At 45.5% G+C, this 144179-nt stretch overlaps 4 protein-coding genes and 2 long non-coding RNA genes across 9 annotated transcripts in view; 5 read left to right on the top strand and 1 right to left on the bottom strand.

The window, feature by feature from the left end:
• Positions 1–39114: 39114 nt before the first annotated feature.
• Positions 39115–69981, top strand: LOC120027213 (importin subunit alpha-7). Its single transcript, XM_038972106.1, has 12 exons — positions 39115–39217; positions 47507–47640; positions 49342–49537; positions 50030–50124; positions 50345–50476; positions 50725–50813; positions 50913–51012; positions 59993–60156; positions 60388–60592; positions 62051–62178; positions 66838–67028; positions 69779–69981. The coding sequence occupies exons 1-12, from the start codon at positions 39214–39216 to the stop codon at positions 69964–69966; spliced, it is 1626 nt and encodes a 541-aa protein (XP_038828034.1). The 5' UTR covers positions 39115–39213; the 3' UTR covers positions 69967–69981.
• A 2677-nt stretch (positions 69982–72658) lies between these two features.
• On the top strand, positions 72659–78893 carry LOC120026723. The gene is made up of 2 exons (XR_005473226.1): positions 72659–73818; positions 73870–78893. It is a non-coding gene; the product is annotated as an uncharacterized LOC120026723 (long non-coding RNA).
• A 199-nt stretch (positions 78894–79092) lies between these two features.
• On the top strand, positions 79093–106245 carry LOC120026911 (alpha-taxilin-like). Of its 3 annotated transcripts, none has more exons than XR_005473248.1 (13): positions 79093–79154; positions 79873–80075; positions 82507–83322; positions 83632–83723; positions 86306–86476; positions 91998–92063; positions 92253–92381; positions 95329–95448; positions 99855–99929; positions 100117–100209; positions 101408–101503; positions 102226–104435; positions 104496–106245. XR_005473248.1 is itself a non-coding variant. In XM_038971649.1 (12 exons), the coding sequence occupies exons 2-12, from the start codon at positions 79883–79885 to the stop codon at positions 102514–102516; spliced, it is 2142 nt and encodes a 713-aa protein (XP_038827577.1). In that variant the 5' UTR covers positions 79093–79154; positions 79873–79882; the 3' UTR covers positions 102517–106245. The 3 variants fall into 3 exon arrangements, 1 of the variants encoding a protein (XP_038827577.1); XR_005473247.1 differs by having other exon boundaries at positions 102226–104168; positions 104338–106245; XM_038971649.1 differs by having other exon boundaries at positions 102226–106245.
• A 5240-nt stretch (positions 106246–111485) lies between these two features.
• Positions 111486–115604, top strand: LOC120027114 (eukaryotic translation initiation factor 3 subunit I-like). The gene is made up of 5 exons (XM_038971952.1): positions 111486–111621; positions 113532–113659; positions 113745–113855; positions 115067–115233; positions 115523–115604. The coding sequence occupies exons 1-5, from the start codon at positions 111486–111488 to the stop codon at positions 115602–115604; spliced, it is 624 nt and encodes a 207-aa protein (XP_038827880.1).
• A 1000-nt stretch (positions 115605–116604) lies between these two features.
• On the top strand, positions 116605–121081 carry LOC120027358. 2 transcript variants are annotated; one of them, XR_005473292.1, is made up of 2 exons: positions 116605–116658; positions 120607–121081. It is a non-coding gene; the product is annotated as an uncharacterized LOC120027358 (long non-coding RNA). The 2 variants fall into 2 exon arrangements; XR_005473293.1 differs by lacking the exon at positions 116605–116658 and adding an exon at positions 117677–118062.
• A 397-nt stretch (positions 121082–121478) lies between these two features.
• LOC120027357 (probable histone deacetylase 1-B) overlaps positions 121479–144179 on the bottom strand; it is a 28222-nt gene continuing 5521 nt past the window's right edge. Inside the window, exons 3-14 of the mRNA XM_038972271.1 lie at positions 137102–137219; positions 136463–136537; positions 135848–135986; positions 134249–134390; positions 131362–131454; positions 131146–131254; positions 129214–129354; positions 125085–125193; positions 123967–124097; positions 123694–123852; positions 122741–122783; positions 121479–122655 (exon numbers count right to left, since the gene is read on the bottom strand). Coding sequence (XP_038828199.1) covers positions 122628–122655; positions 122741–122783; positions 123694–123852; positions 123967–124097; positions 125085–125193; positions 129214–129354; positions 131146–131254; positions 131362–131454; positions 134249–134390; positions 135848–135986; positions 136463–136537; positions 137102–137219 — 1287 coding nt within the window. The 3' untranslated portion in view covers positions 121479–122627. The remainder of the gene's footprint in view (positions 122656–122740; positions 122784–123693; positions 123853–123966; positions 124098–125084; positions 125194–129213; positions 129355–131145; positions 131255–131361; positions 131455–134248; positions 134391–135847; positions 135987–136462; positions 136538–137101; positions 137220–144179) is intronic.

A 144179-nucleotide genomic window follows, 5' to 3' on the forward strand; every position in this document is an offset into this window, starting at 1 on the left:
CATATGAGCCGTTCGTTCCCCAAGATTCTCACATTTCAGTGAAGTCTACCTATTAGCATACTGGGTGTAATTGAATCGGGAGATTATACCACGGGCTGCGTTTGAGTACGCACCACCAAACAAACTGTTTTAGACTGTTCAGAATCATGTAATTATCCCACTTTGAGTGGTTGGTTTGTTTAGTCTTGACGTGATTAGGCAATACAATATGTAATGTGTTATTTTGGGGGGGGGGGCCGAGCAGATTTCAACAATCATTTAAATCATGATGCAAGTACAGTACATGGGGAGGTTTTTGTTGTGGAATTTACCCCCCGGGAGATTTGAGGCTTGATCGCTCAAAGATGGGTTCTAATAAAATAAGCTGTTAGAGCCATGATGTAAAAACAGAACATAGTTATAACGTATTACGCAAAGCTTCAAGATGTGTATGGTGCCCCAATAAAGCCATTCCAACTCTTTCTACAGTCCTGGAAGTGTTGATCCCACAACCAAAAGGTTGGGCTATTTTCCCTAATTCTCTTTTTCCTCTATGTCAGAACACCATTGTATACTTACTGTAAGCTACTATGGTTACAGGGGTGGCAGGTAGCCTAGTTGTTAGAGTGTTGGGCCAGTAACTGAAAGGTTGCTGGCTCAAATCCCTGAAATGACAAGGGGAAAAAATCTGTAATTCTACCCCATGAACAAGGCAGTTAATTAACCCACTGTTCCTAGACCAGTTAACCCACTGTTCCTAGACCAGTTAACCCACTGTTCCTAGACCAGTTAACCCACTGTTCCTAGACCAGTTAACCCACTGTTCCTAGACCAGTTAACCCACTGTTCCTAGACCAGTTAACCCACTGTTCCTAGACCAGTTAACCCACTGTTCCTCGGCCAGTTAACCCACTGTTCCTAGACCAGTTAACCCACTGTTCCTAGACCAGTTAACTCACTGTTCCTAGACCAGTTAACCCACTGTTCCTAGACCAGTTAACCCACTGTTCCTAGACCAGTTAACCCACTGTTCCTAGGCCAGTTAACCCACTGTTCCTAGACCAGTTAACCCACTGTTCCTAGACCAGTTAACCCACTGTTCCTCTGGTAGGCCGTCATTGAAAATAATAATTTGTTCTTTAACTGACTTGTCTATTTAAATAAAGGATAAATAAATACTTGGAGCTCACATATATGCAGTTAACAGTAGGCTATATTCCTTCAAATAAAGTATCTTTCAATACCCAAATTCCTTATTTACTCAGACCAGTTTCAGACCAGATTACCGTACAATAGATGGTTAAGCTGACAACATCACGGAAATTATGCTCACCCTTCAACGGGGCAGAAAGCTGTGTGCTGTCATGGTTCTGGATGGCCAGATAGCTAGCAACAATGACAAGAAACTGAAATGGGTTCTGGATGGCCAGATAGCTAGCAACAATGACAAGAAACTGTTATGGTTTCTGGATGGCCAGATAGCTAGCAACAATGACAAGAAACTGTTATGGTTTCTGGATGGCCAGATAGCTAGCAACAATGACAAGAAACAGTTATGGTTCTGGATGGCCAGATAGCTAGCAACAATGACAAGAAACTGTCATGGTTTCTGGATGGCCAGATAGCTAGCAACAATGACAAGAAACTGTTATGGTTTCTGGATGGCCAGATAGCTAGCAACAATGACAAGAAACTGTCATGGTTTCTGGATGGCCAGATAGCTAGCAACAATGACAAGAAACTGAAATGGGTTCTGGATGGCCAGATAGCTAGCAACAATGACAAGAAACAGTTATGGTTCTGGAAGGCCAGATAGCTAGCAACAATGACAAGAAACTGAAATGGGTTCTGGATGGCCAGTTAGCTAGCAACAATGACAAGAAACTGAAATGGGTTCTGGATGGCCAGATAGCTAGCAACAATGACAAGAAACAGTTATGGTTCTGGATGGCCAGATAGCTAGCAACAATGACAAGAAACTGAAATGGGTTCTGGAAGGCCAGATAGCTAGCAACAATGACAAGAAACAGTTATGGTTCTGGATGGCCAGATAGCTAGCAACAATGACAAGAAACTGAAATGGGTTCTGGATGGCCAGTTAGCTAGCAACAATGACAAGAAACTGAAATGGGTTCTGGATGGCCAGATAGCTAGCAACAATGACAAGAAACAGTTATGGTTCTGGATGGCCAGATAGCTAGCAACAATGACAAGAAACTGAAATGGGTTCTGGATGGCCAGTTAGCTAGCAACAATGACAAGAAACTGAAATGGGTTCTGGATGGCCAGATAGCTAGCAACAATGACAAGAAACAGTTATGGTTCTGGATGGCCAGATAGCTAGCAACAATGACAAGAAACTGAAATGGGTTCTGGATGGCCAGTTAGCTAGCAACAATGACAAGAAACTGAAATGGGTTCTGGATGGCCAGATAGCTAGCAACAATGACAAGAAACAGTTATGGTTCTGGATGGCCAGATAGCTAGCAACAATGACAAGAAACAGTTATGGTTCTGGATGGCCAGATAGCTAGCAACAATGACAAGAAACTGAAATGGGTTCTGGATGGCCAGTTAGCTAGCAACAATGACAAGAAACTGAAATGGGTTCTGGATGGCCAGATAGCTAGCAACAATGACAAGAAACAGTTATGGTTCTGGATGGCCAGATAGCTAGCAACAATGACAAGAAACTGAAATGGGTTCTGGATGGCCAGTTAGCTAGCAACAATGACAAGAAACTGAAATGGGTTCTGGATGGCCAGATAGCTAGCAACAATGACAAGAAACTGTCATGGTTTCTGGATGGCCAGATAGCTAGCAACAATGACAAGAAACTGAAATGGGTTCTGGATGGCCAGATAGCTAGCAACAATGACAAGAAACTGAAATGGGTTCTGGATGGCCAGATAGCTAGCAACAATGACAAGAAACTGAAATGGGTTCTGGATGGCCAGATAGCTAGCAACAATGACAAGAAACTGAAATGGGTTCTGGATGGCCAGATAGCTAGCAACAATGACAAGAAACTGTTATGGTTTCTGGATGGCCAGATAGCTAGCAACAATGACAAGAAACAGTTATGGTTCTGGATGGCCAGATAGCTAGCAACAATGACAAGAAACTGTTATGGTTTCTGGATGGCCAGATAGCTAGCAACAATGACAAGAAACTGAAATGGGTTCTGGATGGCCAGATAGCTAGCAACAATGACAAGAAACTGTTATGGTTCTGGATGGCCAGATAGCTAGCAACAATGACAAGAAACAGTTATGGTTCTGGATGGCCAGATAGCTAGCAACAATGACAAGAAACTGAAATGGGTTCTGGAAGGCCAGATAGCTAGCAACAATGACAAGAAACTGTTATGGTTTCTGGATGGCCAGATAGCTAGCAACAATGACAAGAAACAGTTATGGTTCTGGATGGCCAGATAGCTAGCAACAATGACAAGAAACTGTTATGGTTCTGGATGGCCAGATAGCTAGCAACAATGACAAGAAACTGTTATGGTTCTGGATGGCCAGATAGCTAGCAACAATGACAAGAAACAGTTATGGTTCTGGATGGCCAGATAGCTAGCAACAATGACAAGAAACTGAAATGGGTTCTGGATGGCCAGATAGCTAGCAACAATGACAAGAAACTGAAATGGGTTCTGGATGGCCAGATAGCTAGCAACAATGACAAGAAACTGAAATGGGTTCTGGATGGCCAGATAGCTAGCAACAATGACAAGAAACAGTTATGGTTCTGGATGGCCAGATAGCTAGCAACAATGACAAGAAACTGAAATGGGTTCTGGATGGCCAGATAGCTAGCAACAATGACAAGAAACTGAAATGGGTTCTGGATGGCCAGATAGCTAGCAACAATGACAAGAAACTGAAATGGGTTCTGGATGGCCAGATAGCTAGCAACAATGACAAGAAACTGAAATGGGTTCTGGATGGCCAGATAGCTAGCAACAATGACAAGAAACTGAAATGGGTTCTGGATGGCCAGATAGCTAGCAACAATGACAAGAAACTGAAATGGGTTCTGGATGGCCAGATAGCTAGCAACAATGACAAGAAACTCGTAAGTGGCTAGTTTTAACTAGTTTAATCTTTTTCTTGATAACATGTCTTTGTCACGGATCCCTCCGGAACATTCATTACGCACACCTGTCCCCTATTCCCACTGATTAGTACTTGTATAAGTTGGCCCTTTGGTTTCCGTTGTCTGTCGATTATTGTTACAATGTCCGTTGGTGCGTGTGAGTACCTGTGCTGTGTATTTTTGAGCTTTCATGCCCTTGTGTATTGCACAGATGATTACGGGTCTGGTCCCGTGTGTTAATCATTGTGCGCGTGTGTTATTTATTCAAGGTACTCCTCGCTCTTTTGTTTGGGTTTCTACCCTGTGTTTTTGTATAGTGTTTTTTGTTCTTCGTCCCTGGGCCTTTACACGGCACGCCGTAATTTGGGTAAAACATTTTTTTTACTATTACGCATTCCTGCGCCTGTCTCCCGAATCATTCATACCAACGTGACAGTCTTACTACGAGACGTTTTGACTGATGTCATTTTTATGCTATTATGGCAAATATTCGCTAGCTAGCTAAGCGACAACTGTAACGATGTATTTGAGAGACAACAAGTGCTCATTGTGCAAATGTATTTATGTTTTCAATAAACATTGAAGACTATGTTTGGTTTACAATTGTCAGTAATCTAAGTAAACCCCGTCTGATTTGTCCCATAGTTGTGCCTGTGTCGATTTTGTTGTTAAACAACCAACCCATATATGGATACTGGAAACTTAGCTACAGTAGCAACCACATCCTTTCTTTCCATTTTAGACTGCCTATTCTAGGTTTGGAATGGGCCCTGATATCCTCAACAAATTATACAACTGTACCATTAAGAGCATCTTGACTGGCTGCATCACCTCTTGGTAAGACAACAGCACTGCCCTCCATCGCATGGTGCTACAGAGGGCGTTTCGGACAGCGCCTTGCGGTCAGAGGCCGAGCAGTTGCCGAACCAGGCAGTGATGCAACCTGTCAGGATGCTCTCGATGGTGCAGCTGTAGAACCTTTTGAGAATCTGAGGAACCCATGCCAAATCTTTTCAGTCTCCTGAGGGGGAATAGGTTCTGTCGTGCCCTCTTCACAAGTGTCTTGGTGTCCAGTACATCACTGGGGTTGAGATCCCTGCCATCCAGGACATATACAGTACCAGTCAAAAGTTTGGACACACCTACTCATTCAAGGGTATTTCTTCAGTTGTATTATTTTCTACATTGTAGAATAATAGTGAAGACATCAAAACATTGACATTGATTACTGCATAGTTGGGTTTAGAGCTGCAAGAAAGACCTTTCACTGTACTTGTGACATTAAAACATGAAACTATAGATCCCTCCCTATTTAGTGTATTTCAGACTTTATATATAGCGACAATAGGCCTACCAACCACATTCCTTCCTTCCTTCCTCCCTCATCTAAATCCTCTATTAACCTCCATACATGGCTCTGATCTGCCCTGGTCCCCTCACCTCCTAGTCAAGTTATTAATATCATAATGGCTCTGCCTCCCAATTCTATTACAGTTGCAGGCTAGCAGCCTCTAAACCGTGACACTGACAAATGGATCTGGGTTATAAACGGTCACCTTTACAGCTCCAGAAGATGTAAGCTAGGCTACAGATGTGCTCTAATGGGCCTTTAAATGGGAAACACTGAGAAATCACACAACCCTGCTATGAAACTAGAGCCTGGGTGTCCCAAATTGCACCTTATTCATTATTTAGTGCACTACTTTTGACCAGGGTCCATAAGGTTAGTAGTGCACTACTTTTGACCAGGGTCTATAGGGTAGTAGTGCACTACAATTGACCAGGGTCCATAGTAGTGCACTGTGTAGAGAACAGGGTGCAGCTCAGTAATAGCCATGAAAATATGCCTGTTCACTGCAATGAAAGCAGAGGTTTGCTTGCCAGGCTTTTAAGACTCTGATGTTGTGAGTTACAAAGGCGAGACTAACAGAATATCCCCCCATTCTTGTCCATAAAGCATGTCAATTCTTGCAGCATTAGTTTGACGTGTAGAACGAAGAGGTGGACCATGTTCACGTGAGTCACATTATTATTTGTATTTGTTTACTACTTCTTACACCCCTTTTTTTCTCCGCAATTTTGTTGATATCCAATTGGTAGTTACAGTCTTGTCTCATCGCTGCAACTCCTGTAGGGACTCGGGAGAGGCGAAGGTCGAGAGTCAAACTCAGTCAAAACAGAAAATGTGTGTCAGTCTGTTTCTTGTGAAAACAGTGAACAACTTGTGAACATTTCTGAATTATAATATATAATGGTGTGTCCTCCGAAACACCAACCCCGATAAAGCCGCACTGCTTCTTGACACACCCAGATGCCAGCCGCACCAATGTGTCAGAGGAAACACCGTACAGCTGGCGACCGATGTCAGCGTGCATGCCTCCGGTCCGCCACAAGGAGTCGCTAGAGCGCGATGGGACAAGGACATCCCGGCGCACAATTGGCCCAGCGTCGTCAAGGTTAGGTGAGGATTTTGCCTCTGGTTATCGCCACTGGTTGACAACAAGCATTTCGCTACACTCGCATTAACATCTGCTAAAGGACCAATAAAATTTGATTTGGTTCTATTTGTGACACTTGGTGCTCCGCTTCTCTCATCTCCTCATTGGTTTTTAGGAGCATATATCCACGTGGGTGATTTAAAGATGAACTGAGGTCCACACTCCAGTCCAGTTGGTGGACCTTTAAAGTTGGTTGCCAACCGCCATATAAAGTCCAAAGAAGAAGAAGCCTGAAGAGGAGAGATTACTAGAAACTAACTCACTCGACCCTTTTATTTGTGGATTAATTGTCAGAGTAGAGGACCTTGTGCATTTCAGGTAAAATAACAACCCAATGTTTATATCCCAGGACAAATTAGCTAGCAACAGCAAGCTAGCTAGCTAAATTGCCATGAATGTTTAATGCTTTTTGACCTGTCCCCAAATTAATATAGTTGGTTCAGAGTTGGTTTTGGTATTTCAACCGGCTTGTCCTGATCGCGTCTGGTGTGGGTGGACAAAATCAACATGTGCAGACGCAGGTGAGCAGCCGGTTAGACCGCTGCGCCACTCAGGAGCCCCTTGTGAGACCAGGGTTTTTACATTTTTATTTTACCTTTATTTAACTAGTCAGTTAAGACCAAAATCTTATTTACAATGACAGCCTAGGAACAGTGGGTTAACTGCCTTGTTCAGGGGAAGGACGACAGATTTTTACCTTTTCAGCTCTGAGATTTGATCTTGCAACCTTTCGGTTACTAGTCCAACGCTCTAACCACTAGGCTACCTACCTGTAATCATTAGTTGGAATCTGTTGCAAAAACGTTTACCGTTTACTCTAAGAACCAAACGAAAGCAAACAGAGCACGAAACGGGGAGGGGCTTACCTGCTTTTGTCTAATAGAAACTCTCTTTTTCGTTGTAAAAGGCTTTTCCGTTTGGAGTAAACGGTTTCCGTTGCAAAACATTTTGCTACAGTCAAAACGTTTTTCAATGGAATTCGACTAATGAACACACCCCTGAAGAGTCTTGCCGGCATTCATTCAGACAATCCACTCTATTGCATGTCCGGCCTACACCCTCATTTAGCGCCAAATTCAAATTGCAAATGTTTTCTAATCTTTATTGATGTTGTTAGCGATGTCAAACAGATTTCCTACTGCTTGTCATTTCCCACATTTGTTATCCCAATGTTCCTCGGGCTCCGAAGACGTGGATGTCGCACCTCTCTGATTCAGAGGGGTTGGGTTAAATGCGGAAGACACATTTCAGTTGAAGGCATTCAGTTGTACAACTGATCAGGAATAACCTTTTCCCTCATCAAAGAAACAGCTCTTTTTCTACCATAGAGAATCATGTTAGTTCACTGCTTATACAACACTGCCCCCTGCCGGTAGTTTTATATACTGCGCCTCTCTGTGGATGTCCCCGCAGGATGTCAGAGAACAAGGGTCCATCACAAAAGGGGGCAGTAATTTACCACCATCTGCTCAGGGCAAATTGACCTCAGATGCACCTCCACTGTATAACTCTGTCACATTCAATTAGTCCATAGAGGCTTGGTTATTAGCACATACAGCATTTCAAGGACAGAGAGAGCAGAGAACAGACAGGAGAGAAACAGAGAAAAGAGAGAGAGAGAGAGAGAGAGAGAGAGAGAGAGAGAGAGACAGAGAACAGACAGGAGAGAAACAGAGAAAAAAAGAGAGAGAGCGAGAGAGAGAGAGAGAGAGAGAGAGAGAGAGAGAGAGAGAGAGAGAGCAGAGAACAGACAGGAGAGAAACAGAGAAAAGGAGAGAGAGAGAGAGAGAGAGAGAGAGAGAGAGAGAGAGAGAGAGAGAGAGAGAGAGAGAGAGAGAGAGAGAGAGAGAGAGAGAGAGAGAGAGCAGAGAACAGACAGGAGAGAAACAAAGAGAGAGAGCAGAGAACAGACAGGAGAGAAACAGAGAAAAAAGAGAGAGAGAGAGAGAGAGAGAGAGATAGAGAGAGAGAGAGAGAGAGCAGAGAACAGAGAACAGAGAACAGACAGGAGAGAAACAAAGAGAGCGAGAGAGCAGAGAACAGACAGGAGAGAAAGAGAGACAGAGAGACAGAGCAGAGCATAGAAAAGACAGGAGAGAAACAGAGAGAGAGAGAGAGATTACTATCTCTTCATGGAATATACAAGGTCTGAGGTCAGCAGATTTTGGGCTAAAGAGCAGGAACCCAGAAGAAACATGGTATAGAAGAGCTGGACCCACTGGTTGCCCTCTAGGTTACAGGGAGCTGGTAGTCCCATCCATCAAACTACCAGGTGTTACACAGGAACAATAATCAAACAGGAGCATTTTACATTTGGTTAGAAATAAGGAAATTCTCTCAACAGAGAAAAAGGGTGACAAACACCTACCTAGAAGTGTAACGACCTGGGTGTCGGGGGGTGTGAAATCAGACGCAGGAACAGCAGAGCTTCAATACGGTGATTTTTAATGCCCAACCGGCAAACCAAAATGTCCAACACGGACTTACTGGGTGTCATAAACACCTGTCTACAAACACGGGAGACAAACCCAGTACACAATACAAATAACCACTCCCGAAATCCAAAGCTACAGACGAACAATCCCGCACAAAGAAGCGTACGGGCTGGCTGACTAATAAAGCCACACTAATTACTAATTACCTCAACACAGGTGATACAAATAAACACATAAGGAGGGGGAGGAAAAAGAGTCAGTGGCAGCTAGTAGGCCGGTGACGACGACCGCCGAGCGCCACCCGAACGGGAAGGAGAGCCTGCCTCGGTTGAAGTCGTGACAGTACCCCCCCTCTGACGCGCGGCTCCCGCAGCGCGCCGACACCGGCCTCGAGGTCGACCCGGAGGACGAGGCGCAGGGCGATCCGGATGGAGGCGATGGAAATCCCTTAACATAGATGGATCCAAAATGTCCTCCACCGGTACCCAGCACCTCTCCTCCGGACCGTACCCCTCCCAGTCCACGAGGTACTGCAGGCCCCTCACCCGGCGTCTCGAGTCCAGAATGGCCCGTATAATGTACGCCGGGGACCCCTCGATGTTCAGAGGGGGAGGAGGGACCTCCGGCACCTCACCGTCCTGCAGGGGACCAGCTACCACCGGCCTGAGGAGAGACACATGAAACGAGGGGTTAATACGATAATAGGAAGGGAGTTTTAATCGATAACACACCTCGTTTATTCTCCTCAGGACTTTGAAGGGCCCTACACACTGCGGCCCCAGCTTCCGGCAGGGCAAGCGGAGGGGTAGGTTTCGGGTCGAGAGCCAGACCCTTTCCCCCGGTACAAACACGGGGGCCTCACTGCGGTGGCGGTCAGCGCTCCTCTTCTGCCTTCTCGTAGCTTGTTGGAGGGACTCCTGGACGGCCCTCCAGGTCTCCTTGGAGCGCTGTACCCACTCCTCCACCGCAGGAGCCTCGGTCTGGCTCGGATGCCATGGTGCCAGGACCGGCTGGTACCCCAACACACACTGAAAGGGGGACACATTAGTAGAGGAGTGGCGTAGTGAGTTCTGGGCCATCTCGGCCCAGGGAATGTATCTCGCCCACTCCCCTGGCCGGTCCTGGCAATACGACCGCAGAAACCTACCCACCTCCTGGTTCACTCTCTCCACCTGCCCATTACTCTCGGGGTGATAACCGGAAGTCAGGCTGACCATGACCCCCAGACGCTCCATGAACGCCCTCCATACTCGGGACGTGAACTGGGGGCCCCGATCAGAAACGATGTCCTCCGGCACCCCGTAGTGCCGGAAGACGTGGGTGAATAAGGCCTCCGCAGTCTGTAGGGCAGTAGGGATACCGGGCAACGGGAGGAGACGGCAGGACTTAGAAAACCGATCCACAATTACCAGAACCGTAGTGTTTCCCTGAGAGGGGGGAAGATCGGTCAGGAAGTCTACGGACAGATGAGACCATGGCCGTTGTGGAACGGGGAGGGGTTGCAACTTCCCTCTAGGAAGGTGCCTAGGAGCCTTACTCTGAGCGCATACCGAACAGGAGGAGACATAAACCCTAACGTCTCGAGCTAAGGTAGGCCACCAATACCTCCCCCGAAGGCTCCCCACTGTCCTCGTCACCCCAGGGTGACCCGAGGAGGGTAGGACATGAGCCCACCGAATCAGTCGGTCCCGAACACCAAGCGGTACGTACTTACGGCCCGCCGGACACTGAGGAGGCGCGGGTTCCGCCCGTAGTGCCCGCTCGATGTCCGAGTCCACCTCCCATACCACTGGCGCTATCAGCCTCGAGGCGAGGATGATGGGAGTGGGTTCGGTGGTCCTATCCTCCGTGTCGTAAAGGCGGGACAGTGCGTCTGCCTTTACGTTTTGGGAGCCGGGTCTATAGGACAACGTGAACCGAAACCGGGTGAAAAACATGGCCCACCTTGCCTGACGTGGGTTCAGTCTCCGAGCTGCCCAAATATACTCCAGATTCTGGTGGTCGGTCCAGATGAGAAAGGGGTGCTTAGCCCCCTCAAGCCAGTGTCTCCACACCTTCAGCGCCCTGACCACCGCTAACAACTCCCGATCCCCCACATCATAGTTACGCTCCGCTGCACTGAGCTTACTAGAGAAGAAAGCGCAGGGGCGGAGTTTTGGTGGCGTACCCGAGCGCTGTGATAGCACGGCACCCACCCCAGCCTCGGACGCGTCCACCTCCACTATGAATGCTAAAGAGGGATCCGGATGCGCCAACACGGGAGCATCCGTGAACAGAGCCTTCAACCTGTTGAAAGCTCCGTCCGCCGCCGCTGACCACCGCAACCGCACCGGACCCCCCCTCAGCAGTGAGGTAATGGGAGCCGCTACCTGGCCAAAACCCCGGATAAATCTCCGGTAGTAGTTGGCAAAACCCAAAAACCGCTGCACCTCTTTTACCGTGGTCGGAGTCGGCCAATTACGCACGGCCTTTATGCGGTCACTCTCCACCACCACCCCCGAGGTGGAAATGCGATAACCCAGGAAGGAGACGGCTTGTTTGGAAAACACACACTTCTCAGCCTTGACGTATAAGTCATGCTCCAGCAGTCTGCCAAGCACTTTGCGTACCAGAGATACATGCGCGGCGTGAGTAGTTGAGTAGATCAGAATGTCATCGATATACACAACTACCCCCTGCACGTGCAGGTCCCTGAGAATGTCGTCTACAAAGGATTGGAAAACGGCTGGAGCATTCTTTAACCCATACGGCATGACGCAGTACTCATAGTGGCCCGATGTGGTACTAAATGCGGTTTTCCACTCGTCTCCTTTCCGAATACGCACCAGACTGTACGCGCTCCTGAGGTCCAGTTTTGTAAAGAACTGCGCTCCGTGAAATGATTCCACCGCCGAAGCGATGAGAGGTAGTGGGTAACTAAACCCCACTGTGATGGCATTTAGACCTCTATAATCAATACACGGACGCAAACCTCCCTCCTTTTTCTTCACAAAAAAGAAACTCGAGGAGACGGGTGAGATGGAGGGCCGAATGTACCCCTGTCCCAGAGATTCCGTGACATATGTCTCCATAGCCAACGTCTCCTCTTGGGACAAAGGGTACACGTGACTCTTAGGAAGCGCAGCGTTAACCTGGAGATCTATCGCACAATCCCTACCCGGTCGATGTGGTGGTAATTTCGTCGCTTTCTTTTTACAGAAAGCGATTGCCAAATCGGCATACTCGGGAGGAATGCGCACCGTGGAACCCTGGTCTGGACTCTCCACCGACGTGGCACCAATGGAAACTCCCAGACACCTTCCAGAACACTCCTCTGACCACCCCTGGAGAACCCCCTGTTTCCACGAAATATTGGGATTGTGCCGGGCCAACCAGGGAATACCCAGCACCACTGGAAACGCAGGCGAATCAATAATGTATAGACTGATACGTTCCTTATGATTCCCCTGCGTCACCATGTCCAGGGGAACTGTGGCCTCCCTGACCACCCCTGACCCTAATGGCCGGCTATCTAGGGAGTGAACGGGAAAGGGAGAATCTATCGGCACAAGCGGAACGCCCAACTTAAGGGCGAGTCCGCGATCCATAAAGTTCCCAGCTGCACCTGAATCGACTAGTGCCCTATGCTGGGAAGAGGGGAAAAAATAAAGGAAAAAATTGAGACAAACATGTGACCAACAGGGGGTTCTGAGTGAGTTTGGTGCTGACTCACCTGGGGTGATCGAGAAGCGTTCCGCCTGACATCTCGACTCCCAGACAGACCCCCCCAGCACCGATCGACCGTGTGTCCTCTCCGACCACAGCTGGTGCAGGGGGGGCCTCCTCCTCCGGTACCCCTAGGCGCGGCCCCTCCCAACTCCATCGGGATGGGAGCCGGGGCGCTGGGTGGTGGAACGCACAGGACCCTCTCCGAACGCCCGCGGGCAGCCAGCAGATTATCCAGTCGGATGGACATGTCAATAAGCTCATCTAGAGAAAGAGCGATGTCCCGACACGCTAGCTCCCTGCGGACGTCCTCCCGGAGACTACACCGGTAGTGGTCAATAAGGGCCCTGTCGTTCCACCCTGATCCCGCGGCCAAGGTCCGGAACTCCAGCGCGAAATCCTGTGCGCTCCTCTTCTCCTGCCTGAGATGAAATAGTCTCTCCCCCGCCGCTCGGCCGTCTGTGGGGTGGTCAAACACGGCACGAAAACGACGGGTAAACTCCGGGTAGTGCTCCTTCGCGGAGTCCGGGCCATTCCAGACTGCGTTGGCCCACTCCAGAGCACGACCCGTTAGGCAGGAGACGAGGACACTCACCCTCTCCGCTCCCGAGGGAGTGGGGCGAACAGTGGCCAGGTATAGCTCCAGTTGGAGTAAGAACCCCTGACAACCTGCCGCTGTTCCATCATAATCCCTCGGGAGCGTAAGACGGAGCGCGCTGGAGCCGGGGGATGGAGAGTCCTGGGGGGGGGGAGCCGAAGGTGGAGAGAGGAGCCCACTCCTCTCCCATCGTTCCATTCTCTCCATCATTTGGTCCATGGCTGATCCGATCCGATGGAGGACGGTGGTGTGGTGGAGAACCCGTTCCTCCATCGATGGGAGAGGGTTAGCTGCTGCTCCTGCTGACTCCATTTGTTTGGTGCGGGATTCTGTAACGACCTGGGTGTCGGGGGGGTGTGAAATCAGACGCAGGAACAGCAGAGCTTCAATACGGTGATTTTTAATGCCCAACCGGCAAACCAAAATGTCCAACACGGACTTACTGGGTGTCATAAACACCTGTCTACAAACACGGGAGACAAACCCAGTACACAATACAAATAACCACTCCCGAAATCCAAAGCTACAGACGAACAATCCCGCACAAAGAAGCGTACGGGCTGGCTGACTAATAAAGCCACACTAATTACTAATTACCTAAACACAGGTGATACAAATAAACACATAAGGAGGGGGAGGAAAAAGAGTCAGTGGCAGCTAGTAGGCCGGTGACGACGACCGCCGAGCGCCACCCGAACGGGAAGGAGAGCCTGCCTCGGTTGAAGTCGTGACAAGAAGTGACAGCATTCCCTCCCAAATATGCCCCCTTAAACACAACTATGACAACATAACCAACAAAAAGCAGCTCTGTCACATGCTGGATCTGTACATAGTCACTGGTAGGCTTCGAGATGACCAACAAATCCAATCCCTTTTAGACAACTGTAAAGTTTGGTGGACAAAACGTTTCACTGCAAGAGTGAAGGTGTGAACTTGGCAGTAGAAAACCTAAACAGTATATTTGACCTCTCAGCTTCCCTATCAAATCTAAAAATGTCAAGCAGACAACCTAAGAAAAAGTAACAGCAATGACAAATTGTTTGATGAAGAATGCAAAAACTTACGAAATTGAGAAACCTACCTAATCAAAAACATAGAGACCCAGAAAACCTGAGCCTACGCCTTCACTATGGTGAATCACTAAAACAATACAGAAATACACTACGGAAAAAGAAGGAACAGCACGTCAGAAATCAGCTCAATGTAATTGAAGAATCCATAGAATCCAATTGGAAAACTCGAAACCAACAACAACACGAAGAGTTATCTATCCAAAACAGAGATGTATGGATAAACAGCTTCTCCAATCTTTTTGGCTCTATTACAAACAGCAAAAACATATACATGATTAAATACAAATCTTAGAATTGTGACGACCCTCCCACTCTGTCTACCGTTTTCTCTCTCTTTGCTCTTGTTTCCTTATTAGGATGCCGGTGGGCGGAGTTGGGAGGGTCGTCAGTTACATGGGAAACACCTGGGCCCACTCTCCCAGGATAAATACACCACTTCCCCATTCATGGAGGAGACTCTCTCCCTGTAGACACCTTAATAGATTCGGTTATGTTTCATGGGGCTTTTTCTGGTTGTTTGTTTTAGCATCTTTCAACACCCTGCATTATCACATTCATGCATGCAAAACATTCACTTACACTACTGATTACTGATTACACACACCATTGTTAGGCCCAGTATTGGTTGCCTTAGTTGGTTGGTTGGTGTGCTGCGTTGGAGAGAGTACATTGGTTAGTTTCCAGGCCCTGCCCAGCCTGGAAACTCTTGTTCTACTTTCTGTTGGGACATCGGTCTGAGGTGAGTAATCGGCTGTGTACCTCAGTGGGAGATTTGGATAGGGTAGTACTATTTACTACCCGGAGCTATAGCCCTTTTCCCCTGATAGGCTTAGCGACGTGTTTCCTTTTTGGAATATGTTGGGCATGGTTAATGTTTGTTATTTTTGTGTGGTGTCTGTGGACTGAGCAGTTGTCTCGGGGGCACATCCGTGGCTTGGTGGAATCTGCCAGCGTGCTGGGGGGTTTATTACCTTGCCAGCGGGCTACAGTGCGTAAATACCCACCGCAAATCCGCACGAAGACTAGGGTTGAGTTATTGTAGGTTTTGGGGAAGCTCCGTATCTCATCTCTCTTCTGTGGTGCTCAGGGTGATTGTCATTTCTCTGGTTGTGGTCTGGTGTGCTCAGCAGAGGGGAAGAGTGAGAATTTTTTTTTTTATTATGGCGTCTTTTGTAGAGGAGTTCATTCGCTTTCCATCAGAGGAATTGTTAGAATTAGGTACTAAAGAACAGCTGTTGAAAATCGCCGAATACTACAAGGTTGAAATTAGTGATAAACGTCTAAAGAATTCTATTAGGTTGATATTGAAGGCCAATCTGATGGAGAGTGGTATTCTTGAAGTTACCACTGGGCCAGCTTCTGCTGAGGAGTCATCTCCCCGTAATGTTACAATGGCCATTCCATCGGTTAGTCCTAGTAGTCTTCTTTTTGAACAGCAGAAAGAACTGCTTCTGTTACAGCAGCAGTATGATCGTGAGAAGCTAGAGTATGATCGGCAGCATGATCGTGAGAAGCTAGAGTATGATCGTGTAAAGTATGAAAAGGAATTAGATATGGAGCATGCTAAAATCAAGTTGCAACAAGAACGGATAGAGTTGGTTAGGGAAGGAAAGATTTCAGGGGAGAGTTTGTTCTGGGAAGGTGACCCAGATTTACCTAGGGGTCGTTCCTCTATTGGTCGTGCCCTGGACACATTTGATATTGTTGGGAACTTACGGTTATTGCCTCAGTTTAATGAAAAGGACCCTGAGACATTCTTTTCGTTGTTTGAGCGTGTTGCTGACGCTAGGAGTTGGCCTGATTCTGACCGCACCTTAATGTTGCGGTGTGTGCTGACTGGTAAAGCGCAGGAAGCATATTCAGCTCTTAGTGTACACGACAGTGCCAGTTATGATAAGGTTAAAACGGCTGTGTTACAAATTTATGAATTGGTCCCTGAGGCTTACCGCCAACGATTTAGAACTTTAAAAAAGGATGATAAACAGACTCATGTTGAGTTTGCGCGACAATTATCTTTACAGTTTAATCGCTGGTGTTCCGCCTCTGAAGTTGTGACTTTCCAAGGGCTGTGTGATCTGATTATGTTAGAGCAATTTAAGGACACAATACCTGATCGTATTGCCACGTATATTAACGAACGAAAAGTAAAGAATGTCGTTGAAGCTGCGGTTTTGGCGGATGAGTATGTGTTGACTCACAAAAGTGTCTTTGCAGAGCCCCGTATTCGGAATGAGTGGGGGCGTTCGGATAGATTTGGGCTTCGCTCACCGAGATACTTTGGTTCACGGGCAGAGTTCAATTCAACTAGGGTTGAGCCTGAATCCCGTGGAAAAGCTGACTTTGGGCAAGAGTGTCATTACTGTCATGATTCAGGTCATTGGAAAAACGAATGTCCGGTTCTCAGGGAAAAGGACAAATTCAGTACGCGTGATTACGTTAAATCTAAGCCTACGGCGTTAGCTGCGCCTGTTTCACATCAGTTCACTCATGACACATGGTCTCAGGCGCAGGTGAAAGTCCATATTCACCCAGGCTATTTACCTTTCATTACGGAAGGTTTTGTGTCTATATTAGGGAGTAAGGAATTGGTGCCAGTGAAGATCTTGAGAGACACAGGTGCCTCCGAATCGTTTGTGTTGGAGTCTGTGTTACCCTTTTCAGCTGAGACTGATTCGGGGAAGAGTGTTCTAATTAGGGGAATAGGTTTGAACACTCTTTCAGTTCCATTACATAAAATGATGTTGGATTGTGGGCTGGTAAAAGGTGAGGTTGTTGTGGGGGTGCGTCCTTCGTTGCCTATTGAGGGTGTTGACGTTGTTCTTGGGAATAACTTGGCTGGTGATCGTGTATGGCCTGTCGTGTTTCCATCTCGAGTTGTTTCCATAAAGCCGTCAGTTGTTGAGATTCCAGATGAGAGTGTACAGAGCTCCCCAGGGATGTTCCGTGCGTGTGCAGTGACGCGTTCTATGAGCCGTGGTGAACTGGTCACTGTGCCGACTGATGAGAATACCACAAAGAAGTATGACACTGCTTTCCCTGTTATTCCGTTGTCTGTTACCCACTCAGATCTAGTCAGTGCGCAGCGGACTGACCCCACATTGGAAGAGTTGCGTGACCAAATTGTGCCTGTGGAACAGTTGGGAGATGTCGCCCATTGCTATTTTTTCCAAGAGGATGTCCTGATGAGAAAGTGGGTGTCTCATGGTAGTCGTTTTCTGGGGGAGGCGATTAGTCAGGTTGTGGTACCAGTAAAGCTTCGTGAGTTGGTTTTGACAACTTCTCACAATGGTGTTGCGGGACATATGGGTGTGAGGAAAACATACCATCGCATATTAAGACATTTCTTTTGGCCTAGATTAAAGAGGGATGTCTCTGATTTCATCAAAACTTGTCACACCTGTCAATTAACTGGTAAACCTAATCAAGCTATTAAGCCGGTACCACGGTTTCCTACTCCTGTACTCAGCCAACCTTTTGAGTATTTGATCCTTGACTGTGTGGGTCCTTTGCCTCGTACAAAAAAGGGTAGATTGAAATGAGTAGTCTGTTACGTTGGGAAGTGGCTATGAATCGTTGGGAATTAAAAAATTAAGGACTTTGTTCTTTTCGTTGGAGTTTGTAGCTGATGTGGTCTCGTGCGCCCTCTTCCTGAATGTTTGTAGGGTCATGTTCTGTCTTTCCTGTCTATTCCGTCCTGGTCTGGGGAGTCTTCTTTCCTCTTAAAAGTTGCTTCCTATGCACTAATGTTGCTGAGGTCTGGGGAGTCTTCTTTCCTCTTAAATGTTGCTTCCTATGTATTAAGGTTGCTGAGGTCTGGGGAGTCTTCTTTCCTCTTAAAGGTTGCTTCCCGTGCACAAAGGTTGCTGAGGTCTGGAGAGGAGGTTGGCTGGGGCAAATTTGGAAGTGGGAACACGTACCCCTCATAACTTTGGGACGCAAGTGCTGTGTCAGTTTGGGACGCAGAGGGCGGTATGTTGTTCCGGGGTCCTTGTTGGTCCCCGGTTTTATGGGGGGGAATGTGACGACCCTCCCACTCTGTCTACCGTTTTCTCTCTCTTTGCTCTTGTTTCCTTATTAGGATGCCGGTGGGCGGAGTTGGGAGGGTCGTCAGTTACATGGGAAACACCTGGGCCCACTCTCCCAGGATAAATACACCACTTCCCCATTCATGGAGGAGACTCTCTCCCTGTAGACACCTTAATAGATTCGGTTATGTTTCATGGGGCTTTTTCTGGTTGTTTGTTTTAGCATCTTTCAACACCCTGCATTATCACATTCATGCATGCAAAACATTCACTTACACTACTGATTACTGATTACACACACCATTGTATATTATACCTAGTTTCTTTATCTAATAAATATATTTTGTTACTCCTTATTTCCATGTGGTCTCCCTTTTGTTACGGGCTCTGAGCCGGTTCGTGACAGAATCAACTACTAAAGACGACCTGAACCCACTGGATTCTTCAATTACAATGAATGAACTCCAGGACTAGAATCCATGTTCAGTATCATCAACCGCCAACGTCTCCTCAGCGAAAACAATGTCCTCCGCAAACGACAAATTGTCTTCTTATCAAAATACCTGATATACAGTTGAAGTCGGAAGTTTACATACACTTAGGTTGGAACCATTAAAACTCGTTTTTCAACCACTCCACAAATTTCTTGTTAACAAACTATAGTTTTGGCAAGTCGGTTAGGACATCTACTTTGTGCGTGACAAGTCACTTTTTCAACAATTGTTTACAGACAGATTATTTCACTTACAATTCACTGTATCACAGTTCCAGTGGGTCAGAAGATTACATACACTAAGTTGACTGCCTTTAAACAGCTTGGAAAATTCCAGAAAATGACGTCATGGCTTTAGAAGCTTCTGATAGGCTAATTGACATAATTTCAGTCAATTGGATGTGTACCTGTGGATGCATTTCAAGGCCATACCTTCAAACTCAGTGCCACTTTGCTTGACATCATGGGAAAATCAAAAGAAATCAGCGAAGACCTCAGAAAAAAAATTGTAGACCTCCAAGTCTGGTTCATCCTTGGGAGCAATTTACAAACGTCTGAAGGTACCACGTTCATCTGTACAAAGAATAGTGCGCAAGTATAAACACCATTGGACCACGCAGCCATCATATCACTCATGAAGGAGACGCGTTCTGTCTCCTAGAGATGAACGTACTTTGGTGCAAAAAGTTCAATTAAACCCCAGAACAACAGCAAAGGACCTTGTGAAGATGCTGGAGGAAACAGGTACAAAAGTATCTATATCGACATAACCTGAAAGGCCGCTCAGCAAGAAAGAAGCCACTGCTCCAAAACCGCCATAAAAAAGCCAGACTCCAAGCATACTTCCAAAGTTGTGGCAAAATGGCTTATGCACAACAAAGTCAAGGTTTTGGAGTGGCCATCACAAAGCCCTGACCTCATTCCTATAGAAGATTTGTGGGCAGAACTGAAAAAGCGTGTGCGACAAAGGAGGCCTACAAATCTGACTCAGTTACACCAGCCCTGTCAGGAGGAATGGGCCAAAATTCACCCAACTTATTGTGGGAAGCTTGTGGAAGGCTACCCGAAACGTTTGACACAAGTTAGACAATTGAAAGGCAATGCTACCAAATACTAATTGAGTGTATGTAAACTTCTGACCCACTGGGAATGTGAGGAAAGAAATAAAAGCTGAAATAAATCATTATCTCTACTATTATTCTGACATTTTACATTCTTAAAATAAAGTGGGGATCCTAACTGACCTAAGACAGGGAATTTGTTACTAGGATTAAATGTCAGAAATTGTGAAAAACTGAGTTTAAATATATTTGGCTAAGGTGTATGTAAACTTCCAACTTCAACTGTACATCCTGCACCCCATTATTGACAAGCAAACAAAACAAAATCAGTTTTTAGACTCATTTCAGCATGAGGGTCTGCCTGATACAAATTGATGGAAAGCGGTGTTGGGGGGAAAAACACATGATATCATAACATCAACGTACACAAACAACAAGTCCGGGGTTAAAATAGGCAATAAACATACATTTATAAACATACACCTGTTAATTGAAATGCATTCCAGGTGACTACCTCATGATGCTGGTTGAGAGAAATGCCAAGAGTGTGCAACGCTGTCATTAACAACAAGTGTGGCGTTAAAATAGGCAGTAAACATACATTACTTTCCTCAGGGCCGGGGTGTGAGACAGGGATGCAGCTTGAGCCCCACCCTCTTTAACATATATATCAATTACTTGGCGAGGGCACTCGAACAGATTGCAGCACCTCTTCAACAACGACTACATGACCGAAAGACTGCTCCAAAACCGCCATAAAAAAGCCAGACTACGGTTTGCAACTGCACATGGGGACAAAGATCGTACTTTCTGGAGAAATGTCCACTGGCCTGATGAAACAAAAATAGAACTGTTTGGCTATAATGACCATCGTAATGTTTGGAGGAAAAATGGGGAGGCTTGCAAGCCGAAGAACACCATCCCAACCGTGAAGCATGGGGGTGACAGCATCATGTTGTGGGGGTGCTTTGCTGCAGGAGGGACTGGTGCACTTCACAAAATAGATGGCATCATGAGGTAGGAAAATGATGTGGATATATTGAAGCAACATCTCAAGACATCAGTCAGGAAGTTAAAGCTTGGTCGCAAATCGGTCTTCCAAATGGACAATGACTCCAAGCATACTTCCAAAGTTGTGGCAAAATGGCTTATGTACAACAAAGTCAAGGTTTTGGAGTGGCCATCACAAAGCCCTGACCTCATTCCTATAGAAGATTTGTGGGCAGAACTGAAAAAGCGTGTGCGACAAAGGAGGCCTACAAATCTGACTCAGTTACACCAGCCCTGTCAGGAGGAATGGGCCAAAATTCACCCAACTTATTGTGGGAAGCTTGTGGAAGGCTACCCGAAACGTTTGACACAAGTTAGACAATTGAAAGGCAATGCTACCAAATACTAATTGAGTGTATGTAAACTTCTGACCCACTGGGAATGTGAGGAAAGAAATAAAAGCTGAAATAAATCATTATCTCTACTATTATTCTGACATTTTACATTCTTAAAATAAAGTGGGGATCCTAACTGACCTAAGACAGGGAATTTGTTACTAGGATTAAATGTCAGAAATTGTGAAAAACTGAGTTTAAATATATTTGGCTAAGGTGTATGTAAACTTCCAACTTCAACTGTACATCCTGCACCCCATTATTGACAGGCAAACAAAACAAAATCAGTTTTTAGACTCATTTCAGCATGAGGGTCTGCCTGATACAAATTGATGGAAAGCGGTGTTGGGGGGAAAAACACATGATATCATAAAATCAACGTACACAAACAACAAGTCTGGGGTTAAAATAGGCAATAAACATACATTTATAAACATACACCTGTTAATTGAAATGCATTCCAGGTGACTACCTCATGATGCTGGTTGAGAGAAATGCCAAGAGTGTGCAACGCTGTCATTAACAACAAGTGTGGCGTTAAAATAGGCAGTAAACATACATTACTTTCCTCAGGGCCGGGGTGTGAGACAGGGATGCAGCTTGAGCCCCACCCTCTTTAACATATATATCAATTACTTGGCGAGGGCACTCGAACAGATTGCAGCACCTCTTCAACAACGACTACATGACCGAAAGATTGTGAGGTCTGTGGAGAGAAAGCAGCACCATTTAGCCTGCAGGTCTGTGGACAGAAAGCAGCACCATTTAGCCTGCAGGTCTGTGGACAGAAAGCAGCACCATTTAGCCAGCAGGTCTGTGGACAGAAAGCAGCACCATTTAGCCAGCTCGTCTGTGGACAGAAAGCAGTACCATTTAGCCAGCTGGTCTGTGGAGAGAAAGCAGCACCATTTAGCCAGCTGGTCTGTGGACAGAAAGCAGCACCATTTAGCCAGCAGGTCTGTGAACAGATAGCAGCACCATTTAGCCAGCTGGTCTGTGGACAGAAAGCAGCACCATGTAGCCAGCTGGTCTGTGGACAGAAAGCAGCACCATTTAGCCAGCTGGTCTGTGGACAGAAAGCAGCACCATTTAGCCAGCTGGTCTGTGGACAGAAAGCAGCACCATTTAGCCAGCTGGTCTGTGAACAGAAAGCAGCACCATTTAGCCAGCTGGTCTGTGGACAGAAAGCAGCACCATTTAGCCAGCTCGTCTGTGGACAGAAAGCAGCACCATTTCGCCTGCAGGTCTGTGGACAGAAAGCAGCACCATTTAGCCAGCAGGTCTGTGGACAGAAAGCAGCACCATTTAGCCAGCAGGTCTGTGGACAGAAAGCAGCACCATTTAGCCTGCAGGTATGTGAAGAGAAAGCAGCACCATTTAGCCAGCTGGTCTGTGGACAGAAAGCAGCACCATGTAGCCAGCTGGTATGTGAAGAGAAAGCAGCACCATTTAGCCTGCATGTCTGTGAACAGAAAGCAGCACCATTTAGCCAGCAGGTCTGTGAACAGAAAGCAGCACCATTTAGCCAGCTGGTCTGTGAACAGAAAGCAGCACCATTTAGCCAGCTGGTCTGTGGACAGAAAGCAGCACCATTTAGCCAGCTCGTCTGTGGACAGAAAGCAGCACCATTTCGCCTGCAGGTCTGTGGACAGAAAGCAGCACCATGTAGCCAGCTGGTCTGTGGACAGAAAGCAGCACCATTTAGCCAGCAGGTCTGTGGACAGAAAGCAGCACCATTTAGCCTGCAGGTCTGTGGACAGAAAGCAGCACCATGTAGCCAGCTGGTCTGTGGACAGAAAGTAGCACCATTTAGCCAGCTGGTCTGTGGACAGAAAGCAGCACCATTTAGCCTGCAGGTCTGTGGACAGAAAGCAGCACCATGTAGCCAGCTGGTCTGTGGACAGAAAGTAGCACCATGTAGCCAGCAGGTCTGTGGACAGAAAGCAGCACCATTTAGCCTCCAGGTCTGTGGACAGAAAGCAGCACCATTTAGCCTCCAGGTCTGTGGACAGAAAGCATTCAGAGGTAGTAAATATCAAACAAGGATTAACAGATTAATAACACCTTTAAATATCCCTCTAATACTCCCTACTGCCGTCCCAAATGGCACCCTACTTCCTATACTGTATAGTGCACATCTGTTGACGAGGGCCCATATTGGGACTTATCCCGTCTCTTCCCTCTCATCAAATGTCATCCATTTCTTCTTCTTCTTCTCTATTATCTCTTCTTCTCTATTCTCTTCTTCTTCTTATCTATTCTCTTCTTCTTCTCTATTCTCATCTTCTTCTCTATTCTCTTCTTCTTCTTCTCTATTCTCTTCTTCTTCTCTATTCTCTTCTTCTCTTATCTATTCTCTTCTTCTTCTCTATTCTCTTCTTCTTCTCTATTCTCTTCTTCTTCTTCTCTATTCTCTTCTTCTTCTCTATTCTCCTCTTCTTCTTCTTTATTCTCCTCTTCTTCTTCTCTATTCTCTTCTTCTTTATTCTCTCTTCTTTTTCTTCTTCTCTATTCTATATTCTCCTCTTCTTCTATATTCTCCTCTTCTCTCCAGTCTTCTATATTCTCCTCTTCTCTCCAGTCTTCTATATTCTCCTCTTCTCTCCAGTCTTCTATATTCTCCTCTTCTCTCCAGTCTTCTATATTCTCCTCTTCTCTACTCTCTCTTCTTTTTCTTCTTCTCTATTCTCTATTCTCTCTTCTTCTCTATTATCTCTTCTTCTTCTCTATTCTCCTCTTCTTCTTCTCTATTCTCTTCTTCTTTATTCTCTCTTCTTTTTCTTCTTCTCTATTCTCTATTATCTCTTCTTCTCTATTCTCTTCTTCTTATTCTCTATTCTCTTCTTCTTCTCTATTCTCTTCTTCTTCTCTATTCTCTTCTTTTTATTCTCTATTCTCCTCTTCTTCTTCTCTATTCTCTTCTTCTTTATTCTCTCTTCTTTTTCTTCTTCTCTATTCTCTATTCTCTCTTCTTCTCTATTCTCCTCTTCTTCTTCTCTATTCTCCTCTTCTTCTTCTCTATTCTCTTCTTCTTTATTCTCTTCTTTTTCTTCTTCTCTATTCTCTATTCTCTCTTCTTCTCTATTCTCCTCTTCTTCTTCTCTATTCTCTTCTTCTTTATTCTCTCTTCTTTTTCTTCTTCTCTATTCTCTATTCTCTCTTCTTCTCTATTCTCCTCTTCTTCTTCTCTATTCTCCTCTTCTTCGTCTCTATTCTCTTCTTCTTTATTCTCTCTTCTTTTTCTTCTTCTCTATTCTCTATTATCTCTTCTTCTCTATTCTCTTCTTCTTCTTATCTATTCTCTTCTTCTTCTCTATTCTCTTCTTCTTCTCTATTCTCTTCTTCTTCTCTATTCTCTTCTTCTTCTTCTCTATTCTCCTCTTCTTCTTCTCTATTCTCTATTCTCTCTTCTTCTTCTCTATTCTCCTCTTCTTCTTCTCTATTCTCTTCTTCTTTATTCTCTCTTCTTTTTCTTCTTCTCTATTCTCTATTCTCTTCTTCTTCTCTATTCTCCTCTTCTTCTTCTCTATTCTCCTCTTCTTCTTCTCTATTCTCTTCTTCTTTATTCTCTCTTCTTTTTCTTCTTCTCTATTCTCTATTCTCTTCTTCTTCTCTATTCTCTTCTTCTTCTTCTCTATTCCCTTCTTCTTATTCTCTATTCTCTCTTCTTCTCTATTCTCTTCTTCTTCTCTATTCTCTTCTTCTTCTTCTTCTTCTCTATTCTCTTCTTCTTCTCTATTCTCTTCTTCTTCTCTATTCTCTTCTTCTTCTTCTCTATTCTCTTCTTCTTCTTCTCTATTCTCTTCTTCTTATTCTCTATTCTCTCTTCTTCTCTATTCTCCTCTTCTTCTTCTCTATTCTCTTCTTCTTCTTCTCTATTCTCTTCTTCTTATTCTCTATTCTCTCTTCTTCTCTATTCTCTCTTCTTCTTCTCTATTCTCTTCTTCTTCTTCTCTATTCTCTTCTTCTTTATTCTCTCTTCTTTTTCTTCTTCTCTATTCTCCTCTTCTTCTTCTCTATTCTCCTCTTCTTCTTCTCTATTCTCTTCTTCTTCTTCTCTATTCTCTTCTTCTTCTTCTCTATTCTCTTCTTCTTCTTCTCTATTCTCTTCTTCTTCTTCTTCTCTATTCTCTTCTTCTTCTCTATTCTCTCTTCTTCTTCTCTATTCTCTCTTCTTCTCTATTCTCTTCTTCTTCTCTATTCTCTTCTTCTTCTTCTCTATTCTCTTCTTCTTCTTCTCTATTCTCCTTCTTCTTCTTCTTCTTCTTTATTCTCACTTCTTCTTCTCTATTCTCTTCTTCTTCTTCTCTATTCTCTTCTTCTTCTCTATTCTCCTTCTTCTTCTTCTTCTGTATTCTCTCTTCTTCTTCTTCTTCTGTATTCTCTCTTCTTCTTCTTCTTCTTCTTCTTCTTCTCTATTCTCTTCTTCTTCCTCCTCTCTATTCTGTCTCTTTCACTGGTCTAACAGGGGCTGTGGAAGGAGGTACGGGAGATAAGACCCAGTCACAGACAAAAAACTCCCCACAGACTTTAATCTCTTTCCATCCTCTTTCTGTCAAAGTCTGACAGTGTTCTTTCTCCACTAGTCTTCCTCTGTGTGTGTGTGTGTGTGTGTGTGTGTGTGTGTGTGTGTGTGTGTGTGTGTGTGTGTGTGTGTGTGTGTGTGTGTGTGTGTGTGTGTGTGTGTGTGTGTGTCTGTGTGTGTGTGTACAGTGAGAGGAGAATCTGGGGACTTACATCCAATTAGGAAGACAGAACCATCTTTACATTCAACATATATGTGATATTGAGACACACACATACACACATGTTCACAGACCAAATATAAATGTTATATGGAGCTGCTGCCAGGAAGTGGGGAGATGTTTTTTACATGGGTTCTCCAGAAAAGGTCAGTTACGCCTGCTTGTATTTCACACCAAGTCTCTGTGGAACCTAGTGGTAGTTTATTTTACAGTAGGAATATAGGAAAGTCATATTTTCTCCCTAACTGATCTCTGGGGTAAAAACACTACATTATCAAAAGTATGTGGACACCTGCTCGTCGAACTTCTCATTAGAATATCATGGGCAGTAATATGGAGTTTGCCCCCCCCTTTGCTGCTATAACAGCCTCCAGTCTTCTGGGAAGGTTTTCCACTAGATGTTGGAACACTGATGCAGGGACTTGCTTCCATTCAGCCACAAGAGCATTAGTGAGGTCGGGCACTGATGTTGGGCGATTAGGCCTGGCTAAGACACCCCAAACTTTTGAACAGTAATGTATATATATATATATATATATTTATTTTTTTTATTTTTTATTTTTTTTACCTTCACTGTATTTAACTAGGCAAGCCAGTTAGGAACAAATTGGTATTTACAATGACGGCCTTCCCCGATGATAGTGGGCCAACTGTGCACCGCCCTATGGGACTCCCAATCATGTGATACAGCCTGGATTCGAAGCAGGGACCGTAATGACACCTCTTGCACTGAGATGCAGCGCCTTAGACCGCTGTGACACTCGGGAGCCGCAGCTGGGTGGTTTGAGCCCTGAATGCTGATTAGTCGTGGTATATTGGCCATATAACACACCTCCTCGGGCATTATTGCTTTAAATATAACACTTGTAATGTCTTTATCTTTTAAACGCCTTTTTGAGTGCAGTGTTTACTGTCAATTTCTAATATTTTTTGGTTGATGTTGTAAACATGTTTCCTATGTCAATAAAGCCTCTTTGAATATAGACAAAGAATTCAAAAACAAATTATTTAGGAACTTCTGTGCGTGTAATGTTTACTGTACATGTTTGGTTATTTCACTTTTATCTACTTCACTTGCTTTGGCAATGTTAATGTACATTTCCCATGCCAATAAAGCCCTGAGAGAGAGAGAGAGAGAGAGAGAGAGAGAATGAGAAAGAATGAGAGAGAGAGAATGAGAGAGAGAGAGAGAGAGAGAGAGAGAGAGAGAGAGAGAGAGAGAGAGAGAGAGAGAGAGAGAGAGAGAGAGAGAGAGAGAGTGAAAGTGTTAGAATATTTTATCAAGGGTTAAGATAAATGATTAAATAATTCTACCCAGAGACTTAACCATTAGGATTATTTGTTAGGAAGCATGAAGGGGGGTAGAAAGGAATGTCTGTGTGTGTGCCTAACGAAAACTAAGGGATCATTAACCTATGGTTGAACCACTAAGCTATAACTCTGTGGAGATAAGGGAGAATAGTTCAAGCCCTCTGGGTTTTCCGTATCTGGGGGTGGGGGGGGGGGTGGGAGGCTGGAACTGTCAGCTAAGTGGTAATAAACTGTGGTAAAAGGCTTCAGGAGATAATCCAGATTAGTGTGTATGTATGTGCGTTAGTAATAGAAGGGATAAAAATAATGGTTTTGTAAATGCACGTCAGAGATCTCTCGAGAACAAACACTATTGATTATTTTATACATGGGTCTATGTCCATTGTATGCAAATAAGGATCCTACATATTCTTAGAAACGGACAGAGTGTTTGGTTGGTATAATTAAATTGGTTAATGAACATATAGGAAACGAATTCTTTCAACAGAAAGAGAAAGAGAAAGAGAGAGAGAGAGAGAGAGAGAGAGAGAGAGAGAGACAGAGAGAGAGAGAGTTAGAGAGAGAGAGAGAGAGAGAGAGAGAGAGAGAGAGAGAGAGAGAGAGAGAGAGAGAGAGAGAGAGAGAGAGAGAGAGACAGAGAGAGAGAGAGTTAGAGAGAGAGAGAGAGAGAGACAGAGAGAGAGAGAGAGAGAGAGAGAGAGAGAGAGAGAGGGAGAGAGAGAGAGAGAGAGAGAGAGAGAGAGAGAGAGAGAGAGAGAGAGAGAGAGAGAGAGAGAATCTGACGAGAGAACTGTCAAGTTCTCCAATTGCAGATCAATAAAGGCTCCCCAAAAATGTACTTAGAAGTACATTGAGTACACAAAACATTAGGAACACCTTCCTAATATTGAGTTGCACCCCCTTTTGCCCTCAGAACAGCCTCAATTCGTCAGGCATGAATTCTACAATGTGTCAAATGCGTTCCCCACGGATTCTGGCCCATGTTGACTCCTAAGCTTCCCACAGTTGTGTCAAGTTGGCTGGATATCCTTTGGGTGGTGGACCATTCTTGATACACACAGGAAACTGTTCAGCGTGAAAAAAAACAGCAACGTTGCAGGGTCTTGACACACTCAAGCTGGCGTGCCTGACACCTACTACCATACGCCTTTCAAAGTCACTTGCTCATTCACCCTCTGAATGGCACTCAGAAACAATCCTTCTCAATTGTCTCAAGGCTTTAAAAAAATCCTTCTTTAACCTGTCTGCTCCCTTCAAGACAACGGAGATGATTATGGACTACAGGAAAAGGAGGACCGAGCACGCCCCCGTTCTCATCGACAGGGCTGTAGTGGACCAGGTTGAGAACTTCAAGTTCGTTGGCATCCACATCACCAACAAACTAACATGGTCCAAGCACACCAATAATGTTGTGAAGAGGGCACAACAAAACCTATTCCCCCTCAGGAGACTGAGAAGAAAATGTTCTACAGCTACAAACCTTTTGGCATGGGTCCTCAGATCCTCAAAAAGTTCTACAGCTGCACCATCGAGAGCATCCTGACTGGTTGCATCACTGCCTGGTATGGCAACAGCTTGGCCTCCGACCGCAAGGCACTACAGAGGGTAGTGCGTACGGCCCAGTACATCACTGTTGCCAAGCTTCCTGCCATCCAGGACATCTATACCAGGCAGTGTCAGAGGAAGGCCCTAAAAATTGTCAAAGACTCCAGCCACCCTAGTCATAGACTGTTCTCTCTGCTACCGCACGGCAAGCGGTACCGGAGCACCAAGTCTAGGTCCAAAAGGCTTCTAAACAGCTTCTACCCCCAAGCCATAAGACTCCTGAACATCTAATCAAATGGCAACCTGGACTTGCTATTGTTATTATTATTTATTTGTTATTGTTATTTTACTACTGCTCTTTAATTACTTGTTACTGTTATTTCTACTTCTTATTCATATTTAAAAAATATATATATATATTAAACTGCATTGTTGGTTAGGAGCTCGTAAGAAAGCATTTCACTGTAAGGTCTACACCTGTTGTATTCGGCGTGTGTGACTAATCAAATTTGATTTGATTTGATCATCTACATTGATTGAAATGCATTTAGTGACATCATTAAGGGATTATAGCTTTCATCTGGATTCACCTGGTCAGTCTATGTCATGGAAACGGCAGGTGTTCCTAATGTTTTGTACACTCAGTGTAGGCTGTGAATTTGTCTCTACAGCCAGTATCATCTTTTCAATCATTGCTTGGATGTTAAATTACATTTGTTCATTTTTCATGAAAACAGTATGTATCTGTGCACGTAACATTAAGACTTTTGTCACGACTTCTCCCGAAGTCGTTGCCTCTCCTTGTTCGGGCGGTGCTCGGCGGTCGACGTCACCGGTCTTCTAGCCGTCATTGATCCATTTTTCATTTTCCATTGGTTTTGTCTGGTCTTCCCACACACCTGGTTTCAATCCCATTCATTACCTGTTGTGTATTTAACCCTCTGTTTCCCCTCATGTCTTTGTCAGAGATTGTTTTATGTCAGTGTTGTTTATGTTTGTATAGGTGAGCGACGGGTCCTCATACCCATGTTTATTTTATGTATGTACAGTTTAGTGTTTGGAGCATGTTAAGTGGACATTTATTAAAAGACTCCATTTACACTCCGTTTGACTCTCCTGCGCCTGACTTCCCTGCCACCTATACACACGACTCTGACAACTTTCATCTTTTTTTATTTTTTTAAGGGATCAGCTTAATATTGCAGAAAGAATGTTGCTTCCAATGTAATTGTCTGCATCATTTCCAATCCCCCATATATTTTGGGTAAATATATATATCCATACACGCATGCATTCATATACACTTATATACATACACATACCTATATAAACATACATACTTTTTTAAAGAATATATCTTTATTATTATTCCCCGCAAACCCTACCACCGAACCCCCAATTGTAGTAAACTAATAAGCACTTCTGCTTTTACTGTCACGCCCTGACCATAGTTTGCGTTGTATGTTTCTACGTTTTGTTTGGTCAGGGTGTGATCTGAGTGGGCATTCTATGTTGTATGTCTAGTTTGTCTGTTTCTATGTGTTTGGCCTGATATGGTTCTCAATCAGAGGCAGGTGTTTGTCGTTGTCGCTGATTGGGAACCATATTTAGGGAGCCTGTCTTGTATTGTGGGTTGTGGGTGATTGTTCCTGTTACTGTGTTTGTTCACCATACGGGACTGTTTCGTGTTCGTTAGTTTATTCGTTATTTTGGTTTGTTTGTTTCAAGTATTCTAAATAAATATGAATACTCACCACGCTGCGTATTGGTCCGATATCTCCTACTCCTCCTCTAACGAGGAGGACGAATTTCGTTACTTTTACCTTCAATTTATACATCTTATACACATTTTACAGACACAGTCTACTTTATAATAGTTCTCTCTTGTTTGTTCTTAGTCCTTCCTCTATTTCTGATGTCCATCCAGTTTGATTTCCATTTGTAACTATGCTATTTCACAAAAGTTCCGAACCTATATACATTTTACAGACTCCGTATGTTTTACATTGTTTATCTTGTTATTAGTCCCACCCTTCAGCTCCATTCAACCCCTCCCATCTATCTCTCAACATCATCCATTTCGGATTTCTATTTGCCATATATTTTTCAACTGTGCTGTGATGCTTCACAAAATAATTGAACCTTCCTATTCTAGCTTATTCATAGCTATTCTAGCTTATTCATACCTATTCTAGCCTATTCATAGCTTCTACAGATTGTAAATTAAAAATAAACATTTTTGCTAAAATAATAATAATATTATTGATTGATTGACTATGGCGTTTCAAATCACCCAGTATTGCTATATGTAGCGTTAGTTCTAGGCAAATGTTGCAATTCTTCAGCCATCCCTGGACCAAAAACGAGCTACATATGGACAATACCAAAATAAATGATCTAATGACTCTGCCTCCTCACAGCAGAATCTGCAGAGCTGGGAAGATTGTATCCCCTATATACACTGCTCAAAAAAATAAAGGGAACACTTAAACAACACAATGTAACTCCAAGTCAATCACACTTCTGTGAAATCAAACTGTCCACTTAGGAAGCAACAATGATTGACAATAAATTCCACATGCTGTTGTGCAAATGGAATAGACAACAGGTGGAAATTATAGGCAATTAGCAAGACACCCCCAATAAAGGAGTGGTTCTGCAGGTGGTGACCACAGACCACTTCTCAGTTCCTATGTTTCCTGGCTGATGTTTTGGTCACTTTTGAATGCTGGCGGTGCTTTCACTCTAGTGGTAGCATGAGACGGAGTCTACAACCCACACAAGTGGCTCAGGTAGTGCATCTCATCCAGGATGGCACATCAATGCGAGCTGTGGCAAGAAGGTTTGCTGTGTCTGTCAGCGTAGTGTCCAGAGCATGGAGGCGCTACCAGGAGACAGGCCAGTACATCAGGAGACGTGGAGGAGGCCGTAGGAGGGCAACAACCCAGCAGCAGGACCGCTACCTCCGCCTTTGTGCAAGGAGGAGCAGGAGGAGCACTGCCAGAGCCCTGCAAAATGACCTCAAGCAGGCCACAAATGTGCATATGTCTGCTCAAACGGTCAGAAACAGACTCCATGAGGGTGGTATGAGGGCCCGACATCCACAGGTGGGGGTTGTGCTTACAGCCCAACACCGTGCAGGACGTTTGGCATTTGCCAGAGAACACCAAGATTGGCAAATTCGCCACTGGCTCCCTGTGCTCTTCACAGATGAAAGCAGGTTCACACTGAGCACATGTAACAGACGTGACAGAGTCTGGAGACGCCGTGGAGAACGTTCTGCTGCCTGCAACATCCTCCAGCATGACCGGTTTGGCGGTGGGTCAGTCATGGTGTGGGGTGGCATTTCTTTGGGGGGCCGCACAGCCCTCCATGTGCTCGCCAGAGGTAGCCTGACTGCCATTAGGTACCGAGATGAGATCCTCAGGCCTCAGAGATGAGACCATATGCTGGTGCGGTTGGCCCTGGGTTCCTCCTAATGCAAGACAATGCTAGACCTCATGTGGCTGGAGTGTGTCAGCAGTTCCTGCAAGAGGAAGACATTGATGCTATGGACTGGCCCGCCCGTTCCCCAGACCTGAATCCAATTGAGCACATCTGGGACATCATGTCTCGCTCCATCCACCAACGCCACGTTGCACCACAGACTGTCCAGGAGTTGGCGGATGCTTTAGTCCAGGTCTGGGAGGAGATCCCTCAGGAGACCATCCGCCACCTCATCAGGAGCATGCCCAGGCATTGTAGGGAGGTCATACAGGCACGTGGAGGCCACACACACTACTGAGCCTCATTTTGACTTGTTTTAAGGACATTACATCAAAGTTGGATCAGCCTGTAGTGTGGTTTTACACTTTAATTTTGAGTGTGACTCCAAATCCAGACCTCCATGGGTTGATACATTTGATTTCCATTGATAATTTTTGTGTGATTTTGTTGTCAGCACATTCAACTATGTAAAGAAAAAAGTATTTAATAAGAATATTTCATTCATTCAGATCTAGGATGTGTTATTTTAGTGTTCCCTTTATTTTTTTGAGCAGTGTATATAACATTCTATTAGTTGCAAGAATTTTGTATAGTAATTTAATTCGAAGTTTTGAATCCGGCGTTGTTTTGCGTATCAATTCATAAACCATGTGCCATGGAATGGGTACATCGAAAATCTCTTCCCAACTATTTTGCAATTTATATGGCACAGCTGTCAGTTTTTTGGTCCTTAAATTAAATTGGTATATGTTTTTATTTATCACACTTTTCTTTAACCATTTGTGTTCTTTAATACAGGGCCGACATACAAGTGCCTTACTTTTTTCCCCTTCTACTTGCCTCTTCCATTTTTGTGGTAATGCTGCAATTAATTGGTTGTAATTTTGGGGAGAGCAGACATTTCCATATGTCTGTGTTAGCTGCATGTGTGACATAACTTCACCAGTCCTATTTATGATATCATTCACTAAAATTATACCTTTTATAAACATTTCTTCGATAAATACAGTTTTTTTATCAATTAGTATATTTGAATTTAACCACAATATTTGTTGTACTATTTGTTCTGTCCTTTCAGGTGGATTAAACTGAAATTGCAACCAACTTTCTAAGGCTTGTTTAAAAAATAAAGATATTTTGGAGATGATTTCCTTTTCAAACAACTGAAAGTGAGCAGGTGTAATCTGAATAAAGGGGAAAAGGCCCTTCTTGAATATAGGATGAGACATTCGTACCAATTGACTAGAGAACCAGTTTGGATTTAAGTATAACTTTTGTATGACTGATGCCTTTAGTGAGAGGTCTAATGCTTTAATATTTAATAATTTCTGCCCTCCGAATTCATATTCGTTATATAAATAGGCCCTTTTAATTTTGTCTGGCATGCCGTTCCAAATAAAATAGAATATCTTTTGTTCATATAATTTAAAAAGCAGGTCACTAGGTGTAGGCAAAACCATAAGCAAATAGGTTTAACTGTGATATGATTAAAGAGTTCATCAGGTTGATTTTTCCACAAATAGACAGGTATTTTCCTTTCCATGGTAGCAGAGATCTTATCTATTTTTGCAAAATTTCTATAAAAATTTACTGGAGTGAGATCATTTCTTTCTTTTGGGATTTGTATACCGAGTATGTCCACATCTCCGTCAGACCATTTAATTCGTAAACTACATGGCAATGTAAAATGTGAATTTTTTAGTGATCCAATACGTAATATGGTACATTTATCATAATTTGGTTTTAATCCAGAGAGGATAGCAAAAATATCTAGATCCCCCTAAGAGGCCGTGGAGAGACTCTAATTGTGGTTTTAAAAGAAAACATGAATCATCAGCGTACAATGACACCTTAGTTTTTAAGCCATGGATTTCTAATCCCTTAATATTATTGTTTGATCTAATCTTAACAGCTAACATTTCGATGGCAATAATAAATAGATATGCCGATAGTGGACAACCTTGTTTTACTCCTCTATATAGTTTAAAACTTTCTGAGATGTAGCCATTATTTACTATTTTACACATAGGGTTACTATACATAACTTTAACCCATTTTATAAGAGATTCCCCAAAATTGAAATATTCTAGGCATTTATATATAAACTCCAGTCGTACTTTATCAAAAGCCTTTTCAAAATCAGCTATGAAAACCAGGCCTGGTGTCCCCGATATTTCATAGTGTTCTATTGTTTCCAGTACTTGTCTTATATTATCTCTAATGTATCGTCCATGTAAAAACCTGTCTGTTTAGGATGAATAATATCTGACAATACTTTTTTAATTCTATGCGCCAAGCATTTTGCTAGGATTTTTGCATCACAACACTGAAGTGTAAGAGGTCTCCAATTTTTTAAATGGACTGGATCTTTATATATACCACTTGGGTCCTGTTTCAGTAATAATGATATCAGACCTTCTTGTTGCGTGTCTGATAATCTACCATTTATATAGAAGTGGTTAAAACAAGCTAATAGTGGTCCTTTGAGTATATAAAAAAAAAATTGTATACTTCCACTGGTATGCCATCCAGCCCTGGAGTTTTCCCATCCTTAAAGGCCCCAATTGCATCAATCAGTTCCTCCTCTGTAATTTGGCCTTCACATGAGTCTTTCTGTACAGATGTTAATTTTACATTATTATTAGGGAAAAAATCCATACAATAAGTTTCAGTTAGTGGAGATGGAGGAGCCTGAAACGAAAACATATTCTTAAAGTACTTTACTTCCTCATTCAAAATATAATTTGGTGAATCATGCGTGACTCCATCATTTGTAACAAGTTTTAATACATTTTTTTTGGTAGCATTTCTATATTGAAGATTGAAAAAGAATTTGGTGCATTTTTCCCCATATTCCATCCAGTTCGCTTTATTTTTTATAATATATTACACTGGATCTTTCTTGAATAAGTTCCTCCATTTTTGTTTTTCGTCTAACTTATTCTATGCCTCTATGGTACCGTTTTTATTGCTATCTAACTGTACTGTTAGTCCTTCAATTGCCTTTGTTAATATGGACTCTTTTGATCTAAGTTGCTTTTGTTTTATAGATGAGTACTGAATTGCATGGCCTCTAAAGGCACATTTAAAAGTGTCCCATACGATAAGGGGATCTGCTCTACCTATGTTACGTCTGAAAAAGTCAGTTATAAATTCTTCTGTCCTAGTTCTAAACAATTTATCATCTAGTAGGCTTTGATTCAATTTCCAATATCCTCGCCCACGTGGAAATTCTGTAAGAGTAATATATATGCCAATTATGTGATGATCCGACCGCATTCTGTCCCCTATCAACACTTTTTAAACTTTTGGTGACAGAGAGAATGGCATAAGAAAGTAGTCTCAAATGTAGGCTATCTCACGTCTTAGTCAGCAAATAAATGTTCCGCCAGAAACCGCCTAACCTGGTACAGATGGAAACACTTAGACGTCGTCCTATTTCTGTAGAGAGGATTGGAGTTCAGTCACTTTTTCAACATTTGGTGCCAGAGAGAATGGCATAAGAAAGTAGTCAAGATGACTAGCTTGATTAAGCCTCCGCCATGTATATCTCACTAGGTCAGGATATTTAAGTATCCATATATCCACTAATTCCAATATATCCATGACATTCATGATTTCCTTAAGTGCCTGAGGGTGATAGTTTGTAGTGTGATTTCCTTTCCAGTCCATAGAGGTATTTAAGACCGTATTAAAATTTCCCACCATAATAATAGAGTCTAGTGTTGCTTGTAGAGTTGATAAATTCTTATATATATTTTCAAAGAAGCTTGGATCATCATTATTCGGACCGTATAGGTTAATAAGCCATATCTGTTTATTGTCCAATAACATATTTAAAATAATCCATCTACCTTGAGGATCTGCTTGGACAATTTGCACATTTGGATCAAAATTATTATTAATTAAAACCATCACCCCTTTTGAATTTCTTTGCCCACGGGAGAAGTATATTTCACCCCCCCAGTTCTTTTACCACAAAACTTAATCTAAAACTGTTGAATGGGTTTCCTGTACCATGATATTTGCATTTCTACTAAGTAAACCTCCAATTGGTCCCTATACTATTCCACCCGCTAAAAGCCCTCCTCATCCCGAGTTGGGTTGTCATCCCAATGCCCGGAAGACCACCCTCGACCCCCTGTATCCCATAGCCCTGAACCGACTGGGATCCATCCTTTGAAAAGAGCACACAGTGCCATTTACCGAATTGAAGTAGATCAACTGCCAAATGCATTTCCATCGCCCTCACCTCGATTTGTATTATATATAGCTGTGGATCATCCTCTATAGTCCCTAACATCTTTTACTCCTTCGCAACAGTTGTGGGATACACACATACACCCATACACACTCAACCCTTACCCCCACACAAGCATAAGCTCACTTTCTCAACAATTGCACCAACCCAGAGCCCAACTCAAGATAGATCTTGATTTACAAATGCACTTGCAGTTGCATGAGAAGGCCTGCAAGACTGTGCAAGAAATGGGCAAAAATGGAGAGATTTTATTTACCATTGTCACGTCCTAGATGATGGAGGTCAAATGTACACCTTTTCCCTGAAACATCCACAATACGGTCACCCGTATTGACCATATTCCCAAGCATCTCCATGCAGTCCGATTTAGATTTTGTGCCACTAGGGTCACAATAATATACCCCTCTCTGAATGTCCGAGTGTGACCCCCTCCCCATGGGTTACTGCAGCTAGTGTTGCCAGCACTGCCACTGCCTGGGTGGGGGCACCCCACCGGAATCCCCACCGGCTAGGTACAAGGTCGTCAAGGTTCTCATTAGCAGCTTGGAGAATGTCTTTGTTTATTATGCTCTCCCTTTAGGGGGCTTTGGCTTTGCAGGACCAACCCTGCCAAGCAGGCTCAGAATCTTGAGGGGGCAGTGCTGCTCTTGGTCTCTGACCTCCTTTTGGCTGCATACAGGCCGCTTACAGCAGGCACATAAAACAGTTAGGGACTTCTCCTTAGTATCTGGGTCATTCAGGTGGGTGTCTAGGGTATAGGGTCATGGACCGTACCATTAAAATAGGATCATAAATAAATAATTAGATATAATTTATTTGAAAAATGTAGTTCCCCATGGTAGGACAATAATAAATCAAATGTATCATTTATTTTAAAACTGTTCCACCATGATAGGAAAATAAATAAATAAGACGTATAATTCATTATAAAAGTATATCCATCATCTGAACAACATTGAAAGCCCTCTCATACCCCAGCTCACAGCAATACATTGGCTCTGGGATATGCAACCATTTCATTACTCATTCTCTCAACTTTCCAAACATAACAAATAAAATAAAAAATAAACACACACCACACCATCCACACATACTGTGCCTCCTGTTTACTTAGTTTCTATCTTCACTATGTTGAATTAGTGCTTGGTGTTCAATTAGTTATATGTGAAGATATATAAAAATGCAATATTTTTTATTGTATTGTTACAATCCATAACCGGGCTAGAATTGTGTTTATTTTCCTCATCTATGAGAACTTTGTAATTTTTTAGAATAACCATGGAGTAGTCTTTGTGTCTCTGAACAACTGGTTTTCAATATATAGTTTATCAACGACGAGAGCTACTCGTTTCGCTTTTAATCTATTTTCTTTGAAAATTGGATACAGAACTTTGCACCGTTCTACAATTTCCTTCGGAAACTGATCATTCATGACAATTTTGGTCCCAGCAAGTCTTTTACCCAGGCTTTTAACCATTATTTTATCTTTAAATGAAGCAAATTTGGCAACGATTGGGCGTTCGAAGCGGTGTACACGTCAAGTTGGATTTTGTCGATAACTTCGCGTGGAATCTGAAGAGTTGTAAGGAGGAACTCTCTAACTACAGATTCAGGAACTTCTCCTTCTTTCTCTTGGATACCTGTAAGTACCAGAGTCTCTCTCATTGATCTAGTTTGTATGTCCAGTAAGGCTTCCCTCAGAACGGTGTTCTCCTTTTTAATTTCATTCATTTCGGTTTCAATCTTATTGACTGTCCCTTTTAGCTTGTGTGTTTCCTTCTCCAAATGTCACAGGTTTTTCATCACTCATCTCTAGGCTTGCCTTCAACTCTTTTATATCCTTACTAACTAATTCAAGTATACCCAGTTTGTCATTTATTGATTTTAACAGATCCGTTTCGACCTTTACCATTCCCGGTGGTGAAAATATTAAATCGTCTGTGTCTGTAGAAGAGTCACGTTTGCGTTTTGAAATCGGTTCCCCTGTCTTACTCTCCGTCATGTTTGGGTGTTGCTTGTTTTTGTAATATTTGTCGATAAATGTCTTAAGATTTGTTTTGTGTTATTATCCAGATTGAAGGTTATCACCCACCAGATTATGTAGTGCTAATATTTTAGTCTAACTTGCCGATATTGAATATTACGTTTTATCTTGAGGTGCTCTACATAATTTCGTTCAGTCCGCCACAGTATGTACCTGTGCACGTAACATTAAGACTTTAATCTTTATCAAATATCATAAAAACATTCTACTGTTTGAATTTGTGACAAATGTATCGCGCAATAATTTATTATTATTATTATAATTATTAAATTAACAGTAGTATCGTATTCGCGTCCCCTAGCGACCGTGGGAAACAGTGGGATCAAATTTGTCATCTCTCGCCCTCCGTATTTCTCATGACGACATATTGTCTGTGAAGAGCAAATTCTGGAAAGCCAAGAGAGAAAGAGGATTACTATTTATTCCTGAACAATACACGAAGTATCTGTCATTTAAGATAAAAAAAAAATGGGTAAGTTACGATGTTGTGTTTCTAGGCCGTGTTATGATCGTGTGCTTCATACACGGGGCGAGAGAATACGTTATTGTCAAATCCCTACTAGCTAAGTTAACTCCCTAGTTGACGTAGCTAGCAAGCCAAAAATGATTGTTTATAATATCGGAATGATATGGGTGTTTGTCTACAAATTGCCACCTTTCCTGGTAAAGTATTAGGTTGTTCTAGACGACGTTTCCTTCAAGAAAGTAACGTTAGAGACAGCGTTATAAGCTAATTTAGCAATTTCAACAGCTAACGTTACATGCATCGTCTGTTAGTTAGTAAGCGTTTTTGCTGTGTTAGAAGGTAACGTTAGCATGGACGCTAACTAGTACGCAGGTCGTTAGCCATATAACGTTAACAGGTTTTGCTAGTTAACTGTCAATTTAACTAGGTACTGCAGTTAGCAACCAGTCATACCACTGGTACGTTTGTATTGACACTGAGTTAACTAGGGCGGGCCACACCTACGTTATTTTTTGTTGTTGACAAGCTAACGTTAACCATCGTAACGTTAACTAGTTGGCTAGTTAGCTATCTAGCTAGCTACATTTACTCAAACGTTGCTACCACATAAGCTTCATAACTGAACTAACTTAGCTTGCTCGCTAGCTATCGTACTCCATTGAATTTAATGCATTGTCACATTTGTGTCACAAGACTGTGACCCAAGTGATGACTGCTGCTCAAGACCGCTAGCTAGCCAGAAGTTATTTCTAGTATATTTTATTTTGGACTCAATGTTAGCCACATGTCAAAACTCAGACACGTGGAAAAAGGCTCACTTTCTATTGATAGTGTAATTGAGATGTCTCAACTATTTAGGCAGGGAGGAGTCAGTTGTTTACTTCTAGTTTGAGAGGGGCAATGATAGAAAATATTGGAAGTGTGTGTGTGTCCAGTAGAGAGAACTAGCATTATCACCTAGCTATATGAGTATCATCACTTTTTTTCAGGTTCTCTTTGTCCTCAACATATCTGACCCCCTTCTCACTTGCTGCTGCTTCTTCTCTCTCCAACTTCCCTTCTCTCCACTGACTAGTAGTGTTACCCTCTCTCCACTGACTAGTAGTGTTACCCTCTGACCACTGACTAGTAGTGTTACCCTCTCTCCACTGACTAGTAGTGTTACCCTCTGACCACTGACTAGTAGTGTTACCCTCTGACCACTGACTAGTAGTGTTACCCTCTGACCACTGACTAGTAGTGTTACCCTCTGACCACTGACTAGTAGTGTTACCCTCTGACCACTGACTAGTAGTGATTCCCTCTGACCACTGACTAGTAGCGATTCCCTCTGACCACTGACTAGTAGCGATTCCCTCTGACCGCTGACTAGTAGCGATTCCCTCTGACCGCTGACTAGTAGCGTTTCCCTCTGGCCGCTGACTAGTAGCGTTTCCCTCTGGCCGCTGACTAGTAGCGTTTCCCTCTGGCCGCTGACTAGTAGCGATTCCCTCTGACCGCTGACTAGTAGCGATTCCCTCTGACCGCTGACTAGTAGCGATTCCCTCTGACCGCTGACTAGTAGCGATTCCCTCTGACCGCTGACTAGTAGCGATTCCCTCTGACCGCTGACTAGTAGCGTTTCCCTCTGACCGCTGACTAGTAGCGTTTCCCTCTGACCGCTGACTAGTAGCGTTTCCCTCTGACCGCTGACTAGTAGCGTTTCCCTCTGACCGCTGACTAGTAGCGTTTCCCTCTGACCGCTGACTAGTAGCGTTTCCCTCTGACCGCTGACTAGTAGCGTTTCCCTCTGACCGCTGACTAGTAGCGTTTCCCTCTGACCGCTGACTAGTAGCGTTTCCCTCTGACCGCTGACTAGTAGCGTTTCCCTCTGACCGCTGACTAGTAGCGTTTCCCTCTGACCGCTGACTAGTAGCGTTTCCCTCTGACCGCTGACTAGTAGCGTTTCCCTCTGACCGCTGACTAGTAGCGTTTCCCTCTGACCGCTGACTAGTAGCGTTTCCCTCTGACCGCTGACTAGTAGCGTTTCCCTCTGACCGCTGACTAGTAGCGTTTCCCTCTGACCGCTGACTAGTAGCGTTTCCCTCTGACCGCTGACTAGTAGCGTTTCCCTCACTCTCTCTGCACTTTTAAAGGTGGTTAGATTCATCATGCATGAGCTATCATGTTGTTATCAGACAGTTGCCCTTGTGTTGAGTGGCTCACTTCTCCTCTGGTCAAACTAGTTTGTACTCACTGAGCAACATCAACATGCCAATCGCCCTCTGTGCTGTGTGTGTTTCAAGAGTTCAAGTTGTGTTAATCATATGTACATGGTAGAGGTCGACCGATTATGATTTTTCAATGCCGATACCGATTATTGGAGGACCAAAAAAGCCGATACCGATTAATCCCCCCCCCCCCCCCCCCAAAGAATATATTTATTTATTTGTAATAATGACAATTATAACAATACTGAACGAACACTTTTATTTTATTTATTAATTAATATAATACATCAATCAAATCAATTTAGCCTCAAATAAATAATGAAACATGTTCAATTTGGTTTAAATAATGCAAAAACAATGTGTTGGAGAAGAAAGTAAAAGTGCAATATGTGCCATGTAAAAAAGCTAACGTTTAAGTTCCTTGCTCAGAACATGAGAACATATGAAAACTGGTGGTTCCTTTTAACATGAGTCTTCAATATTCCCAGGTAAGAAGTTTTAGGTTGTAGTTATTATAGGAATTATAGGACTATTTCTCTCTCTACCATTTGTATTTCATTAAGCTTTGACTATTGGATGTTCTTATAGGCACTTTAGTATTGTCAGTGTAACAGTATAGCTTCCGTCCCTCTCCTCGCCCCTACCTGGGCTCGAACCAGGAACACATCGAAAACAGCCAGCCTCGAAGCAGCGTTACCCATCGCTCCACAAAAGCCGCGGAAACTACTCCGAGTCTCAGAGCGAGTGACGTTTGAAACGCTATTAGTGCGCACCCCGCTAACTAGCTAGCCATTTCACATCGGTTACACCAGCCTAATCTCGGGAGTTGATAGGCTTGAAGTCATAAACAGCTGCTGGCAAACGCACGAAAGTGCTGTTTGAATGAATGCTTATGAGCCTGCTGCTGCCTACCACCGCTCAGTCAGACTGCTCTATCAAATATCAAATCATAGACCTAATTATAACATAATAACACACAGAAATACGAGCCTTTGGTCATTAATATGGTCGAATCCGGAAGGTATAATTTCGAAAAAACTAAACGTTTATTCTTTCAATGAAATACGGAACCGTTCCGTATTTTATCTAACGGGTGGCATCCATAAGTCTAAATATTGCTGTTACATTGCAGAACCTTCAATGTTATGTCATAATTACGTAAAATTCTGGCAAATTAGTTCGCAATGAGCCAGGCGGCCCAAACTGTTGCATATACTCTGACTCTGCGTGCAATGAACGCAAGAGAAGTGACACAATTTCACCTGGTTAATATTGCCTGCTAACCTGGATTTCTTTTAGCTAAATATGCAGGTTTAAAAATATATACTTCTGTGTATTCATTTTAAGAAAGGCATTGATGTTTATGGTTAGGTACACGTTGGAGCAACGACAGTCCTTTTTCGCGAATGTGCACTGCATCGATTATATGCAACGCAGGGCACGCTAGATAAACTAGTAATATCATCAACCATGTGTAGTTATAACTAGTGATTATGATTGATTTGTTTTTTATAAGTAAGTTTAATGCTAGCTAGCAACTTACCTTGGCTTCTTACTGCATTTGCGTAACAGGCAGGCTCCTCGTCAGACAGGTGGTTAGAGCGTTGGACTAGTTAACCATAAGGTTGCAAGATTGAATTCCTGAGCTGACAAGGTAAAAATCTGTTGTTCTGCCCCTGAACAAGGCAGTTAGCCCACTGTTCCCCGGTAGGCCGTCATTGAAAATAAGAATGTGTTCTTAACTGACTTGCCTAGTTAAATAAAGGTGTAAAAAAACTATATATATATATTTTATTTTTTAATCGGCGTCCAAAATTACCGATTGTTATGAAAACTTGAAATCGGCCCTAATTAATCGGCCATTCCGGTTAATCGGTTGACCTCTACCAGATACTGACTGGTTTTCTGATCCACACCCCTACTTTTTTTTTTTAAAGGTGTCTGTGACCAACAGATGCATATCTGTATTCCCAGTTGTGATATCCGTAGATTAGGGCCTAATGAATTTATTTTGATTGACAGATTTATTATTTTTCCTTATGAACTGTAACTCAGTAAAATCATTGAATTAGTTTATTTTTGTTTAGTATACATGATGTAGACTTTGGTAAATAGAGTATCGTACATGGTTATTCTGTAGCCCATAGACTGGAGACCAAATGTATTAATTACAATTTCATGAGACAGACACCTTTTTTAAATCATTATGCCGTACCCTTTTCTTAAAGATAAGGTCAAAAAAGGGATAGTTTTTGTTAGCTTTATATTTTTTAAATAAATGAACCAAAAAAGTTGTCAGATAATAATAAAGCGCTCTATAACAATGCTTTAACTCCGCGATGCCTTGTGCTAGAAACGAGCTTTAAAATGCCCAGGTGACTGACTGGGGGTTATGTTGATTGGTTTCTGAAGCTGAGCTGCGGCCTTCAGTATTCGAGGAGACAAAAGAATGACTCCTATTCTGTCCCTTTTTTTTTTATTTCACTTTTCACTTTCTGAAAAGAGAGGTTTAAACCCGGGCAGCTTTTAGGGAAGCGTTTCTCTTGTTGGGTTAAGCAACGGACGAGTTAGCCAGCAGTTGAAGCTTTACATTTTCATACGTCGGTCATGCTTCTGTCTGGGTGGAAGGTTACTTTTGCCACCGTTTCCGTTGCAAGCAAGACACTCTGGTTTTACAGTGGAGAAATATGTCGAGAATGCCTTTTCTCTGTCCATTCTTCCCTGAAACTTCTATTTCCATTATTCACCTTTTTTCCTTTTTGTCTTTTTCAGAGCGACATTTTCTATTTTTATTGCAAGCTGTTTTTCCTAATCAACACACAAAGTAATAAAAAATATATATTATAAGAGACCATTGATAAAAATCACCAATGTATTCAGATTGAAAATATTAAGATATGTTTCTGACATTGAACTGAATCTATATCCTACTAACCGGATGTGTTTTAATGAATTCAGCTACTATTATGTTCTGACAACCTACTAGCTGAGAACAAAATTGTCCCCATGACAAACCTATTACCGCCCCCTGCTATACACTATTCTAGTTTAGCGGGGATAGGAGTAGAGATGGCTAGCTACGTACTGGTCCACTCTGCTTCAGATGTGTGCACCCGCAGGAGATCCCGTACCGGGAAGAAATTAAATCTACTTTCTACTTGCAAATAGGACTTGTGCAGATCGATCAAGATGACGAAACATAAGCATTAGGACCAAGCGGAGGAGGAATTCAGAGGGTCGGACACGAGGCGTATGTAGCAGGGGCTCCTAACGATCATGGATTACAAAAAGAAAGCCATCCACATTCCTCAAGATTAGAGCAGAATGACCCTGAGCTGCCGAGGAGAGCCCAAGATCACAACCCGGTCTACACTGAGGACGTATGGAAGACATTCAAACGTGTTACCCCCCCCCCCCCTCGCAAGACTGCCAGCCCAGACGGCAACCCTAGCCCCGGCCCTCAGAGCATGTGCAGACCAGTTGGCTGTTGTGTTCTCTGACATTTTTTTTTTTTTAAATCTCTCACAAGCTCAGGTGGCTATTCCAACCTGCTTCAAATGTCCACTATCATCCCTGTGCCCAATAAAGGGAAAGGGAACTGAATGACTACCGACCAGTAGCATTCTTCTGTCATCATAAAGTGCTTCGCTAGTCAAACCTGAGAGGATCTGCAGAGAAGAATGGGAGAAACTCCCTGAATACAGGTGTGCCAAGCGTGTAGCATCAAGACTCGAGGCTGTAATCGCTACAAAAGGTGCTTCAACAAAGTACTAAGTTAAAGGGTCTGAATACTTATGTAAATGTCATATCTGTTTTTTTATACATTTGCAAACATGTCTTAACCTGTTTTTGCTGTTAAGTTCTGTTCTTCCTTCAGACAAGCATGCGTCTCAACTTTGTTCATTTGCACAATGCCTCTCGTTAACATTCGGTTGTAAATGTCCAAACTCACCAAAAACGACAATTCGGTAGCAGGATTGCCTGTCTTTTGTATTTCGTTTATTTTTATTTGTGCTCATTAGCATATTTTAACAGCCTCCGTGGAAATTCGCTGTTACTTGTGCTCATTTTATTAGCATTCTGGTAATAGATGCTCAATGGGCTTTTTTATGTTTGTTTTCTGGCGCCCCCTTGTGTATTAAGCAGGTAATAGCGTACATCTGGGACAAGGGAAGGACTGTATGACGATATGAACATCTGCATACCGCCCAGCCCTAACTGTCTCCCGAGTGGCTCAGCGGTCTAAGGCACTGCATCTCAGTGCCCGGGGCTTCACTACAGACACCCTGGTTCGAATCCAGGCTGTATCACAAACGGCCGTGAGAGTCCCATAGGGCAGCGCACAATTGGTCCAACGTTGTCCGGGTTTGACGGTGGAGGCCGTCATTGTAGATAAGACTTTCTTAACTGACTTGCCTAGTTAAGGATGAATGCTGATTTAAGTGCCAAAATGACAGTGTCTCGGGGGGGAACATCATCCTGCTTTGTCCCATAGGAGGGTTGCCCTCTTTAAAATCTCCTCCTGTGTCTAGTCTTGCCCGTCCTGGCTGTTTGTGAGGTCCATTACCAAAACAGGAGCATTCACATCAGGACTCACGCAACAACTGTTGGGAGGGGGTTGGATTCCCTAAATACTTAGAATACCCCCCTGGCCCAAACCAAACTGTCCCAACGTTTCTAGTGTAGACTACAATCCTCTTCTGTTGTTCTTAATTTAGTTTTATAATGATCTCACAGCAGACCTAAACATGGGAGACTAAACCCTCACTCCTCACACTGCTGTATCAGATAGAGGAAAGTCGAGGCTTCCCATGCACAAGCTGTGGGCGGGCATGAATGCATGGAACCATCTGGACACATCATGATGACACACACCCAGTACTGTCTTGGGCCTTGGGGTGAGGCAGCAGCAGCATCACACATCATTACAGCAGGCTTCTGTGTGGGCTAAAAACTATTCTGATTTGAATGAAAGGTGTAAGATAATGTGAACGTTATCCCAGCCCCTGTGGTGGTTGTTGTGGCTTGCAGGCAGAATGCCAGATTGTGACATCATCTTCTAATGCAACTAAACACCTGGATGGTTCCTTTAAAACAGGATTCTCCACCTGGTGGCCTGCGGGTCTTTTTTGGTTCTTTTTTTTGCCCCCCTGCCAATTTAAATATAATTTCTATTGTTAGACATAAGACTGCTTCTGGTAATGGGTCTGGTGCCCAGTCTGGCTGTTTCTGGTAACGGGTCTGGTGCCATGACTGGTTGTTTCTGGTAACAGGTCTGGTGCCCAGTCTGGCTGTTTCTGGTAACAGGTCTGGTGCCCAGTCTGGCTGTTTCTGGTAACAGGTCTGGTGCCATGACTGGCTGTTTCTGGTAACAGGTCTGGTGCCCAGTCTGGCTGTTTCTGGTAACAGGTCTGGTGCCCAGTCTGGCTCTTTCTGGTAACAGGGCTGGTGCTATGACTGCACAAATGCTGAGTTGGGGCAGCTTGCCCAGTGGTCAGTCGACTGGCTGATCAGGCACTTCCTGCTACCTCAGCAATTAACTCTCCTGAATAAATGTTTTTGTCTGCCAGCTGAATGCTGGAGAATAGAGCTCTGTCTGTGGGCTGCATCTCTGTGTCTGTGGGGCCAGTGTAGTCTGTGTGTGTTTCCGCTGTGTGTGTTAGGTTTATGACAGTCAGAGAGAAGTTAACTTGGGCTACATGTAAGCCTCTATTTGCATATCTGGTGCGTGTGAGTGTGGACTCATCACATACTCCGGTGTATTTTTATCCATGTGGCCGTGCTCTGTTTCCAGGAGCTTGTTTATACTGGGCTCATATACCCGTGTCCTCACCAAGTCTACACTCTGGGATCTGAGACATACACACACATGCAGTCGACTTCCTATGGAAGAGTCTCTTGTTCCTTGGAAAATGTGTTACTTCTCTTGAGTGTTTTTCCTGCCGACTGTTGCTAGACTTAATTTTGTTAAAGGCCTAACCGTTCTATGACAAAATTTGTAATAAAAATAAAATACTGTTTAAGGATTAGTTGAGCTTATTTTTATAAATATGATCTAACGTGTGTGTGTGTGTGCGCGCTTCAGAGCCGTCAGCCAGTCCAGCGAAGGATAACCACAGGATGAACAGCTACAAGAACAAAGCCCTGAATGTGGAGGAGATGAGACGCAGGAGAGAGGAGGAGGGTGTCCAGCTGAGGAAGCAGAAACGAGAGCAACAGGTACACAACATAACCCACCTGTAAAACGCCTGGCCTAGAACGCCTGGCCTAGAACGCCTGGCCTAGAACGCCTGGCCTAGAACGCCTGGCCTAGAACGCCTGGCCTAGAACGCCTGGCCTAGAACGCCTGGCCTAGAACGCCTGGCCTAGAACGCCTGGCCTAGAACGCCTGGCCTAGAACGCCTAGCCCACTGCTAGTGTCTAAACAGGAGAGGTACAGAACATAACACCTTTTTAAAAACATATTTTTTTACCTTTATTTATACAGGTTTTTCTCATTGAGATAACATCTCTTTTCCAAGAGAGACCTGGTCCAATAGCAGCAGGGGGAACCACGTTTCAGACAAAACAACTTACATACACTAACACAACACTAAACAAAACTATAAACACACAATACAGTACAACAAAAACATATTACATTAAAAACACAAACATCTTGACTAAAGACAATTACACTCTTCTATGATATATACATCGATCAAGTGTTTAAACTCCACCAACGAAACTAGATCGTCACATTTTAAAATGTTCAGGAGAGAATTCCAGGACCACGGAGCTGAGTAACTAAAACTATTTCTACCATGACCTGTTCTAATGTTTGGTACTGTTAGAAGCAAATGAGAATGGGACCGTAATTGATATTTATTTACCAACTAAAATATGTCCTTATAAATCAGTGTCTACCAGTGTTTAAGCCTACGCAAGGTCCATGACGAGCAGCCAACAGCGCTGTAGAGATCACAATGATGTGTTAGACATGTTTGATTTGTAATGAACCTGAGGGCTGCATGATACACTGAATCAAGTGCTGTCAGGGTAGTGGCTGAGGCCTGCATATATATAACATCACTACAATCTAAAACCGACAGTAATGTACATCGTACCAGCTCCTTCCTGGCCTCAAAAGAAAAACAAGCCTTATGCCGGTAATAAAATCCTATTTTCAGCTTGAGCTTCCTTATCAAGTTCTCTACATGCACAGTGAAGCTCCGCTTATCATCAACCCACTCACCCAAATATCTGTACACTTTGACTTGCTCTATAGTATGTCCAGCCAATGTAGCAATGACATGATTAGTGACATGCCTGGCATTTGAAAATACCATGCATTTTGTTTTACCTGAATTTAGAACCAGCTTTAAATCATACAGATTCTGTTGTATGATGTTAAATGTTCTTTGGGCATTTTCAAAAGCTAACACCTAGCCTGGAACACCTAGCCTGGAACACCTAGCCTGGAACACCTAGCCTGGAACACCTAGCCTGGAACACCTAGCCTGGAACACCTAGCCTGGAACACCTAGCCTGGAACACCTAGCCTGGAACACCTAGCCTGGAACACCTAGCCTGGAACACCTAGCCTGGAACACCTAGCCTGGAACACCTAGCCTATAACACCTAGCCTATAACACCTAGCCTATAACACCTAGCCTGGAACACCTAGCCTGGAACACCTAGCCTGGAACATCTAGCCCACTGCTAGTGTCTAAACAGAAGAGGTACAGAACATAACACACCTGTAGAACACCTAGCCTGGAACACCTAGCCTGGAACACCTAGCCTGGAACACCTAGCCTGGAACACCTAACCCACATGTATAACACCTAGCACAGCTTACCACACACGGCCTAGGCAGAACACACACACACACACACAGAGAGAGAAACTGATCTGCTGTTGCTTTCCTGTATTTGGCAGCTGTTCAAGAGGAGAAACGTTGACATGTTGAACGAGGAGGGAGTCATGTTTGAGAGTCCACTGGTCGACTCGTATGTGGACTCCACAGCCACAGAGGAAGGAGTCCTAACTAGACGCCTGGTGGAAATGCTCTTCTCCGAGGACCCAGAGCTTCAACTCACTACAACACAGACATTCAGGAAACTACTGTCCAAAGGTACCAGGCTGTTCAGTGAATATTATCAGGATATTCTGTAACCTGTCTGTGTATAGCCGTGCCCTTGACTCCTTGTCCTGGGGGGCTGTTGTCCCTCCTGGGGGGCTGTTGTCCCTCCTGGGGGGCTGTTGTACCTCCGGGGAGGCTGTTGTACCTCCTGGGGGGCTGTTGTACCTCCTACCTCCTGGGGGGCTGTTGTACCTCCTACCTCCTGGGGGGCTGTTGTACCTCCTGGGGGGCTGTTGTACCTCCTGGGGGGTTGTTGTACCTCCTACCTCCTGGGGGGCTGTTGTACCTCCTACCTCCTGGGGGGCTGTTGTACCTCCTGGGGGGCTGTTGTACCTCCTACCTCCCGGGGGGCTGTTGTCCCTCCGGCTCCATGCCCAACACTAACTGGGCTGATTCGGCTACCTCTCTCTAGGGTGTAAAAGGTTGTGAGTCCATGGTGCTAATTGTTAGACCTCATATATTCTCTGTCTGATCTGTTCCAAGAACCCAATCCACCTATTGACGAGGTCATCAACACCCCAGGCATTGTAGAGAGGTTTGTGGAGTTCCTCAAGATGAGCGTCAACTGCACATTACAGGTGAGACCTTGTAAATATAAGGAAACAGTTTGTATTGGTAAAATAGAAAAGTTAACCCAGACAAATACTAGAAACTTTTCATTTGCTACTAATACATTGTGGATATCATTGTAAATTATTGCTGTCTACAATAACATTTATGTATTCAAGTTTTATTACACAATACCGATGTCATTAATAAAGTGTGTGTGTGTGTGTGTGTGTGTGTGTGTGTGTATAGTTTGAGGCAGCCTGGGCCCTGACCAACATAGCATCAGGTACGTCCATGCAGACTAACATAGTAATCGAGGCAGGAGCAGTACCCATCTTTATAGAACTTCTCAACTCGGACTTTGAAGATGTTCAGGAACAGGTAAAGGCCGACCCGTGTACATATAAACAGTCATGGGGAAAAAATGTATTACAAGACCGTCGATTAATTTATACCTAGCTGTGGTGTTGGACCTAGTATGATCAGAACCTGCTTTTCTCTCTCTGTCTCTCTCTCTCTGTCTCTCTCTCTCTGTGTGTCTCTCTCTGTGTGTCTCTCTCTCTCTGTGTGTCTCTCTCTCTCTCTCTCTGTGTGTCTGTCTCTTGTCTGTCTGTCTCTCTCTCTCCCAGGCGGTGTGGGCTTTGGGTAACATAGCAGGGGACAGTGCAGTGTGCAGAGACTACGTACTCAACTGTAATATCCTGCCACCACTATTAATGTGAGCACACACAATCACACGACTGTTCACTGTGTCAGTGAAATCAGAGTGGAGGTCCTGTGTCCTCTGATATCTACTGCTCTCATGGTTCCTCTCCAGGCTTCTGACTAAATCCACCAGACTGACCATGACCAGGAATGCAGTGTGGGCTCTGTCTAACCTGTGCAGGGGGAAGAGCCCCCCACCTGTATTTGAAAAGGTAATACCCTAACCCCACCCACGGTCCCAACCACCCCCCCCCCTTCTCCAGCCCCTCGAACCTTTACTCTGGTATCAGATCAGAAGACAATGAATACATCTAATATAGAGATGGTTTAATTTGGACTTCCATAGGGCTCTTTGGATACATCTAATATAGAGATGGTTTAATTTGGACTTCCATAGGGCTCTTTGGATACATCTAATATAGAGATGGTTTAATTTGGACTTCCATAGGGCTCTTTGGATACATCTAATATAGAGATGGTTTAATTTGGACTTCCATAGGGCTCTTTGGATACATCTAATATAGAGATGGTTTCATTTAGACTTCCATAGGGCTCTTTGGATTAGAGGTCGACCGATTATGATTTTTCAATACCGATACCGATTATTGGAGGACAAAAAAGCCGATACCGATTAATCGACCGATTTAAAAAATGAAAAAAAAAATAATAAAAATAAAATAAAATAATAAAAAATGAAGAAGAAAAAAATATATACATATAATAAAAAAAAAAATATATATATATATATATATCATACACACACACATTTTTGTAATAATGACAATTGCAACAATACTGAATGAACAATGAACACTTATTTTAACTTAATATAATACACAAATAAAATCATTTAGTCTGAAATAACATGAGAACATGTTAAAACGAACCACCAGCTTTCATGGGTCTTCAATATTCCCAGTTAAGAAGTTTTGGGTTGTAGTGCAGAAAGCAGAGCTTGTCTGCATGGTCCCCTGTCAGTCTGCTCCTCCGCGAAACACAGACCTTATTTGAAGTAGATCAAGACATTCTCTATAGAAGACATGAACGGTAAAATAACGAAGGAACCCCTGTCAAGTTCAGCCGCAAGTTATTACATGAATTATAACGCGTCGACTATTTCTCTCTAAACCATATACCTTTGACTAATCTGGAAACTATCTAACTAACTATCACCTCGAAAACAAAACGTTTATGCCGTTCCGTATTTTATCTAACGGGTGGCATCCATAAGTCTAAATATTCCTGTTACATTGCACAACCTTCAATGCTGTCATAATTACGTAAAATTCTGGCAAATTAGTTCGCAAAGAGCCAGGCGGCCCAAACTGTTGCATATACTCTGACTCTGCGTGCAATGAACGCAAGAGAAATGACACAATTTCACCTGGTTAATATTGCCTGCTAACCTGGATTTCTTTTAGCTGAATATGCAGGTTTAAAAATATATACTTCTGTGTATTGATTTTAAGAAAGGCATTGATGTTTATGGTTAAGTACACATTGGAGCAACGACAGTCATTGATTGATTGTTTTTTTATAAGATAAGTTTAATGCTAGCTAGCAATTTACCTTAGCTTACTGCATTCGCGTAACAGGCCGGCTCCTCGTGGAGTGCAATGTAATCAGGTGTTAGAGCATTGGACTAGTTAACTGTAAGGTTGCAAGATTAGATCCCCCGAGCTGACAAGGTTAAAAATCTGTCGTTCTGCCCCTGAACGTTCCTAGGTCGTCATTGAAAATAAGAATGTGTTTTTAACTGACTTGCCTAGTTAAATAAATATTAAATAAAGGTGTACATTTTTTAAAAATATATATATATATTTTTTTTTACATCGGCAAATCGGCGCCCAGAAATACCGATTTCCGATTGTTATGAAAACTTGAAATCGGCCATTCCGACCTCTACTTTGGATACATCTAATATAGAGATGGTTTCATTTAGACTTCCATAGGGCTGTTGTCTGATCCCCCCCCCCCCCCCCCAGCTGAAAATAGGCATGGCGTCAGACATAGTTCACATTTGTAGAATAGTTTGGAGCCAGAGAAGTAATGATGGTGTCGTCAGAACATTCTAATAGGATAAGGATTAGTGTTATATAAATCTGATTTGATCTCTGATTGGTGTGTCCTTAATATCACTACCTTTCTGTGATTGGTGTGTCCTTAATATCACTACCTCTCTCTGTGATTGGTATGTCCTTAATATCACTACCTCTCTCTCTGTGTGTGTTTGGTATGTCCTTAATATCACTACCTCTCTGTGTGTGTTTGGTATGTCCTTAATATCACTACCTCTCTGTGTGTGATTGGTATGTCCTTAATATCACTACCTCTCTGTGTGTGATTGGTATGTTCTTAATATCACTACCTCTCTGTGTGTGATTGGTATGTTCTTAATATCACTACCTCTCTGTGTGTGATTGGTATGTTCTTAATATCACTACCTCTCTGTGTGTGATTGGTATGTCCTTAATATCACTACCTCTCTGTGTGTGATTGGTATGTCCTTAATATCACTACCTCTCTCTGTGTGTGATTGGTATGTTCTTAATATCACTACCTCTCTGTGTGTTTGGTATGTCCTTAATATCACTACCTCTCTGTGATTGGTGTGTCCTTAATATCACTACCTCTCTGTGATTGGTGTGTCCTTAATATCACTACCTCTCTGTGTGTGATTGGTATGTCCTTAATATCACTACCTTTCTGTGTGTGATTGGTATGTCCTTAATATCACTACCTCTCTCTCTGTGTGTGTTTGGTATGTCCTTAATATCACTACCTCTCTGTGTGTGTTTGGTATGTCCTTAATATCACTACCTCTCTGTGTGTGTTTGGTATGTCCTTAATATCACTACCTCTCTGTGTGTGTTTGGTATGTCCTTAATATCACTACCTCTCTGTGTGTGATTGGTATGTCCTTAATATCACTACCTCTCTCTCTGTGTGTGTTTGGTATGTCCTTAATATCACTACCTCTCTGTGTGTGTTTGGTATGTCCTTAATATCACTACCTCTCTGTGTGTGATTGGTATGTCCTTAATATCACTACCTCTCTCTCTGTGTGTGTTTGGTATGTCCTTAATATCACTACCTCTCTGTGTGTGTTTGGTATGTCCTTAAAACCTCTTATGGCTGCAAGCCCGAGGTCGGTACACCTATGACAACATCCCCCACCCCCCCCACACTGATTAGCATCGCTAGCATAGCGTCACAATTAAATAGTAGCATCTAAATATCATTAAATCACAAGTCCAAGACACCAAATGAAAGATACAGATCTTGTGAATAAAGCCACCATTTCAGATTTTTAAAATGTTTTACAGGGAAGACAAAATATGTAAATCTATTAGCTAACCACGTTAGCAAAAGACACAATTTTTCTTTGTCCACCATTTTTTCTCTCCACCAGTAGCTATCACCAATTCGGCCAAATAAAGATATTGATAGCCACTAACCAAGAAAAAACCTCATCAGATGACAGTCTGATAACATATTTATTGTATAGGATAGGTTTTGTTAGAAAAATGTGCATATTTCAGGTATAAACCATAGTTTACAATTGCACCCACCATCACAACTCGACTAGAATAAATACACAGAGCAACGTGTATTACCTAATTACTAATCATAAAACATTTCTTAAAAATACACAGCTCACAGCAATGGAAAGACACAGATCTTGTGAATTCAGACAATATTTCAGATGTTCTAAGTGTTTTACAGCGAAAACACAATAAATCGTTATATTAGCATTACACATGTGCAAACGTTACCAGAGCATTGATTCTAGCCAAAGAGAGCGATAACGTAATCATCGCCAAAATATATTAATTTTTTCACTAACCTTCTCAGAATTCTTCCGATGACACTCCTGTAACATCATATTACAACATACATATAGAGTTTGTTCGAAAATGTGCATATTTAGCCACAAAAAAACCGTGGTTATACAATGACAATACTAGCAAAACTAGCCTGAAAATGTCGGGCGCCATATTTGACAGTGATCTTGTCTCATGATTAACTATTCATAAACTTGACTAAAAAAATATAAGTTGGACAGCTATCGAAAGACAAATTAGTTCTTAATGCAATCGCTGAATTACATTTCTAAAATTATCCTTACTGTGCAATACAGGGTTCGCCAAGCGAAGCTATACCAAAGAAAATGGCGGAATATGCGTTTAAAAATTTTCGACAGAACAACGATTTATCATCTTAAATATTTCTTACTATGAGGTGATCTTCCATCAGAATCTTGGGCAATGTATCCTTTCTTGGGTCTAATCTTCTTTTGGTCGAAAGATGTCCTATTGTCCGTCGAAATGCCCACTAACGTTCGACCGGTACTGGAAACGTGCCCGGCGCTTCAAAGTGCATCACCAAGAATTGCCTCAAAATCGCACTAAACGGATATAAATTGCTATAAAACGGTTTAAATTAACTACCTTATGATGTCTTTAACACCTATAACGAGTAAAAACATGACCGGCGAAATATTACTGGCTAAACCCAAGCTTGGAAAGAGAGCAGGTCCAACGTACATCGTGCGTCAGGCGCAGCAGGAAAAGAACGGTACATCCGGTCTTTGTCGTTTTATACAGGCCCTGATTGCGCAATCGACTCCATTCAAATTGTCACCTCTTACTGACATCTAGAGGAAGGCGTAGGCAGTGTTTGTAGCATCATAGCCTTCACAGGGACTTATGAACTGACCTGGGAGCAGGGGCCAAGATTTCTGAAATCTCACACCATATCAGGAAAAGTGCTGTAGAATGAGTTCTGTTCCACTCAGAGACATAATTCAAACGGCTATAGAAACTAGAGAGTGTTTTCTATCCAATAATAACAATAATATGCATATTGTACGAGCAAGAATTGAGTACGAGGCCGTTTGAAATGGGCACCTTAAACAGAGCTACTCAATACTGCCCCTGCAGCCATAAAAAGTTAATATCACTACCTCTCTCTGTGTGTGTTTGGTATGTCCTTAATATCACTACCTCTCTGTGTGTGATTGGTATTTCCTTAATATCACTACCTCTCTCTCTGTGTGTGATTGGTGTGTCCTTAATATCACTACCTCTCTGTGTGTGATTGGTATGTCCTTAATATCACTACATCTCTGTGTGTGTTTGGTATGTCCTTAATATCACTACCTCTCTCTCTGTGTGTGTTTGGTGTGTCCTTAATATCACTACCTCTCTGTGTGTGATTGGTATGTCCTTAATATCACTACCTCTCTGTGTGTGATTGGTGTGTCCTTAATATCACTACCTCTCTCTGTGTGTGTTTGGTATGTCCTTAATATCACTACCTCTGTGTGTGTTTGGTATGTCCTTAATATCACTACCTCTGTGTGTGTTTGGTATGTCCTTAATATCACTACCTCTGTGTGTGTTTGGTATGTCCTTAATATCACTACCTCTGTGTGTGTTTGGTATGTCCTTAATATCACTACCTCTCTCTGTGATTGGTGTGTCCTTAATATCACTACCTCTCTCTCTGTGTGTGATTGGTATGTCCTTAATATCACTACCTCTCTGTGTGTGTTTGGTGTGTCCTTAATATCACTACCTCTCTGTGTGTGTTTGGTATGTCCTTAATATCACTACCTCTCTCTGTGATTGGTGTGTCCTTAATATCAATACCTCTCTCTCTGTGTGTGTTTGGTGTGTCCTTAATATCACTACCTCTCTCTCTGTGTGTGTTTGGTGTGTCCTTAATATCACTACCTCTCTCTCTGTGTGTGTTTGGTGTGTCCTTAATATCACTACCTCTCTCTCTGTGTGTATGCTACAATCTAAACGGTAACAGCTAGCTAAGCCTAAAGAAGTAGGTTAACTCCATAATTGATATAAAGACTTTTCCAAACCGCTTGGAGTTGAAAGCAGTGGCTCATTGAGTTCTGAATGTAAACCATAACCTCTCGCTAGGTGAAGTCAGTCCTTTTGCATCCAGACACCTATAGTGCACTACTAGTGACCAGGGCCTATGTAGGAGATGAGGTGTTATTTGCCTCAGTCTAAGTTCCCATGGAGCTAGTCTGTAATGCTGTGTTATTCCCTCCTGTTAGCTAGCTAGCTAATGGTTTAATCTGCTAGTGACTCTAGCCAGCCAGAACATGAAAAGCCCCAGTGACTTACTGACAGCATGTGACCAGGGGACGGTATGTGAAGAGACAGGAGTATCTCTCACCCTGTGTGACTCTCTCAATAGTCTAAAGTGTTTATACCTCTCTTCAGCCCTGTTTCTCTGTTGGCATTAATAGAAGAGGGACAGGAAGCCCTTTTTTAAACTTGAGATTCACCCTTGGTTGGGAGATCAGTCTGTGGCTGTGTCCCAATAGCCTCCTCTAAGATGGTTCCCTTTTGACTATCACCTTTCCCTTAGTCACAGTAACTCCATGTTAATGGGCTGTTATCGTGTCAGAGAGGGCGTAGTATTCAGCCCTATCAGTTGTGTTAAATGAGATGAGGAGGAGAGAGCATGTTAAGAGTATTGGTTTCTCATATCGAAATCATTGACACGTTAGCACAGAATGCTTCCCTACGCATTCTACAAAGAGAATATCCACGTTCAGAGCGTGATGTCAGATCTGTCCTATCAGAATGAATGCTTCATATCACATGTGACAGCCAGCGGCATCCCCCTAACAAGCCATTACTCTCATAAATGTTCCCTACATTTTTTGGGAGGGGGTGCACAGCTAATTTCAGGTCTGCTGAGCACAAACTTGAACGTGCGTGTTTACTGTGAGCACTGAGGTTGTACCTGCGTTAATTGTTTTAACAATAGCCATGTAGACTAGTGTGGCTGGGATCGTAACGTACAGTCGTGGCCAAAAGTTTTGAGAATGACATAAATATACATTTTCAAAGTCTGCTGCCTCAGTTTGTATGATGGCAATTTGCATATACTCCGTGAATGTTATGAAGAGTGATCAGATTAATTGCAAAGTCCCTCTGAAGTAATTATACTTCAGTATTCCATAGTAACATCTGACAAAAATATCTAATGACACTGAGGCAGCGGACTTCGTGAAAATTAATATTTGTGTCATTCTCAAAACTTTTGGCCATGACTGTAGACCTACCAGAGTGCTGTTTTATGGTAGGCCAATGGGAAATGACATAACATTTTAACATGTAAATAGCTGTTCTATCAGTCAGTAGCCAATGTGTGGTGTTCAATGTAGGCCTACATTCCATGAGACTTAGACTTGAGTAAGCTGTCTCAAAATACAACACTGTCACTTTAAGATATATATATATATATATATATATATATATATATATATATATATATATAAAAAAAAAGAAGCTCTTTACCTGAATCAAAGAAGTCGAGAAATGTAAACGTGTTGTGCTCTTGCAGGAAGCAATAACTCACTAACTAGCAAAGGATATAAACAATGTGCACACTTGGCTACATGCATCTCTCGCTTTGATCTCAAAATAAGCGCATCTACTCACAACCGCTCATGCTGTAAACACAGTCCAGTTCAGTGAATGGCACAAATCCATGTACAGTTGAAGTCGGCAGTTTACATACACCTTAGCCAAATACATTTAAACTCTGTTTTTCACAATTCCTGACATTTAATCCTAGTAAACAATTCCCTGTCTTATGTCAGTTACGATCACCACTTTATTATAAGAATGTGAAATGTCAGAATAATAGTAGAGAGAATGATTTATTTCAGCTTTTATTTCTTTCATCACATTCCCAGTGGGTCAGAAGTTTACATGCACTCAATTAGTATTTGGTAGCATTGCTTTTAAGTTGTTTAAAACTTCTTGGCGCACAGATCCCGATTACGGGATCATTTTACTAAACAACCACTGAATTGCAGAGCGCCATATTCAAAAATAATACTAAAAATATTTATAATCATGGAATCACAAGTGAAATATACCAAAACACAGCTTAGCTTGTTGTTAATCCACCTATGGTGTCAAATTTTGAAAATATGCTTTACAGTGAAAGCAATCCAAGCGTTTGTGAGTGTATCAATCAATGCTAGAACAGCTAGCCTTAAATTAGCTTGGTCACGAAAGTCAGAAAAGCAATAAAATTAATCGCTTACCTTTGATAATCTTCGGATGTTTGTACTCACGAGACTCCCAGTTACACAATAAATGTTATTTTTGTTCGATAAAGATTAGTTTTATAACAAAAAACGCCATTTGGGTTGCGCGTTATGTTCAGAAAACCACAGGCTCCGGTCCTGAAAGGCAGAAGAAAATTCCAAAAAGTTGTCCGGACCGGCCTTGATTTCCACGTCCACAGACATTGGTTTTTAGTCGGGTCCAAATCTGAACCAATCATGGACGTCTGTTTGGTTCAGATTTTGTCCGGTCTGGACGAGCCTTGATTGTGCCCAAACATTGACGTCTATAAATGTACTTATTTTTTACTTTCATCATTCAGAACCAAAAAATGGGCTTGACTTTAACGTCCGGAAAATATTGATTTATTTTCATCATCCTGGAAAATGTATTTTCACTTTTTATTCAGAACCAAAATTGAACCTAACTTCAAAGTCTGGAAAATGTGTTATTGCCTTTTCAACGTCATTTAGCATTTTTCTGGTCTCGTCTAGTGCGGCAGAACGGCAAGGACCGGCTCTGACTAATGGGGAAGTTCAATCTCGCGCTTCTCTGCGAGGGCTGATGTTTCTAATGAGCTTTTAGACAGGAACACGTGCCAGGCTGGGACACTCCCACTACTGCGGAGCCTCCAGTGACGTCAACACGGTTAACTTTGACCCCTTCAGAAGTGTTGGTCAGGTTCTCTTTAGTGACCGCTTGAAATGGTGACAGTGGACGGGTGATTCAATCATGTAGTCAGGTATAGACCTGTGTCAATGTGAAGATTTTTGGCTGTAATTGTTCTGAGAAGTGTTGATTGTCATTATTCCTACTGAGGGAATTTTTTTGGGGGGGGTTCAGGGTCTCTTCAGGGAAAACGTCAAACTTCACTCACACACTCTTAGAACCCAGACCAACAGTTCCTCTGTCCCCCCAGGTGTCCCCCTGTCTGTCCCCCCCCCAGGTGTCCCCCTGTCTGCAGGTCCTGTCTAGACTGTTCAGCAGTGATTCAGATCTGTTAGCAGACGCCTGCTGGGCCTTGTCCTACCTCTCTGATAGAATACACTAACTGTCCCCCTGTCTGTCCCCCCCCCAGGTGTCCCCCTGTCTGCAGGTCCTGTCTAGACTGTTGTTCAGCAGTGATTCAGATCTGTTAGCAGACGCCTGCTGGGCTCTGTCCTACCTCTCTGATGGACCCAACGAGAAGATCCAGGCTGTCATCGACTCCGGCGTCTGCAGGCGCCTCGTAGAGCTGCTCATGTAAGTGTGTGTGTTTCTGCAGGCGCCTCGTAGAACTGCTCATGTAAGTGTGTGTGTTTCTGCAGGCGCCTCGTAGAGCTGCTCATGTAAGTGTGTGTGTTTCTGCAGGCGCCTCGTAGAGCTGCTCATGTAAGTGTGTGTGTTTCTGCAGGCGCCTCGTAGAGTTGCGTGTGTGTGTATGCAGACTTCAGGAGGTTCAGCGTAGTAACTTTTGAATGTTCCCTCTGTCAGGCACACAGACTACAAGGTGGCGTCTCCTGCTCTGAGAGCAGTGGGGAACATCGTTACTGGAGACGACATCCAGACACAGGTGGTGTTGAACTGTTCAGCCCTGCCCTGTCTGCTCCACCTGCTGAGTAGTCCTAAAGAGTCCATCCGGAAAGAAGCCTGCTGGACCATCTCTAACATCACAGCTGGCAACAGGGCTCAGATACAGGTGAGATCCAGACTTTACACACAGACAGACAGACATACCCAACAGATAAACATCACAGCTGGCAACAGGGCTCAGATACAGGTGAGGTCCAGACACTACAGATAAACATCACAGCTGGCAACAGGGCTCAGATACAGGTGAGGTCCAGACACTACAGATAAACATCACAGCTGGCAACAGGGCTCAGATACAGGTGAGATCCAGACACTACAGATAAACATCACAGCTGGCAACAGGGCTCAGATACAGGTGAGATCCAGACACTACAGATAAACATCACAGCTGGCAACAGGGCTCAGATACAGGTGAGGTCCAGACACTACAGATAAACATCACAGCTGGCAACAGGGCTCAGATACAGGTGAGATCCAGACACTACAGATAAACATCACAGCTGGCAACAGGGCTCAGATACAGGTGAGATCCAGACACTACAGATAAACATCACAGCTGGCAACAGGGCTCAGATACAGGTGAGGTCCAGACACTACAGATAAACATCACAGCTGGCAACAGGGCTCAGATACAGGTGAGGTCCAGACACTACAGATAAACATCACAGCTGGCAACAGGGCTCAGATACAGGTGAGATCCAGACACTACAGATAAACATCACAGCTGGCAACAGGGCTCAGATACAGGTGAGATCCAGACACTACAGATAAACATCACAGCTGGCAACAGGGCTCAGATACAGGTGAGATCCAGACACTACAGATAAACATCACAGCTGGCAACAGGGCTCAGATACAGGTGAGATCCAGACACTACAGATAAACATCACAGCTGGCAACAGGGCTCAGATACAGGTGAGGTCCAGACACTACAGATAAACATCACAGCTGGCAACAGGGCTCAGATACAGGTGAGGTCCAGACACTACAGATAAACATCACAGCTGGCAACAGGGCTCAGATACAGGTGAGGTCCAGACACTACAGATAAACATCACAGCTGGCAACAGGGCTCAGATACAGGTGAGGTCCAGACACTACAGATAAACATCACAGCTGGCAACAGGGCTCAGATACAGGTGAGATCCAGACACTACAGATAAACATCACAGCTGGCAACAGGGCTCAGATACAGGTGAGATCCAGACTTTACACACAGACAGACAGACACTACAGATAAACATCACAGCTGGCAACAGGGCTCAGATACAGGTGAGGTCCAGACTTTACACAGACAGACATACCCAACAGATAAACAGACGTGTTCATGATCGTTGTATTATCTCAGGGCTCAGATACCGTCCTCTACAGTTACAGATGCATAACACAGACTGGTACAGTACAGACACTATACAGATCCAAAGAGGTCTTCAAGATCTGGGTGATATGTCAGTCTTACGTCTGCATAAAGGACAAAGGGCTTGTGTTGCCTCTCTCCAGTAATAGGTTGCGGGCATCTGTCTCCGCTCAACCGTTTCACTTCCTGTCGTTTCTCCTCTCCTAGACGGTGATCGACGCCAACATCTTCCCTGTGCTGATCGACATCCTGCAGAAGGCGGAGTTTAGAACCAGGAAGGAAGCAGCCTGGGCCATCACTAACGCCACCTCTGGAGGAACACCAGAACAGATCAGGTATAAAGCCACGCCCACCTCACCAGAACTGATCAGGTATAAAGCCACGCCCACCTCACCAGAACTGATCAGGTATAAAGCCACGCCCACCTCACCAGAACTGATCAGGTATAAAGCCACGCCCACCTCACCAGGACAGATCAGGTATAAAGCCACGCCCACCTCACCAGGACAGATCAGGTATAAAGCCACGCCCACCTCACCAGAACTGATCAGGTATAAAGCCACGCCCACCTCACCAGAACTGATCAGGTATAAAGCCACGCCCACCTCACCAGGACTGATCAGGTATAAAGCCACGCCCACCTCACCAGGACTGATCAGGTATAAAGCCACGCCCACCTCAGCAGGACAGGATTAGAGAGGTGGGGGACACCTCAGCAGGACCGGATTAGAGAGGTGGGGGACACCTCAGCAGGACCGGATTAGAGAGGTGGGGGACACCTCAGCAGGACCGGATTAGAGAGGTGGGGGACACCTCAGCAGGACCGGATTAGAGAGGTGGGGGACACCTCAGCAGGACCGGATTAGAGAGGTGGGGGACACCTCAGCAGGACAGGATTAGAGGTGGGGGACACCTCAGCAGGACAGGATTAGAGAGGTGGGGGAGACCTCAGCAGGACAGGATTAGAGAGGTGGGGGACAGGACAGGATTAGAGAGGTGGGGGAGACCTCAGCAGGACAGGATTAGAGAGGTGGGGGAGACCTCAGCAGGACAGGATTAGAGAGGTGGGGGAGACCTCAGCAGGACAGGATTAGAGAGGTGGGGGAGACCTCAGCAGGACAGGATTAGAGAGGTGGGGGACACCTCAGCAGGACAGGATTAGAGAGGTGAGGGACACCTCAGCAGGACAGGATTAGAGAGGTGGGGGACAGGACAGGATTAGAGAAGTGGGGGAGACCTCAGCAGGACAGGATTAGAGAGGTGGGGGACACCTCAGCAGGACAGGATTAGAGAGGTGGGGGACACCTCAGCAGGACAGGATTAGAGAGGTGGGGGACACCTCGGCAGGACAGGATTAGAGAGGTGGGGGACACCTCGGCAGGACAGGATTAGAGAGGTGGGGGACACCTCGGCAGGACAGGATTAGAGAGGTGGGGGACACCTCGGCAGGACAGGATTAGAGAGGTGGGGGACACCTCGGCAGGACAGGATTAGAGAGGTGGGGGACACCTCGGCAGGACAGGATTAGAGAGGTGGGGGACACCTCGGCAGGACAGGATTAGAGAGGTGGGGGACACCTCGGCAGGACAGGATTAGAGAGGTGGGGGACACCTCGGCAGGACAGGATTAGAGAGGTGGGGGACACCTCGGCAGGACAGGATTAGAGAGGTGGGGGACACCTCGGCAGGACAGGATTAGAGAGGTGGGGGACACCTCGGCAGGACAGGATTAGAGAGGTGGGGGACACCTCGGCAGGACAGGATTAGAGAGGTGGGGGACACCTCGGCAGGACAGGATTAGAGAGGTGGGGGACACCTCGGCAGGACAGGATTAGAGAGGTGGGGGACACCTCGGCAGGACAGGATTAGAGAGGTGGGGGACACCTCGGCAGGACAGGATTAGAGAGGTGGGGGACACCTCGGCAGGACAGGATTAGAGAGGTGGGGGACACCTCGGCAGGACAGGATTAGAGAGGTGGGGGACACCTCGGCAGGACAGGATTAGAGAGGTGGGGGACACCTCGGCAGGACAGGATTAGAGAGGTGGGGGACACCTCGGCAGGACAGGATTAGAGAGGTGGGGGACACCTCGGCAGGACAGGATTAGAGAGGTGGGGGACACCTCGGCAGGACAGGATTAGAGAGGTGGGGGACACCTCGGCAGGACAGGATTAGAGAGGTGGGGGACACCTCGGCAGGACCGGATTAGAGAGGTGGGGGACACCTCGGCAGGACCGGATTAGAGAGGTGGGGGACACCTCGGCAGGACCGGATTAGAGAGGTGGGGGACACCTCGGCAGGACCGGATTAGAGAGGTGGGGGACACCTCGGCAGGACCGGATTAGAGAGGTGGGGGACACCTCGGCAGGACCGGATTAGAGAGGTGGGGGACACCTCGGCAGGACCGGATTAGAGAGGTGGGGGACACCTCGGCAGGACCGGATTAGAGAGGTGGGGGACACCTCGGCAGGACCGGATTAGAGAGGTGGGGGACACCTCGGCAGGACCGGATTAGAGAGGTGGGGGACACCTCGGCAGGACCGGATTAGAGAGGTGGGGGACACCTCGGCAGGACCGGATTAGAGAGGTGGGGGACACCTCGGCAGGACCGGATTAGAGAGGTGGGGGACACCTCGGCAGGACCGGATTAGAGAGGTGGGGGACAGGACCGGATTAGAGAGGTGGGGGACAGGACCGGATTAGAGAGGTGGGGGACAGGACCGGATTAGAGAGGTGGGGGACAGGACCGGATTAGAGAGGTGGGGGACAGGACCGGATTAGAGAGGTGGGGGACAGGACCGGATTAGAGAGGTGGGGGACAGGACCGGATTAGAGAGGTGGGGGACAGGACCGGATTAGAGAGGTGGGGGACAGGACCGGATTAGAGAGGTGGGGGACAGGACCGGATTAGAGAGGTGGGGGACAGGACCGGATTAGAGAGGTGGGGGACAGGACCGGATTAGAGAGGTGGGGGACAGGACCGGATTAGAGAGGTGGGGGACAGGACCGGATTAGAGAGGTGGGGGACAGGACCGGATTAGAGAGGTGGGGGACAGGACCGGATTAGAGAGGTGGGGGACAGGACCGGATTAGAGAGGTGGGGGACAGGACCGGATTAGAGAGGTGGGGGACAGGACCGGATTAGAGAGGTGGGGGACAGGACCGGATTAGAGAGGTGGGGGACAGGACCGGATTAGAGAGGTGGGGGACAGGACCGGATTAGAGAGGTGGGGGACAGGACAGGATTAGAGAGGTGGGGGACAGGACAGGATTAGAGAGGTGGGGGAGACCTCAGCAGGACAGGATTAGAGAGGTGGGGGACACCTCAGCAGGACGTGTAAATAAACCAAGTCCATGTCAGTAGAGGGAAGTGGGAGGGTCTAGGGGATTGGTGTTAGTGTTTCACCGTGTCCTCCTGGAGCCTTAGCCGTGTCTTAGCCGTGTTTCCATGGTTTGCATTCGGTAATACCAAAGTTGTCCCGTTATATCAAACAGGAGCTATACTCTGGTGTGTGTGTGAGGCTTTAGTGGAAAGCTTTTTGTCTATATTGAATGACGTTGCAGTTCTTTTTCCCTCCGTCAGTGGAATGTCAGGATTGACACTAACACACGTTCTGTCTCGGGCCGCTGCATTTGTCAGGCGTCTGGATTTGACCAAACACATTCCATATTCATTATCTAGGGTCCATGTTGCTGTCACTCACACAAGTCCTGCTGTCTCTCTCTCGCGCTCTCTCTCTTCAAAGGGCTGTTATTGGCATGGGAAACATGTGTTTACATTGCCAAAGCAAGTGAAATAAACATAAAAAAATGAACCGTAGGCCTCCCCGAGGGGTGCAGCGTCACTACAGCCTGCGGTTCGATCCCAGGCTGTAGTCATTACCAGCCGTGACCGGAAGTCCCATAGGGACAAATTGGCCCAGCGTCGTTAGGGAAGGGTTTGGCCGCGGGGGCTTTACTTGGCTCATCGCGCTCTAGCGACTCCTTGTGGTGGGTCGGGTGCCTGCAGGCTGACTTCGGTTGTCAGTTGAGCTGTGTTTTTTGTTTTTTCACCTTTATTTAACCAGGTAGGCCAGTTGAGAACAAGTTCTCATTTACAACTGAGACCTGGCCAAGATAAAGTAAAACAGTGCGACAAAAACAACACAGAGTTACACATAAACAAAGGTACAGTCAATAACACAATAGAAAAATCTATGAGCAGTGTTTGCAAATGTACAAGTTTAGGGAGGTAAGGCAATAAATAGGCCATAGAGGTGAAATAATTAAAATTTAGCATTAACACTGGAGTGATAGATGTGCAGATGATGATATGCAAGTAGAGATACTGGGGTGGAAAAGAGCAGCAAAAAATAATAGCTATATGGAGATGAGGTAGTTGGGTGTGCTTAAAGTTAGAGAGGGAAATGTAAGTCTCCAGCTTCAGTGATTTTGGCAATTTGTTCCACTCATTGGCGGCAGAGAACTGGAAGGAAAGGCGGCCCAAGGAGGTGTTGGCTTTGGGGATGACCAGTAAAAATGTACCTGCTGGAGTTTCATCCGACACATTGGTGTAGCTGGCTTCCGGGTCAAGCGAGCGCGTGTTAAAAAGCACGGTTTGGCTCTCCAGAGCCTGTAGGGGAGTTGCAGCAATGAGACAAGACCGTAATCATGAAAAAGGGGCTACATTTATTTTATAAATATGAAACAGTAAACATTACACTCAAATTCCAAATACATTTTATTTCAATTGACGGATTAGAAGGCCTTGCCTTGTCTCTCAGAGCTTTGTGGTGATGATGTTTAGGCCGAGGTATGTATAGTTGTTTGTGTACTCTAGGGCAACGGTGTCTAGATGGAATTTGTATATTTGTTGTCCCAGCAACTGGACCCTTTTTTTGGAACACCGTTATTTTTGTCTTTCTGAGATTTACTGTCAGGGCCCAAGTCTGACAATCTCTTTCTGTCTCTCTCCCTTTTTCTCCATCTTTCATTCTCTGAAATCTCTCTCTCTAGGTACCTGGTGAACCTGGGCTGTATCAAGCCTCTGTGTGACCTGTTGACAGTGATGGACAGTAAGATAGTCCAGGTGGCTCTGAACGGTCTGGAGAACATTCTGCGACTGGGAGACCAAGAGGCCAAGCAGGATGCAGGACCCAGTGGTACCGGCATCAACCCCTACTGCTCTCTCATAGAGGAGGCCTATGGTATGTACATACAAACATCAACCCCTACTGCTCTCTCATAGAGGAGGCCTATGGTATGTACATACAAACATCAACCCCTACTGCTCTCTCATAGAGGAGGCCTATGGTATGTACATACAAACATCAACCCCTACTGCTCTCTCATAGAGGAGGTCTATGGTATGTACATACAAACATCAACCCCTACTGCTCTCTCATAGAGGAGGTCTATGGTATGTACATACAAACATCAACCCCTACTGCTCTCTCATAGAGGAGGTCTATGGTATGTACATACAAACATCAACCCCTACTGCTCTCTCTTAGAGGAGGTCTATGGTATGTACATACAAACATCAACCCCTACTGCTCTCTCATAGAGGAGGTCTATGGTATGTACATACAAACATCAACCCCTACTGCTCTCTCATAGAGGAGGTCTATGGTATGTACATACAAACATCAACCCCTACTGCTCTCTCATAGAGGAGGTCTATGGTATGTACATACAAACATCAACCCCTACTGCTCTCTCATAGAGGAGGCCTATGGTATGTACATACAAACATCAACCCCTACTGCTCTCTCATAGAGGAGGTCTATGGTATGTACATACAAACATCAACCCCTACTGCTCTCTCATAGAGGAGGTCTATGGTATGTACATACAAACATCAACCCCTACTGCTCTCTCTTAGAGGAGGTCTATGGTATGTACATACAAACATCAACCCCTACTGCTCTCTCATAGAGGTCTATGGTATGTATATACAAACATCAACCCCTACTGCTCTCTCATAGAGGAGGTCTATGGTATGTACATACAAACATCAACCCCTACTGCTCTCTCTTAGAGGAGGTCTATGGTATGTACATACAAACATCAACCCCTACTGCTCTCTCATAGAGGAGGTCTATGGTATGTACATACAAACATCAACCCCTACTGCTCTCTCATAGAGGAGGTCTATGGTATGTACATACAAACATCAACCCCTACTGCTCTCTCTTAGAGGAGGTCTATGGTATGTACATACAAACATCAACCCCTACTGCTCTCTCATAGAGGAGGTCTATGGTATGTACATACAAACATCAACCCCTACTGCTCTCTCATAGAGGAGGTCTATGGTATGTACAGCGCATTTGGAAAGTGTTCAGACCCCTTTTCCCACATTTTGTTACGTTACAGGCATAGTCTGAGGATTTTTTTTTTAATCAATTTCAATCTACACACAATACCCCATAATGACAACAGGTTTTTAAAACCGGAAATATGACAGTTACATAAGTATTCAGACCCTTTACTCAGTACTTTGTTGAAGCACCTTTTGGCAGCGATTACAGCCTCGAGTCTTCTTGGGTATGACACTACAAGCTTGGCACACCTGTATTTGGGTAGTTTCTCCCATTTCTTCTCTGCAGATCCTCTCAAGCTCTGTCAGATGGGGAGTGTCGCTGCACAGCTATTTTCAGGTCTCTCAAGAGATGTCCGATCGGGTTCAAGTCCGGGCTCTGGCTGGGCCATTCAAGGACATTCAGAGACTTGTCCCAAAGCCACTCCTGCATTTTCTTGGCTGTGTGTTTATGGTCATTGTCCTGTTGGAAGGTGAACCTTCGCCCCAGCCTGAGGTCTTAAGCCCTCTGGAGCAGGTTTTCATCAAGGATCTCTCTGTACTTTGCTCTGTTCATCTTTCCCTCCATCCTGACTAGTCTCCCAGTCCCTGCCGCTGAAAAACATCCCCACAGCATGACGCTGCCACCACCATGCTTCACCGTAGGGATGGTGCCAGGTTTCCTCCAGACGTGACACTTGGCATTCAGGCCAAAGAGTTCAATCTTGGTTTCATCAGACCAGAGAATCTTGTTTCTCATGGTCTGAGAGTCCTTTAGGTGCCTTTTGGAAAACTCCAAGCCGGCTGTCATGTGCCTTTTACTGAGTAGTGGCTTCCGTCTGGCCACTCTAACATAAAGGCCTGATTGGTGGAGTGCTGCAGAGATGGCTGTCCTTCTGGAAGGTTTTTCCATCTCCAGAGGAACGCTGTCAGTGACCATAGGGTTCTTGGTCACCTCCCTGACCAAGGCCCTTCTCCCCCGATTGCTCAGTTTAAGAATGATGGAGGCCAATGTGTTCTTGGGGACCTTCAATGCTGCAGAAATGTTTTGGGGTACCCTTCCCCAGATCTGTGCCTCGACACAATCCTGCCTCGTAGCTCTACGGACAGTTCCTTCGACCTCATGGCTTGGTTTTTGCTCTGACGTGCACTGTCAACTGTGGGACCTTATATAGACAGGTGTGTGCCTTTCCAAATCATGTCCAATCAATTGAATTTACCACAGGTGGACTCCAATCAAGTTGTAGAAACATCTCAAGGCTGTTTCTACTGCATCTTGCCTATGCCGTTCTGTACCATCACTCATTCATATATCTTTATGTACATATTCTTTATCCCTTTACACTTGTGTGTATAAGGTAGTAGTTGTGGAATTGTTAGGTTAGATTACTTGTTGGTTATTACTGCATTGTCGGAACTAGAAGCACAAGCATTTCGCTACACTCGCATTAACATCTGCTAACCATGTGTATGTGACAAATAAAATTTGATTTAATCAATGGAAACGGGATGCGCCTGAGCTCAATTTCGAGGCTCATAGCAAAGGCTCTGAATACTTATGTCAATACGCTGTATAATACAAACCACTACTGTTCTGAGGTACATTGCATAATCTACCGTGGTGTATGAATAAATAAACTCTCCTCCCGTCTCCAGGTCTGGATAAGATCGAGTTTCTTCAGAGTCATGAGAACCAAGAGATCTACCAGAAGGCCTTTGATCTGATAGAGCACTACTTTGGAGTGGAGGAGGAGGACCAGAGTCTGGCTCCTCAGGTGGACCAGGTCAACCAGCAGTTCCTCTTCCCCCAGCAGGAGGCACCCATGGAGGGCTTCCAGCTATAACATCCTCCCTTTCCTTTGGTTCATCCAAAACATCACTCATATACCCATGGATCCCATTGGAAGGCTTTCAGTTAACTTCTTCCCCCATATCCCCTACCAATGGGAGAGTTCTGAGGTAAATTAGGGTCCCTGTGTCCCTCCAACCACCACCCATCCTATATGCCCCAGCCCGTGGCGAGCTCTGCACAGGGTCCCTGTGTCCCTCCAACCACCACCCATCCTATATGCCCCAGCCCGTGGCGAGCTCTGCACAGGGTCCCTGTGTCCCTCCAACCACCACCCATCCTATATGCCCCAGCCCGTGGCGAGCTCTGCACAGGGTCACTGTGTCCCTCCAACCACCACCCATCCTATATGCCCCAGCCCGTGGCGAGCTCTGCACAGGGTCCCTGTGTCCCTCCAACCACCACCCATCCTATATGCCCCAGCCCGTGGCGAGCTCTGCACAGGGTCCCTGTGTCCCTCCAACCACCACCCATCCTATATGCCCCAGCCCGTGGCTAGCTCTGCACAGGGTCCCTGTGTCCCTCCAACCACCACCCATCCTATATGCCCCAGCCCGTGGCGAGCTCTACACAGGGTCCCTGTGTCCCTCCAACCACCACCCATCCTATATGCCCCAGCCCGTGGCGAGCTCTGCACAGGGTCCCTGTGTCCCTCCAACCACCACCCATCCTATATGCCCCAACCCGTGGCGAGCTCTGCACAGGGTCCCTGTGTCCCTCCAACCACCACCCATCCTATATGCCCCAGCCCGTGGCTAGCTCTGCTACCCCAACTTCTACTGATGCAGGGTTTCCAGGGTCTCCTGTGCCCCATCTTTTCTCCACTGTGACCTTCCAGGCTCAACCATGGAACGTTGTCCTCTCCCTCCTATCCCATGGAAGGCTTTATCCAACCTATATTCCCCAAACCCCCGTGAGCGTGGCTCCTACCTACCCAAACAGATCAGACACTTCTAACAGAACACCACGTCTCGGCTGAGTAGCCAATCGGAGAGCTGAACTCACAACACATGACCTGATGATTAAACACAGCTCTTCCAGATCAGTGATCACACACCAGGGCAGGTTTGAAATGCACAGATACATTGAGAAATACCGCCAGTACTGTTCATAGTCTTGATTTCTTCTGACAGTAGCAGTGGCTTGTTGTGGTTTTTACTGCTCCCTGTCGGCCCATAGGGATGACCTTTAGGATGTGAGGGGTCAAATCTGACCTAGTGTGATGAGTGTTATTTCACTTATTTATCCTTTCCCCTCATTTAGCTTTTGTCAGCCCTGTTTTTTTTCTTTTTCTCCCCCCCTGGCCTGTCAGTGTACCACCTGAAGGCTAGTGTCCCCAGACTGAAGGCTTCTTTATTGTTAGCAATAGAACTGAGGCCAAACCCTCATTCACATTGGTTTCTGTCTTATCAGACATACAGGGTTCCACTAAAACAATTCTGGGGATTCTTAGTAATTCTAGAACTATGGTTTGGAGTGTTGACCCAATGTTCTCCTTCTAGAACTGACAGTCCTTTCTCTACAATTTTATTTCCTACAACTTTTAGCAACTTTTTGTTTTGTTTGCGTCAGATGATTTCTTGGACCTGGGGAGGGATGACGAGGGTGGAGCAACATGTTGGGTTCTAAATCGTAAAATCAGGAAACATTTGGGGCTAACGGATGGCGTCAAGAGTGGGATGGGGAAGGGGATTTAAGGTGGGGGGGGGGGTCCATATTGAACCGTATAACAGTTAAAATACCTAGGTTACTAGCTTGATCTGAAGTTGATATAGCTAGAGATATAATGTTCGTTGTGTGCTGTGTTCTTAATAACGATAGATTTGAATTATGACGTGATTCTAACTATTAAAACGGCATACCGCTGGGGGGGGGGGGGGGGGGGGGCTACACTAACTTGAGAAAAAACACTCAGCTTCACGTATATCAGGCATCAATGTCAGGTTCACTGTAATATCCTATTTACTCACCTGCATGTATGGTAATGGTACGCTAAGCCATATGGGCCCTGGTCTAAACTAGTGCACTATATAGGGAATTAGGGCCCTGGTCTAAAGTAGTGTACTATATAGGGAATAGGGCTCTGGTCTAAAGTAGTGCACTATATAGGGAATAGGGCTCTGGTCTAAAGTAGTGTACTATATAGGGAATAGGGCCCTGGTCTATAGTAGTGTACTATATAGGGTATAATTTGGAACAGAGCTCCAGTGTAAATAGATATGTTGATGCTGAGTTGCAGTAGGCCCTGGGATTTGGTGTGTGTCCCCCCCCTGGTGTGTATGTATGCTAGGGTTTGCATGGTGTTCCTATTGCCCTACCTACAGTCACGCAGTATCCTTTTGCCAAACACCTGGAATTATTGTTGGGAGAGGGAGCGAGAGAGGCAGGGTGAGAGTGCCGTAATTTAAGTCTCCTAGAAAATCAAACAAGATTTTTTTATTAAGCAATAAGGCCCGAGGGGTTGTGGCCAATATATCCCACGGTTAAGGGCTGTTCTTAGGCACGACGCAACGCAGAGTGCCTGGACACAGCCCTTAGCCGTGTTATATTGCCCATATACCACAAACCCCCAAGGTGCCTTATTGCTATTATAAACTGGGTGGTTCGAGCCCTGAATGCTGATTGGCCCGACATCTGTGGTATATCAGACCGAATAAAACGGGTATGACAACATGTATTTTTACTGCTCTAATTACATTGGTAACCAGTTTATAATTAAGCAATAAAGCTCGAGGTGTGGTGTATATGGCCAATATACCACGGCTAAGGGCTGTGTCCAGGCACTCAGCGTTGCATCGTACGAGGTATCATTGTGATGGCGATGCGTACTAGGTATCATTGCGATGGCGATGCGTACTAGGTATCATTGCGATGGCGATGCGTACTAGGTATCATTGCGATGGCGATGCGTACTAGGTGTCATTGCGATGGCGATGCGTACTAGGTGTCATTGCGATGGCGATGCGTACTAGGTATCACTGTGATGGCGATGCGTACTAGGTATCACTGATGGCGATGCGTACTAGGTATCACTGTGATGGCGATGCGTACTAGGTATCACTGTGATGGCGATGCGTACTAGGTATCACTGTGATGGCGATGCGTACTAGGTATCACTGTGATGGCGATGCGTACTAGGTATCACTGTGATGGCGATGCGTACTAGGTATCACTGTGATGGCGATGCGTACTAGGTATCGATATGTATTATTCACTGTCGCATTAGAAAAGTGTACAACTCCCCTTATTCTTCTCATAGGGTGCATTTGAAATGACACTTTATTCCTCTTAGTGCACTCGTTTTGACAGGAGCCACCTAGGGAGCCTCTGGTCAGAGGTAGAGGCCACTCGTTTTGACAGGAGCCACTTATGGAGCCTCTGGTCAGAGGTAGAGGCCACTCGTTTTGACAGGAGCCACTTATGGAGCCTCTGGTCAGAGGTAGAGGCCACTCGTTTTGACAGGAGCCACCTATGGAGCCTCTGGTCAGAGGTAGAGGCCACTCGTTTTGACAGGAGCCACCTATGGAGCCTCTGGTCAGAGGTAGAGGCCACTCGTTTTGACAGGAGCCACCTATGGAGCCTCTGGTCAGAGGTAGAGGCCACTCGTTTTGACAGGAGCCACCTATGGAGCCTCTGGTCAGAGTTAGAGGCCACTCGTTTTGACAGGAGCCACCTATGGAGCCTCTGGTCAGAGGTAGAGGCCACTCGTTTTGACAGGAGCCACCTATGGAGCCTCTGGTCAGAGGTAGAGGCCACTCGTTTTGACAGGAGCCACTTATGGAGCCTCTGGTCAGAGGTAGAGGCCACTCGTTTTGACAGGAGCCACCTATGGAGCCTCTGGTCAGAGGTAGAGGCCACTCGTTTTGACAGGAGCCACCTATGGAGCCTCTGGTCAGAGGTAAAGGCACTATATCAGACAAGGTGTCATGCATCTAACGACAACCAGGGTTTGGCAAGGGATAAATCTTTTTAATTTAGACCGTGACGAACCTAACCGCAACAGAAATTAAGTTAAGATGTATTTGCACAGACACTTCATGCACACATGCATACAACACCAGCAGACTGTACACAGCTCACCCGGATGAGTGCTACACAAGGAGAATCTACTTCCATAATCCACCTTGTTGAAGGCACGTTATTGCATGTTTTCTTTCTGTGCTATATTGGGTTTTCAATGCGGTATGTTCATTCAATGTTTTCGTCGTTTTTCCACTTCCTTATCGGCACTATTGAGATTATGCGCCTACCCACAATGCATCACATTCACAGCATCCTTTAATATCTCCATTTAAAAAAAAAAAAATGTATTAAGAGAAACTGACATTTTTTTGGGGGACATTTTTCTTGGGGAATTGCAGGGTCTACTTCCTGGTAATATGCACAGTTGAAAGAATTTACAGGATAAAACAACATAGTAATTTCATGTGGAGAGTTGGGAAATGAACACATTCATTAGATTAGCGTTGAAAACGTGACCAGCGGTCGAGAAATCAACTAATAAAGTGGAAAACGTTTCAAATTCATAGAATGACAGTAAAAGCAGTTAGCTGAAATCCATTGTTTATTTTCCACACGGATGGTGAACCGCTTACATTCATTCTGTCATTTTCGCTCGCTAATCCTGTAGAATCAGCAACGGCGCTAATCCAATTAATTTCTTTATTTTACGTTCGTCAATTATTACGTTGTCTTAACCTTTTTTTGTTATCTTCAACCTAGGTATTATGGAAGCCTTTTCTTCTTGCTGCTACATGACTGAAGATGGTTAGATGATATGCCCTTAGACACAGATCTAGGGTCAGCTTGCCCTCCCTTTAATCCTGACCTGTAACATTTAATGGGGCAAAAAGCAAAACTGATCATAGGTCAGTCTCTGGGTTGAGTGGAGCCTAAACAGTTTGGTGGTGACATTTTGACTGACCGGCACTGTGTGAGGAAGCGATACATGTACAAATTGTTATGTCCTCATCAGTCACAGCTTGTTCTGTGGATCCACTGTTTCCCCTGGTTGAGCAGAACTGGGTTTGAGGTAAACAAAATCAGAATATACAAAGCTGTTTTATTTCAAACTTAATGCCTAAACTTTCATTTTGGAAGGGTATCTGTAACGCATCTTTAAATAATAATGTTTTACTTGATATGCTAGCTATGAGGACCCTAGTCACTGCACATGTTTATATAGCAAATCATCCCCTATGGTTATATTGTCCTTCCTGGCGTGATGTCTCGGTAGGTTGACCCTGTGAGGATGCGAGCCATGACTTTGTACAATGTCATACCTTGTTATTATGTTCAATCTGCAAAATGGTGATTTTTCATGGTCTGCAAAATGGTGATTTTTCATGGTCTGCAAAATGGTGATTTTTCATGGTCTGCAAAATGGTGATTTTTCATGGTCTGCAAAATGGTGATTTTTCATGGTCTGCAAAATGGTGATTTTTCATGGTCTGCAATGGTTTTGGACACGTTGCGCTTTGGTTGACATGCAAAATGTATTGACGTTGGTAAGAGACTAAGCTTGTCATTGATCTAACATGGACAGTTAGTAACAGTAATAGGCTATTATAGGAGTCTATGCACGTTGGTCCTCTAAAGGGAAATGGTTGTCCACAGAACAAGTGTTCCAAACCGACATTTTGAGACTAAATAAATCTTGGAAAACGTGAAAAATTTGCTAAAGAACTTTTGACTCTACATCACTAACAAGTGGAGAAGCATTTATATATCAGAAGTCCTCCTCTTGTTTTTTTCTCTCGACTTCTGTGTGCAGTCTATCAACAGACTTCCAGAGAAGTAAAACATTTAAAAAAAACACAAAATAAACAAATATATTTATATTTATGAAGAAAAACAAAATGCACTCCTATTCACTGAAGTGCCAATCCTGACCAACTAAAGACTTGAGGGTGATTTACATATGTCTTTTTGACTTATTGATTCATTTAATTTTCTTAATATTTCCTTGAATGTGCACACATTTTGTGCAAAAACATTGCTGCTCTATTTTCCTCGTCTTATAGTTCCATGATGTGGTTTCTCTGAAAGTGGCATTCTATACTGCTTTTGCACTGTGGGATTGGGTCAGAATAGTCATTTTAAATCGGCCAAACAAAACTAATATATTCCATCATGCTGATCCGTCTAACTAAATATTGATGCTCTTTTCTTAGTTTTAATGCATTGTTGATTTCACTGTGCAGACCTCACACTGATACAGCTGTGGGACAGACAGTCCAGACGTTCGTTAGAAAGATGCAGGGTCATCAAGTGTAATTTTAGCCTGAGGCAAAGACTGCACTGCACATTAGGGCCCTGAGGTTTTTCCTAGTCAGGTCACATGGTCTGGAAAAGCTCCCGGCCTAGTTTATCAGGTCAGTTATCGTATCAGGCCCAATACAGGGCCACGTTCAGTAGCCAAACGTTACAAATGGAAATGCCACAAATGGAGAGCCAACGTTATTCCATATGTTTGTTTTTACATAGAAATATTTCTATCTGAACGTTTGAAAATGTTGCGTTCCTGCTGAACGTGCCCCGGGGTTTCTCCACCTAAACTACCATGTTTGCGCATAATGAGTCTAACCCATCTTAACACAAAGAACTAAACAGCCAATTCAAAATGGACACTACTCACCAAAGTTGTTTTTTTACATTCTTTTTTTCTTGATTTTGAGCAGCTATACCATTACATGGATATGGATGGTTCTAGAATATGTTTCAGTGGCATAATCTTCTTGGCTGTCCAGACCCAGTCAATCAACCAAACAACCAATCACTTGTCCTGACACTTCTCTCAGCTATTTCTTGTTTTAGCACAAAGACTCAGAAACACTTCTCTTGAGATGGGAAGCTAGGTTATTGGCTGAGAATGAACAACCTAACAAGTAATGCAATAAATATTCTCCAAAAGTCCACCATCCCAAGAGGTTTAAGCTGCGTCCCGAAGTGCACCCTATTCCCTATTTAATGAACAACTTTTGACCAGCAGTCCATGGAGTTCTGGTCAAAAATGGTGCACAATATACCCCCACAGTGGAGGTGTTATAATACCCATAAAACCTAGTGGTCAAACAGGGAAATAAATCGAATTGTTTTTTCCACCATTTCATATTTCCCCATAGGCGATTTTAGAAACACTTAAAATAAGGGCTGTGTTTTGTGTAGGCTTACCCTGGAGTGACGTTTTGATAACCGTGTAGATCTCTCTCGGACAAGGTGACTCAATATATTCGGCTCTTTTTACTCGTAGAATCGAAAATACTTAAAGTAGACATCATGCAAGACTACAAATCCCTGCATGCTTCTCCACGTCATCTCTAGCTGACATCTTTGCTAACAGGTCAATTTAAAACCTGCACAAGATAGTTCACAGAATTGTCAATTTTAAAGATATGTAGCTAATTTACTCATTAATCCATTTAGCTAGCATTAGATCATTAATCCAGAGATTCTTACCTTTGCCGTGAGTCGGCAGTCTCGTCCAGATCATCATGGTATTTGTAGTTCTTTATGATAGCCACATTAGCAGTTAATTATCGTTTCATTTTGGTGGGGCAGTACAGGCAAACATATTAAGTCACCATGTCCGGAAGAGATTTACGCGGTTATCAAAACATCACGCCAGGGTAAGCCTACACGTAACACAGCCCTTATTTTAAGTGTTCCTAATAAAAAAAACTTATGTGGTAAAAAATGGATGGTGGGAAAACAATTGGTGCCATTTCCCTGTTTGACCACTGTTTTATAGGCATTATGACTCATACTGTGGTATGTTTTTATAGAGGGAATAGGGGCATTTGGGAGGGAGTTTAAGACTTCTTATTCAGGTTTTTGCCCTCAAGAGGGCAATTAACAGAGATGACTGGTCAACAGTTTCCTAGAACAAATTTGGGATGCAGGAATGTGAAGTAATTTACATAAAAAATGATAATCAAGAGTTCAATTGGAACTATGTGTATGATTTTATAATTTAGGGGGTGCTTATATTTTGTTCTCTTACACACAAGTGTGTAATGGAATTATTTTTTGTATTTCATTTTTTTTTTTTTTTTTTTCATATCTGACTCCCACTGAGACGACTGCAGGGATTCGGGTCACGGCCAGGGTCGCCATTGTACAGTGCCCCTGGAAATATGTACATTAGCTGAAGGAATCATCCATATTTTGTAATGACTGCTGAAATGCTTTTTAAGGCATAGTAAAGGGATAGGAGTTTTTCCCCTGACCAAATGACAAGGAGAAACTGTGTCCCAAATGGGCATTATATACCCTATATAATGCACTACTTTTGACCATAGACCTATTAGGTCCTGGTCAAAAGTTGTGAACCACATAGGGAATAGGGTGCCATTTGCTCTAGTATCTGTTTCCCTGTCAGGCCTTTTGGTCAGGAACAACTCCTAGGCATGGATTTGAAAAATAATCAAGATACATTTTGAAATGGGATTTTTTATTTTTTTTGTCTTCTGGCCTAGATTGTGTATAACTGAGACAAAGGTGTTTGAAAATCCCAAGCCACGCCTTAGTGCTTGGCTTTGTCAAATAAATAATGCTATCTAGGCTATAATTGTTTACAATGCTACATGTTTATAAAGTGTTTTTTCATATGTCATAACTGACCAGTCCTGATGTATACTCTGGTCCTCTCATGTCGCTCTCTTTCAATGTATTTATTTCCAAAACAAATCTTTTTTTTCTTTTCTTTTGCTTATGATAACCCATATTATACTGTGACTTGACATTACCGACGGTATGAATGAGTGACTGATACACTTCAACTGAACATGACACACAAACATGAACACAGAAACAAAACAAAAAAAAACATAAATGCATTAACAAATATTAGAAATGTATAAAAAGAACCGTGTCCAGTGGAAACTGTACAAAATAAAATAAAAATAAAATGTTGCAACCCTTTCTCTCCTGTTTTTCCAATTCTTTAACAAGTTTTGAATGACTAAAAGATACTAAAACGTAAACGTACTTTTGCTGCCGCATGTGTAAGATGTAGAGTCGTTGAATTAACGTTTTTGTAGTTCTGAGTTTGGACTACATAACATTTTCCACAAGATTGTCAGGTACGCACTTCCGTGGCTCATTACGTATTTCCTGTGTCGGTTGGCAGGAGGAAAAGCAGCAGGCGACGCCGGAGTGTATTTATTGAGTTGCATCAAGAAGGTAATCAGTCATTTTTATTTTCTAATAGAGTACCTACATCTTTTTCCAAGTATGTATAATGACTGCAATATGTGAGGTGTCGTGTTTCTTGGGTGTGTTCCATAGCGTAGAGCTAAGATAGAAAGCTAAATGCTAAGTTAGCTTGCTAACTAATGTTATCTAAACAGTAACGTTACAAATGTCTATTTAAAGTGAAACTAGTTATGTATTTGGTTGCTAAGAGAAGAGGTCTCGTTTCACTTGCTAGACAAAGATATTAAGTTGACTTTCCAAAATGTTAACTATTCGGGTAGTTAGCTACACTTTGGCCGAGTTGAAATTTCACTTCGTTAGCATGCCACATATATTTATTCGTTGCTTTGCTTGCTAGCTGTTCGCCATTTCAGATAAATTAATATTGCTTATGTAAAATGTTTAAACACATTTTCTGGTAAGGTGTACTGTCTTGATTTCCGGTGACCAACTAAACTCCACTCCTTGGTGAATGACTTGAGTTCACCATACAGTTGATTTTACACCGCTAACTAATAGGTTTAGACTACACTAACACATCCCCATTGACGTTTGGCAGTTTAATTTCTTCCTTCTCAAGCACAGGTACGTGTTATAATCGTTAGCGAACACTTGCGTATTCGGATCTGTAACTCACGCCACAGTTGGGACTTTTCCCTAGACAAACACAGTGCTCGATGAATATTTTGAATAATATCTGTTTAAGACATTTCATCATGAAGAAACAGGACACACAAGAGTCGTCCACGCAGGGCAGTGATGCAGCACCTGGCACGGTAGAGATGGAGGGAAGCAAGGCTGCAAAAGATGTTCCAGAGACCAGTAGCCCAGAAGACGTTACAGACGCTGGCAGCCCTAAAGAGAAAGAGCAGGACATAGCTTCACAAGCTGATGGGGCTGAAATGGCAGGTAAAGTTAGCGCTGTGTGTCATTGGTTGTCACTGATGTGATGGAACTAATGCTACGTTCATGTGCTAGTCTAGTCAGAACTAGGTAACTCTGGAATTTTTGACCTGCTAACTGGTTGAACGCGGCATGTGTATAACTACAACCAGTAGGCAAGTCTGAAATGTCAGAGTTCCAACTAGCATGTGAACGCTGCGTAATGGCACTAGTCAAATGCAGTCATTTTACAGTGGACTTCTTGTGACTGGGCTGGCTCTTTCTCTCTCTAGTGTTGAATAACTATCACTGCTCCTATCCACAAAGTCAAGTCTGGTAGTATTCAAATCATGAACATACCTCCTCCAGCTCTCAACTGAGCTGGGAACCTTCAACAACACTCATGACCCTGAACGTCTACGTCCACATAGGCAGGACTGTTACGACCGCAGAGTATCACAACTATGGCAGCAGCATAGCTATACATTGATATGTGAAGACTTCCATACAGCTGTTACACCATAGCTAGTGTAAAGCACATTTTTCATCTAACCTTTACATGGCAATTACTACTGAGGTGAAAGAGATGGTAAGGGGACGCCGTACCGGGAAAAACGTGAGCCTATCACAAAAATTAACTTCATTACTGGCTGTAAGTCGCATGAAAGGGGAGTGAATGGACTTGAAAACATATGGACATACGCTCCCAAATGCTAAGTGGATTCGACGATAACAGTTACATTTTGCCACAGCGTAGATGTGTGTTCGAGACGCGCGTGGACAGCAGTGGACTCGTCAATTCTGTGGGGCATATTTGACCATCACTGAATGTCATTCATTGTAACAATGTCTCTTTCCATTCATCAATGGCAGGTGTACAGTTCTATGGATACAGGATGAAGGTGCGCAGGTAGCCATGCTTACAGGATCCTTGTGAAGTGATTTTTTTGGGGGGGGACAATCGGATGAAAAATGTCTAGCTAGTTGTGTTTCATGGCACAATAAAATAATACATTTTAAAAGTTAAATGACACATCTTTACTATTAGACCAACTGAGTTCCTTTTAAATGATTAGGGATTCTATGGAAGTATATGATTAGGGATTCTATATGGAATTATATGATTAGGGATTCTATATGGAATTATATGATTAGGGATTCTATGTGGAATTATATGATTAGGGATTCTATGTGGAATTATATGATTGGGGATTCTATATGGAAGTATATGATTAGAGATTCTATATGGAAGTATATGATTAGAGATTCTATATGGAAGTATATGATTAGGGATTCTATATGGAAGTATATGATTAGGGATTCTATATGGAAGTATATGATTAGGGATTCTATATGGAAGTATATGATTAGGGATTCTATATGGAAGTATATGATTAGGGATTCTATGTGGAAGTATATGATTAGGGATTCTATATGGAAGTATATGATTAGGGATTCTATATGGAAGTATATGATTAGGGATTCTATGTGGAAGTATATGATTAGGCCCATAACAATTTTTCACAAAAGACCTCCCTTACCGGCAAGAAAAAAAATCTACTTTCGTCCCTGCTTACTTCTCAACTTGGAACATACCAATGTCTTCTCAACTTGGAACATACCAATGTCTTCTCAACTTGGAACATACCAATGTCTTCTCAACTTGGAACATACCAATGTCTTCTCAACTTGGAACATACCAATGTCTTCTCAACTTGGAACATACCAATGTCTTCTCAACTTGGAACATACCAATGTCTTCTCAACTTGGAACATACCAATGTCTTCTCAACTTGGAACATACCAATGTCTTCTCAACTCTCATCGCTAGTTGCAGGTGGAATTTAGATAATATTCACTTTTGTTAATACATGAAATACATTTTTGCTCCATTAAGGTCAATGTGTACGTCGCCATATTGTCTGTTTCAGACGTTCTCTGATTGGTGGAGACCCGGTGGGTGTCCACCCCTAAGTGCAGCTCGTCATGAGCACGACTCAGAAATCAGACGTCTCTTTTGAGTGACACTCGCCAGTCTTGGATCAACGAGTGATCTGAAAGGGAACAATTGGCGGTGTACACATTGTTGGATTTAATTTAATAAGAGTATTTTCTAAATTCTAACGTTCCACCTGCAACTAGCGATGGGAGTTGGAAGACACTGGTACGTTCCAAGTAAAGAATTAAGTGAAGTATTGACATGTAAAGGTTTGTTAAATTGCTGCCTTTGCTTTACGTTACGTAGGGTGTATGGATGAACTCTCATGTCACCGTTCCAAAGTGTAGCAGAGCAGCTTTGTGGGTTCTTTGTTGTTCTTTGAGTGTTTGTTTGCTTTGTTATTATAATTAATTTTGGTTTCCCCCTTGTTGTTCTTACATACTTCAAAGTCCAATAAGTAATTGTTATTGCTGCATTTTAATAATTTTTTTAACATCTTTCTCTACGTACTGTGTCTAGTGGCTGCCGTTTCCAACACAGCAGAGTCTGCAGCCGTCCCCACGGTCCCACCTGTAGCAGACCCTGTACCAGTCTCCGCTGTAGCAGACCCTACCCCAGTCTCCACTGTAGCAGACCCTACCCCAGTCTCCACTGTAGCAGACCCTACCCCAGTCTCCACTGTAGCAGACCCTACCCCAGTCTCCACTGTAGCAGACCCTACCCCAGTCTCCACTGTAGCAGACCCTACCCCAGTCTCCACTGTAGCAGACCCTACCCCAGTCTCCACTGTAGCAGACCCTACCCCAGTCTCCACTGTAGCAGACCCTACCCCAGTCTCCACTGTAGCAGACCCTACCCCAGTCTCCACTGTAGCAGACCCTACCCCAGTCTCCACTGTAGCAGACCCTACCCCAGTCCCAGTATCCACTGTAGCAGACCCTACCCCAGTCCCAGTCTCCACTGTAGCAGACCCAGTCTCCACTGTAGCAGACCCAGTCTCCACTGTAGCAGACCCAGTCTCCACTGTAGCAGACCCAGTCTCCACTGTAGCAGACCCTGTACCAGTCTCCACTGTAGCAGAGGGGGTGTCGTCTCAGTGTGACATGGCTGAGGAGCTGAGCCGCCAGCTGGAGGACATCCTCAACACCTACTGCCTGGAGGACAACGGGGAGGACGGGGTTAACCTGCCCAATGGCCAATCACACGGCCCTGTGCTCAATGGCCTGGCCAATGAGAAGGAGTTGGATATCAAGCGGTTGGAGGTCAAAGTGAACTCCGGCGGAGCGGAGAAGGAGAAAGTGAAGATTCAAGAGAAGAAGAAGGTGAAGGGGCTAGGTAAGGACTGGTTATGTTACTCTGTCTGAAATCAATCCCCCCCAGGGCGTATTACTAGATGCTTGTCGTTGATCTGAAATTATTGGCTGCGTGTAGGTCAGTGGCCTCCAATCCTGGAGACCGATATGGTCTTCTGTAACAGGATTGGTCACTAATATCTAGTCTTAACATGTGGTTGCTAGGGGTTTAGGGCTGGACAGCTTCCCCTTGTGTGTTGCTGGGTCCCTGTTGTGATGAGGTGGTGTTGCACTGAATGTCCCCCCCCCCAGTGTGTTGCACTGAATGTGTTCCCCTTCCTGTGTGTTGCAGGTAAAGAGATCACCCTGCTGATGCAGACCCTGAACACTCTGAGTACACCGGAGGAGAAACTGGCAGGCCTCTGTAAGAAGTATGCTGAACTGGTAAGTAGTAACTCTCATTAACGCTTTGACTCGGGTGTGGTTCAAAGGCTGTTTGATTTAGTTAATATCTTTTAATTTCAGCATGCTAGCCAACCTCTTATTTCTAGCCCCCATCTGTGTATCAGACAGTAGTAGTTTGTCTCCTTGTGTTGGAGAATGGTCAGGGCAGCTCAACACAGGGTGACCTACAGGAGAATGGTCAGGGCAGCTCAACACAGGGTGACCTACAGGGGAATGGGCAGGGCAGCTCAACACAGGGTGACCTACAGGAGAATGGTCAGGGCAGCTCAACACAGGGTGACCTACAGGAGAATGGTCAGGGCAGCTCAACACCGGGTGACCTACAGGAGAATGGGCAGGGCAGCTCAACACAGGGTGACCTACAGGGGAATGGTCAGGGCAGCTCAACACAGGGTGACCTACAGGGGAATGGGCAGGGCAGCTCAACACAGGGTGACCTACAGGAGAATGGGCAGGGCAGCTCAACACAGGGTGACCTACAGGGGAATGGTCAGGGCAGCTCAACACAGGGTGACCTACAGGGGAATGGTCAGGGCAGCTCAACACAGGGTGACCTACAGGAGAATATGCAGGGCAGCTCAACACAGGGTGACCTACAGGAGAATATGCAGGGCAGCTCAACACAGGGTGATCTACAGGGGAATGGGCAGGGCAACTCAACACAGGGTGACCTACAGGGGAATGGGCAGGGCAGCTCAACACAGGGTGACCTACAGGAGAATATGCAGGGAAGCTCAACACAGGGTGACCTACAGGGGAATGGGCAGGGCAGCTCAACACAGGGTGACCTACAGGAGAATGGGCAGGGCAGCTCAACACAGGGTGACCTACAGGGGAATGGTCAGGGCAGCTCAACACAGGGTGACCTACAGGGGAATGGTCAGGGCAGCTCAACACAGGGTGACCTACAGGAGAATATGCAGGGCAGCTCAACACAGGGTGACCTACAGGAGAATATGCAGGGCAGCTCAACACAGGGTGATCTACAGGGGAATGGGCAGGGCAACTCAACACAGGGTGACCTACAGGGGAATGGGCAGGGCAGCTCAACACAGGGTGACCTACAGGAGAATATGCAGGGAAGCTCAACACAGGGTGACCTACAGGAGAATGGTCAGGGCAGCTCAACACAGGGTGACCTACAGGAGAATATGCAGGGAAGCTCAACACAGGGTGACCTACAGGGGAATGGGCAGGGCAGCTCAACACAGGGTGACCTACAGGGGAATGGTCAGGGCAGCTCAACACAGGGTGACCTACAGGGGAATGGGCAGGGCAGCTCAACACAGGGTGACCTACAGGGGAATGGGCAGGGCAGCTCAACACAGGGTGACCTACAGGGGAATGGGCAGGGCAGCTCAACACAGGGTGACCTACAGGGGAATGGTCAGGGCAGCTCAACACAGGGTGACCTACAGGAGAATGGTCAGGGCAGCTCAACACAGGGTGACCTACAGGGGAATGGGCAGGGCAGCTCAACACAGGGTGACCTACAGGGGAATGGGCAGGGCAGCTCAACACAGGGTGACCTACAGGGGAATGGGCAGGGCAGCTCAACACAGGGTGACCTACAGGGGAATGGGCAGGGCAGCTCAACACAGGGTGACCTACAGGGGAATGGGCAGGGCAGCTCAACACAGGGTGACCTACAGGGGAATGGGCAGGGCAGCTCAACACAGGGTGACCTACAGGGGAATGGTCAGGGCAGCTCAACACAGGGTGACCTACAGGGGAATGGGCAGGGCAGCTCAACACAGGGTGACCTACAGGGGAATGGTCAGGGCAGCTCAACACAGGGTGACCTACAGGGGAATGGTCAGGGCAGCTCAACACAGGGTGACCTACAGGGGAATGAGCAGGGCAGCTCAACACAGGGTGACCTACAGGGGAATGGGCAGGGCAGCTCAACACAGGGTGACCTACAGGAGAATGGTCAGGGCAGCTCAACACAGGGTGACCTACAGGGGAATGAGCAGGGCAGCTCAACACAGGGTGACCTACAGGGGAATGGTCAGCTGGCTGATGGAGCAACACCGAGGGAGAACTGCGGCGTTTCGAATGGGCTAGAGGGGAAACGGCGGTGTTTCGAATGGGCTAGAGGGGAAACGGCGGCGTTTCGAATGGGCTAGAGGGGAAACGGCGGCGTTTCGAATGGGCTAGAGGGGAAACGGCGGCGTTTCGAATGGGCTAGAGGGGAAACGGCGGCGTTTCGAATGGGCTAGAGGGGAAACGGCGGCGTTTCGAATGGGCTAGAGGGGAAACGGCGGCGTTTCGAATGGGCTAGAGGGGAAACGGCGGCGTTTCGAATGGGCTAGAGGGGAAACTGCTGTACGGTGTCTTTACTGGACAAGGACATGGCTGACACACCCAGCTTCCCTTTATAGCCTGACTTGTTTCCCCCCTCGCCTTCCATCAGTAGACTTATTAGAGCCATTTTATCAATAGCTTTTCATTTAGGTGTACTTGAACAGCTGTAATAGGATTTTCATGCATTAAACAATTTTCCGTGTGCGCCTGCGTGCCCGTTTGTGTATGTGTGCGTGTCCTTGTGTGTGTTTTAGCTGGAGGAGCAGCGGAACAATCAGAAGCAAATGCGTGTCCTGCAGAAGAAACAGTCTCAGCTGGTGCAGGAGACAGACCACCTGAGGAACGAACACAGCAAGGCCATCCTGGCACGCAGCAAACTGGAGTCACTCTGTAGGGAGCTGCAGAGACACAACCGCACACTCAAGGTAAAGGATGGGGAAGCTGGTACTTCCACTCTAGGTAAAGGATGCTGAATCTGGTACCTCCACTCTAGGTTAAGGATGGTGAATCTGGTACCTCCACTCTAGGTTAAGGATGGTGAATCTGGTACTTTGACTCAAGCTAAAGGATGGTGAATCTGGTACCTCCACTCTAGGTTAAGGATGGTGAATCTGGTACTTTGACTCAAGCTAAAGGATGGTGAATCTGGTACCTCCACTCTAGGTTAAGGATGGTGAATCTGGTACTTTGACTCAAGCTAAAGGATGGTGAATCTGGTACCTCCACTCTAGGTTAAGGATGGTGAATCTGGTACTTTGACTCAAGCTAAAGGATGGTGAATCTGGTACCTCCACTCTAGGTAAAGAATGGTGAATCTGGTACTTTGACTCAAGGTAAAGGATGGTGAGTCTGGTACCTCCACTCTAGGTAAAGGATGGTGAATCTGGTACTTTGACTCAAGCTAAAGGATGGTGAATCTGGTACCTCCACTCTAGGTAAAGAATGGTGAATCTGGTACTTTGACTCAAGGTAAAGGATGGTGAGTCTGGTACCTCCACTCTAGGTTAAGGATGGTGAATCTGGTACTTTGACTCAAGCTAAAGGATGGTGAATCTGGTACCTCCACTCTAGATTAAGGATGGTGAATCTGGTACTTTGACTCAAGCTAAAGGATGGTGAATCTGGTACCTCCACTCTAGGTAAAGAATGGTGAATCTGGTACTTTGACTCAAGGTAAAGGATGGTGAGTCTGGTACCTCCACTCTAGGTAAAGGATGGTGAATCTGGTACTTTGACTCAAGCTAAAGGATGGTGAGTCTGGTACCTCCACTCTAGATAAAGGATGGTGAATCTGGTACCTCCACTCTAGATAAAGGATGGTGAATCTGGTACTTCCACTCTAGGTAAAGGATGGTGAGTCTGGTACCTCCACTCTAGGTAAAGGATGGTGAAGCGGTTGCTCACACTTGTACCTTTGTCACACTACTGAGCTAAAGCTGGGCTGGGTTAGGGCTAGCTGGGCAGGGTTAGGGCTAGCTGGGCTGGGTTAGGGCTAGCTGGGCTGGGTTAGGGCTAGCTGGGTTAGGGCTAGCTGGGCTGGGTTAAGGGTTATGCAGACGTGCACAGTACGCTTTCAGACCTGCAAACATGCACGCAGTTTGCGTACCAGCAACGCTATTCTCTGTCAATGTACGAGATCCAAGTTAAAAGTACGCAGAAATGAATAGAGCCGGATAAAACATTTTTATTTGTATTTATTTTTACATTTTAATATCCACTGAGTAAACCTAACGTCCCGATTCTCGAGCTGCAACACACAGACATGTACAGAGTTTATCAACGGTCATGGAGATGAATACATCATTATTGGACGTAGCTAAACCCGTGTCTCCCCCTCCTGTTTGTTGTGATGCTGAGTCTGCCGACTGTCAGCAGTACGTAAACACTACCGTAATTTCCGGACTATAAGCCGCTACTTTTTCCCCACGCTATGAACCTCGCGGTTTATACAATGACGCGGCTAATTTATGTTTTTTTTTTTTTTTCACAAGATTCATGCCGCCAAAAAACTGAGCACCGTCACATAATGTGACGTAAATCGAGCGCGCTCAAACTTGCCATCATTCTGATTACGGTAGTCATTTTGTCACCCTCATCATGGCAAAGACACGGAGAAATGCATATGATGCAGCTTTCAAGTTGAAGGCGATCGATCTGGCTGTTGGAAAAGGAAATAGAGCTGCTGCACGGGAGCTTGGCCTTAATGAGTCGATGATAAGACGTTGGAACTGTGCAGATCCGACTGAAAGCCATAACAATCGCCACCGCAATGAAGTTTGACTTTCTTGGTAGGCTACTGTTTACTGCTATTTATTTTTTATTTTTGTTACAAGCCGTGTTTCGTTAAAGCCTATTTATTTTTGTTACAAGCCGTGTTTCGTTTAAAAGCCTATTTATTTTTGTTACAAGCCGTGTTTCGTTTAAAGGCTGTGTAAAGTTAATTTGTTTCAATGTACCGGTAGGCACTTGCGGCTTATAGACGTGCGGTTTATTTATGTACAAAATACATATTTGTAAAAAATTCAGTGGGTACGGCTTATATTCAGGTACGCTTAATAGTCCAGCAATTACGGTAATCTCTTTCCGACTCGTGTGTTGTGGAAAGGTAAACACTAATTGTTTCAATGGTGAATCTGGTACCTCCACTCTAGGTAAAGGATGGTGAAGCAGTTGCTCACACTTGTACGTAAACATTTGTATTGTATATTTGTATAACATTTGTATTCACTAATTGTTTCAAGTGAACATAAGATGGACATTCAGTGGGCTCTAAAGTGCCAGCAGTTCACTCGCATTTGCTCGTGAATTAAATTTAAATGCAAATACGAAAAATAACTGGTTGCGTTTGTGCGAGTGTGATATACATTTAATTCTGCGTCCCGTTAGTTGTATTTTCCACGTAACATTACGAGGATCACTCAACCTGATAGACTGTAATTATGATCACCTTCACAAAAGGCATTACAAAAGTATTATCAAAAAATAAATATAAACATCTTGGCATTTAAATGGAGTCGGGAGTTTAGAAGATTGCGCGATGAAGAATGAATGAGTGTGCGGTAGGGTTGTACATTTTGGGGAATACTCAGAGGTGGAAACTTTCCTTGGGAATATATGGGAATTAACGGAAATGTATGCAAATTAATATTAATACCATTTAAATTTAGGTATTTTTTGCATTGCATATATTTACCATATCATATAGACAAACCTTTTACATTATCATAAGTAGACATAATTGCAAATGATTAAATCCTTCCAATAGACATTTTTTTTTAAACAAGTTAGTTTCGTATTGACCTTTAATTAAATGAGTTGACTCGTCACATGGGATGATTTCACTAAACAACAAAAGAAAGGGAATATTGATCCCCAATGATCCATCGCATCTCCCAAAAATGTTTTCAACATCTGTAAAATGATAGTCTATAAACTAAAGCTTTGGATGTCTTCCTCTCAGGCTTCCATGTCTTCTCCCTGGACCTCCTCAATTTCCACCTCTTGAACATCAGACTCTTAGGCCTCATCTTCACTGTCACTTTCCAACCTTGAGGGTGGCTCGTTGTAAGGCTCAAAAAGCCTCAAATGATTAAACAACTCCTTTGCAAGATAAATGTTTTAAAATTAAACGTGTATGGAAGCAGGTGAATTAACACTCCTCAGTTAGCAGGCTCAAGCAAGCTAAAACCCACATGGTAGCAAAAGCTAACTAGCAGAATTTGTTAAGTTAGAAATGATTTAAACACACTTTGCTGTAGGCTACTATTTACTAGTTAACAAAAATCATGTATGTCATATAAAATATATTCACCTCACCCAGTATTGTAATCAAAACTTACCAGAAAGCATGTAGTCCTTGGCTCAGACAGTGTAGTAGTGTGGGCTCAATAGCATCTCATTAGTGTGCAAGATCTTGAGAATCAGCTGTACATGTGATGGAAGAATGCACTGCACATGTGATGGAAGAATGCACTGTGCATGCAGAGGGTTGCAATTCCATTGAATTGGGGATAGTTTAACCAAAATATGCCACAAGACCTAGAATTGCCTTGTGTATCCCATTTAAAAAAGTTCACTGTTATAAGCTAATTTTTTTTGATGAATTTAAGAAACATTCCCAAAATTCCCGGGCTTAACTTCCCATGGAAATTTCCCAGAAAGTTTCCGACCCTTTGCAAACCTAGTGTCCGGTATTAGCTATAGAGGCAATGCTTCTAGTGTCCGGTATTAGCTATAGAGGCAATGCTTCTAGTGTCCGGTATTAGCTATAGAGGCAATGCTTCTAGTGTCCGGTATTAGCTATAGAGGCAATGCTTCTAGTGTCCGGTATTAGCTATAGAGGCAATGCTTCTAGTCTCCGGTATTAGCTATAGAGGCAATGCTTCTAGTCTCCGGTATTAGCTATAGAGGCAATGCTTCTAGTCTCCGGTATTAGCTATAGAGGCAATGCTTCTAGTCTCCGGTATTAGCTATAGAGGCAATGCTTCTAGTCTCCGGTATTAGCTATAGAGGCAATGCTTCTAGTCTCCGGTATTAGCTATAGAGGCAATGCTTCTAGTCTCCGGTATTAGCTATAGAGGCAATGCTTCTAGTCTCCGGTATTAGCTATAGAGGCAATGCTTCTAGTCTCCGGTATTAGCTATAGAGGCAATGCTTCTAGTGTCCGGTATTAGCTATAGAGGCAATGCTTCTAGTCTCCGGTATTAGCTATAGAGGCAATGCTTCTAGTCTCCGGTATTAGCTATAGAGGCAATGCTTCTAGTCTCCGGTATTAGCTATAGAGGCAATGCTTCTAGTGTCCGGTATTAGCTATAGAGGCAATGCTTCTAGTGTCCGGTATTAGCTATAGAGGCAATGCTTCTAGTGTCCGGTATTAGCTATAGAAGCAATGCTTCTAAAATGACTTCTCACTAGATTTGAGATTTTTTTATCAATTTTGAAAATCTGAAATTATGTATGTGCTGCAAAGAAACCCAATAGGCATTTATTTACCTACCTTTACCTACCTTTACATACCTTTACATACATTTACATACAGCGGACTCTTCTAGCAAACAGTGTTCAGATTCCCTTTGCGGTAGCCTACTGGACAGCGGTCGGATTCCCTTTGCGGTAGACTACTGAACAGCGGTCGGATTCCCTTTGCGGTAGCCTACTGAACAGCGGTCGGATTCCCTTTGCGGTAGGCTACTGAACAGCGGTCGGAGTCCCTTTGCGGTAGCCTACTGAACAACGGTCGGATTCCCTTTGCGGTAGCCTACTGAACAGCGGTCGGATTCCCTTTGCGGTAGCCTACTGAACAGCGGTCGGATTCCCTTTGCGGTAACCTACTGAACAGCGGTCGGATTCCCTTTGCGGTAGCCTACTGAACAGCGGTCGGATTCCCTTTGCGGTAGCCTACTGAACAGCGGTCGGATTCCCTTTGAGGTAGCCAGTTTGCGTCGATGTGATCATTTTGTTTTTATGTTTTCAAAATTATTTTGTTTTTGGTGTTCATTAGGAACCGTGTCTAAAAAGTCAATACATGTGAGCTGACCCTGTTTGAGAGGTGACAAGCGTTCCCCTACTATAGAGAATAAACTTGGGGGATATGTGCTAAGAAAACCATCAATGATAATTATCTCTATTCTACACTGTACATGTAATGGAATAAACATACAATCTGTGCCAATTCCACAACATATGTTTATTTTATATGTTCTGTACTTATGAGTGTGTGTTGTAAATCCCTTTTCAGGGTTCTGAACTGAACCAGGTGTGATCCATAATGTTTGTTTAAGCACGTGAATCTCCAGTTTGCCGCGCGTCTGGTACTCTTAAAAAGTTGGACAGGGTTGGCGGGTCTGGGTCAGCCCTAATGTGAATCAGTCGTCTCAGATTCTTGAACAGCTTTCTGGAATAAAATGGAGCCGTACATTTTAAACTAACTTTAACCTGCTCCTGCAGGACGACGGGATGCAGCGTGCACGTGTGGAGGAGGAGAAGAGGAAGGAAGTGACATCACACTTCCAGGTGAGCCACTAGCGTCATGTAAAGAGGGGATGAATGTCAAGTCTTTCCTTGATGCCTTGATTTATTGCCGCCATCTTCTCCAATGAGGTGAGAAATCTAGGAAATACTTTGGACGTTCACCCAAGGATTAAACACCGGTTGGTGTCTTTTGTGATGTAATGTCCTCTAGCCTGTGTTTTGTGTTCCCAGGTGACTCTGAATGACATCCAGGCCCAGATGGAGCAGCATAACGAGAGGAATGCCAGTCTGAGGCTGGAGAACTCTGAGCTGGCAGAGAAGCTCAAGAAACTCATCCAGCAGTACGAACTACGAGAGGAGGTGTGTTTTTGGAGTGGGGGAGAACGGCGTGTTTTTGGAGTGGGGGAGAACGGCGTGTTTTTGGAGTGGGGGAGAACGGCGTGTTTTTGGAGTGGGGGAGAACGGCGTGTTTTTGGAGTGGGGGAGAACGGCGTGTTTTTGGAGTGGGGGAGAACGGCGTGTCTTTGGAGTGGGGGAGAACGGCGTGTCTTTGGAGTGGGGGAGAACGGCGTGTCTTTGGAGTGGGGGAGAACGGCGTGTCTTTGGAGTGGGGGAGAACGGCGTGTCTTTGGAGTGGGGGAGAACGGCGTGTCTTTGGAGTGGGGGAGAACGGCGTGTCTTTGGAGTGGGGGAGAACGGCGTGTCTTTGGAGTGGGGGAGAACGGCGTGTCTTTGGAGTGGGGGAGAACGGCGTGTCTTTGGAGTGGGGGAGAACGGCGTGTCTTTGGAGTGGGGGAGAACGGCGTGTCTTTGGAGTGGGGGAGAACGGCGTGTCTTTGGAGTGGGGGAGAACGGCGTGTTTTTGGAGTGGGGGAGAAGGGCGTGTTTTTGGAGTGGGGGAGAAGGGCGTGTTTTTGGAGTGGGGGAGAAGGGCGTGTTTTTGGAGTGGGGGAGAAGGGCGTGTTTTTGGAGTGGGGGAGAAGGGCGTGTTTTTGGAGTGGGGGAGAAGGGCGTGTTTTTGGAGTGGGGGAGAAGGGCGTGTTTTTGGAGTGGGGGAGAAGGGCGTGTTTTTGGAGTGGGGGAGAAGGGCGTGTTTTTGGAGTGGGGGAGAAGGGCGTGTTTTTGGAGTGGGGGAGAAGGGCGTGTTTTTGGAGTGGGGGAGAAGGGCGTGTTTTTGGAGTGGGGGAGAAGGGCGTGTTTTTGGAGTGGGGGAGAAGGGCGTGTTTTTGGAGTGGGGGAGAAGGGCGTGTTTTTGGAGTGGGGGAGAAGGGCGTGTTTTTGGAGTGGGGGAGAAGGGCGTGTTTTTGGAGTGGGGGAGAAGGGCGTGTTTTTGGAGTGGGGGAGAAGGGCGTGTTTTTGGAGTGGGGGAGAAGGGCGTGTTTTTGGAGTGGGGGAGAAGGGCGTGTTTTTGGAGTGGGGGAGAAGGGCGTGTTTTTGGAGTGGGGGAGAAGGGCGTGTTTTTGGAGTGGGGGAGAAGGGCGTGTTTTTGGAGTGGGGGAGAAGGGCGTGTTTTTGGAGTGGGGGAGAAGGGCGTGTTTTTGGAGTGGGGGAGAAGGGCGTGTTTTTGGAGTGGGGGAGAAGGGCGTGTTTTTGGAGTGGGGAGAAGGGCGTGTTTTGGAGTGGGGGAGAAGGGCGTGTTTTTGGGGTGGGGGAGAAGGGCGTGTTTTTGGAGTGGGGAGTTTGGAGTGGGGGAGAATGGCGTGTTTTTGGAGTGGGGGAGAATGGTGTGTTTTTGGAGTGGGGAGTTTGGAGTGGGGGAGAACGGCGTGTTTTTGGAGTGGGGGAGAACGGCGTGTTTTTGGAGTGGGGGAGAACGGCGTGTTTTTGGAGTGGGGGAGAACGGTGTGTTTTTGGAGTGGGGAGTTTGGAGTGGGGGAGAACGGCGTGTTTTTGGAGTGGGGGAGAAGGGCGTGTTTTTGGAGTGGGGGAGAAGGGCGTGTTTTTGGAGTGGGGGAGAAGGGCGTGTTTTTGGGAGTGGGGGAGAAGGGCGTGTTTTTGGGGTGGGGGAGAAGGGCGTGTTTTTGGAGTGGGGAGTTTGGAGTGGGGGAGAATGGCGGGAGTTTGGAGTGGGGGAGAATGGCGTGTTTTTGGAGTGGGGGAGAATGGCGTGTTTTTGGAGTGGGGGAGAATGGCGTGTTTTTGGAGTGGGGGAGAATGGCGTGTTTTTGGAGTGGGGGAGAATGGCGTGTTTTTGGAGTGGGGGAGAATGGCGTGTTTTTGGAGTGGGGGAGAACGGCGTGTTTTTGGAGTGGGGAGTTTGGAGTGGGGGAGAACGGCGTGTTTTTGGAGTGGGGGAGAACGGCGTGTTTTTGGAGTGGGGGAGAACGGCGTGTTTTTGGAGTGGGGGAGAACGGTGTGTTTTTGGAGTGGGGAGTTTGGAGTGGGGGAGAACGGCGTGTTTTTGGAGTGGGGGAGAACGGCGTGTTTTTGGAGTGGGGGAGAACGGCGTGTTTTTGGAGTGGGGGAGAACGGCGTGTTTTTGGAGTGGGGGAGAACGGCGTGTTTTTGGAGTGGGGGAGAACGGCGTGTTTTTGGAGTGGGGGAGAACGGCGTGTTTTTGGAGTGGGGGAGAACGGCGTGTTTTTGGAGTGGGGGAGAACGGCGTGTTTTTGGAGTGGGGGAGAACGGCGTGTTTTTGGAGTGGGGGAGAACGGCGTGTTTTTGGAGTGGGGGAGAACGGCGTGTTTTTGGAGTGGGGGAGAACGGCGTGTTTTTGGAGTGGGGGAGAACGGCGTGTTTTTGGAGTGGGGGAGAACGGCGTGTTTTTGGAGTGGGGGAGAACGGCGTGTTTTTGGGAGTGGGGGAGAACGGCGTGTTTTGGAGTGGGGGAGAACGGCGTGTTTTGGGGTGGGGGGAGAACGGCGTGTTTTGGGGTGGGGGGAGAACGGCGTGGTTTTGGGGTGGGGGGAGAACGGCGTGGTTTTGGGGTGGGGGGAGAACGGCGTGGTTTTGGGGTGGGGGGAGAACGGCGTGGTTTTGGGGTGGGGGGAGAACGGCGTGGTTTTGGGGTGGGGGGAGAACGGCGTGGTTTTGGGGTGGGGGGAGAACGGCGTGGTTTTGGGGTGGGGGGAGAACGGCGTGGTTTTGGGGTGGGGGGGGAACGGCGTTGTTTTGGGGTGGGGGGGAACGGCGTGTTTTGGAGTGGGGGAGAACGGTGTGTTTTGGTGTGGGGAGAACCTGAGGTCTGCTGCTCTCTGCTAAGACAAGTCCATTGACTTATACAACTAAAGCACACAAGGTGCAACTGCAGTAAATGTCTGACGATGTTCTGGACATGTGAGTGTTAACCCCCTGTCCTTTCTCACAGCACATTGACAAGGTGTTCAAGCATAAGGAACTTCAGCAACAGTTGGTGGATGCTAAGCTACACCAGGCTCAGGGTCTGCTCGTAGAGTCAGAGGACCGCCATCACAGAGAGAAGGACTTTGTGAGTAACAGTAAAATAATATGGTGGTTTGGTGAACACTCGAGTCAACATATTCAACTCGATGAGGATATTTATTTATTTAACATTTTACAGGATGAAATCACTTGATGCATCTCGTTTTCAAGAGTGTCCAAATAAAGAAAAACTATACTTAGTCACAATAATAATATGTCAGCTAGAGGTCGACCGATTGTGATTTTTCAACGCCGATACCGATTAATCGGCCGATTTTTATTTTATTTTATTTATGCGTGTGTAATAATGACAATTACAACAATATTGAATGAACACTTTTAACTTAATATAATACATAAAATCAATTTAGTCTCAAGTAAATAATGAAACATGTTCAATTTGGTTTAAATAATGCAAAAACAAAGTGTTGGAGAAGAAAGTAGAAGTGCAATATGTGCCATGTAAAAAAGCTAACGTTTAAGTTCCTTGCTCAGAACATGAGAACATATGAAAACTGGTGGTTCCTTTTAACATGAGTCTTCCATATTCCCAGGTAAGAAGTTTTAGGTTGTAGTTATTATAGGACTATTTCTCTCTCTACCATTTGTATTTCATATACCTTTGACTATTGGATGTTCTTATAGGTACTTTAGTAATGCCAGCCTAATCTCGGGAGTTGATAGGCTTGAAGTCATAAACAGCGCTGTGCTGCAAGCATTGCTAAGAGCTGCTGTTTGAATGAATGCTTACGAGCCTGCTGCTGCCTACCACCGCTCAGACTGCTCTATCAAATATCAAATCATAGACTTGATTATAATATAATAAATACACAAATACAAGCCTTTGGTCATCAATATGGTCAAATTTCGAAAACAAAATGTTTATTATTTTGGAACCGAAACTATAAGTCTAAATATTGCTGTTACATTGCACAACCTTCAATGTCATAATTATGTATAATTCTGGCAAATTAATTACGGTCTTTGTTGGGAAGAAATTATCTTCACACAGTTCGCAACGAGCCAGGCGGCCCAAACTGCTGCATATACCCTGACTCTGCTTGCAGCGCAAGAGAAGTGACTCAATTTCCCTAGTTAACCTCTAACGCCTACCAAACCCGAATCCGGGATCCCCCCCATCACAAGAGCTGACTAGCATAGCCTAGCCTAAAGCCACAGGGATATCATATAATAAAATGTTCATGAAATCACAAGTCCAAGACACCAAATGAAAGATACAGATCTTGTGAATAAAGCCATCATTTCTGATTTTTAAAATGTTTTACAGGGAAGACAAAATATGTAAATCTATTAGCTAACCACGTTAGCAAAAGACAACTTTTTTTTTACTCCACCATTTTCTTACTGCATCAGTAGCTATCACAAATTCGGCCAAATAAAGATATAAATAGCCACTAACCAAGAAACAACCTCATCAGATGACAGTCTGATAACATATTTATTGTATAGCATATGTTTTGTTAGAAAAATGTGCATATTTCAGGTATAAATCATAGTTTACCATTGCAGCCACCATCACAAATCGACTAGAATAACTAGAGAGAGCAACGTGTATTACCTAATTACTCATCATAAAACATTTCTTAAAAATACACAGTGTACAGCAATTGAAAGACACAGATCTTGTGAATCCAGACAATATTTCAGATGTTATAAGTGTTTTACAGCGAAAACACAATATAACGTTATATTAGCTTAGCACAGTAGCAAACCAAACAACAGCATTGATTCCAGCCAAACATAGCGATAACGTATTCACCACCAAAATAATAATTTTTTCACTAACCTTCTCAGAATTCTTCAGATGACAGTCCTGTAACATCATATTACACAATGCATATAGAGTTTGTTCGAAAATGTCCATATTTAGCGGCACAAATCGTGCTTATACAATGAGAAAAGTTGCCAAGCTCCCCAGAAAATTTCGGGCGCCATCTTGGAGAGTCACCTAGTCTAATCAATAAATAATCATAAACTTGACTAAAAAATACAGGGTGGACAGCATATGAAAGACAAATTAGTTCTTAATGCAATCGCTGAATTACATTTTTAAAATTAACCTTACTGCGCAATACTGGGTGCAATACAGGGTGCGATAGCGCAAGGCTACATGGAAAATAATGTCGTCTTATGCATTTTACTTTTTCAACAGAACAACGAATTATCAGCATAAATAGTACTTACTATTAGCTGAACTCCCATCAGAATCTTGGGAAAGGTGTCCGTTGGCCAAAAGAATCGTTGCTGGGTTGGAGAATGTTTCCTTCGACGTTGCAATTAGCAGTACACCATGGCATTCGAGAGAGAGATACCCAACTAAATACAACGTCACAAAATGAAATGCCCGAAAATCGCAATATACTGACATAAACTGATATAAATCGGTTTAAAATAACAAGATTATGATGTCTTTAAAGCCTATAGCGAATAAAAACAGAGCTGGATATATCTAGTTTCTAAAACCAGAGCTTCTAAAAAGACATGCCAAGACCCTCTCTGCGTCAGCGCGAAGTTCCAAAAGGCAGGACACCTCGGTTCCAACCAATTTATCAACTTTCTGAACTGCGTAGAAACTCCATTTCAACTCTCCCTATTCGCTAACAACCAGGGGAAGGCGTATGCAGTGCATCTCAACCAATAGAAGACAGGCAAAGTTAAAGACAGGTCTCAGAGCAGATGAGAAAATTTGCCATTCTCACACAGACATAGGAAAAGTGCTCTAAGTCCAGTTCTCTTTCACTCAGAGAAATAATTCAAACGGTTTTAGAAACTAGAGTGTTTTCTATCCAATAGTAATAATAATATGCATATTGTACGAGCAAGAATTGAGTACGAGGCAGTTTAATTTGGAGACGCATTTGTGCTGTCGAAATGGCACCCCCCTAGTGGCAAGAAGTTAATATTACCTGCTAACATTAATTTATTTTAACTAAATATGCAGGTTTAAAAATATATACTTTGTTTATTGATTATAACCATGTTTATGGTTAAGGTACATTTGTGCAACGATTGTGCTTTTTTTTGCAAATGCGCTTTTGTTAAATCATCACCTGTTTGGTGAAGTCGAAGTAGGGTGTGATTCGATGATAAATTAACAGGCACCGCGTTGATTTAAAAAATAATCTTTGCTATGCTGTAGTAAAGGCTTTACCCTTTTGTCCATTACACCAGCCTCTCTGGTATTTATTTACTGTTTACACTGTTCCAAATAGTCCGCAATTTTTATAATAATAAAAGCCCTCCTTTTTTCCTTTGTCTCCTAATTGTTATGATTCAATACTTATATAGGCTTACTGTATCAATAAATCATTTATTTGTTCATGTCATCACACAGAGTAGGAGTCATTCATGATTTAGAAATGCAATCAAGCATTTTAGTTTTAAAATAAATAACAAAGAGACCGTTGAATAATTAGCTTCAACAATAAATAGGCCTAACCCGTTCCATTTCGGAAATTGCATTCATGAATTACTGCGACTGTTTTTAATATAAAAAATAAAAAAAAGTTAAACCGACTCTCTGGTACGCTTGTTATTTATATAGTGTTTACATTCTTCCAAATGGTCAGAAATGTAATCGTAATCTACACAGCACCTGTTTGGCACACACAATATGCACTGCTGTTTCCTTCACTTTTTCTTGATATCCAGTGTTTTCCACATCTAGTCACATTTATTCCACGCATCTGACTTCCCCTTTACCGCCTGACCAACCAGTAAACATTCCCCTTTACCTACTGAGCAACCAGTAAACATTCCCCTTTACCTACTGAGCAACCAGTAAACATTCCCCTTTACCTACTGAGCAACCAGTAAACATTCCCCTTTACCTACTGAGCAACCAGTAAACATTCCCCTTTACCTACTGAGCAACCAGTAAACATTCCCCTTTACCACCTGAGCAACCAGTAAACATTCCCCTTTACCTACTGAGCAACCAGTAAACATTCCCCTTTACCTACTGAGCAACCAGTAAACATTCCCCTTTACCTACTGAGCAACCAGTAAACATTCCCCTTTACCGCCTGAGCAACCAGTAAACATTCCCCTTTACATACTGAGCAACCAGTAAACATTCCCCTTTACCTACTGAGCAACCAGTAAACATTCCTGTTTTCGAGTGTTAGTGTTCAGAGTTTGTTTATAACCAATTTATTGACGTGATTATGATATGCTATAGGTCACATGCATGTGATGTATACATCTGTCATGTAAAGAGAGCAAGGGTTGAGTCAATGTTTTTTCCTCAACAAACGAGGGATTTCGGTAACAGAACTTTTCAGTTTAGAAATGGCTCTAATTATGTTACAGCTTCAGTAACACGGACAGCGAGATAAATACTGTTGATGTTCTGTGTCGGTCGCTGCAGCAGGGAGGAGAGACAGACAATGGGTGCAAAAAAAATTTGTTTGCTGTCTCATGTCTCTCCAGCTGCTGAAAGAAGCGGCAGAGTCTCAGAGGATGTGTGAGCTGATGAAGCAGCAGGAGGTGCATCTCAAACAGCAGGTAACTATCTCTCTAGAACTCTGTAGGACAGAGTGGATGCTCTACGATAAACATCTAGCTCTACGATAAACATCTAGCTCTACGATTAACATCCTCGCTGTTTCTGCTGAGCTGTGAAGGTAATATGTAAATGAACTCTCCTCCCTCTGTTCCCCGTTTCCCCTCTGTTCCCCGTTTCCCCATCCAGCTGTCCTTATACACAGAGAAGTTTGAGGAGTTCCAGACCACTCTTTCAAAGAGCAACGAGGTGTTCACCACATTCAAACAGGAGATGGAGAAGGTGAGCCCGTGAGTGTGTTAAAATGGAGGCTGACCCATGTTTGAGTCCGCAGACCTGCCAACCAACACACATTTTGAGGTCAAAGTGCGCTGGTACGAAAAACGATCCAGCAAATAGGATTCAAGTTTGCACATTGTTGGTTTTTGACTCAACCGTCTGAAGTTGGAGCTGAGCCAATCAGAGGACTTGGGCAAAAGGGGGAAAAAGTCTATCTCCGGTCCGCCCCCCCCCCCCCCCCCCCCCCCCCGTTACCATGGTACTGTTTTCTCCCTGGATGACAGCTCTCTACTTTGTCTGTTGATACCACTGATGTGTGAGGGGAAAATGGAGAACAAAACTGTTTGCCAAATACATTTTCCACTACGTATGTGTGTAAGTTAACCACATAACCCAGGGTTTCACAGAATCTGTCTTCGGGACCCTAATGGGTGCATGTTTTGGTTTTTGCCCTAACACTACACAGCTGATGTAAATAATAAACGAATCATCAAGCGTTGATTATTTGAATCAGTTGTGTATTGTTAGTGTTAAAGCCAAAACGTGCACCCCTTGGGATCCCGAGGACCTGAGTTCGGTAAACGTTGACATAACCACTTTCCTAGTTAGCTCCTTCGCTAAGGCTTCATTACCACAAAAGGTAGTGAGCTACAGCGTTTAGTCTACTAAGCGAGAACCTTCTTGCCCGCACATGAGCGCCGCGTAGACGGTAGTAGGCGCGAGTGCATTGACGAGCAAGGAAACGTGCGGTACTTCAGTGGGCGTCGCTGCGTGGTTGGAAACGGACATGGCAGAGAGCTGTTTTGCTAAATACAGACCTTCAGAAAGTGATGTTCCACTGTTAAAGATTAGCAGGCTTATGTTAATGAATCAGTCCTATTCTAGAGTTCAACAGTAGGCTGCTAATGATGTCATAATAATCAGGTCACCGATGACGACAAGGCATGTTGAATGAATGGTAGCCTGGAGGTCAGGTCCCGGGTGGATGAGGTCGGGCCCCGGGTGGATGAGGTCGGGCCCCGGGTGGATGAGGTCAAGGATTTGTGCAGTGTGGGTGTTGCACGTGCACCGCTGGGGGGCTGGGGGGGGGGGTGCCGCCGCCACCGCGCTGAAGTGGTCTCATGAAAATGATTCCCGGGTTGGCAGGTCTCTGTGTCTCTTGGTTGTAGTCCGTGGTCATGTGACCTGTGTGTGTCCGTAGATGACGAAGAAGATCAAGAAGCTGGAGAAGGAGACGACCATGTATCGCTCCAGGTGGGAGAGCAGCAACAAGGCCCTGCTGAACATGGCTGAGGAGGTAGGCTGGACTCAGGATTTAAACCAATGAACATGGCTGAGGAGGTAGGCTGGACTCAGGATTTAAACCAATGAACATGGCTGAGGAGGTAGGCTGGACTCAGGATTTAAATCAATGAACATGGCTGAGGAGGTAGGCTGCACTCAGGATTTAAATCAATGAACATGGCTGAGGAGGTAGGCTGGACTCAGGATTTAAATCAATGAACGTGGCTGACGAGGTAGGCTGGACTCAGGATTTAAACCAATGAACATGGCTGAGGAGGTAGGCTGGACTCAGGATTTAAATCAATGAACATGGCTGAGGAGGTAGGCTGGACTCAGGATTTAAACCAATGAACATGGCTGAGGAGGTAGGCTGGACTCAGGATTTAAATCAATGAACATGGCTGAGGAGGTAGGCTGGACTCAGGATTTAAACCAATGAACATGGCTGAGGAGGTAGGCTGGACTCAGGATTTAAACCAATGAACATGGCTGAGGAGGTAGGCTGGACTCAGGATTTAAACCAATGAACATGGCTGAGGAGGTAGGCTGGACTCAGGATTTAAACCAATGAACATGGCTGAGGAGGTAGGCTGCACACAGGATTTAAATCAATGAATGGGACTTTTGGATTAGTGTGTGTGCATTTTTGTTTTGTTGTGAAAATGGCAAGGTGTCTGTGACTGACTCTGTGTGTGTGTGTGTGTGTGTGTGTGTGTGTGTGTGTGTGTTCCCTAGAAAACTGTGCAGGAGCGTGAGTTTGAAGGCCTCCAGGGGAAGGTAGGGAGGCTGGAGAAGCTTTGTCGGGCGTTACAGAACGAACGCAACGAACTCAGCAAGAAGGTCCAGGGCCTGAGCGCCGGCCCCGAGGACGACACCAACCCAGGAGATGAATCCACCTCCCTCCCCCCCATAGACTCCCAGGAGCCCAGCCTAGACCCCGACACCACCACCCCTAGTTCCCCCACACCCTGCTGCCACTTCAGCCCAGAGTTGGACACTGAGAACCAGGCCTGTGCAGAGGAATAAAACCGCTCGCCTGGGCAACAACGCTCACACTCTCCTCTTCACCAACCAACTACCAGCCTGCAAGCCAAGCCACTCTACTAACGTAGGCGTTAAGAGTGTGGGACTGTGTAATTCCCTCAAGAATAAGATGAAGTTGTCCCCTAACCACAGATCTAGGATCAGTTTATATTTGGTCCATCCTAACTTAAAACCCAATAGGGAGGTGCAAGAAAATCTGATCCTGGATCTGCAGTCAGGTAGCAGCTTCTACTTACTCTGGTTCCCCCCTGGAGAGTTGAAGGTGATGTCAGTCAGGGAAGATTGAAGGTTCTTATTCTGCGTTTTGGTCTTGGTTTTTTGTCCGTTCCTTTGAGAACTCCTGTACACAATGTTCATGTAAATCACAAGCTAAAGAAAGTCTGTGTCCCATTGGCACCCTATTCCCTACATAGTGCCCTATATTTCACCAGAACCATATGGGAATGGGATGCGTTGGCACCCTATTCCCTACATAGTGCCCTATATTTCACCAGAACCATATGGGAATGGGATGCGTTGGCACCCTATTCCCTACATAGTGCCCTATATTTCACCAGAACCATATGGGAATGGGATGCGTTGGCACCCTATTCCCTACATAGTGCCCTATATTTCACCAGAACCATATGGGAATGGGATGCGTTGGCACCCTATTCCCTACATAGTGCCCTATATTTCACCAGAACCATATGGGAATGGGATGCGTTGGCACCCTATTCCCTACATAGTGCCCTATATTTCACCAGAACCATATGGGAATGGGATGCGTTGGCACCCTATTCCCTAAATAGTGCCCTATATTTCACCAGAACCATATGGGAATGGGATGCGTTGGCACCCTATTCCCTAAATAGTGCCCTATATTTCACCAGAACCATATGGGAATGGGATGCGTTGGCACCCTATTCCCTAAATAGTGCCCTATATTTCACCAGAACCATATGGGAATGGGATGCGTTGGCACCCTATTCCCTAAATAGTGCCCTATATTTCACCAGAACCATATGGGAATGGGATGCGTTGGCACCCTATTCCCTAAATAGTGCCCTATATTTCACCAGAACCATATGGGAATGGGATGCGTTGGCACCCTATTCCCTACATAGTGCCCTATATTTCACCAGAACCATATGGGAATGGGATGCGTTGGCACCCTATTCCCTAAATAGTGCCCTATATTTCACCAGAACCATATGGGAATGGGATGCGTTGGCACCCTATTCCCTAAATAGTGCCCTATATTTCACCAGAACCATATGGGAATAGGCTGCGTCACAATTGGCACCCTATTCCCTAAATAGTGCCCTATATTTCACCAGAACCATATGGGAATAGGCTGCGTCACAATTGGCACCCTATATAGTGCCCTATATTTCACCAGAACCCTAGATGATGTTGGACCAGAAGAGTATTTAGTAGGTGTGTGCGTGTCTCCATCGGTCTTTTTTTTGTGTGTGTGTGTCCGTCATATAGAGAGACAGTGAAGCTGCAGATGTCTGGCCACAGTTAGACTTCAACCCAGAGCATGTAGGGATCACCTTTTCAGTTCAGAGATCAGTGTGTATATCTCTAGGTTGGGGATGTCACTTTCTTTCATTCTGTTGTAGATATCGTTGTTTATCACAGAACCAGAGGTATGGAGCCATTCTGTTGTAGATATCGTTGTTTATCCCAGAACCAGAGGTCCGGAGTGTTAATGGATTAATTCTGTTGTAGATATCGTTGTTTATCCCAGAACCAGAGGTCCAGAGCGTTAGTGGATTCATTCTGTTGTAGATATCGTTGTTTATCCCAGAACCAGAGGTATGGAGCCATTCTGTTGTAGATATCGTTGTTTATCCCAGAACCAGAGGTATGGAGCCATTCTGTTGTAGATATCGTTGTTTATCACAGAACCAGAGGTCCAGAGCGTTAATGGTTTCATTCTGTTGTAGATATCGTTGTTTATCCCAGAACCAGAGGTCCAGAGCGTTAATGGTTTCATTCTGTTGTAGATATCGTTGTTTATCCCAGAACCAGAGGTCCAGAGCGTTAATGGTTTCATTCTGTTGTAGATATCGTTGTTTATCCCAGAACCAGAGGTCCGGAGTGTTAATGGATTCATTCTGTTGTAGATATCGTTGTTTATCCCAGAACCAGAGGTCCAGAGCGTTATTGGATTATGTACGTATTCTTTAGGAATCTTGCACAATCGGTGGATCCACACAAAGTACTCTTAAACCAGGGGTGTGTAATCTCTAGGAACCAACAGGGAAGGGACTAAACTGAACTTGTTTCAATAAGAAACGTATTTTCCGTTGCAAAATGTTTCACTGCGGTGTGCACTACTGAATACACCCCAAGAATAACCTTGTTTGGGTTTGTTTCTTTCTATCATGTTAACAGCAGAGTTTGTAGACTGTTTCATATGTTATTTTAACACCTGTGTGTATCTAATGGAGAAACACCACTATATAGATATCAGTCCATTTTTTTTCTTAATTGTGAAGTAATTGAGATTTTTTTTTTTTTCGTCATCATTCCCACAATATGCATGTATCCATTCCACTATATATATTTTCAAATGTCATTTTACAACATTTGATCCGATGGAATGTTTTTTCATGCTCCCTTTCCTTGCTATCATGACCATGTATATGTTTAAGATGTAAGATTCCATAACCACTGAAACAGATAATGAAATGTACTGACCAAGGTGGCTACCAATCATTTCATTCCTGTGTGTGGGTGAGTAAACGTATCCTAGCAAGATTGTTGAATCACAACTCGGATAGTTCGATTTGTTAATCAGGTGCAGTAATACTGATATTGTAACTGATATTTCTATGCAACCCCAGCCTCGCTATTTAATTTTGTGGCAGTTTGATTTGACAAGAACTTAATAACTGAGAATGTATTATCCACTCCAGTCCTCACACACTGTCCTGGGGTGTATTCACTAATAACCAAACGTTAGGAAACAGAATGTAACCGGGAGGGAACTACCTGAATTCATCCAATAGAATCTTGTTTTCGGTTGTAAAATGGTTTGCTACGGTTTGTGAAGGTGTACACTAATGAATACACCCCCAGACGTAAACACTCAGTTGACCCGAACCACAGATCTAGGATCAGATTACTCTAGCCCATTCCTAACCCTGACCATTGGGAAGGTGAAACAACTGACCCTGTATCAGTGGTTAGTGGCAATGTCTACCTTCTCCTATATAAACCGTGTAGTGTTCAAGTTGACATGGTTATGACTCTGGTGCCAGTCAGTGTGTTACCCATACTGTTTTAAAAAAGGAAGACATATTTTCTGTTCTGTACACTTGTTGAACGGGAAGTTTATTTTCACTATCAAGAGTCATGTCGGAGGAAGAATAGGTACGATTATTTCAATGAAAGTCTCCATAAATTGTCTTTCTGTCGTGTACACTTGCTGTGTCTCCCATGTTTCAGATTGTAGCATTTGTCCGGGTCAGGGTCCGGGGGCTGCAGTTTGAGGAATGCAATATTTGTCTTTATCTTATTTCTTTCATAATCACACAGTTTAATCACAAGACAACCCTTATTTCCTTTGTCTCCTAAGACTGACTCACTGTATCTTGATCCTCGCTGGTTTTTAGAGATTCAGCCATGTTGATCAATAGTTGTTTCTATTTTCCTATACTTTTGTCTTATCCTGTGTACTTATTTACTTGCTCATTAAAATATGTATCTGTTATGTGATTTCGTAATGTTTCTTTATTTTTTTGACCCCCTATCGAAAGCTGCTATTTAGCTCTATGTGATTTTGATTTAGGGGTGAGAATGATTTAAAATATTTGCTACAATTACTGAGACATTTCACCATTGACTTTGAATAACTTTACACTTCACCTGGCTACCACTGTACAACTTTTTCAAATACCTGTCCTGTGAATATTGTGAAGGTTTATCACATGCCATTATTAATTTCGTCTAGTGACTACCCACTTTTACTCAGCGAAAAATGCGCCTTTTAGAACGTTCATGCGGTCACTGGTTTCACCGGAAGTACGATCATTCCTTTTCCGCTTTCGCCCTGGTGCCGATCATCACGAGTCCTCGTATTTTCTCGTTTTGGGGAGAAATAACGATTACAACGGATAAAGCGACAAGGGTAAAGCTTTGGCGATGGTGAGTATATCAGATTTCAACTGTTTCAATTTCAGTAGCCACCCATCAAAGTGCCAAACTTAGCTAGGATTTTCTGTACAATGTCAGTGTTTTATGCTAACCAGCTAGCCACGGAGATAACTAGTTACCGTTACCATAAAAGTGACGCATTGATGTCTGTAGCATAATGTTCAAGCTGTCTCCCTGGAAAGCACTTAAATAACTACTATGACACCTCTTCGTTAACTATTCGTAACAATGATGAAACTAGATATCCCTAATGTTTATTGTTCACATTTCTAGCTAAAGTGTATATGTTTGATAACCATGTACACTGAACAAAAATATAAACGCAACAATTTCAAAGATTTTACTGCGCGCTGCACACTAACAGGGATGTAAACAAACTTGTGCACAACATTTTATAGAAATAACCTTTTGGAATATTTCTGGTATCTTTTATTTCAGCTCATGATACATGGGACCAACACTTTACAGGTTGCGTTTATATTTGTTTTCAGTGTAGTTAGCCAATGAGCCAGTGACTCCCATATGATGGCGCCTTGCAATTATTCCGTTACCTTACAAGATGTTTGGTTTAGATTTTAACACTATGGGCACATAAAGGTAAAACTAACTAATCATAAGCGATAGCCACCTTAAACACACGTCGTTTTGTTGTTTCATAGTTAGTTTGCTAGTTACTTAGCAGCTTATCAGAAGTAAATGGAATTGCTAAAATGTACTTAAGTATCAAAACTAAAAATGTAATTTCAAGTTACTTATATTAAGCAAACCAGACAGCACAATTGTCTTTAAAAAAAAAAAATATTGACAGATAGCCAGAGGCACACTCCAACGCTCAGACATAATTTACAAACGAAGCATTTGTGTTTAGTGAGTCTGCCAGATCAGAGGCAGTAGATATGACCAGGGATGTTCTCTTGATAAGTGTGTGAATTGGACAATTTTCCTGTCCAAATGTAACAAGTACTTTTGGGTGTCAGGGAAAATGTATAATTTTCTTTGGGAATGTAGTAAAATAAAAATAGCCCAAAATATAAATAGTAAATTAACCCCCCAAAAACGACTTAAGTAGTACTTTAAAGTATTTTTGCTTAAGTACTTTACACCACTGCTTGCGTACAGCTGCACTGGGGTCGGATAACATTTTTGTTTAGATTAAGACACCGCGGAGCCGGCATGAGGTATGGCTCAGAAAACGTACCTCAACCCAGGGATGATTAATGCATTGTGCTCCGAGTTGTCCCATTATCCTAACTGTTACACTGAGAAGATTGAGCGACTGCTACAGCCAATAAGCTCCTTTTTGTTGTTCAACTAGACCTGCCATTCCATAATGGCTACTGCTAGCACAGGCATATGGTTGGAATCTATTCTGGCTAGGCAGGTGGCAAGGAATTGTCTGGCTGATAACCATTGTTCTTGTGTCCTGCAGAAACCCATCTTGCAACAGGGCCATGAGAGGTCTATCACACAGATCAAATACAACCGAGAGGGAGACCTGATCTTCTCTGTTGCCAAAGACACGGTGAGAAATGAGGAAGAATGCCATGTAGATAGAAACAAGACCTGTCACTTATGGGGACCATAGCAGTATTGCCATTCACGTTAGTGTCGTGGAAAGGAAACAAAACACAAAGCGGATTAAACTTCTTTAGGAAAACAGTCCTAATGTTGGAAACAAATACGTTGTCACGTATTTATTTTTTCCCAAACTATAGCGGACAATATTTTACATACAAAACGTTTTTAAAAGGACCAAAGAGTTTGCTCTGCATTGTGTTTTCATTTTTGCCATGGAACAAATATTGAGATACTAGTATATCGTCTCTCACCCGCCATTCATTTATTTCCTAATTCACTCCATGTTTGTCAGAATGAGGGATTGTCTAAATCTGACAACTGAATCTTAGTATGTGTCATTTTTGTTCAAAGGTAGCGAACGTGTGGTACTCTGTGAACGGGGAGCGACTCGGCATGTACAATGGACTGGAGCTTTGTGGTGTGTGGACTGTATCCTTTACATTAGTCATCAAACAGTCCAATTTACCACAATATAATCTGTGTATGTTATACGTTCACGTCTGTACATGTACAATGGACTGGAGCTTTGTGGTGTGTGGACTGTGACTGTATCCTTTACATTAGTCATCAAACAGTCCAATTTACCACAATATAATCTGTGTGTGTTATACGTTCACGTCTGTACATGTACAATGGACTGGAGTTTTGTGGTGTGTGGACTGTGACTGTATCCTTTACATTAGTCATCAAACAGTCCAATTTACCACAATATAATCTGTGTATGTTATACGTTCACGTCTGTACATGTACAATGCATTTGGAAAGTGTTCAGAACCCTTCACTTATTGTTACATTTTATTTGTCGTTTTTCCCCACACATCAATCTACACACAATACCCCATAATGACAAACCAAAAATAGGTTTTTAGAACATTTTGCAAATGTATTAAAACATTTATTTAAAAAAACGTAAATATCACAATTATGTAAGTATTCAGACCCTTTACTCAGTACTTTGTTGAAGCACCTTTGGCAGCGATTACAGCCTTGAGTCTTCTTGGGTATGACACTACAAGCTTGGCACACCTGTATTTGGAGAGTCTCTCCCATTATTTTCTGTTGAAAGGTGAACCTTCGCCCCAGTCTGAGGTCTTAAGCCCTCTGGAGCAGGTTTTCATCAAGGATCTCTCTGTACTTTGCTCTGTTCATCTTTCCCTCGATCCTGACTAGTCTCCCAGTCCCTGCCGCTGAAAAACATCCCCACAGCATGACGCTGCCACCACCATACTTCACCGTAGGGATGGTGCCAGGTTTCCTCCAGATGTGACGCTTGGCGTTCAGGCCAAAGAGTTCAATCTTGGTTTCATCAGACCAGAGAACCTTGTTTCTCATGGTCTGAGAGTCCTTTAGGTGCCTTTTGGCAAACTCCAAGCCGGCTGTCATGTGCCTTTTACTGAGGAGTGGCTTCCGTCTGGCCACTCTGGTGGAGTGCTGCAGAGATGGTTGTCCTTCTGGAAAGTTCTCCCATCGCCACAGAGGAACTCTGGAGTTCTGTCAGAGTGACCTTCGGGTTCTTGGTCAACTCCCTGACCAAGGCCCTTCTTCCATTTAAGAATGATGGATGCCACTGTGTTCTTGGGGACCTTCGATGCTGCAGAAATGTTTTGGTAACCTTCCCCAGATCTGTGCTTCGACACAATCCTGTCCCGGACCTCTGGACAATTCCTTCGACCTCATGGCTTGGTTTTTGCTCTGTCATGCACTGTTAACTGTGGGACCTTATATAGACAGGTGTGTGCTTTTCCAAATTATGTCCAATAAATTTAATTTACCACAGGTGGACTCTAATCAAGTTGTAGAAACATCTCAAGGATGATCAATGTAAACAGGATGCACCTGAGCTCAATTTCGGGTCTCATAGCAAAGGGTCTGTATACTTATGTAAATACGTTTAAATATATATATATCTAACACCCTGTTTACGCTTTGTCATTATGGGTTGTTGTGTCTAGACTGAGGGAAAAAATATTTGTTTAATCCATTTTAGAATAAGGCTGTACCGTAGAAAAACTGGAGCAAGTCAAGGGGTCTTAATGCACTGTATGTGATGTTTCTATAGGTGTCATTGAGTGTTGGGTTTACAGGGGGTAGGTCATCTGGGGTCACAGGGGGTAGGTCATCTGGGTTTACAGGGGGTAGGTCATCTGGGTTTACAGGGGGTAGGTCATCTGGGTTTACAGGGGGTAGGTCATCTGGGGTCACAGGGGGTAGGTTATCTGGGGTCACAGGGGGTAGGTTATCTGGGGTCACAGGGGGTAGGTTATCTGGGGTCACAGGGGGTAGGTTATCTGGGGTCACAGGGGGTAGGTTATCTGGGGTCACAGGGGGTAGGTTATCTGGGGTCACAGGGGGTAGGTTATCTGGGGTCACAGGGGGTAGGTTATCTGGGGTCACAGGGGGTAGGTTATCTGGGGTCACAGGGGGTAGGTTATCTGGGGTCACAGGGGGTAGGTTATCTGGGGTCACAGGGGGTAGGTTATCTGGGGTCACAGGGGGTAGGTTATCTGGGGTCACAGGGGGTAGGTTATCTGGGGTCACAGGGGGTAGGTTATCTGGGGTCACAGGGGGTAGGTTATCTGGGGTCACAGGGGGTAGGTTATCTGGGGTCACAGGGGGTAGGTTATCTGGGGTCACAGGGGGTAGGTTATCTGGGGTCACAGGGGGTAGGTTATCTGGGGTCACAGGGGGTAGGTTATCTGGGGTCACAGGGGGTAGGTTATCTGGGGTCACAGGGGGTAGGTTATCTGGGGTCACAGGGGGTAGGTTATCTGGGGTCACAGGGGGTAGGTCATCTGGGGTCACAGGGGGTAGGTCATCTGGGGTCACAGGGGGTAGGTCATCTGGGTTTACAGGGGGTAGGTCATCTGGGGTCACAGGGGGTAGGTCATCTGGGGTTAAGGTCCTGTTTGCAACCCTAAGGTTGTTATGGGCAACATGAGTTTACGGGGCGTAGTGATGTCCTTAACCGTGCTCTCAGGGGACACCAAGAACGTGCTGACATGGTCAGCAGACAACAGCTGTAGACTGTGGGACTGTGAGACGGGTACGTGTGAGTGAGAAAACAAGATGGAGAAGCTAGACTTTAGTTACGTCGGTGTGTGTTTTGTGTTTACTCATATACGTGTGTTGAATGTGTGAGACTGGGGTTCAGTAAACAACTTCCTGGCGTGTGTGTTTGTGGTATAATGCCCACTCCTCTCTCTCTCCAAGGTAAACAGCTGGCCATGTTGAACACCAGCTCGGCTGTGAGGACCTGTGGCTTTGACTTCAGTGGCAACATCATCATGTTCTCTACAGACAAGCAGATGGGCTACCAGTGTTTCCTCAACTACTTTGACCTCCGCGACCCCCAGCAGATCGGTAGTGTACACTTCTGATTAGTAGTAGTGTACACTTCTGATTAGTAGTAGTGTACACTTCTGAGTAGTTCTGTACGTACACTTCTGATTAGTCTCAAAACAACCCCTAGATGGCCCCTCTCACTCGTGGGTCTGTTACTGTATCCAACCATGTGGATCTCTCTGACATGCTGACCACACCAGACGCCATTCAGGAGGTTGAAATATCAAAACCAACAGGTCAAAAAGCATTAAACATTCATGGCTATTTAGCTAGCTAGCTTGCTGTTGCTAGCTAATTTGTCCTGGGATATAAACATTGGGTTGTTATTTTACCTGAAATGCCCAAGGTCCTCTACTCTGACAATTAATCCACAAATAAAAGGGTCAAGTGAGTTAGTTTCTAGTAATCTTTCCTCTTCAGGCTTCTTCTTCTTTGGACTTTATATGGCGGTTGGCAACCAACTTTAAAGGTCCACCAACTGGACTGGAGTGTGGACCTCAGTTCATCTTTCAATCACCCACGTGGGTATATGCTCCTAAAAACCAATGAGGAGATGAGAGAGGCGGCCTTTCTCAATAGCAAGGCTATGCTCACTGAGTCGGTACATAGTCAAAGAATTCCTTAACTTTGGTTCAGTCACAGTGGTCAGGTATTCTGTCACTGTGTACTCTCTGTTTTAGGGCCAAATAGCATTCTAGTTTGCTCTGAAAACCCAGCAGGCTCCGGACTTCGTGGGGTATGAGTTGAATAGCCTTACCTTAACCGTATTGGTTTCACAACTGAAGGGACGGGATAGAAACTGCTGTTTGCAGATGACGGGGAAAGCAGCCTTGCCTTCTAAGGGGCTTTCTGGAGTGTCAGCTGATTCCTTCAGATCAGAATGTATATATCTGGTTTCACAGCCATCAGTTGTCTGAGGATGTTTTTCCCCGTACCGCTCTCTCTTCCTCTACCTATCCCCCTACCCCTTTCAATTCAATGAGCTCAGTTCCCCTCATTTTGTGGGCAGTGTGCACATAGCCTGTCTTCTCTTGAGAGCCAGGTCTGCCTTCGGTGGCCTTTCTCAATAGCAAGGCTATGCTCACTGAGTCTGTACATAGTCAAAGATGTAGTTAAGTTTGGGTCAATCACAGTGGTCAGGTATTCTGCCACTGTGTACTCTCTGTTAAGGGCCAAATAACATTATAGTTTTTTTGTAAATTCTTTCCAATGTGTCAAGTAATTATCTTTTTGTTTTCTCATGATTTGTTTGGGTCTAATTGTGTTGCTGTCCTGGGGCTCTGTGGGGTCTGTTTGTGTTTGTGAACAGAGTCCCAGGACCAGCTTGCTTAGGGGACTCTTCTCCAGGTTCATCTCTCTGTAGGTGATGGCTTTGTTATGGAAGGTTTGGGAATCACTTCCTTTTAGCTGGTTGTAGAATTTAACGGCTCTTTTCTGGATTTTGATAATTAGCGGGTATCAGCCTAATTCTGCTCTGCATGCATTATTTTGTGAATTCTTGGTTGGTGAGGGGACCCCAGACCTCACAATTGACAATGTGTTCTATAACTGATTCAAGTATTTTAGCCAGATCCTAATGGGTATGTCGAATTTTATGTTCCTTTTGATGGCATAGAAGGCCCTTCTTGCCTTAACTCTCAGATCGTTCACAGTTTTGTGGAAGTTACCTGTGGTGCTGATGTTAAGGCCGAGGTATGTATAGTTTTATGTGGGCTCTAGGACAACGGTGTCTAGATGGAATTTGTATTTGTGGTCCTGGCGACTGGACCTTTCTTGGAACACCATTATTTTGGTCTTACTGAGATTTACTATCAGGGCCCAGGTCTGACAGAAGATCTAGGTGCTGCTGTAGCCCCTCCTTGGTCTGAGACAGAAGCACCAGATCATCAGCAAACAGTTGACATTTGACACCCTGTCTGTCTGTGTAGAGGACAACCAGCCGTACCTGACGGTGCCCTGTGCTGAGTCTAAGATCACCAGTGCTGTTTGTGGGCCTCTGGGAGAGTTTGTTATCGCTGGTCACGAGAACGGGGAGATCAACCAGTTTAGCGCCAAGGTACACACCCCCGACACACACACACACCAGTTTACACACAAGGCGGATGAACTGTAGACTTAACATGTATCACATGATATTACAGTCTGGAGAGGTGCTGAAGAAGGTGAAGGAGCACAACAAACAGATCAACGACATCCAGACCTCTGTTGATCTGACCATGGTCATCACAGCCTCTAAAGACTGCTCCTCTAAGGTACGGAGAGGTACTGATGGATACTCTGGTCCCAGATCGGTTTTGTGCTCGTATTTTACTCCATTGCTGTCCTTGTCTTCTCACCCTCATCGCCAAAACATGCCATGTTATAACAGAGTGGCACTCAAGCTAGGGTACAGTTGTCTGACTATAACCTCTCTGTCTGTCAATCTCTTGTCTCTCTCTCTAGGGTACAGTCTGTCTGTCAATCTCTTGTCTCTCTCTCTAGGGTACAGTTGTCTGACTCACAGCTGTTTGATTCAACAACTTTAGATCACAAAGTCCTTCAAGACAGAGAGACCCGTCAACTCTGCTGCCATCTCCCCCATCATGTATGACACCCCTCAGTCACTTTTGAGACCAGTGCATTCGGAAAGTATTCAGACCCCTTGACTTTTTCCACTTTTTGTTACGTTGATAATTATTTTACCCTCCAATCTACAGACAATACAAAACAGGTTTAGAAAATGTAGCATTTATAAAAAATATTATTTATGTAAGTATTCAGACCCTTTAAAAATGTAATAAGTTTGTAATCACCAAGACTATTCTTAGAGCAGACGGAAGCCACTCCTCAGTAAAATACACAAAAACGGACAAGTCAGGATCGAGGGAATGTAGAACAGAACAAAATAGAGATCCTTGATGAAAACCTGCTCCAGAGGACTCAGGACCTCAGGCTGGGGGCGAAGGTTCACCTTCCAACAGGACAACGACCCTAAGCACACAGCCAAGACAACGCAGGAGTGGCTTCGGAACAAGTCTCAATGTCCTTGAGTGGCCCAGCCAGAGCCGAACGTGATCATACATCTCTGTAGAGACCTGAAAATAGCTTTACAGCGACGCTCCCCATTCAACCTGACAGAGCTTGAGAGGATCTGCAGAGAAGAATGGGAGAAACTCCCCAAATACAGGTGTGCCAAGCTTGTAGTGTCATACCCAAGGCCCTTAAACAAAGTAAACGGTCTGAATACTTACGTAAACGTGATATCAGTTTTATATTTTTAATACATTTGCAAAAATGTCTAAACCTGTTTTTGCTTTGTCATTATGGGCTATTGTGACATTATGGGCTATTGAGCTAAAAAAAAAAAAATAGATTTAATTCATTTTAGATTAAGGCTGCAACGTGGCAAGGGGTCTGAATACTTTCTGGAATTTTCTCCAGCACCACCTAGTCCCAGAGCTGACCTTTAACCCCTGTGTTGTAGGTGGTGATGGGAGGAGGTCAAGAGGCCATGGAGGTCACCACCACCTCCACCAGGATCGGCAAGTTCGAGGCCAGGTTCTTCCACGCAGCTTACGAAGAGGAGTTTGGCAGGGTCAAGGGTCACTTCGGACCCATCAACTGTGTAGCTTTCCACCCGGACGGCAAGAGGTAAGGTCCAAAAAGCACTTTGTGAAGCAGACTTCTAAAATGCAGTCCTCACTTGCGCTGCTGAATAGCTAGCTTTTCTGTGGCGACTGGTAAGAACCTTTGGGGGGGGCAGAGGTTCTGGGTTGGAGACTTGGTATGAGCTGAATCAGGAAGTGGTACTCGCTCAGCAAGCCGTGTGACGTCCATTACACAATGAAGTAGAGGCGTTATCTATATGTGATCATTCTCAGCTCACTGTAGACAACTAAAACAGGGTCTCTGTTTAACTCAACCTCTTTCTCGTCTTTAGCTATTCCAGTGGAGGAGAGGACGGTTACACGAGGATCCATCACTTTGACCCCCAGTACTTTGACTTTGAGCTGGAGGCGTAAACGGGAGACGAGCAGCGATACATCCCTCGATCAACATCAAGTCAACCTCATCAGCTGATATCAGTAACTCCAGACAGGCTATACTCACCCTCATCAGCTGATAACAGTAACTCCAGACAGGTTATACTCACCCTCATCAGCTGATACCAGTAACTCCAGACAGGCTATACTCATCAGCTGATACCAGTAACTCCAGACAGGCTATACTCATCAGCTGATACCAGTAACTCCAGACAGGCTATACTCACCCTTACCAGTAACTCCAGACAGGCTATACTCACCCTTACCAGCTGATAACAGTAACTCCAGACAGGCTATACTCACCCTCATCAGCTGATAACAGTAACTCCAGACAGGCTATACTCACCCTCATCAGCTGATAACAGTAACTCCAGACAGGCTATACTCATCAGCTGATACCAGTAACTCCAGACAGGCTATACTCACCCTTACCAGTAACTCCAGACAGGCTATACTCACCCTTACCAGCTGATAACAGTAACTCCAGACAGGCTATACTCACCCTCATCAGCTGATACCAGTAACTCCAGACAGGCTATACTCATCAGCTGATACCAGTAACTCCAGACAGGCTATACTCATCAGCTGATACCAGTAACTCCAGACAGGCTATACTCACCCTCATCAGCTGATACCAGTAACTCCAGACAGGCTATACTCATCAGCTGATACCAGTAACTCCAGACAGGCTATACTCATCAGCTGATACCAGTAACTCCAGACAGGCTATACTCACCCTCATCAGCTGATAACAGTAACTCCAGACAGGCTATACTCACCCTCATCAGCTGATATCAGTAACTCCAGACAGGCTATACTCATCAGCTGATACCAGTAACTCCAGACAGGCTATACTCATCAGCTGATACCAGTAACTCCAGACAGGCTATACTCATCAGCTGATACCAGTAACTCCAGACAGGCTATACTCATCAGCTGATACCAGTAACTCCAGACAGGCTATACTCATCAGCTGATACCAGTAACTCCAGACAGGCTATACTCATCAGCTGATACCAGTAACTCCAGACAGGTTATACTCATCAGCTGATACCAGTAACTCCAGACAGGCTATACTCACCCTCATCAGCTGATAACAGTAACTCCAGACAGGCTATACTCACCCTCATCAGCTGATAACAGTAACTCCAGACAGGCTATACTCATCAGCTGATACCAGTAACTCCAGACAGGTTATACTCATCAGCTGATACCAGTAACTCCAGACAGGTTATACTCACCCTTATCAGTAACTCCAGACAGGCTATACTCACCCTCATCAGCTGATAACAGTAACTCCAGACAGGCTATACTCATCAGCTGATACCAGTAACTCCAGACAGGTTATACTCATCCTTATCAGTAACTCCAGACAGGCTATACTCACCCTCATCAGCTGATAACAGTAACTCCAGACAGGCTATACTCATCAGCTGATACCAGTAACTCCAGACAGGCTATACTCACCCTTATCAGTAACTCCAGACAGGCTATACTCACCCTCATCAGCTGATAACAGTAACTCCAGACAGGCTATACTCATCAGCTGATACCAGTAACTCCAGACAGGTTATACTCATCAGCTGATACCAGTAACTCCAGACAGGCTATACTCATCAGCTGATACCAGTAACTCCAGACAGGCTATACTCATCAGCTGATACCAGTAACTCCAGACAGGCTATACTCATCAGCTGATACCAGTAACTCCAGACAGGCTATACTCATCAGCTGATAACAGTAACTCCAGACAGGCTATACTCATCAGCTGATACCAGTAACTCCAGACAGGTTATACTCATCAGCTGATACCAGTAACTCCAGACAGGCTATACTCACCCTCATCAGCTGATAACAGTAACTCCAGACAGGCTATACTCACCCTCATCAGCTGATAACAGTAACTCCAGACAGGCTATACTCACCCTCATCAGCTGATGACAGTAACTCCAGACAGGCTATACTCACCCTCATCAGCTGATACCAGTAACTCCAGACAGGCTATACTCATCAGCTGATACCAGTAACTCCAGACAGGCTATACTCATCAGCTGATACCAGTAACTCCAGACAGGTTATACTCATCAGCTGATACCAGTAACTCCAGACAGGCTATACTCATCAGCTGATACCAGTAACTCCAGACAGGCTATACTCACCCTCATCAGCTGATAACAGTAACTCCAGACAGGCTATACTCACCCTCATCAGCTGATACCAGTAACTCCAGACAGGCTATACTCATCAGCTGATACCAGTAACTCCAGACAGGCTATACTCACCCTCATCAGCTGATAACAGTAACTCCAGACAGGCTATACTCACCCTCATCAGCTGATAACAGTAACTCCAGACAGGCTATACTCACCCTCATCAGCTGATATCAGTAACTCCAGACAGGCTATACTCATCAGCTGATAACAGTAACTCCAGACAGGTTATACTCATCAGCTGATACCAGTAACTCCAGACAGGCTATACTCATCAGCTGATACCAGTAACTCCAGACAGGTTATACTCATCAGCTGATACCAGTAACTCCAGACAGGCTATACTCACCCTCATCAGCTGATAACAGTAACTCCAGACAGGCTATACTCACCCTCATCAGCTGATATCAGTAACTCCAGACAGGCTATACTCATCAGCTGATAACAGTAACTCCAGACAGGTTATACTCATCAGCTGATACCAGTAACTCCAGACAGGCTATACTCATCAGCTGATACCAGTAACTCCAGACAGGCTATACTCATCAGCTGATGACAGTAACTCCAGACAGGCTATACTCACCCTCATCAGCTGATACCAGTAACTCCAGACAGGCTATACTCATCAGCTGATACCAGTAACTCCAGACAGGCTATACTCATCAGCTGATACCAGTAACTCCAGACAGGCTATACTCATCAGCTGATAACAGTAACTCCAGACAGGCTATACTCATCAGCTGATACCAGTAACTCCAGACAGGCTATACTCATCAGCTGATACCAGTAACTCCAGACAGGTTATACTCATCAGCTGATAACAGTAACTCCAGACAGGCTATACTCATCAGCTGATACCAGTAACTCCAGACAGGCTATACTCATCAGCTGATACCAGTAACTCCAGACAGGCTATACTCATCAGCTGATACCAGTAACTCCAGACAGGCTATACTCATCAGCTGATACCAGTAACTCCAGACAGGCTATACTCATCAGCTGATAACAGTAACTCCAGACAGGCTATACTCATCAGCTGATACCAGTAACTCCAGACAGGTTATACTCATCAGCTGATACCAGTAACTCCAGACAGGCTATACTCACCCTCATCAGCTGATAACAGTAACTCCAGACAGGCTATACTCACCCTCATCAGCTGATAACAGTAACTCCAGACAGGCTATACTCACCCTCATCAGCTGATGACAGTAACTCCAGACAGGCTATACTCACCCTCATCAGCTGATACCAGTAACTCCAGACAGGCTATACTCATCAGCTGATACCAGTAACTCCAGACAGGCTATACTCATCAGCTGATACCAGTAACTCCAGACAGGTTATACTCATCAGCTGATACCAGTAACTCCAGACAGGCTATACTCATCAGCTGATACCAGTAACTCCAGACAGGCTATACTCACCCTCATCAGCTGATAACAGTAACTCCAGACAGGCTATACTCACCCTCATCAGCTGATACCAGTAACTCCAGACAGGCTATACTCATCAGCTGATACCAGTAACTCCAGACAGGCTATACTCACCCTCATCAGCTGATAACAGTAACTCCAGACAGGCTATACTCACCCTCATCAGCTGATAACAGTAACTCCAGACAGGCTATACTCACCCTCATCAGCTGATATCAGTAACTCCAGACAGGCTATACTCATCAGCTGATAACAGTAACTCCAGACAGGTTATACTCATCAGCTGATACCAGTAACTCCAGACAGGCTATACTCATCAGCTGATACCAGTAACTCCAGACAGGTTATACTCATCAGCTGATACCAGTAACTCCAGACAGGCTATACTCACCCTCATCAGCTGATAACAGTAACTCCAGACAGGCTATACTCACCCTCATCAGCTGATATCAGTAACTCCAGACAGGCTATACTCATCAGCTGATAACAGTAACTCCAGACAGGTTATACTCATCAGCTGATACCAGTAACTCCAGACAGGCTATACTCATCAGCTGATACCAGTAACTCCAGACAGGCTATACTCATCAGCTGATGACAGTAACTCCAGACAGGCTATACTCACCCTCATCAGCTGATACCAGTAACTCCAGACAGGCTATACTCATCAGCTGATACCAGTAACTCCAGACAGGCTATACTCATCAGCTGATACCAGTAACTCCAGACAGGCTATACTCATCAGCTGATAACAGTAACTCCAGACAGGCTATACTCATCAGCTGATACCAGTAACTCCAGACAGGCTATACTCATCAGCTGATACCAGTAACTCCAGACAGGTTATACTCATCAGCTGATAACAGTAACTCCAGACAGGCTATACTCATCAGCTGATACCAGTAACTCCAGACAGGCTATACTCATCAGCTGATACCAGTAACTCCAGACAGGCTATACTCATCAGCTGATACCAGTAACTCCAGACAGGCTATACTCATCAGCTGATACCAGTAACTCCAGACAGGCTATACTCATCAGCTGATACCAGTAACTCCAGACAGGCTATACTCATCAGCTGATACCAGTAACTCCAGACAGGCTATACTCATCAGCTGATACCAGTAACTCCAGACAGGCTATACTCATCAGCTGATACCAGTAACTCCAGACAGGCTATACTCATCAGCTGATAACAGTAACTCCAGACAGGCTATACTCATCAGCTGATACCAGTAACTCCAGACAGGCTATACTCACCCTCATCAGCTGATAACAGTAACTCCAGACAGGCTATACTCACCCTCATCAGCTGATATCAGTAACTCCAGACAGGTTATACTCATCAGCTGATACCAGTAACTCCAGACAGGCTATACTCATCAGCTGATACCAGTAACTCCAGACAGGCTATACTCATCAGCTGATAACAGTAACTCCAGACAGGCTATACTCACCCTCATCAGCTGATAACAGTAACTCCAGACAGGTTATACTCATCAGCTGATGACAGGCTATACTCACCCTCATCAGCTGATAACAGTAACTCCAGACAGGCTATACTCATCAGCTGATAACAGTAAACTCCAGACAGGCTATACTCATCAGCTGATGACAGGCTATACTCAGGAAGACTTCTACAGACTGAGATGTTTGTCAGTTGGAGGAAAGGAAGCCACAGAATAAATTTGGTCTTCAACAAATTGGCGGACGATATAGGAAGAGTGTACTTTTTTTTGTCCCTTTGTTTCTCACTATTCCAGAGTGTATTTAAACTGATTCTCCAAAATAAATGGAAATTGGGTTGCTACATGGTTTGTCTGTATTATGCACAAATCAGAATTTCTGATTGGTAGCCATTAAAAATGAACTAAACAGGTTTAAATACCGGTAAACTTTCCAAACGTCGACTAGACGGGATCTTAAGTTATGGCAGTGAACCTCCCACTATGACTAAGCATACAGGTGAAATAACATTCAATAGGTCTTATACGGCTATGGGCTTTTCTTAGGCACTGCGGAGCGCCTGGACACAGTCCTTAGCCATATCAAACCCCCCAGAGGTGCCTTGTTATTATAAACTGGTTACCAACGTAATTAGCAGTAAAAAAGTCTGATGTCAGCCAATCAGGGCTCGAACCACCCAGTTTAATTGTGACAAAACAATCAGCTGTTAAATAACGGTAGGGGTTTAACCGCAAGAGGTATGCACTCATCACAGCTTTTTAATGGGCAACATCAGTTTTATACTTGCATGGAAAATTGACAAACGTTTCTTTAAAAAGGTTGGAAATGAACTGTAAAGTTGTCTAGATAAACCAAATGATTGCCTTTTATCATTTTCAAAGAACGTGTTATTTAGAACAAAAAAAAGTACGAAGTGAATGAGAAATGTATTTTTTTTCTTTCTATATAAAACAAGTTATATGCACATTTCACAACTGAACACCCAACCAAGCACCATATGTCACCTTACAGTAGAAAAGAGCAGGGGTTTTAAAACGTGAGCTGGTTCCCCACGGTGTAGGCTGGGGTTTTCCTTGATGGGGAAGCTGAACACAGCCTGGATTGTTCCTGGGAGCATTACTTTCTAGACTGTTTTTTTTTTTTTTTGCAAACACAATTTCAAAACATTGCACACGATCACATCTTATGTGGGAATACTTTGTGTTTTTACAGTCTTATGTCCAACAATGAATTAAAATCAATTGGGGGGGGGGACGATCAGCCTGCCAGTTGGGGAAACCCTGCCCTAATAAAAAGACATTTCAACATTTTGTTAATATAAAACAACGTAAAGGAAGGAGTCAAACTAAACCTGGGAGAAGTGGAAAACAACATTTCCAGATGGTGACTATTGTTCAACTGGGAATGTTTGCAGTGGAAAGTGGACTCCTTCTGGACTGATCTGAGAACTGTGAAAGCAGTATGGCCTCAGTCTTATCAGGGGGGGGATTTGCTTTCATCAAGTTACCTCAGGTCAGTGAAAAGGTAGGAATTCAATCCGAGCCCTGTTAGAGCAGTGCACTAGACAACACACCTTCAGTAAAGTAAAGGCGTTTTCCCTCTACGGTAACCGTCTGTAAAACGTCAGCTCAAGTCTGTTAGAGAGTAGTGTGCTCTATAGCCTTGGATTGAATCCCTACCAGGTTTTTGAGACTTGAAAAGGACCCTACTGATTCTCAGGCTCCATAACTAACACACGGTCAAAACATTTAAATAGGTGGCAGAGACATGAGTAAAAAAAAAAGAAAGAAGTGCTCTTTAACACTGACACAGGCTAAAACATTTGAGGAAATACTAAAACTGTGTTAAGAGAATAATTTACAGTCCATTTCGATTGCACATCTTCTGCTTCAAGACGTCTTAGTTTCTTCTGTTGGCCTGGTGGTGAAATGAACAAACGCTAGTTGACCAGGCTTAGACTGGATCAGTTACATTTAAAGTATGTGTTGTGGTCACGACTCACCCTGTTGTGTCCATCTTCTCTGTCTCTTTCTCCTCTTTCACATCTGGGGAAAACAGAACATGTCAGTGAGGCGTCATGTCCAGTGTCCCGGGCCAGTCAGTGAGGCGTCGCGTCCCGGGGCCAGTCAGTGAGGCGTCGCGTCCCGGGGCCAGTCAGTGAGGCGTCGCGTCCCGGGGCCAGTCAGTGAGGCGTCGCGTCCCGGGGCCAGTCAGTGAGGCGTCGCGTCCCGGGGCCAGTCAGTGAGGCGTCGCGTCCCGGGGCCAGTCAGTGAGGCGTCGCGTCCCGGGCCAGTCAGTGAGGCGTCGCGTCCCGGGCCAGTCAGTGAGGCGTCGTGTCCCGGGCCAGTCAGTGAGGCGTCGTGTCCCGGGCCAGTCAGTGAGGCGTCGTGTCCCGGGCCAGTCAGTGAGGCGTCGTGTCCCGGGCCAGTCAGTGAGGCGTCGTGTCCCGGGCCAGTCAGTGAGGCGTCGTGTCCCGGGCCAGTCAGTGAGGCGTCGTGTCCCGGGCCAGTCAGTGAGGCGTCGTGTCCCGGGCCAGTCAGTGAGGCGTCGTGTCCCGGGCCAGTCAGTGAGGCGTCGTGTCCCGGGCCAGTCAGTGAGGCGTCGTGTCCCGGGCCAGTCAGTGAGGCGTCGTGTCCCGGGCCAGTCAGTGAGGCGTCGTGTCCCGGGCCAGTCAGTGAGGCGTCGTGTCCCGGGCCAGTCAGTGAGGCGTCGTGTCCCGGGCCAGTCAGTGAGGCGTCGTGTCCCGGGCCAGTCAGTGAGGCGTCGTGTCCCGGGCCAGTCAGTGAGGCGTCGTGTCCCGGGCCAGTCAGTGAGGCGTCGTGTCCCGGGCCAGTCAGTGAGGCGTCGTGTCCCGGGCCAGTCAGTGAGGCGTCGTGTCCCGGGCCAGTCAGTGAGGCGTCGTGTCCCGGGCCAGTCAGTGAGGCGTCGTGTCCAGTCAGTGTGTAAGTTGTTTACCTTTCTTCTCCTCTGCCTCCTTCTCCTTCTCCTCCTCAGTCTTGACTCGCTTGGTCTTCTTGTGGTTGGCAGCGTTCCTCCTTCCCCCTCCTCCCTGTCCCTCATCCTCAGAGTCAGAGAACTCCTCTTCACAAGCTATCCTCTTATCATGGGCCCGGACTACACAGGAAAACACACACAGTTCAGCAAGAGATTCATAACACATGTACTAAACAGTGGTGAGACAGTACTCTTGTTGGAGGAGCTAGTGTGTGTGTGTGTGTGTGTACTTACTGGAGATGCGTTTGTCAGGGTCCTCGTCCTCCTCATCTCCAGAGTCCGGGTGTGGAGCGTCTTCTGGGATGGCCTGCATCTGGACCCCCGGGGCGTGGGGCAGCATACGCAGGTTCTCAAACAACCTCTGTCTGGGGAGGGAGAGAGAGACGCTTAGTATGTACACTACCGGTCAAAAGTTTTAGAACACCTACTCATTCAAGGGTTTTTATTTTCTACATTGTAGAATAATAGTTAAGACATCAAAACTGAAATAACACCTATGGAATCATGTAGTGACCAAAATATATTTGAGATTCTTCAAAGTAGCCACCCTTGGCATTCTCTCAACCAGCTTCATGAGGTAGTCACCTGGAATGCATTTCAATTAACAGGTGTGCCTTGGTAAAAGTTAATTTGGGGAACTTCTATGCATCTGAGCCAATCAGTTGTTGTGACAAGATAGGGGGGTATACAGAAGATTTACCAAGTAGGGCTATCTTCTGTATACCACACCTACCATGTCACAACACAACTGATTGGCACAAACGCATTAAGGAATGAAATTCCACAAATTAACTTTTACCAAGACACACCTGTTAATTGAAATGCATTCCAGGTGACTACCTCATAAAGCTGGTTGAGAGAATGCCAAGAGTGTGCAAAGCTGTCATCAAGGCAAAGGGTGGCTACTTTGAAGAATCTCAAGTATATTTTGATTTCTTTAACACTTTCTTTGGTTACTACATGATTCCACAGTTTGTTTTTACGTAGCTTAGGCCTACTGGTTGTATGATTTATCGTCCCAGTGTGTTTGGAGTAGGCCATTTATTTCACACAGAATGACAAGCTGACCAATAGAGTAGGTCAACGTTGGTACTATAAAAGGAATAGTAGATTAGGCCTAGTGATTGTCTTGTTGCCTGAGCAAAAGTAACCTAAAATGTGGCCAGTTATTCTAACGTCGTTGGAATTCAGTAAGAAGGACGTGAGCCATTGCATCCCTCTGTCAAGATGAATAGCCGTCATTTAAAATGTGATTTCTGTCATTCTGAGCATCAGGTTACCAATGCATACGGGTCCAGCACCACATTTTCCTAACAGAAACCCTGCTGTGTGTGGCTGTCTGTGTAACTTACTTGATCTTCTCCAGGTAATCATTGGTGTTCTGGTTGGTCATGTTAGACGGGCTGATGTGGAGCTTGAAGTCAGGGCCAAAGTACTCAAAGTAATCGTTGTAAGGCAGCTCTGATAGGACGAGAGAGACATTGTGAAGCAGAGAGTGAGATCTTACTCTGTCGCTTAATGGTAGAACGAGATGTGCGCGCGCGTACCGTCGGGTATAATGCCGTGTGTGTGCGTACCGTCGGGTATAATGCCGTGTGTGTGTGTACGTACCGTCGGGTATAATGCCGTGTGTGTGTACGTACCGTCGGGTATAATGCCGTGTGTGTGTACGTACCGTCGGGTATAATGCCGTGTGTGTGTACGTACCGTCGGGTATAATGCCGTGTGTGTGTACGTACCGTCGGGTATAATGCCGTGTGTGTGTACGTACCGTCGGGTATAATGCCGTGTGTGTGTACGTACCGTCGGGTATAGTGCCGTGTGTGTGTACGTACCGTCGGGTATAGTGCCGTGTGTGTGTGCGTAGGTACCGTCGGGTATAGTGCCGTGTGTGTGTGTGCGTAGGTACCGTCGGGTATAGTGCCGTGTGTGTGTGTGCGTAGGTACCGTCGGGTATAGTGCCGTGTGTGTGTGCGTAGGTACCGTCGGGTATAGTGCCGTGTGTGTGTGCGTAGGTACCGTCGGGTATAATGCCGTGTGTGCGTACGTACCGTCGGGTATAATGCCGCGTGTGCGTAGGTACCGTCGGGTATAATGCCGCGTGTGCGTAGGTACCGTCGGGTATAATGCTGTGTGTGTGTGTACGTACCGTCGGGTATAGTGCCGTGTGCGTGTGTGTACGTACCGTCGGGTATAATGCCGTGTACGTACCGTCGGGTATAATGCCGTGTGTGTGTGCGTACCGTCGGGTATAGTGCCGTGTGCGTGTGCGTACCGTCGGGTATAGTGCCGTGTGCGTGTGCGTACCGTCGGGTATAATGCCGTGTGTGTGTGCGTACCGTCGGGTATAGTGCCGTGTGTGTGTACGTACCGTCGGGTATAGTGCCGTGTGTGTGTACGTACCGTCGGGTATAGTGCCGTGTGTGTGTGTGCGTAGGTACCGTCGGGTATAATGCCGTGTGTGTGTACGTACCGTCGGGTATAGTGCCGTGTGTGTGTGTGTACGTACCGTCGGGTATAGTGCCGTGTGCGTGTGTGTACGTACCGTCGGGTATAATGCCGTGTGTGTGCGTACCGTCGGGTATAATGCCGTGTGTGTGTGTACGTACCGTCGGGTATAATGCCGTGTGTGTGTACGTACCGTCGGGTATAATGCCGTGTGTGTGTACGTACCGTCGGGTATAATGCCGTGTGTGTGTACGTACCGTCGGGTATAATGCCGTGTGTGTGTACGTACCGTCGGGTATAATGCCGTGTGTGTGTACGTACCGTCGGGTATAATGCCGTGTGTGTGTACGTACCGTCGGGTATAATGCCGTGTGTGTGTACGTACCGTCGGGTATAATGCCGTGTGTGTGTACGTACCGTCGGGTATAATGCCGTGTGTGTGTACGTACCGTCGGGTATAATGCCGTGTGTGTGTACGTACCGTCGGGTATAATGCCGTGTGTGTGTACGTACCGTCGGGTATAGTGCCGTGTGTGTGTACGTACCGTCGGGTATAGTGCCGTGTGTGTGTGCGTAGGTACCGTCGGGTATAGTGCCGTGTGTGTGTGTGCGTAGGTACCGTCGGGTATAGTGCCGTGTGTGTGTGTGCGTAGGTACCGTCGGGTATAGTGCCGTGTGTGTGTGCGTAGGTACCGTCGGGTATAGTGCCGTGTGTGTGTGCGTAGGTACCGTCGGGTATAATGCCGTGTGTGCGTACGTACCGTCGGGTATAATGCCGCGTGTGCGTAGGTACCGTCGGGTATAATGCCGCGTGTGCGTAGGTACCGTCGGGTATAATGCTGTGTGTGTGTGTACGTACCGTCGGGTATAGTGCCGTGTGCGTGTGTGTACGTACCGTCGGGTATAATGCCGTGTACGTACCGTCGGGTATAATGCCGTGTGTGTGTGCGTACCGTCGGGTATAGTGCCGTGTGCGTGTGCGTACCGTCGGGTATAGTGCCGTGTGCGTGTGCGTACCGTCGGGTATAATGCCGTGTGTGTGTGCGTACCGTCGGGTATAGTGCCGTGTGTGTGTACGTACCGTCGGGTATAGTGCCGTGTGTGTGTACGTACCGTCGGGTATAGTGCCGTGTGTGTGTGTGCGTAGGTACCGTCGGGTATAATGCCGTGTGTGTGTACGTACCGTCGGGTATAGTGCCGTGTGTGTGTGTGTACGTACCGTCGGGTATAGTGCCGTGTGCGTGTGTGTACGTACCGTCGGGTATAATGCCGTGTGTGTGCGTACCGTCGGGTATAATGCCGTGTGTGTGTGTACGTACCGTCGGGTATAATGCCGTGTGTGTGTACGTACCGTCGGGTATAATGCCGTGTGTGTGTACGTACCGTCGGGTATAATGCCGTGTGTGTGTACGTACCGTCGGGTATAATGCCGTGTGTGTGTACGTACCGTCGGGTATAATGCCGTGTGTGTGTACGTACCGTCGGGTATAATGCCGTGTGTGTGTACGTACCGTCGGGTATAGTGCCGTGTGTGTGTACGTACCGTCGGGTATAGTGCCGTGTGTGTGTGCGTAGGTACCGTCGGGTATAGTGCCGTGTGTGTGTGTGCGTAGGTACCGTCGGGTATAGTGCCGTGTGTGTGTGCGTAGGTACCGTCGGGTATAGTGCCGTGTGTGTGTGCGTAGGTACCGTCGGGTATAGTGCCGTGTGTGTGTGCGTAGGTACCGTCGGGTATAATGCCGTGTGTGCGTACGTACCGTCGGGTATAATGCCGCGTGTGCGTAGGTACCGTCGGGTATAATGCCGCGTGTGCGTAGGTACCGTCGGGTATAATGCTGTGTGTGTGTGTACGTACCGTCGGGTATAGTGCCGTGTGCGTGTGTGTACGTACCGTCGGGTATAATGCCGTGTACGTACCGTCGGGTATAATGCCGTGTGTGTGTGCGTACCGTCGGGTATAGTGCCGTGTGCGTGTGCGTACCGTCGGGTATAGTGCCGTGTGCGTGTGCGTACCGTCGGGTATAATGCCGTGTGTGTGTGCGTACCGTCGGGTATAGTGCCGTGTGTGTGTACGTACCGTCGGGTATAGTGCCGTGTGTGTGTACGTACCGTCGGGTATAGTGCCGTGTGTGTGTGTGCGTAGGTACCGTCGGGTATAATGCCGTGTGTGTGTACGTACCGTCGGGTATAGTGCCGTGTGTGTGTGTGTACGTACCGTCGGGTATAGTGCCGTGTGCGTGTGTGTACGTACCGTCGGGTATAATGCCGTGTGTGTGTGCGTACCGTCGGGTATAGTGCCGTGTGTGTGTACGTACCGTCGGGTATAATGCCGTGTGTGTGTACGTACCGTCGGGTATAATGCCGTGTGTGTGTACGTACCGTCGGGTATAATGCCGTGTGTGTGTACGTACCGTCGGGTATAATGCCGTGTGTGTGTACGTACCGTCGGGTATAATGCCGTGTGTGTGTACGTACCGTCGGGTATAATGCCGTGTGTGCGTACGTACCGTCGGGTATAATGCCGTGTGTGCGTACGTACCGTCGGGTATAATGCCGTGTGTGCGTACGTACCGTCGGGTATAATGCCGTGTGTGCGTACGTACCGTCGGGTATAGTGCCGTGTGTGCGTACGTACCGTCGGGTATAGTGCCGTGTGTGCGTACGTACCGTCGGGTATAGTGCCGTGTGTGCGTAGGTACCGTCGGGTATAGTGCCGTGTGCGTGTACGTACCGTCGGGTATAGTGCCGTGTGTGTGTGCGTAGGTACCGTCGGGTATAATGCCGTGTGTGCGTACGTACCGTCGGGTATAATGCCGCGTGTGCGTAGGTACCGTCGGGTATAATGCCGTGTGTGCGTAGGTACCGTCGGGTATAGTGCCGTGTGCGTGTACGTACCGTCGGGTATAGTGCCGTGTGTGTGTGCGTAGGTACCGTCGGGTATAATGCTGTGTGTGCGTACGTACCGTCGGGTATAATGCCGCGTGTGCGTAGGTACCGTCGGGTATAATGCCGTGTGTGTGTGTGTGTACGTACCGTTAGGTATGGTGCTGTCCAGAGCCACGGCGGTCTCGTAGGTCCAGCAGCGGGCCACGTTACGGATGGTATAACCTCCACCTCCCAACATCAACAGAGGCAGGTTGAAACTCTTCATGTACTCAACACACTTAGCATGACCTGAAACACAGCGTCAAGGGTTCAACGTTCAAAAACTTTATTGTCCATTCTTCTGGAATGGAAATGTGTCTTCATATGCATGTGGCTCACGCCTGGCAGACCGACAGAACGCCTGGCAGACCACCAGAACGCCTGGCAGACAGACAGGCCACCAGAACACCTGGCAGACCACCAGAACGCCTGGCAGACCACCAGAACGCCTGGCAGGCAGACAGACCCCCAGAACACCTGGCAGAACGCCTGGCAGACAGACCGACCGACCACCAGACAGAACGCCAGACAGACCACCAGAACGCCTGGCAGAACGCCAGACAGACCACCAGAACGCCAGACAGACCACCAGAACGCCTGGCAGAACGCCAGACAGACCACCAGAACGCCAGACAGACCACCAGAACGCCAGACAGACCACCAGAACGCCTGGCAGAACGCCAGACAGACCACCAGAACGCCTGGCAGAACGCCAGACAGACCACCAGAACGCCTGGCAGAACGCCAGACAGACCACCAGAACGCCTGGCAGAACGCCAGACAGACCACCAAAACGCCTGGCAGAACGCCAGACAGACCACCAAAACGCCTGGCAGAACGCCAGACAGACCACCAAAACGCCTGGCAGAACGCCAGACAGACCACCAAAACGCCTGGCAGAACGCCAGACAGACCACCAAAACGCCTGGCAGAACGCCAGACAGACCACCAAAACGCCTGGCAGAACGCCAGACAGACCACCAAAACGCCTGGCAGAACGCCAGACAGACCACCAAAACGCCTGGCAGAACGCCAGACAGACCACCAAAACGCCTGGCAGAACGCCAGACAGACCACCAGAACGCCTGGCAGAACGCCAGACAGACCACCAGAACGCCTGGCAGAACGCCAGACAGACCACCAGAACGCCTGGCAGAACGCCAGACAGACCACCAGAACGCCTGCAGAACGCCAGACAGACCACCAGAACGCCTGGCAGAACGCCAGACAGACCACCAGAACGCCTGGCAGAACGCCAGACAGACCACCAGAACGCCTGGCAGAACGCCAGACAGACCACCAAACGCCTGGCAGAACGCCAGACAGACCACCAAAACGCCTGGCAGAACGCCAGACAGACCACCAAAACGCCTGGCAGAACGCCAGACAGACCACCAAAACGCCTGGCAGAACGCCAGACAGACCACCAAAACGCCTGGCAGAACGCCAGACAGACCACCAAAACGCCTGGCAGAACGCCAGACAGACCACCAAAACGCCTGGCAGAACGCCAGACAGACCACCAAAACGCCTGGCAGAACGCCAGACAGACCACCAAAACGCCTGGCAGAACGCCAGACAGACCACCAGAACGCCTGGCAGAACGCCAGACAGACCACCAGAACGCCTGGCAGAACGCCAGACAGACCACCAGAACGCCTGGGCAGACAGACAGACCACCAGAACGCCTGGGCAGACAGACAGACCACCAGAACGCCTGGGCAGACAGACAGACCACCAGAACGCCTGGGCAGACAGACCACCAGAACGCCTGGCAGAACGCCAGACAGACCACCAGAACGCCTGGCAGAACGCCAGAACGCCTGGCTGACAGACAGACCACCAGAACGCCTGGCAGACAGACAGACCACCAGAACGCCTGGCAGACAGACAGTATACTAAACAAGCCTACACATTAATACCAACCCCATTAGAGCAGTATCATTGAGACCAAAAATATAAAACTACAATTATTCCATACTCTTACTGTACGCCACACATCACCTGAAAACACAAAGTGTTGAGTGAAATGTGTGTTACCTTTGATGGTGAGGTTGAAGCAGCCCAGTCTGTCTCCTGAGAGAGAGTCCGCTCCACACTGTAACACTACAGCACTGGGTTGGAACATCTCCATCACTTTAGCCATCACCTAGCAACACACACATTACAAATAGAAGATACCTCTGTGTGTGTGTGTGTGTGTGTGTGTGTGTGTGGGGAACCAAAACACGGAATGACTTGAAGCAGGAGACTTACAGGTTTGAAGATGGCTTCATAAGACTCGTCGTCGATGCCGTCTCTGAGAGGGTAGTTTACAGCATAGTACTTCCCCTTCCCTGCTCCAATGTCCTAAACAAACAACACACCCCTTTATACTGGAATACAGAAATGACTCACATATAGGCAGACAATCCAACACTCTGAAGGGGGGAGTGTAATCACACAATGATATCTACTTTGCTTATTTCTGACCCCCCCCCCCCCCCCCCCCCAGAGGGTGAGCACACACACTCACCCTCAGGTCTCCTGTACCAGGGAAGTATTCTCCCAGACTCACCCTCAGGTCTCCTGTACCAGGGAAGTATTCTCCCAGAACACACTCACTCACCCTCAGGTCTCCGGTACCAGGGAAGTATTCTCCCAGACTCACCCTCAGGTCTCCGGTACCAGGGAAGTATTCTCCCAGACTCACCCTCAGGTCTCCTGTACCAGGGAAGTATTCTCCCAGAACACACTCACTCACCCTCAGGTCTCCGGTACCAGGGAAGTATTCTCCCAGAACACACTCACTCACCCTCAGGTCTCCTGTACCAGGGAAGTATTCTCCCAGAACACACTCACTCACCCTCAGGTCTCCTGTACCAGGGAAGTATTCTCCCAGACTCACCCTCAGGTCTCCGGTACCAGGGAAGTATTCTCCCAGAACACACTCACTCACCCTCAGGTCTCCGGTACCAGGGAAGTATTCTCCCAGAACACACTCACTCACCCTCAGGTCTCCGGTACCAGGGAAGTATTCTCCCAGAACACACTCACTCACCCCCAGGTCTCCTGTACCAGGGAAGTATTCTCCCAGACTCACCCTCAGGTCTCCTGTACCAGGGAAGTATTCTCCCAGAACACACACACTCACCCTCAGGTCTCCTGTACCAGGGAAGTACTCTCCCAGACTCACCCTCAGGTCTCCTGTACCAGGGAAGTATTCTCCCAGAACACACTCACTCACCCTCAGGTCTCCTGTACCAGGGAAGTATTCTCCCAGACTCACCCTCAGGTCTCCTGTACCAGGGAAGTATTCTCCCAGAACACACTCACTCACCCTCAGGTCTCCTGTACCAGGGAAGTATTCTCCCAGACTCACCCTCAGGTCTCCTGTACCAGGGAAGTATTCTCCCAGAACACACACACACACACTCACTCACCCTCAGGTCTCCTGTACCAGGGAAGTATTCTCCCAGACTCACCCTCAGGTCTCCTGTACCAGGGAAGTATTCTCCCAGAACACACACACTCACGTCTCCTGTACCAGGGAAGTACTCTCCCAGACTCACCCTCAGGTCTCCTGTACCAGGGAAGTACTCTCCCAGACTCACCCTCAGGTCTCCTGTACCAGGGAAGTATTCTCCCAGAACACACTCACTCACCCCCAGGTCTCCTGTACCAGGGAAGTATTCTCCCAGACTCACCCTCAGGTCTCCTGTACCAGGGAAGTATTCTCCCAGAACACACACACACACACTCACTCACCCTCAGGTCTCCTGTACCAGGGAAGTATTCTCCCAGAACACACTCACTCACCCTCAGGTCTCCGGTACCAGGGAAGTATTCTCCCAGAACACACTCACTCACCCTCAGGTCTCCTGTACCAGGGAAGTATTCTCCCAGACTCACCCTCAGGTCTCCTGTACCAGGGAAGTATTCTCCCAGAACACACTCACTCACCCTCAGGTCTCCGGTACCAGGGAAGTATTCTCCCAGAACACACTCACTCACCCTCAGGTCTCCGGTACCAGGGAAGTATTCTCCCAGAACACACTCACTCACCCTCAGGTCTCCTGTACCAGGGAAGTATTCTCCCAGACTCACCCTCAGGTCTCCTGTACCAGGGAAGTATTCTCCCAGAACACACTCACTCACCCTCAGGTCTCCTGTACCAGGGAAGTACTCTCCCAGACTCACCCTCAGGTCTCCTGTACCAGGGAAGTATTCTCCCAGAACACACACACTCACCCTCAGGTCTCCTGTACCAGGGAAGTACTCTCCCAGACTCACCCTCAGGTCTCCTGTACCAGGGAAGTATTCTCCCAGAACACACTCACTCACCCTCAGGTCTCCTGTACCAGGGAAGTACTCTCCCAGACTCACCCTCAGGTCTCCTGTACCAGGGAAGTATTCTCCCAGAACACACTCACTCACCCTCAGGTCTCCTGTACCAGGGAAGTATTCTCCCAGAACACACTCACTCACCCCCAGGTCTCCTGTACCAGGGAAGTATTCTCCCAGACTCACCCTCAGGTCTCCTGTACCAGGGAAGTATTCTCCCAGAACACACACACTCACCCTCAGGTCTCCTGTACCAGGGAAGTATTCTCCCAGAACACACTCACTCACCCCCAGGTCTCCTGTACCAGGGAAGTATTCTCCCAGACTCACCCTCAGGTCTCCTGTACCAGGGAAGTATTCTCCCAGAACACACACACTCACTCACCCCCAGGTCTCCTGTACCAGGGAAGTATTCTCCCAACACTCACCCTCAGGTCTCCTGTACCAGGGAAGTATTCTCCCAACACTCAGACTCACCCTCAGGTCTCCGGGAAGTATTCTCCCAACACTCAGACTCACCCTCAGGTCTCCGGTACCAGGGAAGTATTCTCCCAACACTCAGACTCACCCTCAGGTCTCCGGTACCAGGGAAGTATTCTCCCAGACTCACCCTCAGGTCTCCTGTACCAGGGAAGTATTCTCCCAGAACACACACACACATACTCACCCTCAGGTCTCCGGTACCAGGGAAGTATTCTCCCAACACTCAGGCTCACCCTCAGGTCTCCTGTACCAGGGAAGTATTCTCCCAGAACACACAGACTCACCCTCAGGTCTCCGGTACCAGGGAAGTATTCTCCCAGAACACACTCAGACTCACCCTCAGGTCTCCGGTACCAGGGAAGTATTCTCCATATTTGTGGAAGGAGACAGTCATGACCCGGTCTGTGGTGAAGAAAGCCTCTTCCACTCCGTCTCCATGGTGAATGTCGATGTCTATGTACAACACCCTCTGGTGGTACCTGATAGGACAGACGAGACAACTCATTACATACCGATAGGTTCTGACTTCTAACTTTTACAATATTGTTAAATCATCAGGTATCCTACGGAAAGGAGAAGGGCCACAGTCTGGTTGTCTACACCAGAAAGGAGAAGGGCCACAGTCTGGTTGTCTACACCAGAAAGGAGAAGGGCCACAGTCTGGTTGTCTACACCAGAAAGGAGAAGGGCCACAGTCTGGTTGTCTACACCAGAAAGGAGAAGGGCCACAGTCTGGTTGTCTACACCAGAAAGGAGAAGGGCCACAGTCTGGTTGTCTACACCAGAAAGGAGAAGGGCCACAGTCTGGTTGTCTACACCAGAAAGGAGAAGGGCCACAGTCTGGTTGTCTACACCAGAAAGGAGAAGGGCCACAGTCTGGTTGTCTACACCAGAAAGGAGAAGGGCCACAGTCTGGTTGTCTACAACAGAAGTGAATGGTTATCTGTAGGAGGAATGTATATGATGGGGGCAATTAACATTGGATATGAACCAGGGGGCTTGGAATGTTACTGAAAGGCAATCACATGGTTGTGGTCACTGATAAAGACGGAGAGTAGTGAGGAATGGGGGGGGGGCGAGGTCAGGTCACATTAAGGGAGAAGGAACAGTTTATTACCCACATCCCTTAACTTCCTGCCTAGCAACAGAGATGTAATGTTCAGAGGGAAGGAGATGGTCACCTATAAATGTAATACATGCTGCTGAGAGCATGTCTTTGTCTGTTCAGTCGTCTGACCCTTTACGTGAATAAACTTGGTTTAATAATCGTCCCGTGAGTTTTTAAACTCGGTTCATTTTAGAACCAATCATTACAATATCTAGATGATGTTAATACCTGACAGGACAATTAAATCCAGTCATCTAGGTTCCTCAGAGCCAGGGGACTATTCATTTCAACAAGAAACACACACCATGACCAGCTAAGGACACGTCAACATTCTGTGTCTTTCCCCAGAAGTGAAATATGGAAGACAAGAAGACAGCCCAACGGGGGGTGGGTGAGGTGGCCCAACGGGGGGGGGATGAGGTGGCCCAACGGGGGGGGGGATGAGGTGGCCCAACGGGGGGGGGGATGAGGTGGCCCAACGGGGGGGGGGATGAGGTGGCCCAACGGGGGGGGGGATGAGGTGGCCCAACGGGGGGGGGATGAGGTGGCCCAACGGGGGGGGGATGAGGTGGCCCAACGGGGGGGGGGATGAGGTGGCCCAACGGGGGGGGGGATGAGGTGGCCCAACGGGGGGGGATGAGGTGGCCCAACGGGGGGGGGATGAGGTGGCCCAACGGGGGGGGGATGAGGTGGCCCAACGGGGGGGGGATGAGGTGGCCCAACGGGGGGGGGATGAGGTGGCCCAACGGGGGGGGGGATGAGGTAGCCCAACGGGGGGGGATGAGGTGGCCCAACGGTGGGGTGGGTGACCACACACAGGGCTCTTACTTGAGCAGCTCCAGGATGGCGAGGACTATGTCGTTGACGTAGCAGAACCCAGAGGCCTCAGACTTCTTGGCGTGATGGAGTCCTCCGGCCCAGTTGACGGCGATGTCCGTCTGCTGTTTGTTCAGCTTCACTGCCCCCGCTACACACAGAGGGAGGAGGGAAGAGACAGTCAATAAGGAGAGAGAGGACAGAGACAGTCAATAAGGAGAGAGAGGACAGAGACAGACAATAAGGAGAGAGAGGACAGAGACAGTCAATAAGGAGAGAGAGGACAGAGACAGTCAATAAGGAGAGAGGACAGAGACAGTCAATAAGGAGAGAGGACAGAGACAGTCAATAAGGAGAGAGAGGACATAGACAGACAATAAGGAGAGAGAGGACATAGACAGACAATAAGGAGAGAGAGGTCAGAGACAGTCAATAAGGAGAGAGAGAGAGGACAGAGACAGTCAATAAGGAGAAAGAGAGGACAGAGACAGTCAATAAGGAGAGAGAGAGAGAGAGGACAGAGACAGTCAATAAGGAGAGAGGTCAGAGACAGTCAATAAGGAGCGAGAGAGAGGACAGAGACAGTCAATAAGGAGCGAGACAAACGAGAGAGGAGATGAGACTTACCGACAGAGCCTCCCGTTGAGAGCTGACAGAACTCAAACAGGCCGTCAAACACTGGGCAGTCCTCTCCTACATTAACTGTTAGAGAACAGCAAGGATAGAAGACATTCATTTGAGATGTGTGATTGAATCCTGCACATTTGTTCCAATGCATTAAAGCACTACCTAAACAGATGTGAGTGTGGAGTAATCTAAAGTCAGCTCAACATTAGCCCGTATGAAAACGTATGGCAAACAAGTTATTAAAAACATATGGCAAACAAGTTATTAAAACGTATGACAAACAAGTTATTAAAAACATATGGCAAACAAGTTATTAAAAACATATGGCAAACAAGTTATTAAAAACATATGGCAAACAAGTTATTAAAAACATATGGCAAGCAAGTTATTAAAACGTATGGCAAGCAAGTTATTAAAACGTATGGCAAGCAAGTTATTAAAACGTATGGCAAGCAAGTTATTAAAAACGTATGGCAAGCAAGTTATTAAAACGTATGGCAAGCAAGTTATTAAAAACGTATGGCAAACAAGTTATTAAAACGTATGGCAAACTTTGGTTTTGGAGTGAACTATCCCTTTACAATACACATAGGGCGCCCCACCTAAACAATGCTAGGGGAAACACTGTCTGCTACTCACATCTCTGCATCTGCTTGCTGTGTTCTGACATGTTGTCTGGCCGGATGGAACGCAGGAACTTGATGTAGTCGTCACTGTGGTACTTGGTCATCTCCTCTCCGTTGGCCTTGTGAGGTCTCTGGAGGACAGAGGAAAATCATAAGGTCTGAAAAAGTCAGTTTAAAAGTAGAAAACACCACCATTACCTGGGTTGCTAAACAACCCTACTCTAAACACCACCCGACCCTACTACACACCTCCCCACACCACCCAACCCTACTACACACCACCCAACCCTACTACACACCACCCAACCCTACTACACATATCCCTACACCACCCAACCCTACTACACACCACCTAACCCTACAACACACCTCCCAACCCTACTACACACCTCCCTACACCCCCCAACCCTACTACACACCTCCCTACCCTACTACACACCTCCCAACCCCACCCAACCCTACTACACACCTCCCTACACCACCCAACCCTACTACACACCTCCCTACACCACCCAACCCTACTACACACCTCCCTACACCACCCAACCCTCTAATACCACCTCCCTCCCACCCAAACCCTATACACACCTCCCTACACCACCCAACCCTACTACACACCTCCCTACACCACCCACCCTACTACAACATTCCCCACAGTCCCCCACCCTCTACACACCACCTAACCCTACACACACCTCCCAACCCACTACATCACCTCCCTACACCACCCAACCATACACACTCCCTACCCTACTGCACACCTCCCAACCCCACCCAACCCTACTACACACCTCCCTACAACCACCCACCCTACTACACAACCTCCCTTACACACACCTCCCTACACCACCCAACCTACAACAACCACCCACCACTACTACACACCTCCCACCCCCCCAACATTTACTACACACCTCCCTACCCACACCCAACCCTACTACCACCTTCCCTACACCACCCAACCCTACTACACACCACCCAACCCTACTACACACCACCCAACCCTACTACACACCTCCCTACACCACCCAACCCTACTACACACCACCCAACCCTACTACACACCTCCCTACCCCACCCAACCCTACTACACACCTCCCTACCCCACCCAACCCTACTACACACCTCCCTACACCACCCAACCCTACTACACACCACCCAACCCTACTACACACCACCCAACCCTACTACACACCACCCAACCCTACTACACACCACCCAACCCTACTACACACCACCCAACCCTACTACACACCACCCAACCCTACTACACACCACTCTACCACACACCTCCCTACACCACCCAACCTACCCTCAGGCAGGAAGGGAAATGTGTCATACTAATCATGGGAGAGAGAAGAACTCGAGGAAAAGATGCAAACATGAACACACACACACATTCACACACACACACACACACACACACACAGTCACATTCACACAGTCACATTCACACACACAGTCACATTCACACACACCAAAACACACACACACACACACACGCACACACACACTAAAACACACATTCACACACACACACACACACACTAAAACACACATTCACACACACACATTCACACACACACACACACACTCAAGCACACAGAAGTAGTCCAACTCTCCATATATAAATGAATGAACATGCTTCCTCTTTCTGCTCTCTCTCCACATGCAGCTCATCATTTTCCCAGCACTTACCTCGTTAGTCATTCAATCAGGGAGGAAAGAGTGCAACTGACCCAACACACACACACCACACACACACACACACACACACCCACACACACACACACACACACACACACACACACACACACACACACACACACACACACACACACACACACACACACACACACACAAAGGCTGCCTCGCATGGCTGGGAAAGGCATGGGGATGGGCTTGCGGTTGATAGGGTGGAAGGGGAGGATTTCATGCCCAATCGCACCAGAGAACAGTACGGTACACTGGGAATATGAGCTGAGCAGAACATACTAACACACTCTCTCACACACACACACAACTAGGAACAGGAGCAGATCAGTAAACATGTTTCCTCACAGATACGTTACTGTTACCCTCTCATAACACAACATGGCTGTTACCCTCTCATAACACATGGCTGTTACCCTCTCATAACACAACATGGCTGTTACCCTCTCATAACACATGGCTGTTACCCTCTCATAACACAACATGTCTGTTACCCTCTCATAACACAACATGTCTGTTACCCTCTCATAACACAAAATGGCTGTTACCCTCTCATAACACAACATGTCTGTTACCCTCTCATAACACAACATGTCTGTTACCCTCTCATAACACAACATGTCTGTTACCCTCTCATAACACAAAATGGCTGTTACCCTCTCATAACACAACATGTCTGTTACCCTCTCATAACACATCATGTCTGTTACCCTCTCATAACACAACATGTCTGGTTACCCTCTCATAACACAACATGTCTGTTACCCTCTCATAACACAACATGTCTGTTACCCTCTCATAACACATCATGTCTGTTACCCTCTCATAACACAACATGTCTGTTACCCTCTCATAACACAACATGTCTGTTACCCTCTCATAACACAACATGTCTGTTACCCTCTCATAACACAACATGTCTGTTACCCTCTCATAACACAACATGGCTGTTACCCTCTCATAACACAACATGGCTGTTACCCTCTCATAACACAACATGTCTGTTACCCTCTCATAACACAACATGTCTGGTTACCCTCTCATAACACAACATGTCTGTTACCCTCTCATAACACAACATGGCTGGTTACCCTCTCATAACACAAAATGGCTGTTACCCTCTCATAACACAACATGTCTGTTACCCTCTCATAACACATGGCTGTTACCCTCTCATAACACAACATGTCTGTTACCCTCTCATAACACAACATGTCTGTTACCCTCTCATAACACATCATGTCTGTTACCCTCTCATAACACAACATGGCTGTTACCCTCTCATAACACAACATTCTGTTTACCCTCTCATAACACAACATGTCTGTTACGACCCTCTCATAACACAACATGTCTGTTACCCTCTCATAACACATCATTCTGTTACCCTCTCATAACACAACATGCTGTTACCCTCTCATAACACAACATGTCTGTTACCCTCTCATAACACAACATGTCTGTTACCCTCTCATAACACAACATGTCTGTTACCCTCTCATAACACAACATGTCTGTTACCCTCTCATAACACAACAGGTCTGTTACCCTCTCATAACACAACATGGCTGTTACCCTCTCATAACACAAAATGGCTGTTACCCTCTCATAACACAACATGGCTGTTACCCTCTCATAACACAACATGGCTGTTACCCTCTCATAACACAAAATGGCTGTTACCCTCTTTTGACACAAAATGGCTGTTACCCTCTCATAACACAACATGGCTGTTACCCTCTCATAACACAACATGGCTGTTACCCTCTCATAACACAAAATGGCTGTTACCCTCTTTTGACACAAAATGGCTGTTTCTCAGACATGTCAACTGATATGTTGTTCTTGATGTAGAGCAGCGATACACAATGTTTAGATGACCTAGATGTCCTGTGTGTGTGTGTGTGTGTGTGCGTGCGTGCGTGCGTGCGTGCGTGTGTGTGTCTCTCTGTAGGAGTATGTTTCGTTGTGTTACATCATCATCTTTAATGCAGTGACGTGTGAATGTGTGTGTGTGTGAATGTGTGTGTGTGTGTGTGTGTGTGTGTGTGTGTGTGTGTGAATGTGTGTGTGTGTGTGTGTGAATACTGAAGACTGAAGCAGGGCTGACACGTGGAGGGATTTTAAAATGTTTTAATTTGACCTTTATTTAACTAGGCAAGTCAGTTAAGAACACATTTTTATTTTACAATGACAGCCTAGGAACAGTGGGTTAACTGCCTTGTTCAGGGGCAGAACGACAGATTTATACCTTGTCAGCTCAGGGATTCGATCTTGCAACATTTGGGTTACTAGTCCAACGCTCTAACCACTAGGCTACCTGCCGCTTCTACACTCTAACCACTAGGCTACCTGCCGCCTCTACACTCTAACCACTAGGCTACCTGCCGCCTCTACACTCTAACCACTAGGCTACCTGCCACCTCTACACTCTAACCACTAGGCTACCTGCCGCCTCTACACTCTAACCACTAGCTACCTGCCGCCTCTACACTCTAACCACTAGGCTACCTGCCGCTTCTACACTCTAACCACTAGGCTCCTGCCGCTTCTACACTCTAACCACTAGGCTACCTGCCGCCTCTACACTCTAACCACTAGGCTACCTCCGCCTCTACACTCTAACCACTAGGCTACCTGCCGCTTCTACACTCTAACCACTAGGCTACCTGCCGCCTCTACACTCTACCACTAGGCTACCTGCCGCCTCTACACTCTAACCACTAGGCTACCTGCCGCTCTACACTCTAACCATTAGGCTACCTGCCGCCTCTCACTCTAACCACTAGGCTACCTGCCGCTTCTACACTCTAACCACTAGGCTACCTGCCGCCTCTACACTCTAACCACTAGGCTACCTGCCGCCTCTACACTCTAACCACTAGGCTACCTGCCGCTTCTACACTCTAACCACTAGGCTACCTGCCGCCTCTACACTCTAACCACTAGGCTACCTGCCGCTTCTACACTCTAACCACTAGGCTACCTGCCGCCTCTACACTCTAACCACTAGGCTACCTGCCGCCTCTACACTCTAACCACTAGGCTACCTGCCGCCTCTACACTCTAACCACTAGGCTACCTGCCGATCTTGCAATCTTCCAGGGAGGAAGACAGAATTCTAAACGTGGTCTATATACGTCAGTAGAGAGAGTCAGCAGTTTTAAGGTCCTCAGCGTCCACGTCCCTGAGGACTTGAACAAGAACCAACTCCACCAGTCTTGTCAAGAGGGCGCCACAGCGTCTCTACTCCCTAAGACGGCTGAAGAAATGTGGCATGTCGTCGCCCCCCAAAATCCTCTCCAAATACCACCGCTGCACCATCGACAGTGTCCTGAACGATTGCATCACGGACCCGGTACGGGAATCGCTCCGTCCACGACGGCAAGGACCTCCGTGTTCCCACCCATCCAGGACATCTACTCGAAACAATGCCTGAGGAAGACCCACAGCATCATCAAGGACACCACACACCCCAGTCACGAGCCGTTCTCTCCCTTACCGTCTGGTAGACGGTATCGAAGCATGAGGTCATCAGGCTCAGAGACAGTTTCTATCTACAAGCCATCAGACTGTATCAGAGCATGAGGTCTGATACCAACAGGCTCAGGGACAGTTTCTATCTACAAGCCACCAGACTGTATCAGAGCATGAGGTCTGATACCAACGGCTCAGAGACAGTTTCTATCTACAAGCCATCAGACTGTATCAGAGCATGAGGTCTGATACCAACAGGCTCAGAGACAGTTTCTATCTACAAGCCATCAGACTGTATCAGAGCTTGAGGTCTGATACCAACAGGTTCAGAGACAGTTTCTATCTACAAGCCATCAGACTTTATCAGAGCATGAGGTCTGATCCCAACAGGCCCAGAGACAGTTTCTATCTACAAGCCATCAGACTATCAGAGCATGAGGTCTGATACCAACAGGCCCAGAGACAGTTTCTATCTACAAGCCATCAGACTGTTGTGTTTTCCCCAGGCCCACTGTTTAGAATGGTGTTTTCCCAGGCCCACTGTTTAGAATGGTGTTTTCCAAGGTCCACTGTTTAGAATGGTGTTTTCCAAGGTCCACTGTTTAGAATGGTGTTTTCCACAGGTTCACTGTTTAGAATGGTGTTTTCCAAGGTCCACTGTTTAGAATGGTGTTTTCCACAGGTTCACTGTTTAGAATGGTGTTTTCCCAGGCCCACTGTTTAGAATGGTGTTTTCCACAGGCCCACTGTTTAGAATGGTGTTTTCCAAGGCCCACTGTTTAGAATGGTGTTTTCCAAGGCCCACTGTTTAGAATGGTGTTTTCCCCAGGCCCACTGTTTAGAATGGTGTTTCCCCCAGGCCCTGTAATGTCCCAGCATGTTTAGAATGGTGTTTCCCCCAGGCCCACTGTTTAGAATGGTGTTTTCCAAGGCCCACTGTTTAGAATGGTGTTTTCCCCAGGCCCACTGTTTAGAATGGTGTTTTCCCCAGGCCCACTGTTTAGAATGGTGTTTCCCCAGGCCCACTGTTTAGAATGGTGTTTCCCCCAGGCCCACTGTTTAGAATGGTGTTTTCCACAGGTTCACTGTTTAGAACGGTGTTTTCCCAGGCCCACTGTTTAGAATGGTGTTTTCCACAGGTTCACTGTTTAGAATGGTGTTTTCCCAGGCCCAGTGTTTAGAATGGTGTTTCCACAGGTTCACTGTTTTGCATTTTGGCAAATGTTTAAAAATGTTTTATTGATTGCCTTATTACATGACTTGTATGCTCTGTTTAGATGCATTACCATTCTAAATGTGATTTCTGTCATTCTGAGCACCGTGGGTGGATGCCCTAATCAGGTTTATTCACCCTATGGGTCTGGTAAATTTGTCAAATGGCCGGTAAATTAAAAACTTCCCGGTCACATTGTCCGGCGCCACATTTTCCTGACACACATACTCTACTACCATGACTTATAATTAAATACATTCCAGGGTTAAAAGCACCATGCCTGCCCTTCAAAATAACTCCATTGCCACTCAACTCCACAAGCTGATGTTTATTGCCATGAATCTTGCTCTGGAGGCAAGAGTGGTTTCCTCCAGACGGGCCAGCTGCAAAGTCAACAATTAATAAATCATAACAATTCATGAAAGCAAAAATATGCATTTTGGTGATAATTTAAGGTTAGGATTAGCAGTGTGGTTGAGGTTAGGGTTAGCAGTGTGGTTAAGGTTAGCAGTGTGGTTGAGGTTAGGGTTAGCAGTGTGGTTAAGGTTAGCAGTGTGGTTAAGGTTAGGGTTAGCAGTGTGGTTAAGGTTAAGGTTAGCAGTGTGGTTAAGGTTAGCAGTGTGGTTAAGGTTAAGGTTAAGGTTAGCAGTGTGGTTAAGGTTAGCAGTGTGGTTAAGGTTAGCAGTGT

The sequence above is a fragment of the Salvelinus namaycush genome, chromosome 32, assembly GCF_016432855.1.
Source record: "Salvelinus namaycush isolate Seneca chromosome 32, SaNama_1.0, whole genome shotgun sequence".
In the NCBI taxonomy this organism is placed as follows: Eukaryota; Metazoa; Chordata; class Actinopteri; order Salmoniformes; family Salmonidae; genus Salvelinus; species Salvelinus namaycush.

Excerpts from the sequence above, each read along its gene's own strand:
- LOC120027213 (XM_038972106.1), top strand. Across the intron at positions 50,814-50,912 it reads ATCCTGCCACCACTATTAAT|GCTTCTGACTAAATCCACCA; the intron begins GTGAGCACACAC and ends GTTCCTCTCCAG. Across the intron at positions 51,013-59,992 it reads CCCCACCTGTATTTGAAAAG|GTGTCCCCCTGTCTGCAGGT; the intron begins GTAATACCCTAA and ends TCCCCCCCCCAG.
- LOC120026911 (XM_038971649.1), top strand. The coding sequence starts at position 79,883 with ATGAAGAAACAGGACACACAAGAGTCGTCCACGCAGGGCAGTGATGCA. Across the intron at positions 83,724-86,305 it reads GTAAGAAGTATGCTGAACTG|CTGGAGGAGCAGCGGAACAA; the intron begins GTAAGTAGTAAC and ends TGTGTGTTTTAG. Across the intron at positions 99,930-100,116 it reads AGGTGCATCTCAAACAGCAG|CTGTCCTTATACACAGAGAA; the intron begins GTAACTATCTCT and ends TTCCCCATCCAG.
- LOC120027114 (XM_038971952.1), top strand. The coding sequence starts at position 111,486 with ATGTTGAACACCAGCTCGGCTGTGAGGACCTGTGGCTTTGACTTCAGT. Across the intron at positions 113,856-115,066 it reads CTAAAGACTGCTCCTCTAAG|GTGGTGATGGGAGGAGGTCA; the intron begins GTACGGAGAGGT and ends CCTGTGTTGTAG. Across the intron at positions 115,234-115,522 it reads TTCCACCCGGACGGCAAGAG|CTATTCCAGTGGAGGAGAGG; the intron begins GTAAGGTCCAAA and ends TCTCGTCTTTAG.